The sequence below is a fragment of the Saccopteryx leptura genome, chromosome 6 (genome assembly GCF_036850995.1).
Source record: "Saccopteryx leptura isolate mSacLep1 chromosome 6, mSacLep1_pri_phased_curated, whole genome shotgun sequence".
In the NCBI taxonomy this organism is placed as follows: Eukaryota; Metazoa; Chordata; class Mammalia; order Chiroptera; family Emballonuridae; genus Saccopteryx; species Saccopteryx leptura.
Window position 1 is genome coordinate 86,470,425 of NC_089508.1, and position 144,179 is coordinate 86,614,603.

At 42.7% G+C, this 144,179-nt stretch overlaps 3 protein-coding genes across 7 annotated transcripts in view; all 3 read left to right on the plus strand.

Moving 5' to 3' along the window:
- Window positions 1-21,666: 21,666 nt before the first annotated feature.
- On the plus strand, window positions 21,667-50,426 carry ARHGAP11A (Rho GTPase activating protein 11A). 2 transcript variants are annotated; one of them, XM_066342004.1, is made up of 12 exons: window positions 21,667-22,514; window positions 23,162-23,232; window positions 25,166-25,262; window positions 26,092-26,345; window positions 26,969-27,132; window positions 27,299-27,445; window positions 40,057-40,131; window positions 40,812-40,979; window positions 44,462-44,591; window positions 45,729-45,837; window positions 47,503-47,647; window positions 47,966-50,426. In XM_066342004.1, the coding sequence occupies exons 1-12, from the start codon at window positions 22,386-22,388 to the stop codon at window positions 49,531-49,533; spliced, it is 3,057 nt and encodes a 1,018-aa protein (XP_066198101.1). In that variant the 5' UTR covers window positions 21,667-22,385; the 3' UTR covers window positions 49,534-50,426. The 2 variants fall into 2 exon arrangements, with proteins under 2 accessions (XP_066198101.1, XP_066198102.1); XM_066342005.1 differs by having other exon boundaries at window positions 47,503-47,641.
- A 3,269-nt stretch (window positions 50,427-53,695) lies between these two features.
- On the plus strand, window positions 53,696-111,194 carry SCG5 (secretogranin V). 2 transcript variants are annotated; one of them, XM_066342006.1, is made up of 5 exons: window positions 53,696-53,923; window positions 94,909-95,058; window positions 98,797-98,909; window positions 106,472-106,525; window positions 110,610-111,194. In XM_066342006.1, the coding sequence occupies exons 1-5, from the start codon at window positions 53,710-53,712 to the stop codon at window positions 110,703-110,705; spliced, it is 627 nt and encodes a 208-aa protein (XP_066198103.1). In that variant the 5' UTR covers window positions 53,696-53,709; the 3' UTR covers window positions 110,706-111,194. The 2 variants fall into 2 exon arrangements, with proteins under 2 accessions (XP_066198103.1, XP_066198104.1); XM_066342007.1 differs by having other exon boundaries at window positions 98,800-98,909.
- Window positions 111,195-139,679: 28,485 nt separating this feature from the next.
- The window catches only part of GREM1 (gremlin 1, DAN family BMP antagonist), a 13,054-nt gene continuing 8,554 nt past the window's right edge, over window positions 139,680-144,179 (plus strand). The window contains exon 1 of one of the 3 annotated variants that reach the window (XM_066342548.1): window positions 139,680-139,883. The gene's annotated coding sequence lies outside the window, so the exon portion shown is untranslated. Of the gene's footprint in view, window positions 139,884-139,992; window positions 140,479-141,655; window positions 141,757-144,179 lie in introns of those variants that run through there. The other 2 variants (XM_066342549.1, XM_066342550.1) reach the window with 2 other exon arrangements.

Below are 144,179 nucleotides of genomic sequence, written 5' to 3' on the forward strand. Positions count from 1 at the left end.
GAAAACAAACAAATCAAGACTTCAAAGCAGCTCTACTAGAAAAGCCAAATCCGACAGTGGATTACAAATAACAGCTAATGCCAACCCAAGATGACCTAGAAATAACACAACTGAAAATTGGAGGCAGACAACACCAACCCTAGACTCAACCAGCTCTACAAACAATACACCCAAACACACAGACATAATGAGAAGACAGAGAAATGCAATCCAAATGAAACCACAAGAGAAATCTCCAGGAAATGAACTGAATGATATGGAAATAACTAAACTTCCAGATACAGAGTTTAAAATAATGATTGTTAGGATGCTTAGGGATCTTAGAACAACAATGGATGGTCATTACGAACACCTAAATAAAGAAATAGGAAGTATAAAAAAGGATATTGAAATAATAAAAAAGTATCAGTTGAAGATGGCAAATACAATATCAGAAATGAAGACCACAATGGAAGGAAATAAAAAGAGGATGGATGAAGCTGAGAATCAAATCAGTGAGTTGGAGGACAAATTGAATGAAGGCATGAAAGCAGAGCAGAAAAAAGAAAAGAGACTCAAAAAGTCTGAGGATACTCTGAGAGAGAGCTCTGTGACAACATGAAAAGAAATAACACCCACATCATAGGGGTTCCTGAAGAAGAAGAGAAAGAACAAGGGATAGAGACTTAGTTCAATCATATCATAGCTGAAAACTTTTCTAAATTAATGCAGGAAAAACTCTCACAAGTTCAAGAAGCACAGAGAACTCTATTAAAGAGAAACCCAAAGAAATCTACACCGAGACACATCACAATTAAAATACCAAAGCTAAGGGATAAAGAGAAAATGTTAAAAGCTGCTAGAGAACAAAAGGTTATCACCTACAAAGGAGCCCCCATAAGGATGACATCTGACTTCTCAACAGAAACACTTGAGGCCAGAAGGGAATGGCAAGAAATATTCAAAGTAATGCAGAACAAGAACCTACAACCAAGACTACTTTATCCAGCAAGGCTATCATTTAAAATTGAAGGAGAAATAAAGAGCTTCCCAGACAAAAAATAACTCAAGAAATTCATTACAACCAAACCAATGCTGCAGGGAATGTTAAGGGGCCTGTTGTAAACAAATCAAAGTGGAAAAAGAATATAGCAAAAGAGGAATACAGCTTTAAAGAATAAAATGGCAATAAACAATTACATATCAATAATAACCTTAAATGTAAATGGATTAAATGATCCAATCAAAAGACATAGAGTCGGCCTGACCTGTGGTGGCGCAGAGGATAAAGCATCGACCTGGAAATGCTGAGGTCGCCGGTTTGAAACCTTGGGCTTGCCTGGTCAAGGCACATATGGGAGTTGATGCTTCCAGCTCCTCCCCCCTTTTCTCTCTCTGTCTCTCCTCTCTCTCTCTCTCTCTCTCTCTCTCTTTGTCTCTCCCTCTCCTCTCTAAAATAAATAAAAAATAAATTAAAAAAAGATTAAAAAAAAGATATAGGGTCGCTGCGTGGATAAGAAAACAGGACACATACATATGCTGTCTACAAGAGACACACCTCAAAACAAAAGATACATATAAACTGAAGGTAAAAGGATGAAAAAGAACATTTCATGAAAATGGAAATGTAAAAAGCTGAGGTAGCAATATTTATATCAAACAAAATGGACTTTAAAACAAAGGCTATAGTAAGAGATAAAGAAGGTCACTACATAATGATAAAGGGAACAATCCAACAGGAAGATATAACAATTATAAATATCTACACACCTAATATAGGAGCACCTAAATATATAAAGCAAACGTTGATGGATATAAAGGGCAAGATCAGCAGCAATACTATAATACTAGGGGATTTCAATACCCCACTAACATCACTAGATATATCCTCAAGAAAGAAAATTAACAAAGAAATAGCAGACTTATAGGACACACTAGATCAACTGGATTTAACAGATATCTTCAGAACCTTTCACCCTAAAGCAGCAGAATATACATTCTTTTCAAGTGCTCATGGTACATTCTCTAGGATAGACCACATATAAGGGCACAGAAGTGGTCTCAACAAATTTAAGAAGATTAAAATCCTATAAAACATTTTCTCTGATCACAATAACATGAAACTAGAAATCAACCACAAGAGAAAAACTCAAAAATTCTCAAACACATGGAAACTAAATAGCAGGTTATTAAATAATGAATGGATTAACAATGAGATCAAAGAAGAAATAAAAAATTTCCTAGAAACAAATGATAATGAGCATACAACAAATCAAAATTTATAGGACACAGCAAAAGCAGTACAGAGAGGTAAGTTCATAGCACTACAGGCATAACTTAAGAAGCAAGAAAAAGCTCAAAAATACAACTTAACTCTTCATCTAAAAGAACTAGAAAAAGAAAAGCAAGTAAAGCCCAGATGTAGTAGAAGGAAGGAAAAAATAAAGATCAGAGCAAAAATAAGTGACATAGAGGCTAAAGAAACAATAGAGAGGATCAATGAAACCAGGAACTGGTTCTTTGAAATGGTAAACAAGATCGATGAACTTTTACCTAGATTCACCAAGAAAAAAAGAGAGAGGACTCAAATAAATAAAATTAGAAATGAGAGTAGAAAAATAACAACTGACACAACAGAAATACAAAATATTGTAAGAAAATACTATGAAGAATTGTATGCCAAAAAACTAGGCAACCTAAATAAAATGGACAAATTGCTTGAAACATACAATCTTCCAAAAATTAATCTGGAAGAATCAGAAAACCTAAACACACCGATTACAACAAATGAAATAGAAACAGTTATCAAAAAACCCAACAAAGAAAAGTCCTGGGCCTGATGGCTTCACAAGTGAATTCTACCAAATATTCAAAGAAAAACTAACTCCTATCTTTCTCAAGCTATTTCAAAAAATTCAAGAGGAAGAAAGCACCTTTTATGAGGCAAGTGCTCATGGTACATTCTCTCTCTCATGGTATTGTTTCTTTAGCCTCTATGTCACTTATTTTTGCTCTGATCTTTATTTTTTCCTTCCTGATTCCAAAACCAGGCAAAGACAACACAAAGAATGAAAATTATAGGCTAATATCCCTGATGAATATAGATGCTAAAATCCTCAACAAAATATTAGCAAACTGGATCCAGCAATATATGAAAAAAAATCATACACCATGATCAAGTGGGATTTATTCTGGGGAGGCAAGGCTGGTACAATATTCACAAGTCAATCATTATGATTCATCACATAAACAAAAAGAAGGAGAAAAACCACATGATAATTTCAATAAATGCAGAAAAAGCATTTGATAAAATCCAGCATCCATTCATGATCAAAACTCTCAGCAAAGTGAAAATACGGGGAACATTCCTCAACGTGATAAAGGCCATCTATGACAAACCAACAGCTGACATCATACTCAATGGGCAAAAATTAAAAGCAATCCCCTTAAGATCAGGGACAAGGCTGGGGTGCTGCCTTTCACCACTCTTATTCAACATAGTTCTGGAAGTCCTAGCCACAGCAATCAGACAAGAAGAAGAAAGAAAAGGCATCCAAATTAGAAAAGAAGAAATAAAACTATCATTATTTGCCAATGACATGATACTATACCTAGAAAACCAGAGAGAGAGAGAGAGAGAGAGAGAGAGAGAGAGACTCAGCTATCCTACTTTTATGAATATATCCTAAGAATATCAAATCACTGGATTCAAAAGAAGACATGCACTCCCATGTTTATTGCACCATTGTTTACAATAGCCAAGATCTGGAAACTCCCCAAGTGCCCATCAGTGGATGAATGGATTAAAAAGCAGTGATACCTATACACAATGGAATACTACATGGCCATGAAAAAAAGGAAATCTTATCTTTTGCAACAACGTGGATGGACCTGGAGAGTATTATGGTAAGTGAAATAAGCCAGGCAGAGAAAGAAAAATATATGACCCCACTTATATGCAGAATCTAATGAACAATGTGAACTAAGGAATGGAATACAGGCAGAGGCGGGGTCAAAGGGACCAGAAGGGAAAGAGAAGAGAGGAAGCGATCAGGGAGGGGAAAGGAATTAGTGAAACTAGGTATACATAACACAGAGACAAAGAGAGCAGGACAGCTAATCCTGGAGGGAAGAGGGGAGGGCGTTGGGGTGAGGGACAAAGGGGGTATCAAGAGGAACATGGGGGTGGGGGAGAGGAAGATATATTCGATGAGACACTTGAATCTTTGCAAACACAATAAATTAAAATAAAAAATAAAAAAGTAAATGAATATTTTCAATGCAGCTAAGCCAAGTAAATACCAAAATATATAGCACATTCATTAAAGCAAAGATGATAGACTGTGGCTAGTAGCTGAGATGGTTGGAGCATCATTCAGACCTGCTAAGGTGGGGGGTTTGATCCCCGGCCAGGACACATACAGGAATCAACCAATGAGTGCATAAATAAGTGGAACAACATATCAATCTCTCTCTTCTTCTCTCTCAAATATTAACAGATGAAAAAATTAAAGCAAAGAGGGTAGTAATACTATTAGATCTTGTATAAAAAGCCAATGAAGATCAAATTGATGCATGAACTTTCATGCAATGAAATCCTTTATTATTATTATTATTATTCAGTGTGAGGCAGGGAGGCAAAGACAAACTCCTGCATCCACCCTGACCAGGATCCACCCAGCAAGCCCTCTAGGGGCAATGCTCTGCCCATCTGGGGCATTGCTCTGTTGCTCAGCAACTGAGTTCTTCCTAGCATCTGAGGTGAAGGCCCTGGAGCCATCCTCAGTGCCCAGGGTCAACTTGCTCCAATCAAGCCATGGCTCCAGAAGGGGAGGAGATAGATAGAGCAAGTAAAACTATCATTATTTGACAATGACATGATACTGTACATAGAAAACCAGAGAGAGAGAGAGAGAGAGAGAGAGAGAGAAGGAGGGGGGAGGGGGTGGAGAATCAGGTGGACACTTCTCCTGTGTGCCCTGGCTGGGAATCGAACTCAGGACTTCCACATGCCGGGATGACACTCTAACACTCTCTAGGGCCAACAATAAATTCTAAAGCTGACATTTTCCTTCTCTGGTGCAACCAAATTAGATCTCTCTGGTAAGAGCATAAAACTCTGGTTTCCATTGCTAAATTAATTAAGCAAAAAGACCATTAGACTAAAGTGGCTTTGGCAGCCTAAGTAAGCAAACCAAAATCTAAGCTTGTAAATGCCTCACGATTATGAAATCAAGACTTAAGGACAACTAATCACAAACAGCCAACTAGGCTTTCAACCATGGCCAATCAATCATTTCCTTGCTTTGCTTTTGCCTTTTCTTCTGTAAAAGTCTTCCTAGCTTCTAACCACTTCTGGTTTGACACCACCCAACTGGAATCCATTTTTACTCAAATAAACTCTTAACATTTTCAATATGCTTCAGTTTACCTTTTAATTTTATTGTAAACTATGAATTGAATGAAGTGAGGGAGAAACTGGGTGAATATTACTTTGGATAGATATTGAAATTCTCACCTGTTGGTGGTAGGTCTCCTCTGTCTTATGAGATATCTTATTGCAAAATATACTCTATTTTTCTTTTCAACTCTAGGCTCTTCTTTTCATAGCAATGGCCTCTTCTTCAATATCTGTTTGTCTCTAATGCCTATGGCAGGAATAATTCGGTATATAATTCAGGTTGTTGACCCTGATTGCTTTGATATATTCCCTGTAGGTAAGGGTTCATACAATCTAATCTGTAAAAGTCACCTTCTTTCAAGATATAGAGAAAGGTTTTGGAACATTAATCAGCATCCATCTGGAGGAAGATAATTAAATTCTCAAAAGTATGTGTGTACTTTCTGGTACTTTTTAAACCAGTATCAGATTATATTCCCACATACCCTCTTCATATAAATGTGAACAAAAAGTGGTGTTGTAATAAATCATAAACTATTAATTGGGTTGGTCATGGTGCATGGTCATGCCTGCCCCAGACATATAACTTCTTTAGTGAAAGGTTTTTCAAGCAAGCCCTGTCCATTGTTCTTGTGCACTGAGGTTAATATACCTTTGAGATGCCAGAATAACCCTTGAAGGCATTACCACTCTTAAGAAAGCATATAAGCCTGACCAGGAGGTGACACAGTGGATACAGCATCAAACTGGTACACAGAGGACCCAGGTTTGAAACCCTGAGATCGCCAGCTCGAGCACAGGCTCATCTGGCTTGAGTGCAGGCTCACCAGCTTGAACGTGGGGTTACTAGCTTGAGCATGGGGTCTTAGATATAACCCCATGATCGCTGGCTTGAGCCCAAAGGTCACTGGCTTGAGGCCCAAGGTTGCTGACTTGAGCCCAAGGTAGCTAGCTTGAGCAAAGGGTCACTTACTCTGCTGTGCCCCCCTATCAAGGCACATATGAGAAAGCAATCAGTGAACAGCTAAGGTGCAACAACGAAGAATTGATGCTTCTCATCTCTCTCCCTTTCTGTCTGCTCCTATCTGTCCCTCTCTATGTCTCTCTCTCCGCTCTGTCTTTGTCATAAAATTTTTTTTATTTTTTATTTTTTGTATTTTTCTGAAGCTAGAAACGGGGAGAGACAGTCAGACAGCCTCCCGCATGCGCCCGACTGGGATCCACCCGGCACGCCCACCAGGGAGCAACGCTCTGCCCACCAGGGGGCGATGTTCTGCCCCTCCGGGGCATTGCTCTGTTGCGACCAGAGCCACTCTAGCACCTGGGGCAGAGGCCAAGGATCCATCCCCAGCGCCTGGGCCATCTTTGCTCCAATGGAGCCTTGGCTGCGGGAGGGGAAGAGAGAGACAGAGAGGAAGGAGAGGGGTGGAGAAGCAGATGGGCGCTTCTCCTGTGTTCCCTGGCCAGGAATCGAACCCGAGACTTCTGCACGCCAGGCCGACGCTCTACCACTGAGCCAACAGGCCAGGGCCTGTCATAAAAAAATTTTTAATGAAAAAAAGTACATAACCTTGTTAATTAATTCACCTTGCTTTCTCTATCTTTCCTTACATTTCCTCCTTAATTTCAAATGCATAAAAGAAGCATCTGAGCTCTTGCGCCCTGGCATATGTCAATATTTTTGGCTCAGATAAACTCTTATGAAAATTTTCTACAGGCTTGGGTGTTTCTTATATCAACATAAAGATTATATGTCTGAGATATGGTTTGTAGAAGTCAAATTTTCATCCACAATGACATGCATAACAAGTTCCCTTCAAAAATGCGTTTCACTGGAATTTCATTCTAAATGAATATTCAAAAATAGCCATGAAAATGTAAGTAAAAAAATGTTAGTAGAGTAAAACTGACTTCACTATCATTTCAAGAAACTTAGAAAATACAACTTCCTACTTGGCAAAATTGTCCGTAAAAATGCTCTGAGGTAGCTCATTCTTCTTATCTCCTATAACTTCTGATCAAAAGTCATTGCTGGCCCTGGCCAGTTTGCTCAGTGGATAGAATGTCAGCCCAGTGTATGGACATCTTGGGTTTGATTCCTGGTCAGGGCACATAAGAGAAGCAATCATCTGCTTCTCTTCCCCTCTTGGAGCCAGTAGCTCAATTAGCTCAAGCCTCACACTGGGTACTGAGGATAGCTCTTTTGGTCCAAGTGTGTCAGCCTCAGGCACTAAAAATAGCTCAGCTGACTCCAGCATCTGCCTTAGAAGACTGGGTTGCCTGGTGGATCCCAGTCAGAGTGCATGTGGGAGTCTGCCTCACTATCTCCCCTCATCAGAAAGGAAAGAAAAAAAAATCAATGCTTTGTGACCCACAGACTTGTTTCCCTCAGTTACAGACTGAGCAGTTCATAAAATTTAATGTGCTCATGTGGATGCACTGGCTAATTTTAAAAGGCATGGATTTGAGGGCTTTGCACCCTGTTTATTTACAAAAACTATACCAAACAGAAAGATGTTTTGTGTTCCTTTACTCCCCTCTGCTGGTAAATTATAAGATAGCTCCTTTTTTTTAGAAGTCAAACTGATAGACACATCAATTGTGTTCTTAAAATTAAGCAAAACCACTTTGAAAATCATGCCCAGACATATAATTTCTCCAGCGAAAGGTTTTTTAAAAAATTTTTATTGATTTTAATTTATTGTGTTTGCATAGATCCAAGTGACCCACAGAATATATCTCCCCCTCCACCCCTATGCTCCCCTCAACACCCCCTTGTCTCCTCCTCTTAATGCCTCCCCCCCTTCCCTCCAGGATTTGCTGTCCTGCTCTCTATAACGCTGTGTTATGTATATATAATTTCACTAATCTCTTTCTTTTCTTTGATCCCATGCTCTCATCCTTTCTCTCTCTGACCATTTTCCCTCTGGTCCCTTTGATCCTGCCTCTGCCTCTTTTCTGTTCCTCAGTTCACATTGTTCATTAGCTTCCTCAAATGAGTGGGGTCATAAGATATTTTTCTTTCTCTGTCTGCCTTATTTCACTTAGCATAATAGTTACCGGTCCATCCATGTTGTCGCAAAAGATAAGATTTTCTTCTTTGTCATGACCGTGTAGTATTCCATTGTGTATATGTACCACTGCTTTTTAGTCCGCTCGTCCACTGACACTTGGGCTGTTTCCAGATCTTGGCTATTGTAAACAATGCTGCAATAAATACAGGGGTACATTTCTTCTTTTGAATCAGTGATTTGGTGTTCTTGGGATATATTCTTAAAAGTGGGATAGCTGGGTCAAAAGGCAGTTCGATTTTTAATTTTTTGAGGAATCTCCATACTGTTTTCCATAGTGGCTGCACAACTCTGCATTCCTACCAGTTGTGCAGGAGGGTTTGCTTTTCTTCACATCCTCGCCAGTACTTATTATGTGTTGTTGATAAATGCCATTCTGAAAGGTGTGAGGTGGTATCTCATTGTAGTTTTAATTTGCATATTTCTGATGACTATTGATGTTGAACATTTTTTCATATGCCTATTGGCCATCTGTATGTCCTCTTTGGAGAAGTGTCTATTAAGTTCTTTTGCCTTTTTTTTTTTTTTTTTTGTATTTTTCTGAAGTTGGAAACGGGGAGGCAGTCAGACAGACTCCCACATGTGCCCAACTGGGATCCACCTGGCATGCCCACCAGGGGGCGATGATCTGCCCATCTGGGACATTGCTCTGTTGCAACCAGAGCCATTCCAGCACCTGAGGCAGAGGTCATAGAGCTATCCTCAGCGCCCGGGCCAACTTTGCTCCAATGGAGCCTTGGCTGCGGGAGGGGAAGAGAGAGACAGAGAGGAAAGAGAGGGGAAGGGGTGGAGAAGCAGATGGGTGCTTCTTCTGTGTGCCCTGGCCGGGAATCAAACCCAGGACTCCTGCATGCCAGTCCGACGCTCTGCCACTGAGCCAACTGGCCAGGGCTCTTTTGCCTATTTTTTGATTGGATTGTTTACCTTACTGGTGTTGAATTTTACAAGTTCTTTAAAATTTTTGGTTATTAATCCCTTATCAGACATATCATCCAATATGTTCTCCCATTGTGTAGTTTGACATTTTATTTATTTATTTATTTTATATAATTTTATTTTTTTAATGGGGTGACATCAATAAATCAGGATACATATATTCAAAGATAACAAGTCCAGGTTATCTTGTCGTTCAATTATGTTGCATACCCACCACCCAAAGTCAGATTGTCCTCTGTCACCTTCTATCTTGTTTTCTTTGTGCCCCTCCCCACCCCCTATCCCTCTCCCATTCCCCCCTCCCCCCCCCCGTAACCACCACACTCTTATAAATGTCTCTTAGTTTCACTATTATTGACATTTTATTTTTTTCATAGTGTCTTTAGCTGTGCAAAAGCTTTTTAGTTTGATATAGTCCCATTTGTTCATCCTGTCCTTTATTTCAGTTGCCCATGGAGATAAATCAACAAATATATTGCTGTGAGAGATGTCAGAGAGCATACCACCTATGTTTTCTTCCAAGATGATTATGGTTTCACAACTTATATTTAAGTCTTTTATCCATTTTGAGTTTATATTAGTGAATGGTGTAAGTTGCTGGTCTAGTTTCTTTCTTTCTTTTTTTTTTTTTTTTTTTTTTTTTTTTTTTTGCCTATACGTCCAGTTTTACCAACAACATTTGTTAAAGAGACTGCCTTTACTCCATTGTATGCTCTTATCTCCTTTGTCAAATATCAATTGTCCATAAAGGTGTGGGTTTATTTCTGTGTTCTCTGTTCTGTTCCATTGATCTGTATGTCTATTCTTATGCCAGTACCAAGCTGTTTTGAGTACAATGGCCTTGTAGTATAACTTGATATCAGGAAGTGTGATACCATCTACTTAATTCTTCTTTTTCAAGATTGCTGAGGCTATTTGTGTTCTTTTTTGGTTCCATATAAATATTTGGAATATGTGTTTTATATCTTTGAAGTATGCCATTGGTATTTTAATAGGAATTGCATTAAATTTGTAGATTGCTTTGGGTAACATAGACATTTTAATGATGTTTATTCTTCCTATCCATAACATGGTATATGCTTCCACTTGTTTGTATCTTCTTAGATTTCTTTTATCAATGTTTTATAATTTTTTGAGTACAAGTTAAATTTACTCTTTGGTTAAATTTACTCATAGGCACTTTATTTTTTTTGTTGTTGTTGTTGTTGCAATAATGAAGGGGATTGTTTTCTTAATTTCTTTTTCAGACAGTTCATTGCTGGTGTATATAAATGTCTCTGGTTTTTGAATATTAATTTTATATCCTGCAACCTTCCTGAATTCATTTATCAGGTCCAGTAGTTTTTAGACTGAGACTTTAGGATTTTCTATGTACAATATCATGCCATTGGCAAATAATGATAGTTTTACTTCTTATATCCCAAATTGGATGCCTTTTCTTTCTTCTCCTTAAATGATTGCTGTGGCTAGAACTTTCAGAACTGTATTGAATAAGAGTGGTGAAAGGGGGCACCCTTGCCTTGTTCCTGATCTTAACTGGATTGTTTTTAATTTTTGCCCATTGAGTATGATGTTGGATGTGAGTTTGCCATAGATGGCCTTTATCATGTTCCCTGAATTTCCACTTTGCTGATAGTTTTGATCATAAATGGGTGCTGGATTTTATCAAATGCTTTTTCCACATCTATTGATATTATCATGTGATTTTTCTACTTTCTTTTGTTTATGTGATGAATCACATTGATTGATTTGTGAATATTGTACCAGCCTTGCCTCCCCAGAATAAATCCCACTTGATCATGATGTATGATTTTTTTCATGTATTGCTAGCTCCAGTTTGCTAATATTCTGTTGAGGATTTTAGTGTCTAAGTTCATCAGGGATATTGGCCTATAGTTTTCTTTCTTTGTAGTGTCTTTGCCTGGTTTTGGAATGAAGATTATGTTTGCTTCATAAAAGGAGCTTGGAAATCTTCCCTCCTCTTGAATTTTTTGAAATAGCTTGAGAAGGATAGGAGTTAGTTCTTCTTTAAATATTTGGTAGAATTCGCCTGTGAAGTCATCTGGCCCAGGACTTTTGTTTTTTGGGAGTTTTTTTATAACTGTATTCAATATCCTGTGTTGTATTTGGTCTGTTTAGGTTTTCTGATTCTTCCAGATTGATTTTTGAAAGATTATATGTTTCAAGGAATTTGACCATTCTACCTAGATTGTCTAATTTTTTGGCATACAGTTCTTCATAGTATTTTCTTACCATCCTTTGTATTTCTGCTGTGTCAGTTATTACTTCTTCACTCTCATTTCTAATTTTACTTATTTGAGTCCTCTCTCTTTTTTTCTTGGTGAGTCTGGTTAAAGGTTCATCAATCTTGTTTACCTTTTCAAAGACCAGCTCTTGGTTTCATTGATCTTCTGCATTGTTTTTCTAGCCTCTATGTCATTTATTTTCACTCTGGTCTTTATTATTTCCTTCCTTCTACTTCCTCTGGGCTTTACTTCCTGTTCTTTTTCTAATTCTTTTAGATGCAGAGTTAAGTCGTCTTTTTGAGCTTTTTCTTGCTTCTTAATGTATGCCTATAATGCTATGAAATTCCCTCTCAGGACTGCTTTTGCTGTGTCTCATAAATTTTGAGTTGTTGTATGATCATTTTCATTTGTTTCAAGAAAATTTTTATGTCTTCCTTGATCTCATTGTTAACCCATTCATTATTTAATAATATGCTATTTGGTCTCCAAGTGTTTGAATGTTTTTCAATTTTTCTACCTTAGTTCATTTCTAATTTCACGCCATTGTGATCAGAGAAGATGCCTGATAGGATTTCAATCTTCTTAATTTTATTGAGACTCATTTTGTGTCCTAACATGTGGTCTATCCTAGAGAATGTACCATGAGCACTTGAAAAAAATGTATATTCTGCTGCTTCAGGGTGAAATGTTCTGAAGATATCTATTAAATCTAGTTGATCTAGTGTGTCCTTTAAGGCTGCTGTTTTTTTGTTGATTTTCTTTCTTGAGGATCTATTCATTGGTGTTAGTGGGGTATTAAAATCCCCTACTATTATAGTATTGCTGTTGATCTTGCCCTTTATGTCGATCAAATCTGTTTTATATATAAATATTTAGGTGCTTCTATCAATATATTAGGCGCATAGATATTTATAACGGTTATAACTTCCTGCTCAATTGCTTCCTTTATCATTATGTAGTGACCTCTTTAGCCCTTACTCTAGCCTTTGTTTTAAAGTCTATTTTGTCAGATGTAAGTACTGCTACCCCAGTTTTTTTTTTCCATTTCTATTTGCATGAAATATTTTTTTCTATCCCTTCACTTTCAGCCTCTGTGTATCTTTTGTTTTGAGGCAGGTGTCTTGTAGACATCATATGTATAGGTCCTGTTTTCTTATCCATGCAGCTACCCTATGTCTTTTGATTGGAGCATTTAATCCATTTACATTTAAGGTTATTAATAATATGTTGTTGTTTATTGTCATTTTATTCTTTAAATCTACATTTTTATTTTTCTAGAATTTTTTTTCCTTTGTTCTGTTTTCTTGCCTTTTAACATTTCTTGCAGCATTAATTTGGTTGTAATAAATTCCTTGAGTTTTTTGGTGGGGTTTTTTTTTGGTCTGGGAAGTTTTTTATTTCTCCAATTTTAAACGATAGCCTTGCTGGATAAAGAAATCTTGGTTGTAAGCTCTTGTTTTGCATTACTTTGAATATTTCTTGTCATTCCCTTCTGGCCTCAAGTGTTTCTGTTGAAAATTTGGATGTCATCCTTTTTGGGGCTCCTTTATAGGTGATTGACTGCTTTTCTCTTGCAACTTTAAGTATTTCCTTCTAGTGTAGTCTTCATTTCTGATATTGTATTTGTCATTTCTGACTGGTTCTTTTTTGTGATTTTAATGTCCTTTTGATGCTTGTTGTCTCTTTATTTAGTTGCTCATTATGTCCATCTATTGTTGCTCTAAGATCCTTGAGCATCCTAACAATTATTATTTTAAAGTCTGTATCCGTTATCTTGGTTATTTTCTTTATTTCCATCTTATCCAGTTCTTTTTCTGGGGATTTCTCTTCTTGGTTCATTTGGATTGCATTTTCTGTCTTCCCATTTTGTCTGTGTATAGACTGCTCCTTTGGCTGTGCTGTTTGTGTAGCTAGCTGAGTATAAGGTTGGTGTTGTCTTCTGCCTCCAGCTTCCAGATTGTTGTTTCTAGATCTTCTTGGGTTGGCATCAACTGTTGTTTGTAATCCGCTGTGGGCTACTTGTCTGATGCTATTGCTCTTTTTGCTAGTTGTGTCAGCATTTTCTATGCCTTAGCTGGGTCAGGTGTGAGGTGCCTTTCCTTAAGATACCACTCTAACTAGAGTTGTTAGGTCCTGAGCTGATGCTCTCCACATCTGGTTGCTGGATGTACCAGACCTGGACCTCTCTGGTTGGAACTTGGCCTTAACCAGTGAGGGTCAGTGCCTATGACTGGTCTTTAGCAACCTTCTTGGAGCTACAGTCTATCCAGAATTTGTGGCTGCCTCTGCTGGGTCCAAGTGCCGTTGTAAATATCAGCTGCATTCCTAGGCTGTCTCTTATCTACTCTTGGCCAGTGGGTGTGGCCTCTGTGTTCCTGAGGTGTGGTCTGTCCAGCGGCCCGCCACCACTGCTGCCTCTTCAGGTGTTTGGGCACAGGCACCGCTGGGCGCGCCAGCTGCCTTGTGAGCCGCCTCACCAGGCACCGCCCCCACCACTAGAGCACATGGCACCATTGCTGCAGCCAGGCCCAGCCACCCTTTCGGGGTACTCAGCAGCTTTGGGGGAGGTGTAGCTGAGACCTCAGCTCTCAAAATCTGTGTCCCTGATCCACCTCCTGCTTCTAAGTGGCTTTTTGCTCTGACTAGATTAGGAGAGTCTCTGGTGGGCGGGGTAATTGCTTCCCTTTGCTGTTGTTACTTCTCCCAGGAAAAATTACCACTTTAGATTTGGGGAGTGACTCAGCATCACAGGGCTTAGGGTGGCTGTCTTCCACAGTCTCTTCCTGTGACTCCAAGATTACACTCTCTTCTGGCAACTCCAGTCCTCTCAGCACCCCAGGTAAGTGGCTGTGAATGTGGTTTCCTGTGCAGTCCCTTTAAGATGGAGCCTAGGTCTGAGAGTTCTGTCTCCCTCTCGTGAACAGTAACCTGGCTCTTCTCTCAGCTAAATACTGTCCGTACACCTCCTCTAGTCTCTGGTGCTCTAGGCTGGGGCTCTGGTCCTAGGGCTGAGGACTCAGAACTCTCCGGGTAACCCACCCCACCATGAGACTCCCTCCTGGCTGCTGCTCACTCCTGGGAGCAGGGAAGCCCTTTCTGCATCTCCGCCCTTCCTACCAGTCTCAGTGTGGTTTCTTCGGTGATCCTTGATTATAGATTCCTGTTAGTTTAGTCCAGAGTTGGTTTTTCAAGATGATTGTTTCCAAGTTAAGTTGTAATCCACTTTGGTTCTGGAGTTGTAACATCCACCTACTCTGTCACCATCTTCTGGTCTCTCCACTGAAAGATTTTAAAGCAAGCCTTGTTGTTGTTCTTGTGCATTGAGGTTAATAAACCTTTGAGATGCCAGAAGTAATAACCACTGAAGGCATAATGACCTGTAAGAAAGCACATAATCTTGATTCATGAAAAATGTATTCAATGTTTTTCTCAAATGTAATTCTTTTATTTTGAAATATTAAACATTATTTTCTAGAACAAATCCTTGATCTATATAATTTGTTTCTAGTGTCTAGCTATTTTTTTGCCCCCTTTATATTTGATGCATGGTCAAGAGAATGGAGCCACAAAGAATAGAGTGTATTTGGCATAAAAATTGAAATTATTTACAAATTTAAGTAGTATCACTCTACACCTTGTTTATATTAATCCATTTACATCATAAAGCACTCTCATGTAAATATGTCTCATTTATTTCCCTCAGCAATATCATGCTATAAGTGTGCACATTCTGAAACACAAAACTTGTTTTTCTTTAGAAAACAAAAAAACAAGGGCCCTGGTTGGTCTGTTCAGTGGATAGAGCATTGGCCAGTGAGCAGATGTCCCAGGTTTAATTCTCAGTCAGTCTACACATGAGAATAGACCATCTGCTTCTCTTCTCCTCTTTCTTCTCCTTCTCTCTCTCTTCCCCTCTTGCAACTAGTGGCTTGATTGGTTTGAGCATCAGCCCTAGGTGCTGAGGATAGTATTGCAGGAATGAAAGGAGGACAAAAACGCCCAGACAGCTTGATGAAAGAAGTATGATTTATTTAGCCAGCAGAGCAGCCTGACCCCCAAAAGAGGCAACCAAACATGTGCTCCCCGAAGTTAAGCTTTCTTACATCTTATATACCTTTTACAGAATACAGGTTTTCATGCAAGGGTCTCGTGATCCTTTTGTCTAAAGATACATGTCACTCACATGACTCCAGGATGGGAGGGTGAGTTTAGGTGAGGCCAGAGAATAAGCATTGGAATTTATAAATTAAGATCTTAAAAACTTTTAAGAAAGGAAAGAGGAAGGGGGTTTCAGATAAATTCTATCTTCCTTTCTCTGTATAGAAAGTTGCCCCATGCATCTTTTCAGAGAACTATAGGAAGCAGATAATCCATAATTGGTTGACTCAGTTACCTCTGCTGGCTCCTTTCGCTTGCATTCTTCTTGTTTATTCCTCCTCAGTGGAGGAGGTGTAGGGGGGTCTGACTTCTTCTTCCAAATTAGCTCTGTTGATTTGAGTATTGAGCATCATCGCAGATGGGGTTGCCAGGTGGATCCCAGTCCAAGCACATGCGGGAGTCTGTCTCTCAATCTCCCCTCCTCTCACTTAAAAAAAAGCAATAAGGATCACTGTGTTCGACCTTATTTATTTATTTATTTATTTATTTATTTATTTATTTTTATTTTTCCGAAGCTGGAAACAGGGAGGCAGTCAGACAGACTTCTGCATGCGCCTGACCGGGATCCACCTGGCACGCCCACCAGGGGGCGATGCTTTGCCCCTCTGGGGCATCACTCTGTTGCATCCAGAGCCATTCTAGCGCCTGAGGCAGAGGCCACAGAGCCATCCCCAGCGCCCAGGCCATCTTTGCTCCAATGGAGCCTCGCTGCGGGAGGGGAAGAGAGAGACAGAGAGGAAGGAGAGGGGGAGGGATGGAGAAGCAAATGGGCACCTCTCCTGTGTGCCCTGGCCGGGAATCGAACCCGGGACTCTTGCACACCAGGCTGACACTCTACCGCTGAGCCAACCAGCCAGGGCCTGTTCGACCTCATTTAAATTCTGAAATAGACTCATTACTTGGCTGCTCAAACTGTTCTATTTTTTGCCATTTTTTTTTTACCCCTTTGTTCCCCAGGTGACCCGTGTCTAATGCTATCAAGGTCTCCTTTAAGAAAATAAAGTACCTGAAACAATTGTACAGTGTCTCATTTCTCAAAATAATTCACATTTTAAAAGAAATTCAGAACTAAAAGCAAAGCCACCAGCCCCTAACAGGAAATCACAAAGATTAGTGAGGAAGACATTTTTAGATAGAAAGGTTTTCAGTTACCACTCAAATCAAAAAGCTGTGGCATTTGAGTCAAGGCTGCTTGCAGGGTCACTGGTGCCCCACCCCCACCGGAAAGGTGTTGCAATTAGCATTGTTTTGTTTAGAGAGAGCATGGTTTTTGCAGTTAGGCAGATTCAGATTGGAATCTGAGCCCTGCAATTTAATAGCTTAGGACCGCATATAATTTTTTTAAACTTTTAAAGCCTCAGTTTTCTCATCAGTAAAATAGGAATGATACCCACTTTGTAGGGCTGCTGTGGGGATCAGTGCAGGGCCTGCTGAATACAATAAATGCTGGTTCCCGCTCTGTTTTCCCTTGATGGGGCTACTGCGATGGATGAGTACTTTAAGTTTGCAGAAGGTTAGACAGTAATATCATTGGTAATTTTAGTTATGAGATTGTACAAGTGAATAAGTTCTTCCTTAAGCAATTTTTCACAGAGAGTATTTCATAGAAATAGTTCCAAATCAGGTACCACCGCTGCTTCACTCAGAATTCCTGTAGGTATCAAGGACTCTCTTCCGGATGCCAGCGTCATAGCTTCATGTTTCTCTCTGTCTACTTTTTTCATGGGCTATGAAGCCACTATGTTCAGTTAACAACCACTTGTGCTTGATGTGGTTCAGAAGAATGAATCTGTGTAGAACTGTCTCTGTTGCATGATCCATGGAAGGACAAGTCATGCATTTGACCCAGTCAACATCATAGACCCAGGGGGTCAGGGACCTAATATCCTTGAGAAACTATCAACACGCACTTAACTATTAGCCTGGTCTCATATATGTGAAACTATCTCACCAGCTGGTTCTATTATCACCTACCTATTGTCTCTCCTTTTGTCTTCACGGAAGGTTCCAAAGTTCCACAAAGACAGAATTCTATGAACATAGAAGGTGATCCGATGAATTTAAGGTTGCTGGCAGGGAAGGGTTAAGTGAATCTATGTCTCTTAATTTTGGCCATAAAAATGCACTGAAGTAGTTCATTGTTCTCATCCCCTATAAATTCTCATCAAAAGTCAGGGCATTAGTATTTTAATGCTTCATATATTCTGTGGATTATACTGATGTACTTTACTGCTATGACCTTTTCAATATTCTGTAATTTGTCTGACTGAGCCTGAAACTCTCCTCTGTTTATACTAGCACTATTGATGTCTGCAGAAGATACAGAGAATAAATAAACACACTAAACTCTTCAAGGGAAACTTGCAAAGAGTGGGAGGGGGTTGCGCATTCTAGCCATGCCAATCTAGCAGAGAAATAGGGATGCTTTTTCCCTTATATTAAATATTTTGAAGTGAGATTCAGAAACGAGTAACTGTTCTGAGGAGCAGGTAGAAAAGATCACATTAGAAAGATCCTGGAACAGAGTTCTACACACACTGTATGACACACAGGTAAAGACTTTTTCCTACCTCTCCACATATTATCCAGCTGTCAGAACACCCTGAGGGCTGAGACTTTTAACTTTGTACCAGTTACAAGTACTTGTGATAATAATAATAGTTAACATTTTGAAATCTTCAGTGCTCTGGGCAAAATGCTCAATTTTTCATGAGTCATATTATTCTCATAACAACTCTTTGAGGTAGATATGTTAATAATTTCCATTTTACAGAGGAGGTATTAAGTTAGATAACTTTCCCATAATTAAGTGGTAGAGCTGGATTTCAAAACCCTGGTCATCTGACTTCATTCCCCCTGATGTCCATAAAATTTACTACTCAGATTTCCTGCTACAAGGAGCATAGGTGACTAACAACCCCAGATGTTGGTCTTCTGGATCCACCAAGGCATTTATTTGCATTATGGGTTGCTTCCAGCCAATGACTGAGGGTTCCTAGTAGTGGCCCATTCCTGTGTGATATAAGACTCTTTTAACATGTGACTTTAAGTGAGAACTTCTCATCAGTTTTGCCCGAGTTTCTTGGAATTGTGCTGCAGCTGAAGTTCTTCCTATACAATCCTCCTTTCTTCCTCCCTGTTCACAGGTATCAGATATGCTTCATGATCTGAACACAGTCCCTGCCTACTCCTGCTTCTTCTCATTTATCCTTCACAAGCACTTGCCCCAATAAATCTTTTGCACATCTAATCATGTCTGGGCACCTGCCTCCTGGAGAATACAAACAACACACTACCCCTGCCTTATTCTGGAGAATGGCATAAACCTTCCTATCCTTGTCTGCTTACTTCAAGGGTCAAGTAAGAATTGCCAGTGACATTTTAGACTGATGGACTATCCATCTTTAAAAGGCCTTTGAAGATTTCAAACTATTACTTTCCTCATATCCACTTTATTTTCTCCTTTTAATAAAAAAAAAGTATATAATTTACAACTGTGTCCAAATTTCTTAGATCAGGGCACCACAGAAACATTTGACTAAAGTTTGGAGACAGTGTGAGTAGAGATAGGAAAGCCCACCAAATATGGGAAAAGCTGACCTGAAAGGTGTTCTTAATGAGTTTACAGAAACATGGTGTAGCTAGCACCAAAACTCATTCCTCAGATACCAACCAAGTGCTCTGAAATAATGAGACAAAAAATAATTCAGCTGTCAAACACTAGGTAATGCAGCCTAATTCCCTCCTCTTAATGATAAATCTCAATGTCAACCCGTGGTGAAGAAACTGGTTTAAATTCTCACATTTATTTGATGAGGTATCTGCTTTTTTGAGAGGGAGAGAGAGAGAGAGAGAGAGAGAGATGATAAGTGGCACTTCTTTGTTCAAAGATTGCTGCTTCTCGCCCTGGCCGGTTGGCTCAGCGGTAGAGCGTCGGCCTGGCGTGCGGGGGACCCGGGTTCGATTCCTGGCGAGGGCACATAGGAGAAGCGCCCATTTGCTTCTCCACCCCCACCCCCTCCTTCCTCACTGTCTCTCTCTTCCCCTCCCGCAGCCAAGGCTCCATTGGAGCAAGGATGGCCAGGGCGCTGGGGATGGCTCCTTGGCCTCTGCCCCAGGCGCTAGAGTGGTGGCTCTGGTTGCAGCGGAGCGTCGCCCCCTGGTGGGCAGAGCCTCGCCCCTGGTGGGCGTGCCGGGTGGATTCCAGTCGGGCGCATGCAGGAGTCTGGGAGTCTGTCTGACTGTCTCTCCCGGTTTCCAGCTTCAGGGAAAAAAAAAAAAAAAAAAAGATTGCTTCTCATATGCTCCTTGACCAGCAAGGCAGGCAGACGGGGGCCTCAATCCAGCGACTATGGGAGTGCCAATGATCCCACAATCAAGGCCTCAACCGCAGGGTTTCAAACGGGAACCTCAGTGACCCAAGTCAACGATGTGTCCAGTGCGCTACCAATGGTCAGGTGTGAGGTATTTGCTTTTTAACATTCCATAGAACTAGGGATCTGGAGTCTGTACACATAGCCTTTGGTATATAGGTTACCCTGCTTTCTCTTTTCCCAAATCTAGAGTCCTTTAATTCTCATTTTTAAGGTGTTTTGTTTGTTTACCCAACTGTATAAGAGTGGTACCTGAAAGTTTTTATTATTAATGTTTTTTGAATAAATGAATGATAGGAATCCCACTTTCATTCATCCAAAAAACATTCAGTGATCCCTGGCTACGTAGCTCAGTCGGTTATAGAATTATTCCCATACACTAAAGATGTGGGTTTGAGCCCCAACCAGGGCACATATAAGAATCAACCAATAAATGCATAAATGAGACAATCAATCGATGTTTCTTTTTCTCTCTCTAAAATTAGTAAGTAAAAAAATGTATGTATATATACATATATATATGTGTGTGTATGTGTGTGTGTGTGTGTGTGTGTGTGTGTGTGTTTATTTAAGACTAAAAACATCCAATGAGAACTTTTTCAAAGTCTGGGCTACAATTTGTGGAAAGTAAACCTGAACCTGGTTCCAGCCTTCTCAAAGCACTTAGACCTATAGGAGGAAAGGCAAAACGTGCAAATAGATCATTCAACAGGAGCCTAAAATGATTATATCCCAGAATACAAAGAACACCCTGATGGGCTCGCCACCGCTTTCTGAGAATGGAAAAGCTGCGGGGGTGGGGTGACAAGAGCCGGATATGTGCAGTCTCGTTTGTCAACAAGACAACCAAGGTCTCAGCAATGTGTGGTCCTTGAACGGGGTTCCTCTCCAGTATTTTGACTCCAAATCCCACAAAACAAGCATCTGCAGCAGCCGCCTCACATGGACTTCGCATTCCTCCGGCATTTTCTCATAACAGGCTTTCTTCGCTATGTTTAACTACCTGTAAGCTAAGATTTGAACATCACCATCCGTCCTCCAAACATGGACCAATTTCTCTAGCAAAAAATTCCGCCAAAAGCTCTGGATTATGGTTACTAAAATCAGCATTTGTGAATCCTGACTCAACCGGTCCCAACTCGGGTTCCGTAGAAGCCGTTCTCTGTAAAAGGGCCTTCAGCTTCATCTAAGTTCCGGGGGAGGGGGAAAAAATGAGCATGAGATGTCTATCACATTTCCCCGAATAAAAGTCTTAGTCGCAGGCCAAGTGTATTAAACTACTCTTTATGGAATAATTTCCTCTAAAAAATATGGAAGGAGCAAGTGGAACTATATTCCTTTTTATGCTTTTTAACTTTGCCCCCCCCCCCCCCACCCTTTGCTCCCATTTCTCTAGACTGGCAGCATCTGGCCACCCCCGGAGGTCCTGATTTTGAAAAGAGGAGTGGGCCAATCAGAGAGCGGAATGCTGTTTGGCGCTGCCATTTGAGTTTGGGCTGGAATTGAGGCTCCACGGCTTCCGCTTCTCCAGGTGTCTGCAGAAACGGAGGTGGCGGCAGAAGCATGAGGCGAGGTTTCTGGCTTCGGTGAGCGCACCAAGATGTGCGGGCCAGGAGCCGCAGGCAGGCTAATGGGGGCAGGAAGGAGCAGTTTATAAAACGGGGTGACGGTGGTGACCAGCCCGGGCGGGGACCGGGTCTGGAAGGGGCGCCTGAGCAGCCGGCTGGTCCGGCGGCTGGGCCAGGGCGGGGTTTCGGGCAGGAGAACAACAGTCAATTGACGCTGCGGGCGCAGGAGGGGCTAGAAAACTTGTCCTAATTTAGAGAGAGACGAGGACAAAGTCAGGTTGGGAGGAAAGGGGATCTTTGGCCGGAAATGGTGAGAAGCTAGTAACGGGCGTTGGTCCCAGGAACCGAAAGGATCGGGGGAAAGAAGGAAGGTCTGTGTAAGTTGCTGAAAGGATCGTGCGACAAGAAAGAAGGTCGGTTAAGTGAAAGAAAGGAGAGGTGTGGCTAGAGCGACGGGTTAAGAGGAGACGGTTGGTGGAAGTGGATAGAGGAGCAAGGGAAAAGCCGAGGAAGTGGCTGGGGGCCGGGGCTGTGCCGTACGTGTGGTCAGAAAGCAGAACGCAAACCTGAGAGTGTTCGGAACTTGGAAGACTTGGTGGCGAACGAGGTTCAGGACTGGGATCCTGCCTCGGAGACAGGGCCACGTATCCGGGATGTGGGATCCGAGGCTGGTGAGGCTGGCCCTGTTGCAGCAGCTCCGGGCTGTCTATGGCATCAAGGTCAAAGGTGGCCGCGGGCAGTGCGATCGCAGGAGACCCGAAGCAGCAGCCACGGGAGTAGTGGTAAGTTCTGAGGAAGATTTAGCTTACAAAACAAAACACTCTGTACTGTCATTACCGGGTCTTACTAAAAATGTTCATTCTATGTGGATCCAAGGGATATATGGTTAAAGTGTGTCTAATTCAACCCAAATGTCCAATAGCTGAAATTTGAAGACTGAAATTTTTGATTCTTTACAGGAATTATTGGGCATTGAGAGAAAGCTGCAGGATTTTTCAGCCTCAGCAACTTGACATTTTAAGCTAGATAATTGGTAGTGGGGCATATAGCTATCCCGTGCATTATAGTATGTTTACCAGCACCTCTGACTTCTCACTAGAAGCATCCCCGAGTTGTGACAATTAAAAATATTCCCAGATATTGCGAATTTACCATATTTTGAACAAGTAGCACACGTGAAAGGAGAGGTAGACTATATCACGGTTGTAGAGTAAGACTTCAAGGGGCAGGAGGGAGCAAGGGGAACCAGTACATTTTCTAAGTTAATTAGTAGATGAGAAGGTTTGACAGAACATTAGAAATAGGCTTCAGATGATACCTCTGTATTCTATCTTTTTATTTCCTGAGGTTTTTAATTTGCCTAATGTTTAAGAAAACTTATATTATGCTTCATGTTTGTATTAGATAGTAACTAAATTTGTCATTTTAGGGTAAAATATTTGGAGTATCTTTTAATGCATTGCCCCATTCTGTTGTACCAAAATATGGACACATTCCAAGGTAAGCAAAGTTTGAAATGATGAATAAATACTTCAAAATGGTGTTTCAGTGTTTAAAAATAAATAGACCCACACATTTGTTTTGACCTTGTAAATGACTTCATTTCTCAATAGTAATGTAAAAAAGTTTTTGTGAACTTCTACATATTTTAACTTTATTTAAAAATATTTTGTCAAGCCTGACCAGGCGGTGGCACAATGGCTAGAGCATCAACTGCCCAGGTTCAAAACCCCGAGGTTGCCAGCTTGAGCGCGGGCTCATCTGGTTTGAGCAAGGCTCACCAGCTTGGACCCAAGGTCGCTGGCTCGAGCAAGGGGTCATTCCGTCTGCTGTAGCCCCCCAGTCAAGGCACATATGAGAAAGCAATCAATGAACAACTAAGATGCCACATCAAAGAATTGATGTTTCTCATCTTTCTCCCTTTCTGTCTGTCCTTACCTGTCCTCACCAAAAAATAAATAAATTAAATTAAATTAACTTTTTTGTCATATAGAGGTTAAATTAATGGGATGACATTGATCAATAAGAATACATAGGTTTCAGGTAAACATTTCTATAGCGTTTGAACTGTTGATTGTGTTGTGTGCCCATCACCTAAAGTCAAATCATTTTTCATCACTATATATTTGTTCATTTATTAACTTTAATTTGTACTCATTCCCAGGATTGAATTTTAAGGTTTAGTAATGAATAAGGTAACCACTTAATATTTTGCTTTTTAAATAACCTATAAAAGGTCTGTTTATATTTTCAACATTTAAAATTGCAAAGTCATATTCCCAGGAATAACGGTTACATCTTTGTCATAACTTTTTTGCTTGCTTAAGAAAACAAAACAGCCTGACCTGTGGTGGCGCAGTGGATAAAGCGTCGACCTGGAATGCTGAGGTTGCCGGTTCAAAACCTGTACTTGTCTGGTCAAGGCACATATGGGAGTTGATGCTTCCTGCTCCTCCCCCCTTTCTCTCTCTCTCTCTCTCTCCTCTCTAAAATAAATTAAAAAAAAAAAGAACAAAACAAAAAAACTTATGTCAGTTACTGTCTGTGATATTCCGCTACTGTGTACTAGTGCAACTTTCAGTTGCTTATAGCTGCCATCCATTCTAATTTGTTGGCACCAGCTGTTAACTAAGCATCTAAAGCTAACATTGAGTGTTAAAAATTGTTCAGTATAAAAATTGAGTGCACACAGCTTTAAATATGAAAAGGGTTATAATGACTGGGATATAATTGACTTCTCTGAGAGGTAATGTTGTAATGAGAAAAAAACCTTGCCTTATTTTGGGGCAAATGTAGTAGAGTAGATGGTAGATATTTTAAGCTGCATATGCTGTGCAAGATCACATATAGAGAGAGAATGAAGAAAAGAATGAGGCCTTAGAGCTCTGGGTCATACTATGTAGAGGTCAGGCAGAAAAAGAGGATCCAGAAAAGGAACATGAGCAGAAGCAGTCAGGGAATCAGTAGGAAAGCCAGAAGAGTAAAAAAATATTTTTAAGATGAGCTAAGAGTAGTCAAGTGTGTTAAAGTTGGTAATACAGGCAAGACTAAGAAATGGATTTGGCAAGGAAGAGGCCATTGGTGACTGATGAGAGTTGTTTTGTTGGAGTCTTGGGGATGAGTCTGGAGAGGGTGGAGTAGATACTGTGATATGGAATAGAGTAGAGGTAATGCGAAAGAAAATCTTGTTCTCTGAGTGGAAATAGAGAAATGGAGGATTGAGAAGAATAGAATTGAGTGGGCTCATTGAAGTTGTTCTAGATGGGTTCTAGACAGGAATTTAGGAAGCAAGAACTCTTATTATATATTGGGATTTATGGCATCAGAGCTTCTGAAAGGGGTGTAGTGCCTGGTTCTTTCATGTACTTTGGCAGAATAATAGGATTTTAGGAAGATGGTTATCTTGCCACCTGAAAAGAGTTCTCTCTTTCAGTTTTCTGGTTGATGCTTGCACATTTCTAGAAGAGCATATTCATACTGAAGGGCTTTTTAGGAAATCAGGATCTGTTATTCGTCTAAAAGCACTAAAGGTAAGCATATTTTTGAACTATAATCTTTCTTTTGTACCACTTTGATTTGCTATTTGTGATTGAACTGTTTAGAAGAATTACATGAGCCTGACCAGGTGGTGGCGCAGTGGAGATAGAGCGTCGGACTGGGATGAGGAGGACCCAGCTTCAAGACCTTGAGGTCGCCAGCGTGAGTGCGGGCTCATCTGGTTTGAGCAAAGCTCACCAGCTTGGACCCAAGGTCGCTGGCTTGAGCAAGGGGTTACTTGATCTGCTGAAGGCCCACGGTCAAGGCACATATGAGAAAGCAATCAATGAACAACTAAGGTGTCTCAACGAAAAACTGATGATTGATGCTTCTCATCTCTTTCCATTCCTGTCTGTCTGTCCCTGTCTATCCCTCTCTCTGACTGTTAAAAAAAAAAAAAAGTATTACATGAATTATTGACACAAATTGAATTTACAAATAGCTTTTTTTCTGGCAGAAAAACTTTTTACAGAAGAGAGTTTATAATTTATATAATGCTTTTTTCAGTTTTATTGAGATATGATTCAAAATGCATTTAAGATTTACGACTTGATGTTTTGATTTACGTATACATTGTGAAATGATCACCACAATCAAGCTATTTATATAAGACATTGAAGGTTTAGAGTGGTTTCAAATTTATGGTTCTTGTTCCTATAAATGAAAAAAATTAAGATTTGTTTTTAGCTTTCTAAAAAGGAGAGATAATTAAAGAGTTAAGAAAAATTTATTAAAGGAAAGCTCTTTAAAGTGTACAAAGGGTATACTATTTGCAATATACTTTAAAGCCCCAAATGCTCAAGATTATTTTATCTATTTCAGAATAAACTGGATCAAGGTGAAAGTGGCCTATCTTCTGCACTTCCCTGTGACATTGCAGGACTTCTTAAGCAGTTTTTTAGGGAATTGCCAGAGCCCATTCTCCCAGCAGATTTGCATGAAGCTCTTTTCAAAGCGCAACAGTTAGGAACAGAGGAAAAGAAGAAAGCTACATTGTTGGTCTCCTGTCTTATGCCTGACCAGACTATTGACGTATTAAGATACTTCTTTAACTTCCTCAGGAATGTTTCTCTTAGGTAAGTAGTGATTAAAAGTTTGGGAAATGAGAGTTTATATTGGGATATACTCATAGATAATAAATTTCATTTGGAATGAAAAATTTTCTGAAAACATTTCCTTACTATAAGAAGTCTATCCTATATAAGTTAAAAACAAACAAACAGTATATCAAGTGATTTACTTGTCATAGAGTGACCATGAATGCCTTAATGGCTTATGGTGATTATAGGATTCTTTGTCCACTGGTTTCAGATTACTGTTTTTAAAATATCTGTGTTTTGCTTTTCAAATTTGTCCCTTCTCCCTTCTGTCAGAGTGCTTGCTTGTTCTAGACATATGTCTTGCCTTTTAATACTTCAGATTTTGTGTGTGGGTTTAAAAAATCAAACATGTTCAATTTGTGTGGGAAAAACAAAGTGTGGACTCCATGGTTTGAATGATTTTTATGATGTAAATTTAATCACATAGAAGCTGTATATTTCTGGTTCTGTTTTATTTTAAGTCAGTCATGTAGATGGGTAGATGAAGAGTAACTGTATTTTGACTGGTAAAGTAAAAGGTCTTCAAAATGTACTTGATACATTGTTTTAACTCTATTTTCCTCTTTGGCGCCATCTCATAAAACCTTTTTTTATTTAAGGTCTAGTGAGAATAAGATGGATAGCAGCAATCTTGCAGTGATATTTGCCCCAAACCTTCTTCAGACAAATGGAGGACATGAAAAGATGTCTGCCAACACAGAAAAAAAGCTCCGATTGCAGGCTGCAGTAGTACAGACTTTTATTGATTATGCATCAGATATTGGTAAGATGTGATTGCATTATTAAGTAATGGGATTTGTTTAAATGAAGGAGATTCGAGCTTCTTCTATGTGAACTGGGAGGACAACTGTTAAGAAGGTTGATGTATGCTATTAAACATTTCAAAGAGGAGTAGAAGAAAGATCTTAATTGTAAACATTTTCCTTTAGGGCATGTTCCAGATTTTATCCTGGAAAAGATTCCAGCTATGCTGGGTATTGATGGTCTCTGTGCTACTCCATCAGTGGGAGGCTTTGAAGAAGGTGAATATGAAACTCCTGGTGACTGTAAGAGAAAGCGAAGACGAAGTGTCGGAGGTAAGCGGCCTGACAGTCTGTTTTGTGGTGGTACAGTAGTTTGCTTTCATGTGAAATGCGTTTGAACATAGAGAAGGAGAAGCTATTGTGTGTGCCTTTTTGGTGCTTACAGCATAGTTGGAAAGACATGGCTATTCATGGAAAAGTAAAAATGATAATGCAATCTAATAGTAAGTGCTAGATCTTGAGCACAAACAAAATGTGTTTAAGAAAAGTTCCCAGGGTTGTAATGTCAGGGACTCTTCAAATAGGTCAAACTGAACCTTCTTGAAGAATGCTTATATCCTATTTTAGATGAGAAGAATGCTATGAAAAAAGATTTCTGTAAGGAAGAAGTAACCACTTTATGTAAAAAGACCAGCATGGCTTGACTGAAGTATTCATCCTAAGGATTAGGATGATATTATGGTGAGCTCAGTGTCACGTTAAAGAATTAGCATATTAAGCTAGGTACTGGAGAACCACTGAAGATTTACGAGAAGAGGCATAATATTAAAATATTTTAGAAAGTTGTTTGGTTTGAAGGATTGAGACTTGGAAGTAGGGAGAATAGTCAGACACTTGTGACACTAATCCAGGTGTGAGATCATGATTTGAAAAAGATATGAATTAGTTAGGAATATGAATTAAATAATGAACATTACCAAGGAAGAATCAAAATGGCCCAGAGCTTCATCATGGTGAAATCAATTGTAAGACTTCTGTCCTTGATGAAGAAATTTGTGGCTATACCTTCTAAGTGTCTTAGAAAATTTCTTATCTTTTGGGTATTGGAACCAATTGTTCTTAACTATCGTTTCTTTTCAGTCTGTTGGTTTATGTATTGCCGCTTTCTATTTCTCCTTTGCTTCCTTTGTAGATATCTCTTATGCCTCTGTGTCAGTTTCCTAGGCTACTATAACCAGCTACCACAAACTGAGTGGTTTAAAACAAGGTACAGCTGCAAGGACCCTATTACAAATAAGGACACATTCACAAGTACCGAGAGTTAGGATTTAAACATTTCTTGGAGCACACAATCAACCCATTAAATTTCCTACCCCAAAGGTAGCTATTCTCAGACACAGATATCTTTATTACCCTGTTTCCCTTTATAATTCATTCATTCCTATATTTCAGTTATCTAAATAAACACTGGATCTCTATCATTCACTATTATCTTGCAAATGTCAATTTCACTTTATTTTTTTAACAGTTTATATAAACTTTTATTTAATAACAATTTTCCTATTTAACCACTTTAGTAAAGGTCTTCTAGACAGACACCTTCACTTCTACTTTTCCTTAATGCTTTAGGCTCATTAGTTTATAGTGCTTTTCCTATAAACAGCACTGCCATTCTCTAATCCCTTGGACTTTAAGCCATTGGTGCCTAACTCTTACCAGCTATATTCCCAGTTTTCAGGTTCGGTAAGATTCTATCTGAGTGTTTACTGCATTTTTATTCTAAGAATCTCCTTGGTTTTTGTGCCGGCTCTTTGAATCTGCCCTGCTATTGCTGTCAAAGCTGACTTTTTTTTTTAATTTATTTATTTGTATTTTTCTGAAGTTCTAAGCTGGGAGGCAGTCAGACAGACTCCTGCATGCGCCCGACCTTGATCCACCTGGCATGCCCACCAGAGGGCGATGCTCTGCCCATCTGGGTCATCTCTCTTGCGGCAGGAGCCATTCTAGCCTGAGGTGATACCATGGAGCCATCCTCAGCGCCCGGGCCAACTTTGCTCCAATGGAGCCTTGGCTGCGGGTAAGGAAGAGAGACAGAGAGGAAAGAGAGGAGAAGGATGGAGAAGCAGATGGGTGCTTCTCCTGTGTGCCCTGGCTGGGAATCGAACCCCGACTTCCACACTCCAGGCCAATGCTCTACCACCGAGCGAACCAGCCAGGGCCTAAAGCTGACATTCTTGATGTGTACATGTATCTCAGGCATACCCTTCAGAAACTTGCATTGATACTGACACAGGTTTTTCACAGGATTGCTTCAGCATGCCTTTGTACTGTTTCCTGTTTTTCCTTTATGCAATCTGTATGTAGTCTGTGTTCTATGTTTTCTTGACACTTTCTTCTTCTGCATATACTATTTATTGATACTATTTATACTTCCATCTGCTCCTGCTGTTCAAATTATATCCAGTTGTCAAAATTCAGCCTAAATGTCTTGTCAAACAAGCTTCCCTCCTCCCTTTCTTTAGTGGGGAAATCTCTTTTCTTTTTCTACATTCTATAATATTGTAGACTCTGGTAGTTTTCATCTGGTTTTATATTTATTCCCTGTGCATGACTCTCTTACCTATTATATTTAATGCTCTTTAAAAGTAGACATGTTTTATACACCATTGTATCCAGCCCAGTGTTTTTTTTCCTGAATAGGTGTAAACTAGTGAATGAATACAATTAGTTGAGTTAATAATATTTGGCTTAAACCCAGAGGTACTGTATTTATTCAAACAGATATGGTAGTATTTGTCAAGTATCGTGAAATACATGAATTTCATCAGCAGTGTGAAACTGCTCAGGAGCTCTAAAACATCAGTGTTTATATTTTTTGTGTTATAGCAAGCTTTTTTTTTTAGCATCTGACTTTGAAATGCTACAAACATCAGTGTGATCTGACTGCATTTGCTTTGAATAATCTTGTAACTTCTTTTTAAATTGTGGAATATAACAAAATTTACCATCTTAACTATTTTTAAGTGTACGCTTTGGTAGTGTTGAGTACATTCACATTGTATAGTCAATCTCTAGAACTTCTTTTTGCTGTTTATTATGAGTTAGTTACTCTAGCTTAATTTTATGTTAGATATGACAATTGTATTGCTCCAGAATCCACTTAATTCCATGAGCAAACTCTTAAGCAAGAGGAATTTGACCTGTTATAATTTTCCTATTTCCCCCTTTCTTGCATGTGTATTTATTTGAGTGTGTGTGCTTCTCGATTGTTTTTGTGCTAACAAATTATCTTTCATGGACTGTAACACAGTGCTGAGCTGATTTAATTAATATGATGTCCTTCTTAGTGTGGTACTTCCTGAAATACATACAGTCAGCTCATGAGACTGTAACAGGGATTGGGACATAACTTTTCCTTTCTCTGGAGAGTTGGTCCGGACTTTCAGTGTAGCCTGTGATGCAGTCAGGATGGTTTCAGATTATAGAGAAAAACGTTTGTCTTTCTTCCTCCTGATTTTGATGTGCTGGTCTAATCGGGTGCTTTTGCTCTTGGTCATGGCTTTGTTGTTTCTTCTGCTGTGGCTATCTTTTCTCTTTTTCCTTTTTTTCTTTTCCCCTCCCATATTAACCTTGTTTATCTGTCCAGGTTTCATGAAGGTTGAATTGATTAGCCATTGGCTGCGAGTAAAAGCATTGCCTATGTTTGGCTCTTCATTGATGTTTTCAGTATTCTCTGGTTTGTATATACTTCACTTGAGAATGTTAAGACTTCTCAGTATATAAGTGGGCTATAGTTAAGCTTGAATTTAAATAACTATTTTGAGTGGTAATTGGTGATTAATCAGGTAAATTAACATATTTAAAAGACGTGTTTCAGTGTGAATGAAAATTAGGGGCATATTTTTTAATGAAAGTATTCCTATTGAAGTCATAATTTCCTAGTAGCTAAATTCAGTGTATGTTGTTTGGCCTGTATTATTGAGAACCTCTGACCACTTAACATTTCTTTGCCTTCCTGATTTTTTTTTTCTATTCCTTATTTTTTGTTTTTGTTTTTAATACTACTCTTTTATGGTTTTCCTGCCTCCTTTTTAAAAAAATTACTTATTTTTATTAAAGTTAATGAGCCAACATTGGGTAATAGTACCATATAGGTTTCAGGTGTACATCTCTGTGGTATATTGCGTTGTGTGCCCATGACCCAAACAAACGATCTTCTATCACCATATATTGGCCCCCTCTACCCCTCCCTCTGGGAGGGGTCTATGTCTAGGAGTTTCATTTTTATATTATCTATGTCTAGGAGTTTCATTTTTATATTCCACATGAGTACAATCATAAAGTTCTTAGCTTTTTTTTTTTTTTTTGAGAGAGAGAGAGAAGCATCAACTCGTTCTGCTTAGTTGTGTACCCATTGATTGCTTCTCATACATGTCCTGACCAGGGTTCGAACCAGCAACCTTGGGGTCAAGCTGACACCCATGGGATTGAACTGGCAACCTCAGCACTTCTGGACAATGCTCTGTCCACTGTGCCACCAGCCATAGATAGTTCTTAGCTTTTTCTGATTTACTTACTTCATTCAGTGTAATGTTCTCAAGGTTCATTCATGTTGTAAATGGTAATGTGTCATTTCTTATAGCTGAGTAGTAGTCCATTGTATATATGTACCATATCTTCTTTATCCAATCCTCTAACAAAGGACACTTTGGTTATCTCCTTGTCTTGGCCACCGTGAATAATGCTGTGATGAACACGGGGTGCATGTGTCTTTGTGAACAAATGTTTTCAGGTTTTTTGCGCATATACCCAATGGAAGGAATGCTGAGTCACATGATAACTCTATATTTTTTGAAGAAATGCATGCTGTCTTCCATGGTGGCTGTACCAGTTTGCATTCCTACCAGTAGTGAATGAGAGTTCCTTTTTCTCTCCAGCACTTGTTACTACCTATCTGTTGATGACAGTCAATCTAACAGGTGTGAGGTGGTATCTCATTGTACTTATGATCTACATTTCTCAAATAGATAGTAAAGATGAGCATCTTTTAATATATCTGTTAGATGTTTTTATGCCTTCATGGGAGAGGTGTCTGTTCAGGTCCTCTGTCCATTTTTAATTGGATTGTTTGTTTATGTTGAGTTTTATGAGTTCTTTATGTAGTTTGGATATTAACCCCTTGCCAGAGCTGTTATGCTTGAATATCACCTCTCATTTGTTTGGCTGCCTTTTTGATTTGTTATCAGTCTCTTTTGCTGTGCAGAAACTTTTTAGTTTGATATAGTTCCATTTGTTTATTTTTGCCTTTACTTCCCTTGCCTTTGAAAATGTTCTCTATGGCCAAGGTCCATAAGTTTAGTACCTATGTATTCTTCTATGTAATTTATTGTTTTATATCTTGTATTTAGGCTTTGATTCATTTTGAAGTAATTTTTGTACATGGGAACAAACTGTAGTCAAGTTTCATTCTTGTGCATGTGCCTTTCCAATTTTGCCAGTACCATTTATCGAAGAGGCTTTCTTTTCTACATGTGTGTTTTTGGCTCCTTTGTCAAAAATTATTTGCCCATATACCTGTGGTTTTATTCTGGGCTCTCTATTCTGTATCATTTGTGTGTCTTTTCTGCTAATACCATACTGTTTTGATTATTGTAGCTCTGTAGTATTATTTGAAGTCAGGTAGTGTGATACCTCTGGTTCATTCTTTTTCCTCAGGATTGCTTTGGCTATTTGCAGTCTTTTGTGGTTCTGTACAAGTCTGATGGGTTTTTTTGTTCTATTTCTTTGAAAAATGATATTGAGATTTTAATGGTGATTGAATTAAATCAGTATATTGCTTTTTGTAATATGGCCATTTTAACTACATTGATTCTTACAATCCATGAACACAGAATATCTTTCCATATTGTGTGTTTTTCAATCTCTTTTAATAATGCCTTTCAATTTTTAGTATATAGTATGTACTTTCAGGTGTACATCTCTGTGGTATATTGCGTTGTGTGCCCATGACCCAAACAAACCATCTTCTATCACCATATATTGGCCCCCTCTACCCCTCCATCTGGGAGGGGTCTATGTCTAGGAGTTTCATTTTTATATTATATAGGTCCTTCACATCCTTTAAGTTTATTCCTAGGTATTTTATCTTTTTGTTGCAATTGTAAAAGGAATTACATTTTTCATTTCTTTTCCTGAGGTTTTATTGTTAGCATCTAGGAAAGCCGTGGAGTTTTGTATATTAATTTTTTATTCTGCAACTTTATTATATTTTGTTTATTGTTTCTAGTATGCTAGTTTTTTGGTGGAATCTTTGAGGTTTTCTACTTAGCTGATTGCTCTGGTTAGGACTTGTATAACTATGTTGAATAAAAGTGGTAAGAGTGGACATCCTTGTTTTGTTCCTGATTTTAGAGGAAAAGCTCTCAGTTTTTTATCTTTGAATATGGTATTGGTAAGGGTTTGTCATATATGACTTTCATTATGTCAAGGCACTTTTCCTTCTATACCCATTTTACTGAGTGTTTTAATCATAAATGGATGTTGTATCTTACTGAATGCCTTTTCAGCATCTATTGATAGGATCATATGATTGTTCTTTGTTTTGTTGATGTCATCTTTACATTGATCGATTTACATATGTTGAACCATTCTTGTGCTCCTGGTCTGAATTGCAATTGATCGTAGTATATTATTTTTTTAATGTGTTGTTGTATTCTACTTGCTAGTATTTTGTTTAGATTTTTGCATCTGTATTTATCAGTGATACGGTAGTTTTCTTTTTTTGTGTGTTGTCTTTGCCAGGTTTTAGTATCAGGGTTATGTTGGTCTCGTAAAATGTGTTAGGAAGTTATTGCCTCTTCAGTACTTTGGAAAAGTTTGCGAAGGACTGAATCTTTGAATGTTAGTAGAATTCACTAGTGAAGCCATCTGGTCCTGGATTTTTATTTTTTGGGAGGTTTTCATGGTTATTTTACTTTACTCACTGTTTGTTTATTGGTCCATTTAGATTTTCCACTTCTTCATGATTCAGTCTAGGAAGATTGTATAGTTCTATGAAGTTATCTTCTAGGTTATCGAATTTGGTGGCATATAGTCTTTCATAGTATTCTAGTATGTTCCTTTGTATATCTGATGTCTGTGGTAACTTCTCTTTTATTTTTGATTTTGTTTACAGGCAGCCCCGGGTTACAAAGGAGATGGGTTCTATAGGTTGGTTCTTATGTTGATTTTGTAAGTTGTCACATTTACCTATTAAATTCAACTTAGATGTTTGTTATAAAATAGTATTTATTTTTACCTTTCTGAGTGTATAAATACTTGAACATTTTCAAACCTACAGAACGTATCTATCGTGTTGGCAACTCAGGGACTGCCTGTATATGAGTCATTTCTCTTTTTTTCCTTAGTGAATCTAGCCAGAGGTTGGTTGATTTTATTAATCTTCTCAAAGAACCAGCTCTTTTTTTGTTCTCTATTTCATTCAGTTCTTCACTAGTTTTTATTATTTCCTTTCTTCTGCTGACTTCGGTTTGTCTTTATTCTTTTACTAGTTCTTTAAGATGTAACATTAGGTTATTTACTTGGGATTTCTTTTATTTCTTGAGATAGGCCTGTAATGACATAAAGTTACTGCTTTTGCTGCATCACAGAAATTTTGATATGTCATATTGTTATTCCCATTTGTCTTTATGTATCTTTTGATACCTCCTTTTATTCTTTAACCCAGTCCATTTTTAGAAGTATGTTGTTTAATTTCCACATTTTTGTGGATTTCCTTACTTCCAATATTCTTGAATTTGTTAAGGCTATTTTTCTGACTCAACATATAGACTATCCTTGAGAATGTTCCATGTACACTAGAGAAGAATGAATAATCTAATGTTCCAGGATGAAGGGGTCTGTAAATGTTAGTTATGTCCGTTTGGTCTAATATGTCGTTTGGGCGATCTGTTTAGAGCTGTGAATAGAGTATTAACATCCCCAACTATGATTGTGTTTTGGTCTATATTTTTTATAGTTCTTTTAGTAGTTATTTTATGTATTTTGGTGCTCTGTGGTTAGGTGCATATATCTTTTCTGTGTGACAGAGACGGAGAGGAACAGATAGGGACAGACAGACAGGAGGGGAGAGAGATGAGAAGCATCAATTCTTCCTTGTTGCACCTTAACCTTGGGCTTCAAGCCAGTGTGACTTTGGGCTCAAGCCTGAGACCATGAGGTCATGTCAATGATCGCATGTTCAAGCCAGCGACCCCATGCTCAAGCTGGTGAGTCCATGCTCAAGCCTGAGACCTTGGGATTTCAAAGCTGGGTCCTCTGTATCCCAGCCCAACGCTCTGTCCCCTGCACCACTGCCTGGTCAGGCAAGTGCATATATTTTAAGAGGTGTTAGATCTTCTTGATGTAGTGTCCCCTTTATCATTATAGAATGTTCATCTTTGTCTCTTGTTGCCTTTGTTGTCTTGAAATCAGTTTTGTCAATTATACGTATGGCTATATCTGCTTTTCTTTGGAAGCTATTTGCTTGGAGAATTATTTTCCACCCTTTCACTCTGAGCCTAAGTTTGTTTTTGCAGCTTAAATATGTCTTAATGTGAAGGCAGTATATAGTTGGGTTTTGTATTTTAATCCAGTCTACTACTTAGCGCCTCTTTTTGGTGAGTTCAGTCCATTGACATTTATGATAATTATTGAGACATGAGAATTTCCTCTAGCCATTTTATCTTTTGTTTTCTGGTAGCTCTGTGGCTCAACTGGCTCTTTTTGTGTGTATATGTTTCTGTTTGTTGCTTTTGTTTGGTGGTATTCCATACTTTTTTTTCTCCATTTCCTCTTTTTATTTTTTTTTAAGATTTTATTAATTTTACAGGGTGAGGTGGAGAATGAGAAGTATCAACTCATAGTTGCTTCACTTAGTTGTTAATTGATTGCTTGTCATATGTACCTTTGACCAGGCAAGCCCAGGGTTTCAAACTGGCGACCTCAGTGTTCCAGGTTGATGCTCTCTCCACTACAGGACAGGCAGTGTTTTCTCTTTTTTTAAAGCTATGTATCTCAGTATTTTGTTTTGGTTTTTTGTTTTATTTTTTTTGGTGGGTGGTTACTATTGGGTTATTGAGAAGATTTCATGTATACAGTCGTCTTTTGTTTTATGAATGCTCTGTCTTCTATCCTCCTTTGCTACTTCAGTCTTTACACTTTCTCTTTTTATGTATCTGTCGTCACCAATTATTTCTATTTTGGCTGCAAGTTTGTCGGAGATCTTACTCATAGTTATGTGATGCTTTGTTTTTTGTTTCAGGAAGAATTTCCTGCAATGGGGATTTTGTCGTGATAAATTCCCCTAGGTTCTGCATGTCTAGAAAAGTCTTTATTTCTCCTTCATATTTAAACAATAACTTTGCTGGATATATTATTCTTGGCATGTAATTCCTTTCTCTAAGTACTTGGAATATTTGGTTCCACTCTCATCTGGTTTGTAGAGTTTCTGCTGAGAAATTTAATGATAACCTGATGAGCTTTCCTTTGTGTGTTCTTTTCTCTAGCTGCCTTGAGTATTCTTTCTTTGTCATTAATTTTTTTATTATTTTTATTTTTTTTATTTTTCCAAAGCTGGAAACGGGGAGGCAGTCAAGTCAGACAGACTCCCACATGCGCCTGACCGGGATCCACCTGGCATGCCCACCAGGGGGCGATGCTGTGTCCCTCCGGGGCATCGCTCTGTTGCATCCAGAGCCATTCTAGTGCCTGAGGCAGAGGCCATGGAGCCATCCCAGCGTCCGGGCCATCTTTGCTCCAATGGAGCCTTGGCTGCGGGAGGGGAAGAGAGAGACAGAGAGGAAGGAGAGGGGGAGGGATGGAGAAGCAGATGGGCGCTTCTCCTGTGTGCCCTGGCCGGGAATCGAACCTGGGACTCCTGCATGCCAGGCCAATGCTCTACCACTGAGCCAACCAGCTAGGGCCTTTGTCATTAATTTTTGACAGTTTTAATATAGTGTGCCTTAGAGAAGGCCTTTTTGAATTGAGGTAACTAGGGATCTGTTTGCTTCTTGGGTTCCAGGATCTAGCTTTTTCCATAGGTTTGAGAATTCTCATCAATTATTTGTTTGAATAGATCTCCTGTTCCCTTCTCCCTTTCTTCTGCTGATTTGTCTATTCTTATATTGGTCGTTCTGGTGTAGAAAGCTAATTCTCATAGAGCTCTTTTGTATGTGTGTGTTTTCCTTGAGTCTCCTCTCCTCTGCATTATCTTAGATTTCTATCTTGAATATCTCTTAATTCTTTCTTCCAACTGGTCAGTTCTATTTGCTATGCTCACTAGTTTATTCTTGATCTCATTTATTGAATTTTTCAACTCCAAAATTTCTGTTTGGTTTTTTAAAAGTTTCAATCTCTTTGGTTAAGTATTCATTTTGTTTGTTAAGTATCTTTCTGAGTATATTAAATTACCTATCAGTGTTTCCTGGCTTCTCATTGAGTATTTTCAAAACACCAATTCTGAATACTTTGTCGTTTTATATCGTTTGCGCGGGCTTAAGTTTGATTTCTAGAGATTTTTTAATTTTCTTCCTGAACTGTGTCGTTCTCTTGGTTTATTCATGGTATTCCATGGACTCATCCTCTGTCTAGGCATTAGTGTGAGTGGCTCTTATTTCTAGATTACTTTCCAAAAGGTCTTTCTATTATTTTCCAGTAGGTGGCTCTGAATTGCAGTTTTTAGCTCTCTGAAATCCCAGTGCTAACTCCCAGCCCGATGCTGGCTGTTGTCAGTGTAGCCATGATAGTGGGGATGTGGTGGGCTGGGGAAGCCTAGCTGTCTTCTGTGTTCTCCCCTCTGGCACTGGTGACCTGGGGCTTCCACATGCTTTCCCCTCTGCCCTTTCTGGGGACCAGACACAGCGTACTCCCTTGGCTCGGAAAACAGTGGTTCTTTAGTGTCAGTTCTCAGGTATGCTGCTGATGTACGCTGCACTGCAGCACCAAGGGCGAAGGGAGGCAAGTTCTGGGAGGCTGCGGCACTGCAGGGCTTTGTGTCTCTGTTTCTCTGCCTAGAATGAGGACCATGGGAGAACCAGCAATGTCCCAGAGCTGATCTGCTGCCCTGGTTGTTGCACTCAGCCATGGTTACAGTTGTGAGAGTGCCCACCGAATCTCGCCACCCCTTCCCTCTCTGGAGCCCCACTGTGAGCTCTTGGCTGCAGAGCTGTGTCCTCCCCCCACCCCCATCTGCTCCTGTCTGCCCACCTTTAGTTGCTTCAATGTGTGGATCTTTTAGGTGTGCCTGTACACCGAGGTGGGGTTCCTTTACTGAGTTATACCTGTTCAAATTGTTCAGATTTCAAGGGGAGAGACGAAGGAAACCTCTCATGCCACTTGGATTTCCTACCTTTTAAACCATTCCTTCCGTCTCATTTTTCTGGATTTTTCTAAACACCTCTTAAATGTGTCATTCTTTCATACTTGATGATCTTACTCTTTGTCCTCTTTTTAAATTATTTCATTCAATGTCATTTTTATTTTTTATATTTGTTTGTTGTTTAAGAGCAAGAGAGACAACAGCATTGATTTGCTCCTGTATGTGCCCTGCCCAGGCACCCAACTGGCAGCCAGGGTGCCTGAGTTCTCCGGCCAGGGCCATTCACTTTCATTTTTAAAAACTACCATTTCTGGGCTGATGACTGCCCAGTCTACTTCTCTGGGCCAGCTCTTTCCACAGATGGATTCATATCCATCTCAGTGTCTCATAGCTATGTCTAACTCTTCCATAATTTTCTTTTTCTTTTGGTGGCACCATTGTCTACTCAGTCATCAAAATCAGAATTTTATATGACATTTACTCTTTCCTCCTCTCCACAGCTCACACTGCTCACCAAATCTTGTAACTTTAATCTCCTTAATACCTTTCTTTCTGCGTCTGTTTTCCACTATTCCTGCCTCTGTGTAGACCTTCAGCTTTTGCCTGGCTAATTTCCACTCTTCTTCGGGTCTCAAATATCACTTCCTTATGGACACCTTTGACTCCCCAGTATAAATCTGTTATATTTGTTCTTCAGTCTACTTAACACACTTTTCATTATGTAGTTATGTATTTCCTTATTTATTGTTCATTTCCTCTCAGAATAAGTCTATAAAGGGAAAAAATTATGTTTGTTTTGTCACTGTTGTATATCTAATGCTAGTACGGTACTTGAAAGATTGTAGATACAAATTAAATAATTGTTGAATGACTTAGTAATGTACTTAGAAGAACCTTCAGCTAGTTCACCTGTCTCCAAGGAGGCTTGCTGCCTTCCGTCTGTCTTTCACACTGCTGCTAGAGTAGATTTCTAAAATGCAGATCAGTTTTGCTCCCTTTAGCCTTTGGAGAAGTTCAAGTTTTTCAAAATGACACACAAGCCCTGTTCTTCTAATATAGAAGGATTATCTCTTAACATATCCACTGCTCACTGTTTGCTCTAACAGTACCAAACTACTGGTTTCTAGTATACATACATAAATACTGTATTTATGTACCCGCCCTTTATATGCTATTCACATAGCCTCAAATCACTGTTCAGAACACAGACCAGGTTTTGCTTATCCTGCAAAGCTCTTTCTCTGGTTGCCATGTCCTCCTCCCTTCATCTCCAAGTAATGCTTCCCTCTTCTGTACTCTTTCTGTACATCATAAATACTCATTTTACATTGCATTTGGTATTGTATATCTTCTGTTTCTTTTGAGATAGATAGGAGAATATAAGTGTAATAGAAAAAAAATATATCTCTTAGTTAATTATCCTGTTTTGAAATAACTCCTTTTTAATAACGAATGACTTTAAAAACATATAAGTTGATACAAACTTAGATGTAGAAGACCACAAATATTAATATGAATTATTGGTGAAAGGTAATTGTAATTATTAAGTTATAACTGATTACATGATTCTGTATGCCTTGCATTTCAGATTTTGTCAGTGGAGCACTAAATAAACTTAAATATAACAGAACACCATCTATTACACCTCAACAAGAAAGAATCAGTAGGTTTTGTATTTATTTATTTAAATGAAAATTTCTAAGTTATTTTGGTTTAATCAAATCCAATATTAAAATGGAGATACTGTAATATAATACTATGCTGTGACATGCTAATTACATTGACTATAATGAATCCCAAATTACAGTTAAGAATTTCTTTTTAGGCTATTATATCTTTAATCTTCTAAATCATGCTTTCAACATGTAAAAATATCTCAATCTTATTTTTGTTTTAGAACCAGAAGTTTATTAGTGTATTCCATTTTTAAAATCTTAGTTTGCTTGCGGTTGAAATTGTTCAGCCCAGTAACAGACAATATAATCATTTTTCTTTGTTTTCCAGATAGAATAATGAAAAACAAAAATGATATTTAGGTTTTTGTTTTAACTCTTTGATTATAATTTTCTTCCTTATGTTAATATTTTTTAATGTGGATTATAAGCATCTTTTAGTCTATTTGGTTTAAGTTTTCCTGTTTTAAGAATCTTGCTTCTTGGCAATTTGCCTTTTTATTTTATGGAATTGCATGGAATTAATTGTTATATATCATAGATTTGATCATATAAACATATCAACTCATTGTTTAGCCCTTAGTAACAGCTTTATGAGTAAATTTATAAAGCTTTTTTATTTATTTTATTTATTTCATGGGAGAAACAATAAATGGACTTTTTTTTTCAGCCCAGCTGTCTGAGTCGCCAGTGACTCTGACACCAAATGCTAAGCGTAAACTGCCAGTGGAGTGCTCTCATGGTTTCTCAAGTAAGAAAAGGAAGTCCATCAAGCACAATTTTAACTTTGAGTTGTTGCCGAGTAATCTCTTTGGTACCAGTTCTACACCAGTATCAGGTAGCAAACATAATTTATATAATTGGGTTGTAAACGTTAATATGACTGTCTATTTTGGGCAAAGTGCTGTTTCATATTAATATCACCCTTGACGAGCCAGAGCTTTGTTCTGTTTTTTATCAAATCTGAATTTTTTTTTTTTTTTTTGTATTTTTCTGAAGCTGGAAATGGGAAGAGACAGTCAGACAGACTCCCGCATGCGCCCAACCGGGATCCACCCGGCACGCCCACCAGGGGGCGATGCTCTGCCCCTCCGAGGCGTCGCTCTGTCGCTACCAGAGCCACTCTAGCGCCTGGGGCAGAGGCCAAGGAGCCATCCCCAGCGCCCGGGCCATCTTTGCTCCAATGGAGCCTCGGCTGCGGGAGGGGAAGAGAGAGACAGAGAGGAAGGAGAGGGGGAGGGGTGGAGAAGCAGATGGGCGCTTCTCCTGTGTGCCCTGGTCGGGAATCGAACCCGGGACTTCTGCACGCCAGGCCGATGCTCAAATCTGAATTTTTATAAAGTCCCCTAAATTTTAAAAGTGACACTGGTCAGCATAATTAATGTGTGTGTTTTTATGGCCATGCCCACTGAAAGTTCTGATAAATGACTCGGAGTGAGAATTTGGGCTTCGGGGGATAGCACTGGTGTTCAGGTCTTATATGATTGAACATCCTGAATTCTGCTTTAGTTCTGCATCTAGCTATAGCTGTGTTACTGTCTTTGTTGAGTTGAGGTTGCTGGAAGTTTGATCACCTCTGAATCCAGAGTTGGGGCAGTACCATTGGAGGAACCATTGTGGGTTGCATGTTTTATGCTCAGTTAGCTTTTATAAAAGCTTTACAAACTTTGTTTATACTGTTTCTTGTACCGTGATTTCCAGATCCCTTACCAGCCAAACCATTTACTTTCTACTGAACTACAAGTTCCTAATGTAGCCAACTAGAGCCTCCAGAGCAGGAGTCGGGAACCTTTTTGGCTGAGAAAGCCATGAACGCCGCATATTTTAAAATGTAATTCCTGAGAGCCATACAATGACCCGTGTATATTACATATTATCCAGTAAAAATTTGGTGTTGTCCCGGAGGACAGCTGTGATCGGCTCCAGCCACCCGCAACCAGGAACATGAGCCATAGGAAATGAATGGATTGTAATACAGGAAAATGTTTTATATTTTTAACATTTTTTTTTATTAAAGTTTTATCTGCGAGCCAGATGCAGCCATCAAAAGAGCCGCATCTGGCTCGCGAGCCATAGGTTCCCGACCCCTGCTCCAGAGAATAATACAATATGATCATGCCATTTTGAATACCAGATTTCTTTTAGTGTGCTGTTAGGTTGAGTTGGCTTCTTTAGCATGTGTAGAATACCGTCGGCTCATTAACCTTACGGCTAACCCAAAATAAAATGAAATCATAGCTAAACCTGGGGTCCTCCATCTCATATTTGTCTCACATTTAGTCAGAATGTGATGATCTCTCATTCTTCAAGATTTTTATTGGTTTCTGACAATGTTAAGAACTCCATTTTGAATTCATTAACTGGGTTATGAGATCTCAAAAGTCTCTTGTTTTTATTTGAAAGGTTTATTTTCCTGTTTGTCTATTTTATTTAGAAATTGAACAGAGTAACAGTTTGTTCTTGGTGGTCCTTCACAGGTTCTCTATGGTTCATTAAAGCGTAATGGTCAGAACTTGGAGGCTATGTCTTGAGCTTTTCAATAGTCAGAAGTTGAAGACTTCAACTTCTTTAAAGTAGCTTTATGGGTTTTTTTCGATATTTAAAGGCTTTTCCACTTCGGAGAACTTTTTCCAAATGGCACATGTGAAGTGTAGTTTTACTGGCCTTTGTTTATTAGCATTAACATCTTCCCCAAGGATGAACCTGTTTATTCCTTTTCTCTAAGCCTCCCCCAAAATAGGTTAACCATTCTTGTGTTATTGTAACATTAATAACATGACTAGAGCCTGCTTAATCAGTGAATTTTTTAAGTAAAAAATTAATGAGTTCAACAACAGTAATCTTATTATTTTAACTCACCGTTTTTTTGGCCCTACTTTCTAAGGCACAAATAAATAAATTCCATCTGCAAAACTTTTTTTAATGTATAAAGGCAACAGTATTATCTAAAGTCCATGAGTACCTACATATAATTTCTTTCACATATGTGTGGTAACTTAACTGCATTATGCCAGCTATTCTGACTGAGCCTCCTTGTGGTCCCTGCAGCCCATTTTGAATAAAGCTACCTGTGTCCCATTGGATATATTATATTGACCTCCAAAGTTTTCTTTAGTCATATGCATCCAGGGTTCTTGTAACCATCGTATTACTTTCTGTTTTTATAACAACAACAACAACAAGTGGATGTCTCTGGGGACCCGCGTGAATTCTTTGTCAATACTAGTGACAAGTTAACCCTTTGAGTAGTATAAACATTCATGTTTGTCTTCGTTTCTCCTGGCCATCTAGAGTACGATCGATTTGTTTTAAAAATGTGTAAGGCAACATTAAAAAAAAGGCAAATGTAGGTTCTTGTTTCTATAAATTGGTTATCAAACAAACCAAATAAATTGGTTATTAAATAAAAAACTTAACAGTTTTTAAGTTAATAAAACTAACGAACTAATTTCATTTTTTGAAGAATAAAAAACCTACTCCCAGAGTCAGCAAGCATGAAAAAAACTCACTACTCAAAGGGTTAAGAGGATTTATGTTTGTGGAGTGTATCCTGGGCATGTTTCAAATATAAGTCAATAGTATATGGAACTTTTCTTTATAAGTATTTTACTGTTTTTCTAATTTCTTTTTTAGTTAATTTTATGACATAGGGTTAAATAACTTGATCAAAATGACATGTAACCACCAGTTTTTAGCGTAGAACGTGGCAGTAGCCAAAGATGGTTAGGCATGTTTAAGAGGTAACTTTTTTTTTTGCCAAAAATATTGGACAAATTATACTCAAGTCAGATGGACAGCAGTTGGCTAGCAAGTATAGACTGAATACTCAGATTCTAAATTGTTTTTCAATAATTTATTTTAGGTAATAGTATAAATTAATATTATGTATTAGTCAGGTACCATGCTGGAAATTTTATATACATTACAATTATACTTATATTTGCCATAGAAATCTATTTTCAGAGTCTAAAGCCATTTAGTAAGTAGTGGGGCAAAACCAAGTCTTTGTCAGTCTTGAAAACTTCTCTTTCTCCAGTTGGTAACAGTGCCCACTCCTCCCTTGTATTTCTAAATGAGTGTAAAGCAAAACTCCAATGTGACCTTTCATTGCCATCTAAAAAGAGGAAAATTGATGTATATATATATATATATATTTATTTTAGTTGAGTTGTGTTTTTAGGCCCCTGATATTTTGAAACAAATTATGATTTTTATTGTGGTTTAGGGGTAGAGATTAAGACTTTAATTCTAATTGCTATTAATGGTTTTTATTTTGAAAAATAAGTATGCTTGGTATGTTACATATGATTATTTTTATAGTTCACTTCGATACGAGCCCAGAAGGGTCGTCGCAGAGTTCACTCTCTCCTGTAGCCAGCAGTGGAAATCATTTGATTAGCACAGATGTGCTGAGGCGAAGCAAAAGGATTGCAAGCAGAAAAGTTTGCAGGTAATTTATCCAGGATATTTTGTTTTCATTCGATAAATATATGGTATAGATCAGGGATCGGGAACCTTTTTGGCTGAGAGAGCCATGAACGCCACATATTTTAAGATGTAATTCCTGAGAGCCATACAATGACTCGTGTATGTGCGCATTATCCAATAAAAATTTGGTGTTGTCCCGGAGGACATCTGTGATTGGCTCCACCCACCCGCAACCAGGAACATGAGTGGTAGGAAATGAATGGATTGTAATACATGAGAATGTTTTATATTTTTAACATTATTTTTTTTATTAAAGACTTGTCTGCGAGCCAGATGGAGCCATCAAAAGAGCCACATCTGCCTCGCAAGCCATGGGTTCCTGACCCGTGGTGTAGATGGTTAATAAAATGTTTTGTCTTTATACTGAGAATCATGATTTTTAAGAATTTCCTCCATGTTTATAGTTTTATTAGTGGGGTCCTTTTTTTTTTTTTTTTTTTTTTTTTGAGAGAGAGAGAGAGAGAGGCAGACAGACAGGAAGGAGAGAGATGAAAAGCATCAACTCGTAGTTGCAGCACCTTAGTTGTTTGATTGCTTTCTCATATGTGCCTTGACCGGTGGGGGAGAGGGGCTCCAGCCAAGCTTGTGACCCCTTCCTCAAGCCAGCGACTTCGGAGTCATGTCTGTGATCTCATGCTCAAGCTGGTTGACCCCAAGCCCAAGCTGGCAGTCTCAAAGTTTCAAACCTGGGTTCTCAGCGTCCCAGGCTGGTGCTCTTTCCACTGCTCCACTGCCTGGTCAGGCAATCAGACGCCCTTTATATATCCTAGAGAAAGGTTCCTAATTTGAGTTGTTTGTTTGCTTAAAATCCTACTTTATGTTGATCTGTGTTATTTTAAATTTCTGGTTAATTTAAAAACCTAGTTTATGCTAATGATTCTGTTATAAAAATGACCAACTCTTGGGATAGACAGGAAATACCATTTTGTATGTAAATACAATGTATTCATATATGGCATCTTAAAGTTTAATTGATTTTAGGAAATTATTACTCTGTTGAATTACTAGCAATATGATTTTCTCTGGTATTCTCAAATTTTATTTAGCAAAAATTTCTCCAGTTTTTTTAAACTGACATTTTAAATTTTACTCTCTTTAGGGTAGAATCAGGAAAAACAGGCTGCTTCTCTCCTAAAATCAGTCGTAAAGAAAAAGTACGAAGATCTCTTCGTTTGAAATTTAGTCTGGGGAAAAGTAACAAAGATGTAGTAAGTGGCTTTCACCATTTCATTGATGTGTATCTTAGCATAAAGCTGTAGACTTGATGCTGAAAGATCTCTCAACCCTGCCTCCCCTCCAGTTCCTTTCCCACTCTCTACTCCTCTTACACTTGCGTATCTCCAGTTTCCCCTTTTCTACTCAGCTTACATCCATTCCAGGCTTTCATCCCTAGCACTCACGACTGCTCTCATCAGGGTCACACATGGATTCCTTGTTACTCAAGTGCTGGACGAATGTCTGTCCTTGTTTAACTTGATCCTTCAGCAACATTTGCTCCAGCTGATCACTTGCTCCTCAATATACTTTCTTTTCCTTGCTTCAAGGACACTGCGCTCTCATGATTTTCTTCCTTCTTCACTGATTACTTTTCTAATCCCTTTGCCTTGGAGTGCCCAAAGCTTCATCCTTGGACTTCTCTTTTCTCTATCCTCTCACTCAAAGGTGATTGTCAGTTGTAAGCGTATTTACTTAAAGCTGCAAAGTTGATATCACTAGCCCAGAATGCTCTCCTGAACAACTTGGCCATTTCTTAACATCTGCCTCCTTGGCTTCCCTACGTGGATGTCAATTCAGTAAACATCTCGAGTGTAACCCTCCCCAAATAGAGCTCTAAGATGCATTTCTTTACTGCCTCTATTTCTGCGCTCCTCCTTTCCCAGCCATACTTCTTCTACCTGCAGTCTTCACCATCTCAGTTACGCAACTCATTCTTCCAACCACTTAGGCCAGAAACTATGCGGGCATTCCTTTGTATTTCTTTTTTTTTTTTTCTCTTATTTAAAAAATTTATTTTAGAAAGGAGAGGAAGGGAAAGAGAAAAGCATTAGCCCTGGCCAGCTGGCTCAGTGGATAGAGTTGGCTTGGCATATGGACGCCCCAGGTTCAAACCCTGGTCAAGGCACACAAGAGAAGCTTCCATCTGCTTTTCTCCCCTCCCTCTCCCCTTTCTCTCCTTTTTCTCTCTCTTCCCCTCCTGCAGCGAGTGGCTTGATTGGTTCGAGTGTTGGCCCTGGGTGCTGAGGATAGCTCAGTTGGTCCGAGGCAGCCTCAGGCACTAAAAATAGTTCAGTACTTAAGGATCGGCCAGGGCCACAAGACATCTTATGATCACTCTGGTTAAAGTTGCATCCCCACCTTTACCCCTTTATGTCCTTCGTACCGTACTTTACTTTTTTCCATGGCACTTTTCATCTTTTGTGTTATATATTATACAATATAATTGCCTGATTATCTTATTCTGGTCTGAATAGCTCCATCTAGAATATAAATTTTATGAAGGTAAGATTTTGGTCTTAGGGTTTGCCTGTTTGTTTTCCTTTTTTCCTTCACTGTTGTGAATAAACCCTGGCACAGACTCATTATAAATTCTTAATTTTTTGTTTATTTTTTTTAAACTTTTTTAGTTAATGAATATGTGAACTATTTTTTATTTTGGATCATAAAATATCTAGTAATAGCCAAGTCAAATGCTTATAGTTTTTATCAGCATGCATGCAAATATAATTGCTAGAAAACTGTTTCTCAATGGTATATACTATTTTTAATTAGTTTTAGAGGATTTTGATAACGATAAAAAATCTACTTTGTCTTAATATTTTGAAAATTAACTGGTTTGTTTTTTAACCAAAACATTTTAATTTTTTTCTGTACAGATTGGGTGCTCTGGTGTCAACAGACATGAAAATATTGGTCGACGACTTGCAAATCAACAAAGTTTAAAAAATAGGGTTGAATCTGTAAAAACAGGTTTACTTTTTAGCCCAGATATTGATGACAGACTAACAAAGAAAGGTAAAGGTATGTTTTCAACTTTATTGAGATATAACTGACACATAATTTTTAGTTCCTTTAATGATCAAACATGTTAAGTAATTTACTGTTCTAGAAATTTAAAATTCATGTTTAAATAGAAATATTTGAACTGGCATTGTATTTTTCTGTGAACAATTGGAGGATGCTTATAAATATAAATATGAAAGTGTTTGGCATTTAAAAATTACTTCAACACAAGTCTTTATTGTAATTAAATGCTTAGTACCTTTACCATGTATTTGGATAATATTTTAAAACTAGGTCATATGTAATGATTAAAAACCCTGGACTGCTTTATTTTAGGTTCAAAAAAGATCAGTAAGTCTGAAGAAAACTTACTAACTCCAAAGCGACTAGATGGAACAAGCTACCGAATGTCTTGGACAGGACCTAGTAAATCAAGTTTTCAAGAAATAGAAGCAAACGAAGCTTCTCCATTAGAGGGAAATCTTGAGATGGAAAACTCTTCTTTGGAGCCTGATATTATAGTGGAAAAGTTATCTATCAATTCATATGAACTCACTCCTTCTATTGTACACAGTAGGCATAACAACAACATAACTGGAAGCTTGTTTAGTGGGGGTGAAAATAACTTGAGTACAGAAACTTTGGTGAAAATTCAGAGAGCATTTTCTGAATCTGGAAGTAAGCTTCATGCATTGATAAATCACAGGCAGTCATCCCTAAGTAATGTGGGGACAGTAGTAAAAGTAAATGAAATATCTTCTGTAGTGTATAGCCCAGGGAAAAATCAATTTGAAACTAATGATTTGACTGTGACAGAATCAAAGGAACACCACACTAGTGAAGGTGAAAATAGTTTTTCAGAGAGAGATTTCTTACTACATCAAACTCAAAAATCAGATGGAGAAGCAACTGAGATGAAGATGGAACATGATGAAAGCATTCATTTAAATATCTCAAATAATTACTTAAAGAAACAAGAATTGCCCAGTGATAAACAAAGAAAAACACAGCCATCCCCAAGGGATAAACTAAATAGTAAATTAGAGGAGGAGAAAGTGATTGGAGAAGATTTACTGAAATGCACAGCTTCTAGAGAGGATGAGGCTAACACCTCTTCCTCAGAGCAGATTACATGTAATATATCCGACTTGTCAAAACCGAGGCCCGGGAGAAGGTTTAAACAGCAGGCACTGGTGGAGACGTGTGATATGGTGGTTTCTGAACATTTACAAGCAGCAGAGCCTGGAAAGGTTTCAGACCACATACAGTGGTTTAATAAGCTTTCTTTAAATGAACCAAGTAAGACAAAAGTTAAATCACCTCTAAAATTTCAGCGCACACCTGTCCGTCAGTCTGTCAGAAGAATTAATTCTTTGCTGGAGTATAACAGACAACCTGTAAGGCACAAATTGGCACATCTTGATGATACTGCTTCTCCTCTGGTTAAATCAGTGAGCTGTGACAGTGCCCTTTCCTCTTGTAAAGAAAATATATCAAAAGATTCCTCAATTTTATGTGCCCAATCAAGACTTAAAGAACAGAAGTCTGCATCATGTGAACAGTCAAATGTTGATGCAGTTTTAAGATCAAGCACGGAATTAACTTCTGAATCTTTCTCACGGGTGAAGAGGCACCCAGACTCCATGAATGCTTCTCTTGGGTCAACCAGGGTTTATAAACAGAAAGTGATATCTGATGGCCAAACTAAGGTTCCCTTGGAGGATCTGACAAATTATGATATGTTAAAATCTGTTGTAAATAATAATGTGGGCTTTTTTCCTGGGATAAATAACAGGGTCCTTAGAAAACCGTCAGAGAGAGAAAGGGCCTGGTATAAAGGTTCTCCCAAAAATCCTATTGGAAAAGCTCAACTGCTACCAACAAGTAAACCTGTAGACTTGTAATCGGTTAATGTTATACTTGTCTTAATGTAAATAAAATTAGCAGTTGGTGATGTGTTTGCAAGGTAATCTACATGTTAATTTGTAGCTCAGGATGATCATTCCATGATAGATTTTTAATTTCACTGCACAAGCAACTTGGATTCTTGGGCTTATAAAAATGACTTTATTTTCCTTAATTATGGCAATATTTAAAACTTTAATTTTGTTGTTATTTCTTAAAACAGCTTACACTTTACTTTTTAAAAGAAATTGTTGACTGGGTTTATAAGAAATTAGATTTTGAAAATTGCATGAATTTTATTTCTTAAGTGTGATAGGAAGAATAGCCATCTCCTGTTATTCCTCCTAAGTCAGATAAGGTTTCTACAAGAAATTTCTAACATATAAAGGGAAAAGATAAGCCTTGCAGCCTTATTACTTGAATTACATTGATGTTTATAAACATCAGGTCCCTAGAAATTAACTTGTTTCAGTAGCATCTGAATCCTTTATTCCTATTTGGGGGAAGTAATTAGGTTTCTGTTGCTCGTAGATGCATACAGGGAGCTCACTTAAGAATAATGGCAAAAGTAGAATAATGACTCGAGTGTGCTTATATAGTATGATGCTGCAGGAATAATTGATGACTTTTAAGCCATACTATAATTTTAAATTAATTTGCACAGATACATTTACATCTGTTTTTTCCAGTATAGAATTTAAAACTGAGGAATAATGTAATTTGAAAAATTCAATAAAGATTTCTTACATGCTGATACTTGATTCTAGAATTTTGAAATAATTGTTCATTTCTATATTTAGCTTGGATTCTTATACTTTGGATTCTTACAAAAGCCAATGCTGGTTTTGTCTTGTGTGTAAATGTTATTTATTTAGCATAGACATTAAAGATAACTTCCTGAAAAGTGACTTGCCTGAGACTCAAATGCGATTCAAACTATCTTTTGGAATTTGATCCACATTGTCAAGCAAATCTGTATTTATTTTAAATGATTAGAAATTACAAATATTTAAGGAAGTAATAATATTAACAATAGAAGATATTCTCTTAACTTTTAGAGGAAGTAATACACAGGCAGAATCAACCACTTCAAAGAGAGTTTTGTAGGTCAGTTGTTAGAATAACACATTCAGATGTGGCAGAATAGAACAGCGTTGCATGCCTACTCAGAACAACCAGACTTCTAGTGTGTGCATGTTAAGAGCACTTTAGAGTCATATATCAATAGTTTTGTTGCCAAGTTCTACTTGATAGCTGCACATCTCTTTTATTTCAAAGTTATTTGAAATAAAAGTATATTTAAGTTTTAAAAAGTATATTTTTTAAACTTTAAAAAATGTATTTATGTCCCTTTTTATCGGTGAGGATGGGTGAAATGTTGAACTGGAAGACTAATTTAGTAAGGAGGCATAGGAAGTTAATACTTTTTTAGCGAGAGAGGGAGGGAGAGCGTCAGGCTGGAAGGCAGAGAGATATGAGAAGCATCAATTCTTCATTACGGCATCTTAGCTGTTCATTGATTGCTTTCTCATATGTGCTTTAACCAGTGGTTTCCAGCAAGTGAGTGACCCCTTGTTTAAACCAGTGACCACTGGGTCATGTCTATGATCCCACTCTCAAGGCAGGTACCCTCACTCAGGGGATGAGCCTGTGCTTAAGGCAGCGACCTTGGGATTTCAAACCTGGGTCTTCAGCATCCCAGTCCAATGCTTGTCCACTGCCTGGTCAGGCACTTTATTTTAAAATATCAAATTTCCATTCATCACAAAAGCAATAAATTGTAATGATTTTTCCATATTTCCAAGCACAAATGAAGATAATAGTTAACAATGTTAAAGTAAAATTCAGAAGTGGGGTGGGGGGATAACAGTATAGGTGAATAATAAAAAACCCCAGCTTGGTCCAAGTTCAGTCACTCTCATACCCCCAAATACTTGAGTCATTCCATCTTGAGACTTGCAATACTATATTGTATAATTTCACATTTCAATTTTTGTATTTGGATAAAATTGAAGTGTTCAAGTTAGCTGTATAAAAACTAAGTTTGGGTCTCTACCTAGATAAATTTCTGCACTGTGCTGGGAGTATGCTTTATATTCAAGGCAAAGGCCCTCTACTTGATGGTTTGGTGTGGAAGTTGAGAAATAACACTCAAAACTCATATTCCTAAAGGTTTTCCTGTGTTCTGGATATATTACTTTAACAAGTCGCTAGCAGTTTGTATTTAATAACCTCAGTTTCCCTGCTGAATGAAAGGGCTCCTGAAAGCACTCAGGGTATACCCTCATTGTCATCATTAAAAGTTCTTAGGATCTCTTCATCTTTTATTTTCTTATGCCATTCATTGCCCCATTTCCTCTTTTCTCTTAAAGCTAAAAGCTTAAAGTGTTGCAAGGTGGCAGAATGAAAGATGTGCTACTGGGGGCAAAGTACAAAGCGGCAACCAGGTACATCGTTTAATTGCTTGAGGAAAGGTTACTTCCATAGGAGTCCATAGAGAAAAGATTCCTAGGAGATAGATGTGTATTTGAAATGCTTGGGTGCAACGCTGCTTGGCTCCTGGCAAGAGCACCAGCATCTGGTTGTGTTCTGGGGAGTTCTTGATGGGCGGCCACCACCTGCCGGAGGAGGGGCCGGGGCGGGGCTAAGACGCAGAGGGCAGCGGTGCATCGGAGATCTAGACTGCTGCTCGGTGCCGACCCCCAGCAAAGGCCCAGGCCGGTGGCAGGCTCCTCCGTACCCTCGGTGAGTCCTGCGCCCTCGCCGCCCGCGCCCGCTCTGCCTCCGGAGGCCCAGCCGAGACGTGCGGGTTCTGCGGAATGGAGAGTCGGGAAGGGCGTCCTGAAACCTTTGAACTGGGGGCAGACAAAGGATGGGTGCGGGATTCGGCGGTTCGTTTATAAATACCAGGGAAGGAGTAGCGTGGGGAGGAGATTGTAGCTCATCAAATCGGAACTGTGTTGGCCGGGGCTGTAAATGACAAAAAGACGTCCTGCTTTTGGTGCAGAGGAGGGAAAGATGGAGATGGCTGGGGAGGCTGGCGTCTGCCTCCGCCTTTAACGTCAGAATTGCAGGCTTTGCTCTTTGGGGAGCAAGATTTTGTATCCAGGAGTGACTAGGCAAGGTCTTTTTCTACACAGAAAACGATGTTAGGGGTTAATATTTCAGTGTCAGGGTCAAAAGAGTGGGGTTGTGTGGCCACTGTCAGAAGCAGCGGTCAGCAGCTGCAAAGGGAAGCTGCGAGAGAGTTCGCCCCCTTGTTCTGCAGCCGTCTGGCTCGACAGAAGCCGACATTGAGGACAATGACTCCCATACTCCTTTTCTCCCTCTCACCTGTCTTCCTTCTCATCACTACTCCCCCAAATTCTAACCCCAGAACCGTAAGGTAACATTGCTAACACAATAATAGCAATGCAGGGAGCTCTGTGCCTGGCATGGTTCTAATTTCCCTTACATGTGTTTCCACACTTCTGCTCACAACAATCTTGTAAGTCAGATGCCTTTCTCATCTTTTGGAAGAGAAAGCTGTGGCTTTTGCCCAATGTCACCTAAGTGGTGTGTGGTGGAGCAAGCGTGCCTGGCTTCCCCTTGCAGACTGCAGGGCAGACCTGAGCTGTGTGTGTTTTGACTCTGCCTCAGGATCCCGGGTGTACTAGATGCCTGCTAAGCCAGTGTTCCCTTCCACCACTCTCACCTTTCGGTGCTTAATCATTGTTCGTGTCTTCCTAACTCCTTCCTGTGAGCCTTTTCTCCCCTGAGACTGGGAAAATTCAGGATTGTCCCCCTCTCTCAAAATTGAAATAAGTTTTTTTGTTGTTTGTTTTAGTAAGATAGAAAGAGAGAGATGGGGTTTGGGGTAATGCACAACTCTCAAGGAGCTACAAGGTGGCTAGGAAATGGCAGAGAACTGCCATTCCAGCCTGGTCTTCCCAAGACTGCAAGTACGGAGGGAAACGGCTATCACACACTGTTCTGTTTCTCTCATACCTTCCCACAGCAGATGTGCTGGCTACAGTGGACATTTAAGGCAAAAGCAACCCCCTAGGATTTTTCATTGCAGTCCCTTTCTGAGTGGTCCTTGAATTAACCTCTTGAATGGTTGCATCATTAGTTGACAATGGTGACTGATAGATATAATTTGATCTTATTTCTGCAGGTTAAAAACTGTCTCCAGGATGGTCTGCACCATGCTCTCTGGCCTAATGTTTTGGTTGATATTCGGGTGGACTCTGACATCTGCTTATAGCCCAAGGACCCCTGACCGGGTCTCTGAAGCAGACATCCAGAGGCTGCTCCATGGTGTTATGGAGCAGCTGGGCATTGCCAGGCCACGGGTAGAGTATCCAGCTCACCAGGCCATGAATCTTGTGGGCCCACAGAGCATCGAAGGTATTTACTGTGTTCTACACTTTAAAAGTTTCCATTAGTATTTAAGATAATTAATATACATTGAAGAAACGCTACCTCCTCTCTCTGTTTTTCCCGTTCTTCTTACCCTGCACAGTAGATGCACGTGTGCATCCACATAAGGTATAAGTCCTGTGAGAGCAGAGCAGGGACCGTCTCTCTCTACGTCACAGCTGCAGCCCTAGCATGAAGTCTGGAACGTTAATATTTATCGAGTGCACGAAGAAAGATCTAGTGTTATCCCTAAAGGAAGATTAGAACCCAGCCCGTCTTATCCCATACTGATCTTTGGGAAATTGTGTCCCCAGCTGCCTGTGTCTTTGAGTCACTGATGACTGGTACTTGTAAAAGATCCTCAAAATATAGGACCTATAGGATCTGAGTTGATTCTTGGGGATGATGCCGTATAAGCCTAAAAGAGGTAGTGACATTGAGAGTTTATATTAGACACTGTTAAAAATATTTTAAAATATAACAAATGTTAATCAAGTTGTTTTAAAGTCGCAACACCATTTCCTCCCAGAATTTCCCCAGCTTTCTGGCAATGTGAATGTGATAATTTTGTTAAAAAGCAGCACTTTGTTCTTTAATGATTTATTTATAGAGAGAATCTGAATGTAGCTCTGAGGAGCTGGTGACCAGCCGCTCATACGAGCCTTGTTTCCATGCCTTGCTTCGTGTCCACTCTGAATCGAATGGTCTCGTCTCCGATGAGGGAGCCCTAACGCAGTCATGGTTACTGCAGGGTAACCGCGGGGAGATCGAGTGTTCGCCCCCAGGAGTGGCTCCTGAGGGAAAATGCAGAGCTCTTCCTGCGTCTCAGCAGAAGGCACACCCAGGAAATGCCACTCCCTGTGGATTGATGATGTGTAATTTTGCCTGAGTTTTCAGTTTCCTAAAAATTCTTTCTACCTGGGGGTCCTCTGAATACCATGGAAATTGTTGATATATGACTCTTGTTTCTGGCTTGTTACCTGTAGTTTGAAGCCATTGAGTAAAACTGACTCTGTGGGGTTATTGCCTATTTAGGCTGACATTTGATTTTAGGAATAGATTAACATGGATGATTTGAGTCGGCGAGCATACCAACCTTGCACAGGGCTTGAATGAGAACAAATCAGGCAGGGCTTCCTGCTACCCCTTTGGGGGAGAATTTAAATCCTTCCCAGCCCCTGCCATCTGTTGCTGCAAGCACAACTGTCCATTTCAGACCAGATCTTTAGAGACAGTAAATATCCACCCATTTAGTGCAGTGAGTGCTAGGTGAGTCACCTGCTGTTGTCATGGAGAGGGCTTTCGGAGTTTCTATTAATACCTGAGGCCTGATCATCGATGTGGGAAAGCGGCGTCCTGGCATCAAGAGCCTGCGATAATCTCAAGTGTCATTTCCCTCCCCAGATAGCCAAGCATGCAGCACCCAGTGTGTGCCAGGCCCCAGGCAGGAGGCTGGAGCCGCTTTGCCCCAAAGCTTCCCTGGCGGGGCTGGGAGGGGCACAATTCTCCCTATAGAGCACGGCAAGTGTTCTGTAGATGTACAAGCAAGCCTCTGCCTTGGAAACGAAGAAAAGGAGTAATTTATTTTGTTTGGGGGTGGGTGGGGTTGGCTGTAAGAAAATGCTTCTTTAAAGAAACGACATTTGATCTGGGAATGGCAAGTGAAAGGACATGGAGGTTTGAAAGACCTTGGATTAGGACAAGTCAGAATCTAAAATTCTGTTTCCATTATTACCCTTGGGGTCATGTGAGGTCACAGCCAGGTTGGGTCTCCTCTAGCGATGTCTACAGGAGTGAATATTGGCTGGCATTTTAGTTTTCTGTTACTGTGTTACAAGTGACCACAAGTCTAGCACACAATAGCCACTTTTTATCTTGTGGGCCCACTGGCCAGGAGGCAGCCCTGTGTTTGCAGGCATCCCTGTTCAGTCTCAGCCGGCTCTGGAGCGGAGGTATTGACCAGAGGTGCAGTCTTGGCTGGAGCTCCTGGTCCTCCTCCAAGCTCATTAAGATTGTTGCTGAATTCCGTTTCTTGCTGTTGTGAGAGTGAGATCCCCTTTTTCTCACTGACTGCTGGCCAGGGTCACTCCCCACTGTAAGAGGCCACCTTCAAGTTGTAAGCCACATGGTGACCTGCTCACAGTGTGACAGGTTACTTCCTTAAAGCCAGGGGGAGAATGTTAATTATAATATAATTATGGGAGTGACTATGCCAAAACCTTTGTCACTTAACAAGGAAGCGATAGCCCTTCTTGTTCACAAGTCCTGCCCATAATCAAAGGAAGAGACATGTGCACCAGTGGGTGAGCATCGGGGGCCATTTTAGAATTCTTTATATTACAGCTTGGGTGTAAACATAACAGAGAAAATAGTCCAAACACTTTAGGGAAACAAAAATAAAAAGCCCGGCTGTGTCCCAGCCCTGAACCTTGGCATTAATTCATTGGGTACTCGAGTGAGCGTAGCTTTGTTCCTCTCATCTACCTGCTTTGTCTCTGCTCAGACACTCACCTGTGCTCATCTCCAAGCTTCTGGCAGATATACGGAGCATCTTCCATAGCCCTTCCAACATTTATTTTAGGATTTTCTTATGAAGGACCAAATTAGAAAAGACCTTTTTTCCCTAATTTTTATAGAAGAGTACACATAATACAGGTATTCGGGTGTGAATTGCAACACACATTTAACATAGACTCTTCCCAAAGATACCTGAACTTAAATGCCAGCACTTCTTCCGCTCCCTGTCTCTCCTAGTTCACTGTGGCCCACTGCTCCCACCACTCCTTTGTCAAGTCAAGAGGTATTTCTTGAACGCTAGGCATGGTTTTAGGTACTGAGGAAATAAACACAAGCCTCAAAGATTTGGCAGGGCGGGGGAGACATAGCTCTTAAATAAGCAAATGAGTAAAATATATAAGAAGTCAAATGGTTGTAAGTGCTATAAATATATAAAGCAGATGTGAAGTTGTGCACCTGACACCTGCATGATTCTGTTCACCAATGTTACCCCAATAAATTCAATAAAAAGAAAAAGTATACATAAAGCAGAGGAGGGGAATGAAGGAGACAACTTAAAATAGGGGCCGGGGACCCCTCACTGGAAAGGTGAGTGAAAATCGGAGAGTTGAGAGGGAGCTGTGTGATGTATGGAGGAAGACATTCTGGGCAGAGGGAGCTGTGGGGGCCGAAGCCTTACACAGGAGCCAGGAGGCCGGGGTGGCCGGAGCCCGAGGAGCCAGGAGGCTGGGGCGGCCGGAGCCCGAGGAGCCAGGAGGCTAGTGTGGCCGGAGCCCAAGGAGCCAGGAGGCCGGGGCGGCCGGAGCCCAAGGAGCCAGGAGGCCGGGGCGGCCGGAGCCCAAGGAGCCAGGAGGCCGGGGCGGCCGGAGCCCAAGGAGCCAGGAGGCCGGGGCGGCCGGAGCCCAAGGAGCCAGGGGGCTCGTGTGGCCGGAGCCCGAGGAGCCAGGAGGCTCGTGTGGCCGGAGCCCGAGGAGCCAGGAGGCTGGGATGGCCAGAGCCCAAGGAGCCAGGAGGCCGGGGCGGCCGGAGCCCGAGGAGCCAGGAGGCCGGGGCGGCCGGAGCCCGAGGAGCCAGGAGGCCGGGGCGGCCGGAGCCCGAGGAGCCAGGAGGCCGGGGCGGCCGGAGCCCGAGGAGCCAGGAGGCCGGGGCGGCCGGAGCCCGAGGAGCCAGGAGGCCGGGGCGGCCGGAGCCCAAGTCTCAGGGCAGGAGAAGGGGGTGACTTGGATGACAGGAGTGGAGGTAGGAGGCTGTGTATGGGGACAGATGGCATAGGTCTTACAGTCCTGTGCTGTTATCAGCCTTCCTTTGAGAAGGATCACTCTGACTGCTCTACTGAAGATATTCCTGTAGGGGAGGATGTGCTATTGTAATCACCCAGGTGAGAGATGTACTAGCCTAGTAGCTAGAGACATGGTGAGACATGTCAGATCCTGGATATATTTTGAAGTTAAGCCCACAGGATAAGCTGGCAGGCTGGAGGTAGGAACTGAAAGAAAGAGAAGAGTCAGGGTCAACGCTAAGAGTTTGGTCTGAAGAACTAGAAAGGAACAGTTTTCCACTGGAGGAGCAAACTGAGGACCTTCAGGGGCAAGTTCCAAGTTCAGTGCGCATTTGTTAATTTTCAAATGCCTCTTAGACTATTATTGTGAAGACCAACAACATCCTGGCCATATTCACCTACACTCTGCTTTCATGCTATTGAACATCGTAGCAGCATTCAGCACACTAGACCACTGCCTTCTTTTTTTTTTTTTTTTAATTTTGTGAGAGGAAGCAGAGACAGACTCCTGCATGTGCCCTGATAGACTCCCGCATGTGCCCTGACAGGGATCCACCCGGCATGCCTGCTAGGGGGCAATGCTTTGCTCACTTGGGGCCATTGTTCATTGTTCCATTGCTCAGCAACCGAGCTCTTCTTAGCACCTGAGGCAGAGGCCATGGAGCCTTCCTTAGTGCCCAGGGTCAACTTGCTCCAATCAAGCCATGGCTGCAGGAGGGGAAGAGAGAGAGAGGAGTGAGGGGGCAGAGGTGGATAAGAAATGGTCACTTCTCCTGTGTGCCCGTACTGGAAGTCGAACCTGGGACATCCACACTCCAGGCCGATGTTCTACCACTGAGCCAACCAACCAGGGCCCCATTGTCTTCTTAAAACCCTTTTCTTTCTTGGTTTCATGCTAAGATGTCAGTATATGCCAAGATGGCACTTTTGGCTTTCTCCCTTTTCCTCTTCCCTTTAACCATTTCTTCAGTTTCATTTTGGTTTGTTTTTGTGCTTACTGTTTTTTCCTGCTCCTGTAATGCAGCCTGTAATTGCTGATTTCTCCAGGGCTCATGGCTGGGTCCACTTCTCCTATTCTAAATTCTCTGTCCAGATGGTCTCATTCACTCTCTTTCCACTTTTCTAAATGCCATTTCTTTTCCTATGGTTCCAATGTATGTATTTTTAGCCCAGACTTCTTTTTTGTATCCATAGAGGCGTCTGTGACTGCCAAATTACTATGTGTCAACACTGATTTCTCTACCACCACCTTCCTCAATCAGTTTCCATCAGCCTCTTCTGAATAAGTGAATAGTGCCACCATTGCCCTACTGTGTGAAGCTAAAACACCTAGATTTTTCTGCATTACACATCATACTCAAATTACAAACAGTTTATTCATTTGTCCTTAAAATGCATCTGTTATTTTGCCTATTTTCTCTTCTTTCTAGGTCTTCACACACTCTGGTTCAAAATGCCATGTGCCTGGCATGGGTTTCTGAAATTGTCACTAACCGATCTTCCCACTTATCCTCTTGGTTTCTTTCATGCCATTCTCCACAGGAAAGGCAGAGCCAGCCTTTGCAAGTGTCAGTCAGAGCAGTCCGACTGTATGGGTAAGATTCAGGCAGTGGCTTCACATTGCAGCCAGGCAGAAACAACACTTTTTTTTTTTTTGTATTTTTCTGAAGCTGGAAATGGGGAGAGACAGTCAGACAGACTCCCGCATGTGCCCGACCAGGATCCACCTGGCACGCCCACCAGGGGCTACGTTCTGCCCACCAGGGGGCGACGCTCTGCCCACCAGGGGGCGACGCTCTGCCCACCAGGGGGCGATGCTCTGCACCTCCGGGGCATCGCTCTGCCGAGACCAGAGCCACTCTAGTGCCTGGGGCAGAGGCCAAGGAGCCATCCCCAGCGCCTGGGCCATCCTTGCTCCAATGGAGCCTTGGCTGCGGGAGGGGAAGAAAGAGACAGAGTGGAAGGAGGGGGGGTGGAGAAGCAAATGGGCGCTTCTCCTATGTGCCCTGGCCGGGAATCGAACCCGGGTCCCCCACACGCCAGGCCGACGCTCTACCGCTGAGCCAACCGACCAGGGCCCAGAAACAACACTTCTTGCTGTGTGATAGGAGGCCCCGTGTCCCTGCCCGCCCTCCCCTGACTTTGCTCCCCTTTCAGCCCTGCAGCGCAGCAGCCCCTTCCCACCTCCAGGCTCTCACGCCACCTGCTCTTCCCAGCCTGCATTGTTGTGTCCTCCTCTCCGGGTCTCAGTGACGAAGGCACCTCCTCAGACAGGGCTGTCCTGATAGCATTATCTGAGTGACCCCATTCTCTAGCATAGTGTCCTTTTGATTTTTTTTAAGCTCCATAGCATCTGGGGGAGGGGATTTGTAATTAATCGCTTCTGCTCCTCGCTTATTGTCTGTCTCCCCACTGGAGTGTGAGCTCCGTGTGGCTAGATCGGTTTGTTTACTGCTTTGTACCCAGACATAGAGTAGGCCCTGTGGGGAGGGAGAACCTTCCCTGTACCGTCCTAGGCTCTTTTGGTTGATCTAATAATTAAATGAACACGAGACAGACTAATAAGAAAAGAAAATAACCAAATTTAATTACATATGTATGCATGGGAACCACACATATGTGAGAGATTCAAAACCAGAGGGAAACTGAGGCCTCTGTGCCGTCCTGAGCTAAGGGGGAGTCGAGGGGCCTTGGGGCTTCGGAGGGGCATTGTGGGACAGTGAGAAGGGCAGCCGCTCAGTAATTACTCTGCTGTGCCGTGCAGACAGGTCAAGAAGGTTATCTCTGATAATCTCTTATTATGGGCAAGGCCCCAATTTCAGAATCTTCTAGCTAATTAAAGGGGTTGGGGGCAGAAGTAAGTTTCTCTTGAGCCCACAGGGTCTCTGTTGCCATTAGCTCAAATTCTATTTGCATACCACAGAAACACATCTTGGGGTGACTCATTCGGAACCCCTAACGTCCTCAGTAACTATCTGAAGTTTGAATATATGATATCAGGGAAAAGTCATGTATCTGTAACATAAATATGTAAACATTCTTTGACACCTGGATCTATTGAGACATTTTTCCTTTCAGTTCAAGGAAAATATCCCATTTCTATTCTGTGTTTAAAAAAAAAAATCTACCTAGAAGTTTTTGCCAAGAGCTCAGTGACATATGCTTATTTTCTTAGAATGTGACCGATCACCATGGTGCAAGGTTGTGCCCTGGTACAGCTAGCTGCCTGTTGAGAAACGTGAAAACTTTGTGCAGTTCTGGAAATAAACCAGCAGGGGGCCGACGAGACTCAAAGTGTATCACAGGATTCCTGCAACCTGGTAGCCAGCCTTCTGATTGTTAATTGCTCCAAGTGTTTCCTGGAGAGGAAGCATTTACCAAAAACATCCAGAGGATTAGGGATTATTTTTTACTTCTCCATAGGTACCTTACACATGGCTTAGTAAGGAGCATTTTTTAAGTGTATAAGTTCCTTAGCCCAAAGCAAAACAAAAACACAAAGACAAACAGGGACTGACTTGTTTTGTAGAGAAGAAACATGCTTTCACAGCAAGGAGACTGGGTTGAGTCTGGGCCATATTGTTCACCAGCTGTGGGTGATTGTGGCAACTTTTCTGAGTCTTACTTTTCTCATCTGTAAGGTGGGGCTGCCAGCCCACTCTCTCCCATGTAATAAGTGTGTCCTGTTACTAACTGGATCGCAGGCCTCCCTCCTCTCAATTTAGTGATTATTGACAATACATTTTTCGTCTTTAATGGCTCTTCCCCAATACTTTTCTTTTTTTTAATTTTCCATTGATTTAAGAGACACACACATCAACTCATTTCACTTAGTTGTTTCATTTAGTTGTGCACTCATTGGTTGCTTCTCGTACGCGCCCCGACTGGGGATGAAATGGTTTTGCACTGGGACCCCAGTGCATCGGGATGAGGCTCTCTCCATGGAGCCACCCAGATAGGTCTCTTCTGATGCTATTTTGATTCTTCTAGTTAGCCATACAGTTCAGAGGGGCTTCAGTGCACCTGCATTTCAGCAGTGTGCCCATCTTCCCCCAAACTCATAGCTGCTCATTGGTCAACCAACAACTCGTTATCTCATCCTCAGAAGCCAGTAAAGCCACCGCTATCCAAGGGACTGAGGCAGAGAGCCATTTATTTGCTATGGGATAGAGACGCTGAGGAGTCAGAACCGGCTCAGAGTGGGAGAAAGAGGGTCTTCTCCACAGTGCCGCTGGGTCATTTTCTGCACCATGGCAGGCCACCAGGTACCTGCACTGTATCACGATAACCTCAGATGCTGAACCAGTGAGATAGAAATTTCTAAATTGGCTTTTGATGGTTCCAAATAATTTTTAAATCTATACAGTTGGCTCTTTGTATCCATGGGTTCCACAACCTCAGGTTCAACCAAACATGGATTAAAAATACCTTTTCAGATATGTTATGTTGTTGCCAATGTGTATGCACTACGCAGTTAGGCCTATGATGGTCTTGTCTGTACTGACATATATGGACTTCTTTTTCTTGTCATTGTTCCCTAAAAGGCACAGCATAACAGCTATTCATATAGCACTTACACCAGGGGTCCCCAAACTACGGCCCGCGGGCCGCATGTAGCCCCCTGAGGCCATTTATCTGGCTCCCGCCACACTTCTGGAAGGGGCACCTCTTTCATTGGTGGTCAGTGAGAGGAGCATAGTTCCCATTGAAATACTGGTCAGTTTGTTGATTTAAATTTACTTGTTCTTTATTTTAAATATTATATTTGTTCCTGTTTTTTTTTTTGTTTGTTTGTTTGTTTTTTTACTTTAAAATAAGATGTGTGCAGTGTGCATAGGGATTTGTTCATAGTTTTTTTTATAGTCCGGCCCTCCAATGGTCTGAGGGACAGTGAACTGGCCCCCTGTGTAAAAAGTTTGGGGACCCCTGACTTACACTGTACTAGGTATTATAAGTAATCTAGAGATGATCTAAAGTATACAGGAGGGTGTGACTGGTATAATCAAGTACTACACTTTCTGTAAGGGACTCGAGCATCTTCTGAGTTGGTGTCCACAGGAGTCCTGGAAGCAATCCCCATGGGGACCGAGGGACTCCTGCATGCCAAACATAAAAACACCAAAATTCTTTTTTTATAACATTGACTTTTGAGACTCAATTATTTCATTTCAAAACAAGGAGGGCCATGATTGTTTTCTTAATAAATGCAAGTGGAGAAAGAGTCCTTTGTAAGAGAAAGCCTTCTTAAAGGGTCAGGTCCTAAGAAGTCTACTTGGCCAACCTTTGGCCTTGGTAAGGGAGCTGCAGTGCCTTCACTTTGCCACAGGGAGGCAACAGTTGCCTTTTTTTTGAAGGTTGAAGGGTGAGAGGCCGAGTTCAGCCTGGTTCTGGGTGGCCTGTCTCTGCAGTTGGAATACGGGGTGTGGCTGTTGATCCAGGTACCCTGACTAAAATATTTCTCCAGGTTACCCCGCCCTGAGAAACCTAAGAACAGTGGGTATGAGGGCTGTCTTTGAGTGGGCCAGGGCCTCCAGGGTGGCCCATTCCTTTGGGGTTCTGTTAAGCCCACCCTCACCTCAAATCTTGAAGTTCTGGCATGATTTCCAGTGTTCTTTTTTGGGAAGTCACACAGATAGTGATAAGAAGTTGAAAAGGATGAGGGGGAGGTCTGGGGTGTTTTTTGGGGGAGGGGGCAGAATAGGGAGTGTTGTGTTTGAGATGCCCGGGGCACCAGGCGCAGGTGCCTAGAAGGCACTTCGCTGTATAGAACACAGGGCGACGCCTGCGGGCAGGGAGAGATGTGGGAGTCAGCCCGTGTTGGTGGTGGCTGACGCTGTAGGAATGGTGAGTGTCAGGAAGGGGGGCAGAGCACCTGGGAGAAGGCCTGGAAGACTCGGCCCGTGGGGCCAGGTAGAAGAATCTGTAAAGAAACCAAGCAAGACTGGGCATGAATGAGGACCAGAAAGGTGAAATACAGAGAAAACAAGGAAAGAGTGTTTCAAGAGGGAGGCAGGGGTCACCATTCAGCAGAGAGGTCACGTGAAATGAGAACCACCGGGCGTAACGTGTTGGGCGGGTGTAGCGACACAGACGGTCCTGGGGCTTGGGCGGAACTAAGGCTGTGGGCCCGGTCCTGGGGCTTGGGCGGAACTAAAGGCTGTGGGCCCGCGGGGGCAGAATCCACCCTGCGGGAGGCAGAGCAGACAAGACGGAAGTGTCTGCTACCTGAGTCTCCCTGGTCAGCGGACAGTAACAGTTATGAGAGGGTGTGGCGGGGCAGGGGTGGGTTGGGGGAAGGTTTATACAGAGATGAAGAAGGTTTTGTTTTAGGTTTTGGTGTACAGTGTTAATTGTTGTAAGTAGGTGCTAATTGGCAAGTAGCAGTGGAGAGGGAGTCGCAGCTGTGGGATGAAGAGCGGATGGGTGAGTGGGGAAGGCTGGGGGGCGGGGGAGCAGAGCACTGGCAGGGGCCAGGTCTTCCCTCCGCTGGGAACACAGGGAGAGGCAGAGAGGTCTGCTGGGATGTGGTCAAGTTCAGAGGTTTGGGCCTTAGTATCTGCAGACACTGTATTCTTTCAAGCTACCTTCTCAGAAGTAAAATAAGAATGAAATGCAGTCAGCCTCCCAAATCTCTGTTCTTCTGTGTACACCTCGTATCCCTCACCTCTATGTTTTCTAGTTTGAAATTTCAGACAAGACTGACTGGTATTAACTTTTTATGAATGTAATCTAACTACTGGTTATTTACTAATTATATTATAAGCTTTTTATATTTACAATATGTAACTCCTAGACATACTGTAAAATGTAATCCAAAATCAAAAGATTCAGAGAGTGTCATCTTTATCTATTTTCATTTTTCCTTTTAGAAATAAATGTTTTAATGAGGCATAAACCAAGAACAAAAATGGAAGATAATCTTAACCCTAGTGTGCATTTTAAATGACATTGCAACAGTGCATATATGGAAGATAATCTTAACCTTAGTGTGCATTTTAAATGACATTGCAACAATGCAATATAAAAAATTAGTGCAGTGTTACTGCATGGACAAAATGGGAAGTAATGTGACTCTCCACAAAGTAACAGTTAGTCAGGAATCACAATTTCAAAGTCATCAGCTTAGTTAGTGATAGTAAACAATGCTTATTGCCTTTTAGCTGATAAACAGAAATGGTTATCCTTGATCAGGATTTTTTAAAATTATATAAATATTGAATGATGTGAGATCTTCAGTTCATCTCTTAAATAACATGTGACTGTCTTATAATGGCAAAGAAGTACACAGAAAGCCAGCACGATGACCAAAATTGAGTTCACTGTGTAACAACCACTCATTGCCACACCAGGTGTCTGACTCTAAGACAGCCCTGTGAGTGTGCACTTCCGTGCGAGTCTGAGCCTTGTGTGTTATCTTGAAAGACAGGAGAATCCAGATATATTGCTCAGGGCTCTGCAGAGAGACAACAAACTACATAAATGGACATACACACATACATATTTATATTTATGAATAAATCTATACATGCACATAGATTATGGAGGTTGACCTGCATAAGACTGGATGTGTAGATATATTACAGGGTCTAAAATCCACAAAGCCCACCACTTTGAGGAGCACAGATACAAATTGGTGGGGTATCAGTCACTTCTCATGCACCGTAACATCACTAAAATGGTGCTGTAATGTTATAGATCTTTCAGGTTGTAAAACATAACCATAAGTTATATTGACATCAGATATGAGTTGAGTATCTAGAAAACAAGTATCCTGTCTCTCAAGGTCTGGGACTGCTGCCTGATGACTGGCTACTGCTACACCCTTCCCTTCCATTGTCCTGTATCCTTTCGGAGAGGAAGGTGGAGTGGGACTTGAAATGTGCAAGCTATGTAAATAAGGTGCAGTCAGAAAAGGATGATTAAGGTTATAAAAAAGAGACAGACAGGTAGAGATTTATTGTTAGGAATTGATTCATGCACTTGGGGAGCTGGACAGTCTGAAATCTTCAGGGTGACTGGCCGGCTGAGACTCACTCAACGTGTGGCCTGGAGTCGATGCGGTCTGAAGGCAGGCCTCCTTTCTCCTCGGGGGACCTCCGTGTTTCCCCTTCAGGCCTTCCTCTGGTTGGAGGAGGCTCATCCGTGTTATGGAAGATAATCTGCTTTACTTTAAATATCAGTCACATCTGGAAGATACCTCCCCAGCAACTCTAGACTGGGCACTATAACTTAGCTAAACCCACACGTGTGATTAACATCACACCAGCGTAGATGAGGAACACAGCAGCACAGTCACCAGCGAGCTACTACTTTCCAAGGAGAATGATTGTAGTCCATGTAAAGGCAGCACAGTGGTCTTGAATACCTCCTTGAAGATTCTGGATCTCAGAGTGTCTTCATGCTTCCCTCTCACAAACACTTCCTTGAGAAGGGGAGCAGGCATTTCTGGCCACATTTTACAGATGTGGAAAGAGATCCTCTGAGAAGCGACTTGCCTCGGCATGCCACAGAATTTTGTATGTGGATTCAGAGCCCTGGTGTTTCCCTCTGTCCAGCACAGCAGGCTGCCTCTTCGGCAAGTTGATTAAAAGGTTAGACGTGGACAGGGTTGATCTTAGATGACATTGTGAAATAGGTTTATCTTTAAGGGTGATCCTTACCCCTGGGCTCATGGTTTCTCCTTCTTTGAAATTGCTGCTTACAGAATCTGAACCAGCATTTACCGTGAGGTGCCGCTCGCCCGCCTCACTGGACTGAGGTCTGCTGGGGCAGACGCATGTCTGCTTGGCTTGTAGCCAGCAGTGCCCAGACGGGGCCAGGCACACGATAAAAACACTCACTATTTGTCGAAATAATGTTGACTGCTGCAACACCAGCAAGTGAGACTAGTGTTATTTCAGTCAAGACCACCCAGCCTGTATTTGGGACATTTTATTTTGTTCATTTGGCTTATTTTATTTTTTTTAATTAAAAATTTAGCTTTTAATTTCAGTTGACATACACTATTACATTAGTTTCAGATATACAACATACTGATTAGGCAATTACATAACTTCTGGAATGATCCCCCTGATAGGTCTAATTACCCATCGGACACCCTACGTAGTTATTACAATGCTGTTGACTTTGTTCCCTCTGCTGTACTTTACTGGAGCATTTTAACCTTAATAATCCAAAATTCACTGGCCCTTCTCACAGCTGCTCACTCAGGACCTCAGCTTTCTGCAAAGTGACCTGTTTCTGGGGACCCCAGAACATGCCCCACGTGTGATCCTGAATGTCATGAGTCGGTCGGCTCCCGTGGGGCAGTTCCCCTATCCCGCTCTTACACTGTGCCTAGCCGGGTACCAGTGTCCTCCTGCTACCAAGCTGTTGCGGCCCCAGGGAATTCTGTGTAAAGTGGTGGTGGTGGGGGGAGAGGGAAGCCCCTCAGTGGGCCTTGTGCCCCTAAATCCTAGAGCGTTTTTAGGAAAATGGAGCTTTCCACCTTATTTCTCTCTGTTTCCACACCCCCTCCATCCTCATCTTGTGCTTTGCGTAGGGGTCCCGTGAACGGTTGGACCCGGAGATAAACCTAAGCATCCGGCATCCCTCCCTCCCCACGGCCTCAGCAGGTATGATTCACGCCTGCCCTGGGCTCCTCCTCTGGACTCCTCTCTCCTTCAGTGGGAGCTTCCCCCAGGAGGCGTTGCAGTTCCTCCTGCAGACAGGCTTCCGGCAGGGTCCTCCCAGGCGCGCTGTCCTATCTGAAGTCCAGAGTAGGTTCAAGCTGGGACCTTGTTTGTGTCACCTGAGACCTGCCACCTGGAGAAAGGGGGAGGCAGCAGGACATGTGCTGAGTCACTAGGGAAGCCACAGTGAATGACTTTCCACAGACAACAAAGTGGGTCACACACATGTAGGAAGTGGGATAGTGGTGACTAAATTTTATGTAATATTTTATGGTTTGCAAAAATACTTTCCGGTGCTCTGTCTCATTGGATGTAACCTTTACAACAATGGCTTTCTTTTTTTTTTTTTTTTTTTACATTTTAAGTTGTTCACCTCACACAGCCTGAGGTTTTCGAGTTAGCTGGCACACAGCTGCGTCCGGATGGAACGCATCCATCTGACCGGCTGTCCCCTATCCCCGTAGACTTGTGTGATCCTGTGATGCTTAGCTGAGAGGCTATAATGGTGGCAGGAGTCATGGTCAACTGCATGTGCATTTGGGCAGATGGTGTTTCAGGGACATGAAGGAGCTCTAGGAAGCAATTTTTTTGATACACTGCCCTCTTGGAACAAATTACTGCAAATACCTTGGGCACCACGGTTCATAAAGAAAGGTAAGGGACAGGCTGGAAGGGCTTAGCAGACCGCAGCTCAGCCCCACCAGTAGAACTAAGTGTGCGCTTTGCCCGTGGTGTGCCCTGTGACTGGGGCAGGAGCTGGGGCAGGAGCTGGGTGAGGAGGTCGCTGTGTAGCTGTGGGCGAGCACAGAGGCAGGCAGCTCAGGTGTTCTAGTCCTGGCTCAGACCTGCCGTGTGGCCCTGAGCAAGTCCCTGACACTCTAGTGCAGTGGTCCCCAACCTTTCTTGGGCCACGGACCGGTTTAACGTCAGAAAATATTTTCACGGACCGGCCTTTAGGGTGGGACAGATAAATGTATCACGTGACCGAGAGAAGCGTCAAGAGTAAGTCTTAGATGGATGTAACAGAGGGAATCTGATCATTTTTTAAAAATAAAACATCGTTCAGACTTAAATATAAATAAAATGGAAAAAATGGAAGTTAGTTATTCTTTCTCTGCGGTCTGGTACCAAATGGCCCATGGACCGGTACTGATCCGCGTCCCGGGGGTTGGGTGGGGACCACTGCTCTAGGGTGTTTATATTCCCAACCTGAAAATGGAGTTAAACTGTCCAGTCTGTCCCACAGAGGTGATATGGTAGCCAAATCATATACAAGGTGAGTCAAAAGTCAGTTTGCAGTAGTGAGTACACAAGACGGAATTTATTCTTATATTATTATTTATTAATGATTGTAGTATTTTCCATACAAGCAACTGTAAATCTACTTTTGCCCCACCCTGTACAAAAAAGTGTTTGGGACTATCTAAAACAGGGGTCCCCAAACTTTTTACATAGGGGGCCAGTTCACTGTCCCTCAGACTGTTGGAGGGCTGGACTATAAAAAAAAACTATGAACAAATCCCTATGCACACTGCACATATCTTATTTTAAAGTAAAAAAACAAAATGGGAAGAAATACAATATTTAAAATAAAGAACAAGTAAATTTAAATCAACAAACTGACCAGTATTTCAATGGGAACTATGCTCCTTTCACTGACCACCAATGAAAGAGGTGCCCCTTCTGGAAGTGCGGCGGGGGCCGGATAAATGTCCTCAGGGGGCCACATGTGGCCCGCGGGCCGTAGTTTGGGGACCCCTGATCTAAAACATTACACGAACGTGAAGCATCAGTCTTCTGGGTCATGGATTTTTCTCACCTGACCGCATGTGTTTCCAGGTATAAATGGCTGCGTGGCTGGGAGGTTGTCGTACTGCACTGTCATAGCCTATGCTCCCTGCGCCTCTGTCCTCCCAGGCTTGGCCGCGGGAAACTCCCCAGCGGTTGCATGTTTAACTTTAGAGGAACTAATTTCCCTCCTGGTCCTTGGACATGCTCTCCTCCCCATCAGTGTTGACTTAGGTGTTAGGAACAGGTGCCTAGAGCGAGGGTGGCTGCTCCTGAGCGTTCTGGTGAAGAGCAACCTTCCAAACTCCGCATGCCCTGTTCCATTGCTTGTTCTTGTGGCTATAGAAGTGTTGCCTTTTGGCACAAAATAGGTGATAGAAGCATCTTTAAAGTCAAGAAGACTAGTTAGTCAGTGGCCAGGCCAAGGGGGAAGCATGCTCTGTGGATGTAGCGATGTCGAGTGGCACAGGTGAGCAGAGGAATTGGAAACGGTGTCTCAGGGGCGCGCGAGCAGGCTGTCCACAGGCTGGCTGGTGATCAGCACACTCCCCCCAACGCAGGTGTCCTATCAAAACACCGTCTAACATGTTTCCATTTTTATTTATTTGGGAAGTAATTACTGAGTGCCTACTATGTGCCAGGACCTGTGATGCTGGTGTAGTTTACAACCAACAGACATGCGTTTCACTTATTGACATAGAGTCTTTTTAAGCGAGGTAAGAGCCAGGCATTGTCTTCTTTCTTTAGAGGAGAGAGAGAGAAAGAGAGGAGAGAGAGACAGAGAGAGAGAAGGGGGAGGAGCTGGAAGCATCAACTCCCATATGTGCCTTGACCAGGAAAGCCCAGGGATTAGAACCAGTGACCTCAGCATTTCCAGGTGGACGCTTTATCCACTGCGCCACCACGGGTCAGGCTGGCATTGTCTTCTTTACACCTGTGAGGAATGAAGCAATTTCATAAAAAATCAGGGACAGAGCACGATGACACTGCTGTTTCCCCTGCTTCCCCACACCCATTGGGCTCTGGTCCCGAGGCGACCGGGCCTGTGAGTGACACCACACGGGAGAGCAGGGGTGACAGGCTGCACGCACCCTCGGTGATGTGGGTCAGCGCAGTGGGTGTGACGCCTGTTGCTCTCCCGGGAGCTGCGGAGGGAGTCGTGGGGCCTGTTTCCTCTCACTGGGACTGGGACTCGCAGCCCTTGTTTAAGGAAGCCGAAGCTCGATGTAGGTCTAGAGGGAAAGGGCCATAAATACTGCAGTGCGTCTCGGGGGTGTGCTGGGGCACTGCCGCGGATGTGGGCCAGGCGGTCACGGCTAACAGAGTCGGGGGTGGGGGTGGGGGTGGGGGTGGAGAGGACACTGGCCCCCAGCAAAGACATCATAGGTCAGTTGAACTTGAGCTGGACTTCCCTGAGGACAGGTAGGACATGGATGGTGGGGACTCACGCTCAGGCAGGAAGAAGTGGGAAGAAATATACTTTTGAGCCAGGAAGTGTTGAGTGCGGATGGCTATGGGGCGGGGCTGCAGCAGCGAGGAAGGCTGGAAACTTTGAAAGATGTCATCAGGTTTCTCTACTTACAAGCGCCTGGGGACAGAGCACATGGTCTGTATTATTGAGGGTCCTAGCGCTGTCAGGGGAGCCGCTAGCTCCCACAGCCTGCCACCTCGCCTGCACTGCCTGTCTCCCCTTGCAGGCTGAAAGGCTGCCCCAGACCCAGAGGCCCTGGATGGCGGCAGTGGTGGCGGTGGAGGTGTGGGTGGCAGGGTGCTCTGCGTACTTATTTCTGTGTTGGTCAATACACTCCCATTTGACGCCACTGCTGCTGGGATCTTGGAGGGTGGGGGTGGGCATTGCTCCAGTTGCTCAGCATTTGCAGATGTCAGAGACGTAAGGTGGCTGTTCACATGGACTTGTCTGGTTGTAAGTTCTCAGAGGACCAGACAGCTCTGTGGACTATACTCGGGTATTAAAGTTGGTGGTGACAGCACGTGCAGCAGGAAAAGTTGTCCACTAGTATTTGGCCTGACCAAGGCAGAGTGACACTCACCCAGGCTCCAAAATGACCACAGTGATGGCTTTTCCAATGGGGACTCGCAGCAGGTTCGTGGTTCCTGGTGCTGGGACCCCCCCCCCCCGCCGGGACCCCCTCCCCCCACCACCACACAAGGAGCCTGTCAGAGTTTTTCTTTGCATGAGACCCGAGACTGTGGCTGAAGTGACAGTGCAGGCAACTGGCCTGCCCTGCAGAGGCTCGCGGACCTTCCTGATGCCATCTTTCTGGTACATAGCCCGTCAGACCTGCGTCACCAAGCCCTGCACGGTTTTGACAAGATGTGGTGACACATTTTCCTCCCAAGCAGCAGGAATGGACGGGCTTGCTGGGAGGAGTTGCTTTGCCATAAACCACCAAAGATGCCCGTCTCCTGAACTGAACTAGCAGGTCTCTTTCCTTGTCCTTTGCTTTCTTTCCTTTCTCTTAAAAAAAAAAAAAAAATCCTTCTGCAAATAATGGGAGGGAGCATTTGTTCAGTTTGTCCAGACGGAATAGTCCTTGGTCGCTGGAGTGTGCAAAAATATGGCAACTGTGCAGGCGTTGTTGTCTGAAAATGTTTCTGAAGGGAAGGGCGGAAAAGAGGAGTGAGTTATTCTGACAGTAAATGATGCGTTATGCTAATATCAAAAGATCATTTTTTTTTTTGATTGCATGGTCAGTGAGGAGAGTTTTTGGCAGTCGACTCTCATTTAACAAGGTCTGTATACAGCACACTGGAGCCTGGTAAGTGCCTCTGGCTTTTTATAGGCAGTTTTGGTGCCTATGGGTCTGGGCTGTGGACAGGCAAGATGTGCCTGCTGGAGAGAGTGGTCAGCTGGCTCCCAGCTCGCTCGCTCCACGGCTGTGCGCCGGTGCGTTCGTCCACCCCCAAGACAAGTCAGGTCGCCTCCCACTCCCTCAGTCACAGCTCTGAGGACAGTGCGCGAATGGCCGCCAGCCTCTCTCCAGCTCAGGCAGAAGAGCGAGACCCCACTGTGCGATGTCCCACCGCTCCAAGGCAGACCCAGTACCATTCTCACGTGGAAGCAGTTAGGAATGAGGGTAGCTGGGTTCTAGAGTTTTGCTCTCTTTAGGTCATTATATTATAAATTGCTCTGAGCAGATTTATAAATAGAGCTTGAATCATTCCGTGAAGGGGGAAGTGTGGGAAACCCAACCGGGTGGATGAGCCCCGAATCATTCCCCTGTAGCTTTGGTCACTAGTGAGAGATGCACACACGCCACCGGTGCTTATGTCTTCTGGCTCCCTGTGCCCCTGTTCAGGCCCAGCCTCCAACTGCAGGCTGGACCCACTGGGGTCATGTCGGGACAGATGAGCTTTTCACCCGGGTTAGCCCAGTACTTAGAACATTGGCCTCCGTGATTTTGGGTTATCACTACTGCAGGCCCCAATTCATCTAGTCACCGTATCAACCTGAATATTAAAGTTCTAGAATCTGGGGAGAACACATCAAAGCTTACTAGACTCCAAGATTAATTTTGAAATGAGTAATCGAGATGTAATGAAAAGGTTAGAAAGCACAATTTTGTAATAACAAAACCCCTAGTCCTGTCTGGGTAACTCAGTTGGTTATAGACTTTTCCCGATACGCCAAGGTTGTTGGTTCAATCCCTGGTCAGGGCACATACAAGAATCAACCAATAAGTGTATAAATAAGTGGAACAACAAATTTTTATCTCTCTAAAATCAATTAAAAAAATTTTTTAAACTCACAAAAATGAATAATAATCTTTCTTTAAATATGGTTCTAGGGGAAAGGCACTAATGTTTATTTTGTAAATACTGTGTGTCAGATACTGTATGTGTGGTTTATTTTGTCCTCAGAAATGCTGTGGGAGGATTCCCTTTTACAAGGGAAGTTGAGGGCCAGGATTGACAGCTGGGGGGGACAGGATCTGGATTCCAATCGTGTGTTTGACTCTAGAGCAGGGTGTTCACTCTCAGCACTCTTGACAATGAGCCAGAGAACTCTGTTGCGGGGCGGCATCGCTGGCGGATACCAGGAGAATGCCCCCATTTGGGACAACTGGAGATGTCCCCAGATAGTCACAGGTCCTCTGTGTATCAACATCGCCCCCCTGTGGAAAAGCACTACTCTGCAGGCTTTTTTTCTACCTCTGCACATGCAGAAGGAAATTTGAGGTTACCTCTAAAAAGACTATAGGCGGTGTGGATTGTTTATGTTTATAGTATTTTTTCGTACTATAAAGTAATAAAGACCATATGGGTGACTTGAAAAATAAATGGTTTACAATCTTACCACCTGGAGATACCCACTTTCCACACTTGGTGCCTTTCCTTCCAGCGTCGTTTTCTGTGTATATATGTAGGTTTTAAAATCGTACCGTAAATATTTTTACCTGGATTTTTATACCTTATATTATATCAAGAGCTTTTTCATAGATCATAGAAAATCACTGTGGTTTTTAGTAACTGCATTATAGGCAATTATCTGTGTGTTGTTTTTTTTTTAAATTTTTCTAAATTATCTATTTATGCCACAGTTAAGCATTCCTCCAAATGTTGGACATTAAGAACTTTTCCATTTTTGTCTCCATCATAAACATTGCTTCAGGGAACATATTTGTACATAAATTTTTGTGAAGACTCCTGACAGGTTCTCTAGGGTACATCTGTGTATGAAAGAGAAAAAGCGGGTCAAGCTCCACGAACGTTTTAGGCTCCATGATTTCCTGCAGGACGTTGCTTTGCTTTCTGTAAATGTTGGACTGATGCAGCTGCTCTTTCTTCATCTGTTCGTATGAATCCTGTCTCTCCTGCTAACTATAAGTATCACCTTTTAAGAAGTCTTTTTATTTAACAGGTGAAAATGGCATCTCGTTGTTTTGATTACCAAGAAAACTGACCATCTTTCCATCTGTTTTATTCTACAGTATTTGCTTTTGTGATTCTCTGAATTACTTGTTAATGAGATGGGTGGACTTTTTAGCAGCTCTAATGGTTTCTACCCACTTTGTGATTTGCTACTTTTCTTTTTCATAGCAAACTTATAACTGAAGCTTTAATTAAGCTTTCTGCAGCAGTAGAGGGAGACCCTGGGCCAGACTTAGGGGAAGAAGTGGAAGGAAATGCTTGTGTATAAATTGGAGGTTACCTAAACTAGAACTTCACTGAACCCTAAAGTTGGAAGAAGATAAAAGGAGAGAATGGCTTGTGCGTGAGGTCCACTGCTTGGAAGAGAAGAGGAGGAGGAGATAGTGCAAGTATCTCATCAAGAATTTCCCAGAATGGCCACCAGGTGGTGCCACCAGCCCGGGTGAATTGGTTTCTCTGTACTGGGAGGTCTGGGAAAGAGTATTAGGGGTCATAAGGTGAGAGAGGTGATGGAGGCTGAGTGCCACCCAAACATATAGGACATTACTAGTTGGGCATCTGTGAATGTTCACAGGTTGGCATGGTGTGTGTAGGGGTGGAGGGAGGGCAGGTTAAGGCTGGTTTTAAAAAAATATTTATCATTTCAGTGAAATATAGTACACATACTGCACACTTAAAGAGCACAATTTAATGTTCTTTATTATATTCACATCACCACAATCAATTTGAGAACATTTTATCATCCCCCAAAAGCACCCCATTCCCCTTAGCCATCACCGTCCCCATCTCTACCCACTCACTGCACCCCCACTTCCCCTTCCCGAGGCCCTGACAGAGCCAGTCTGCTTCTGTCTCAGTGCATCTGCCTACTCTGGACATTTCATGTAAAGGGGATCCTACAATAGGTGGTCTTTTGTGGTAGGGCTGTACTCTGCTTCTCACTGGCCCGGCCAACATGACCCTGGTTTACTCTGCGGCCAGAGGAGTTGGGGCCCCCGGACAGACTGTTTCAAGTGCGATAGTGCCTCTGACTGTGAGGATGGAAACAGCCACGTAGAACAGCGATCGTCTGACCTGATCATCAGAATCACTTAGAAAGCTTCTAGAATGGAAGATTCCTTGCCTCAGACTCTCCAGGGACTTAAAGTTGGTAGCTCTGGAGAGTTGCTGCTTAGAATCCTTTGTCCAGTGCCCCAGGGACATCTCATCATCATCTCACCATCAGCAATGGGCAGCACAGTCGTGGAGCAGAGGAGACCCGGTCCTGAGTGGAGGCACGAGGGGAACCTGGCCTGTCCCTGCAGACGGCTCGTCAGCTGCAGCTCCAGCCCCGGCGCCGCTGGTGGTAGAGGAGCTACACCCTCACCAGCTGCCACGTGGGTGTCCTACAGCGTTGCTGCACACCACAGTGCCGTGACAACAGTGCCATCAAAACCAATGACGTCAGCCTTATTTATTAATTTTTTTTGGCATATCTCTGCAATGTGATCTAACAGGAAGAACATTGACTTAGAAGTCTGACACTTGCCAGAATATTGCACCGAACGCTCCCTAGAGCTAGTGTGAGCACCTGGTGGGAGTGGGTGGGAGATGTGGCACAGTGCACAGATCAGGGTGTTAGAATCACAGACAAGACGGCACTTGAAAGGTTGCCTTGCCTGCCTGTCTCATTGCCTAGAGAAGATTGTGGTCCCCAGACGTGAGGTTCCTCACCGAAGGTCACACACCAGCTGTTGGTGGTGAGCTCAGGACGAGGGCTGGGTTCGGATGGTCCCTGACTTTCCCACATCCCCCTCTTCTGGGACCCGAGGAATCGTAGCCAGTCGCCTTTCATTTCCAGAAGCGAGGAGACACAAGCCTACCTTGTCCATGGTTACCGAGCTAGTTGATTCATATTTGCTTTGGATGAGTAGGTGTTAAAATAATGACAGATGAAAAACCCAAGGCTGCATTTATGGATGGCTTTTCAGAACAGAACAGCCCAGAGCAGGTCCAAGTTTTGTGAGGCCTGAAGCTTAGGCAATTCAGAAACCCTCTTGCAGAAGAAGAATACAAAATTACAAACACAAAATTAGGTCCAGAGCCTTGGAAGTGGTCTATGCAAATGAGGGGCCCTGAATCTTAGGCTTCATTCACTTTGCTGTAAATCCACCTATAAGAATGATAATAGCAAAAGTCCTAGTCATGAGTGTTCCGCTGGAGTCTTCTATTTGTATAAATAACAAGTGTCCTGCCGAGAACCATGTAGTTATCTCCAGTTGTCCAGAATGGAGGCCATTCTACCAACAAATGCATTGCATATCCGCTCCATGTACGAAACACTGGATGGGACACAGAGAGGTTAGGAAGCAATACTTGAATTGAGGTGATGAGGTTAAATACATATTAATGGCTAATAGTAGTCATCTTTCCCAACTCTGGTCTGGGCCAGTGATGCCTAAGGGAGCCCAGCCTCCATCTGTGTCTTCAACTTTGGTCTCAAAAATCTTCTTCCTCTCATAGTCACTCTCCTTCCTCTGTCATGTGGGGAAGGAATATCCAATGAGTAAGACCCTTTGGGGTTCCTGAATGAAAAGCTTTTTGGTTTAAGTAATATTTTTGTGGTTATGTCCCCTCCTACTTACCCCAAGTCCTTTAAATCTCGTATCTCTGCTTTGAAACAAATTAAAAGTGCAGTTCATTCATCAGGGCCACATTTCCCTACCATGTGCCTAACACCGCTGAAACAGTTCCAATAACATAAATAGTTGCTATGCATGTTCTCAAGGTGTGTGCTTTGTTTCCATTTTGGTAAGATGCCATCTTTACTCAGCTCTGTTTATTTAAACAATCACATTGTTTAACAACAAAGGAAGCTGGGAGTCTGTCACTTTCTGGAGGATAACATGGAGACAGAGCTAACTCTAGTTTAGTGGAGGGTGTTTTGCTATGTTTGCTTTGTTTTGTTTTTTTATTTTCACATTTAGTTTTATTGGATTCCTGTGGAGAAGTGAGGAATCAGATCTGTGAGATCCTAAGTCCCTTTAGGTAAATCCAAGCACTGTTTTGTGTCTTACCAAAATTTCCCTCTCCATCAGTAGGAGAAACGGCTGAACCTTCTCTGCGTTCCATCTTGTTTTCCGTGGAAGTTTTCCTCTCATTCAGAAATGAGCCTTCTGGCACGTTATAGCATGAAAGGGCATTAAAACCCCCAGAGGGTTTACAGCACCTCCATGGAGTGCAGCACGAAGGGTCCCTGCTGGTTTGAGGAGTGGCCGGTGACTTTTGATGTCATAAGCAATCCCCTCACTCACGCGTCCCTCCCTATTTGAATCATCGATTTCAAACATCCTTACAAACTCTTCCTCTGTAATTCCAAACCTCTTAACAAATCAGTCGTAAAAAAAAAAGTAAACAAATATTCAGAGGGGCTGAGGGATATTTAGGATATGGTTTCAATTAAGATTTTTACGTTTGCCTTCTCAAAATCTTGTACAAGCCATTAAATATGAAAAAACAAACCTCTGAGTAGAAAAAGCAGTCAAGGCCATTACCATCAGAGATTGTGAATTATATAATCAACAAATAGTTTATTTGTTTTTCTTCCTCTTAGCACCAAGGAAGTCAAGCCATTGCTGTGGCTTGAAAAGACAGAGTGGATGTCTGTTGAATTAGGCATATGTGGGGCTATATCACACAAGATGCTGCAACACCCTCCCTCAGCCTGCGAAACGGTGGGCCTGCCTGCTTGTTGTATCGCTGCTGGTGAAGGTGCTACTAGAGAAACACACCTCGGGGCTTTCCTCACGCTGCCTGAGGCAGGCTGGACCCGCCTGGGTGCCTGCCTGCGGCATAGTTACCTCACGACCCTCCCGTGTGCCAGCTGTCTGGCCCGTTTACCTCTGTTCCTGCTCTGCTGCCCTTTGGCTATTTCTCTGTTTATTGACACCTGAATCCAAGGGGAAAGAAACGAACATTTATTAAGTGCTATGTTTGTACCAGTTAATCTTCTCAATGAAGTATTATTATCACCCCGTTTTACAGAGAAGGAAACTAATATTCAAAGAGGTCAGACAGCTTGTCCAGGATCGCGTAAGCATGGAGCTCACGCGTTGTAAAATGACGGCCACTCAGTGCTTGCCAAAACCAAGCAAAAAGCCCTTCCAAGGACTATTTTATTTTATTCTGTCTTCATACCAACCCCTTACGATTGGCATCACTCATATCCTCGTAGGGACGATATCATGCAGCTGGTATGACGGAGCTAGCCTCAGGCTCCAGCAGCAGGCCCGCAGAGCCTGCACTCCGGCCCGCCAGCCAGTCCTCTCGGTCCCGAGCTGTCCCGTCCGAAGGCCGGCCCCACGTGGCGCTGAACCCTGGCATGTGGCTGATGTGCTCTAAGTATCCACTACACCTCAGGGTGTGAAGACCATACAAAAAAAGAATTTAAAATATCTGCTCATTCACTTTTCAATATTGATTGCATGTTGAAGTTAGAATAATTCAAATATATTGGAATAAATTTAAGCATTCTTAAATTTAATTTTATCTGCTTTAAAAATATATATATTTGAAATGAAGTTACTAGACTATTTAAAGTGACCTGTGTGGCTCAAGGGGAAGACTCAGTGGGCACCGGAGCCCCATAGAAGTGAGTCCTGCTCTGGGGGGTGGGCCCCGGCACAGCTGACCCCCACGCAGTCACAGCCGGTCCTCACAGCAGATCGGCCTGAGCGTACATCTCTCCCATTGATGTGCCACCAGCAGTCAAGGCTCAGCTGCACAGGCGGGTGTACACAGCCCACACAGGATGGGGCAGCCGGCGTGCCCAGCTTGGGTGAGCGGGGCCGGTGCCCTCCAGGACATCTGCTACATTAGGCCCCTGTAGCAAGCCTGGGAGACATAGCGGCTCGAGAAGGACGTCACAGAAACAAACACAGGAAGCTGCCAATATGAGGAGGAGACAAAGAAACATGTCCTAGATGAAAGGACAGAACACAACTTCAGAAAAAGAACTAAACAAAACGGAGACAAGCCCTCCACAGATGCAGAGCTCAACGCACTGGTTCCAGGATGCTCAATGAGCTGAGGGGAAGAGTAGATGAACTCAGAACTTCCACCGCATAAAAAAGACCTGGAGACCATAAAAAAGAACCAGTCAGAAATGACGGGGACACTAACTGAAATGAAAAATAATTTACAGGGGATCATCAGGACAGCGGGTGAGGCTGAGAATCTAAACAGCGATTTGGAATATAAGAAAGCAAAAAACACCTTATCAGAACAACAAAAAGAAAAAAAATCCAAAAAAAAAAAAAATGAGGATAGTGTAAGGAGTCTCTGGAACAACTTCAAGCGCACCAACGTTCACATTAAGGGGTGCTTAAGGAGAAGAGAGCAAGAAACTGAAAAAACTTATTTGAAAAAATAATGATGGGAAACTTCCGTAGCCTGGTGAAGGAAATAGACATACAAGTTCAGGAGATGCAGAGTCCCAAACAAGATGAACAAAGAGACCCACACCAAGACACACATCATAGTTAAAATGCAAAAGGTTAGAGACAAAGGGGGAATCTTAAAAGTAGCAAGAACAAAGCAGTTAGTTACCTACCAGGGAGCTCTCATAAAACTGTCAGCTGATTTCTCAACAGAAACTTTGTTGGCCAGAAGGGATTGGCAAAAAATATTCAAAGTGATAAAAAGCAAGGATCTACAATCGAGATTACTCTATCCAGCGAAGCTGTCATGTAGAATTGAAGGACATATGAAGAACTTCCCAGCCAAGAAAAAGCTAAATGAGTTCATCACCACCAAACCAGTACTACATGATATGTTAGAGTCTTCTTTAAGAAGAAGAAGATAAAAATATGAACAATAAAACATTAATAAATCATATCTGTAAACAGTTGAGTCTAAAAAACAAAACAGATGAGCAAGCAGAACAGAACAGACTCAGAGGCACAGAGAACATCGTAGCGGTTGCCAGACGGGAGGAGGGTTGGGGGAAGCGATGGGAGAAAAGAGGACGGGATTAGGAAGTCCAAACTGGTAGTTAGAAATAGTCGTACAGCATAGGAAACACAGTCAATATTCTAATAACTACGTATGTTGTCAGATGGGTACGAGGCTTATCAGGATGATCACTTAGTAAGTTATATAATGTCTAATCACTTGGGTATATATATACGTGAAACTAATATATTATATGTCATATATTATATGTCATATATATGTAAACTAATATAATATATAATATTAATTGAAAAATTATAAATTAAAAAAATTACCTGTGTGGTTTACATTATAGAATATTTTTTGGTTATTTATTGATTTGTTTTTTAATTTTTTAAAATGATTTTTCAACAACAGTTGACATTCAGTATTATATATATTAGTCTCAGATGTGCAGCATAGTGCTTAGAGATTGATATAACTTATGAAAAAGTGAGCCCCCTGATGTTTCCAGTACCTGTCTGCCACCATACATAGTTATTACAACATTATTGACTGTATTCCCCGTGCTGAGCCCACACTGTATTTTTATTGGACAGTGCCTCTGTATGTTCCAGCAAGGAAAGAGAGGCTGTGAAATTCACTCAGACCACCATTGCTTCTCATCAGTCGCTCTAGTTAAGATTCTGGTGGCAGGTGGGGGACGTTGAAGCCATTAACAACAAAACAAAACAAAAAAATCCCAGGCAGAGATGACATGGATACAAAAGGAAGTATTTGAGAATATTTGGGTGAGATGAAAAACAACAGGCCAGAAAAGCTATACCAGAAGTTTGCAGAGGATTTCATCTTCCGTCTGTGCAAAATCCCCCCCCCCCCTCCACAAACACCACCTTTCCTCCCTTCCCAAGGCTGCAATTAAAAAGAAGAAGAAAGAAAAAAGGCAATAACTGCCAGAAACTCAGAAACAGAAAAAGAATGTCCTACAGGGAGGCCACTGTTTGTCCAAAACAAATGTTTATGCTAGCTATTTATAAAAGACACACTTATTTACAGCAGCTTTGGAGGGAAGAAGGGAAATAGGGGGTCGGTGATTAACGCAGGCCCACAGGCCATCCCTGACCCTAGTCCGGTCTCCTTGTCTTCAAGTGGAACGGACTCGTGAAGTCATTGCATTCCCGAGCCACGTAGCCCCAGTACGGGCCAGGGTGCTGGCCCCTCGCCGGTGCAGCACCTCAGCAAGAAAACTTGCTACCAAGCCAGCCAATAGAAGGGGGCTGTAGGCTGGCACAGCTCTGCCAGGCGCGGCCACCTCCCTTCTCCACTCTCCCAAGGGGCCCGTCATGGCCGCCGCTGCCCCTTAGTCACACCTCCCCCTCAGTTTGTGTTCCCGGTGACCTACTCCCCTGGAAAGCCTGGCTGGCTGGGGAAATTCAGCCGTCACAGAGACACCGGAGAGCTTGGGTCTGAGCAGAGGATCGCCTCTATGGTCGTGGTGTCTTGGTGTCGATGTCATCTATCCCCTCACCCGTTCATTCTGTCCCAGTTTCCTAGGCCTCTGCAGGTCACCTTTATTATTTTCTTCTGTGTTGGAAGCTATCTCTTTGAATACTTGTTCACCAGTTATGAGCCTCTCAGCATTTACTTGGCTCTCGTTGGGGCTCTGTTGTCCTGCTTGCTTACGTTGGTCTCTGACTGCCTCCCAGGGTCATCATTGCCCTTGTCCCTTCTCCTGACCTGAGAACTTGACATATCACATCTTGCTTCTCTTTCTCTCTCTCTCTCTTTACAGCAAGTCAACAAGTATTTATTGGCCATGCAGGAGAAAATTCAGAGAAAAGGGGATCTGGGACACAGGTTCTGGGGGTGAGCCCTGGACGAGCTGCCACTGCCTGTTGCTCCCCTGGTTGCAAGTCTCCTGGGGACCCTTAGAGCTTAGGAGAAACAGAGAGGCAAGGAAACCCTGCCTGGGTTGGGGGACCCAGGGCGGGAGGAGGGAGAGGTGCGGGCATGCTCCCGGGAGGGAGAGTGCTGCTGCTATCGCTTTAGCTGGCTCACAGGGGGCTTGGAGCTCCTCTTAGTGAAGTCCCTACTTGAAGTAGTTAAATAATTACTTCACACTGTGTACAGCATATGATTGTCTAACCACGATGCCATGCACCAGAAACAAATACAAAAGGATATGGAATGTGATCTGTAATTTCAAAACAAAATTTAAAAATAAAATAATTATTCTAGAAGTTCTCTAAAGTGCACATGAAAGTTACAGGAGCAGAGTACACATGTTGGTTTTCAGGATCAGGTCAGGAGAAACTGTACCCCGAGGAAAGACACATGGGACTTGTCATGTCTCTGAGAGCAGCTGTGGGGCACAGGCTGTGGACACAGGCTCAAGCCTAAAACTTGACTTTTTCACAGTTTTGTCCATGTCCTCACCTAATCCCACCCCACTCCCACCACCAAAATTTTGCGTTTCATTATGAAGCATCAACTCGTTGTTCCTCTTAGTTTTACCATTGATTGCTTTTCATATGTGCCCTGACTGGGCCTGAACCGGCCACGGTGGGGGTCGAGCCAGTGCCCTTGGGATCAAACAGCACCCTCAGGCTCGGGCCGGTGACCGTGGCACTCCGGACGACACTGTCCACTGCACCACTGGCCAGGGCCAATTATTTTTTCAACAGTAGTTGATACCTCAGCTTAAGCTCTACTCTAACTTCCATGTAAGTCGTCATTTCAGCAAGAATCATAGAATCAAGTTTTTAAAAGTCTCCAAATGGTCCTTAACCTCAGTACAAAAGCAGACTTGGCCCCCATACAAACTGCCAAGTGGAGGTTTCATTTCGGGCAGCAAATAAAGTTATATGAAGGGGCTGAAAGTGCTGTTGCAAATTACCTATTAAAATGACTTTTTCAAAACCTACAAAATTCACAGCCGTCCTAACAACACCTCATTTTCAAATTAATGTATTTTATTTTAATTCAGGGTTTTGTGTGGATGTGTTGCGGAGGGGCTGGGTTTGTGGTGGCTGCAGAAAAATTAGTTAAATTCACAGAATAAAATGTGAACTTTTGCAAATGAGTAAACAGCCAAAACAAACACCACTTTGGGGGGGAAAATACACATTTTCTTCTTTTGAAAAAGCAAGCAATGCCTAAGCAAAATACCTTAAAAATGAACTAAAAAGCTTTTTCTAAAATAAACAACTCTGCTTGTGATCCTAAATTGGGACCATATGTAGATGGGAAAGTACAAATGCAGTTCCTCCACTCTGAGCCTCTGCCTTCACTGTTTGCGTGCCTCCGAGTCGATGATGATAATGCTGCCTCTGGTCCCGAAGGAGCCTGAGTTTTTCAGATCCTCGTATGAGGGGGGAAGCAGAAGAAAGAGAAGGAATGAAAACAAATGCCTTTCAAGACAAAATATCTGAACAATGAGTTTTATTTTGCTTCTCTGCCAGCGGGCTCAACTCAATTCAGATCTCTCCTGCACTTATAGGACAGGGCCAGCAAAGCGTGGTGCGTTTGCTGATGGTGCAGGCCACGCGGGAAAGTCCCTGTGAGGGGCCAAGCTGCACTCGGAACCTGAGGCTGGCCCTCGCAAACCATCTGGACCAGCCCGCTGACCTGGGGCAAATCAATGAATAAGCCAATTCAGCATAGATAGAATCATGCCTTTGTTTTTCTCCATTACCAAATGCTGTGTGCTTTGGGGTCACTTGTCATGGGTTTGGAGAATGTGGATATTGCAACACAAGTCCTCACCATGCTAAACAGCTTCCACTACATTCTGTTACTAGGGAGGAGGGGAGTTGAGGCTGTAACATCCATCTCTAATTATCAGCGACCATATGCTCACTTTCTCACTCTAGGACACGTATTTCTCTGTCCCCACAGCACTCCTGGTCTCTTCCACTGAACTGGCACAGACGTCACATGTGTGTTCACATGGATGTGTTTTGTGCCCTGTCTCTGGACGGCAGGCCCTTGAGAGAGGGATTATGCCACCTGGGTGAGGATGGGGGCTGCCTGCCCCAAAACAAATGAGTAAGATGAGTCCAAATATTGATCTGATTATTTTATTTTACATTGAGAAGGAGGCACCACTGCTCATAAAAAGCTCAACTAGTGTGAGCCTGTTGCTCACTGCCCCAAACACGGGACTGTGAGCCCCAGAATTAAAATACATGAGATCGTTCATTTGGGCTCTGTTAATTGTACTGTTAGGAAAAGCTAATTGGGTAATAAAAGCAGCTAACATTTATGGAGTGCTTACTACATATGTCCCAGGCACTGAGCTGAGCATTTTACATATAATCTTATCCGATTCTCCCACAAGCATACCATCTCCAAGTTAAAGAGAAGGAAATTGAGGTGCAAGGAGACTGTGATGTTATCAGATGTGCGGCGGAATGCAGACCGGAATCCAGGCCCTTACCAACAGGAAGCTCTAAGGGAGTCTGTGTCTGGAAGGTTATGCCTCATCTGTGGGTCTTCAGTGAATGGAAACTGGTTGCTTTTCATAACCATGTTTGGATTTTGGGACCCTCATTTCTCATCAGAAATCATGTCAGGAAGGGTCTTAATCACAGAGTTGATTTGGAGGGTAGGCACAGACAGAAACTACCCTGCATTGTTTTTATTTCTCCTTTTTAAGTTTGTTCAAATGACTCAGGATGACAGAAGCAGACACACGGATACGAGCCATCTGAAACTTTTACGTCCCACACTTAATGATGGTCATTTCTCCCTGGTGTCCCCGCCTCCCCCCGGGAAGGGCTAGTTTGTTGGTCTCTCCCTGCCTCTGTGCCCCAGGGCAGACTGTAACGCACGGGGACACTGCACGCTGCACTGAGAAGCGGCCGAGGCATGGATTGTGCAGCCGGTGGCAGATTAGTCCTTCGATTTTTGAAAATCGATTGCACTTGTAGAAGTGTGTCTGCCTCAAGCCGTAGAGAAAAAACAAAACTTTTGGAGCCAAGCAGACCCTTTTTCAGTCAGGCTGTCAGGATTTCCTGGGACTTGGGGTTTCTCACAGTCCCCTCGTGTCCACCCAGGCGCTGCAGGCTGCCCGCGTCCTGCCTACCCCCCTCCTGTCCCGTCCCTGCTCTGCGGCCTCTGAGGCAGAGGGCACACACCCCTGCCCCCCGCGGCTCCCCACTCTGTCCGGTTCCCTCAGGTGCTCTCCCCTCGTGCCCTCCGCTGTCTGCTGTCAGGACTTTGGGGAGAAGCCCCAAGGCTGGCAGTCTCGGTTAGAACAGCCTCTCTGAGCGCTTCAGTCTCCAGACCACTAACAAAAGAGAAACTGGCCACTGCTTTCTAAATGATGTATCACCGTGCTGGGGAACGAAGGCCCAGACCACAGTGTATTTTTAGCGGCGGCTGTTTGTGGTAACATAAGTGAAAGCTGCTGGATCCCTTCCCTTCAGCTGAATGGCTGGCATTCAGGCGAGTGTGCCCACTCCCTGCCAGACGCTCCTCACGGAACTCCCTCTTTATGAGGTGGGTGACTGGCTCCCTGGCACCGGGCTGCCCTGCCACAATTCTCCTTTATTGCCCAGCCCTGATGCCCAGCTGCATGGTTCCCTGGGCAGCCCCGGCGGGGCCAAGGGCAGGGTGGGGTGCGGATGAGACCACTGGCTGTGAGCGTGTCCTGGGCTCACCGGCCTGTGAGGCAGAGTCTGCAGGGCAGGGGTTGTGTCTGGATGCTCGAAACCAGCGATTTTCAGCCCGTGTGCCGCAAGAATGTTTAAAACACGCAATACCTGACTATTTTGTCAGGGGCACTAACCCCTGTTCCCTTAATTTGTCAAATAAAAAAAATGACAGCAGCCAACCTAACAATAGCTGTCTGGTGTGAATGAATCAAAATTGTATTTGTTTTTTGTCAGATCGGCAAAAAATATAATTTATTTTTTGGTGTGCTGCAGAGTTTTAGTCAGTAGGTTATCTGTGTCATGAGATGAAAAAGTTGAAAATCAATGATCTAAACCTGGTATGAGGCTGGCCCGGAGACATGAAGGAGCCACAGGGGCAAGGACCACGGCTGGCTCCATCGCTGCGTCGTTCCCATCCCACCGTGCCCGGGAACGTCACTGACACTGTGAGCCTTCTGAGTGACTAGGAAATATGAGGGGCCCCTAGCACTCTGACAGCCCATTCTGCCAACATCGCTCTGGAGGTAGCTCACCTGATGGCTGGAAGATGGGAGCCCACTGCAGAGGGCCTAGATGGGTTCCCTCGGCTCCCCTGGTGCCGTGGTGCAAGGGAAACAGTGCAAGGGAAACAGCTGGGATCCGGGTCTCACCAAGCTGCTGAGTAGCTTTAGACAAGTAATGCAATCCCAGGGTTCACTTCCCACTTAAAACCGTGAGTAGTAATTCTTGTCCTGTTGACCTCATTGACACATTTTTATTTTTGAGAGAGAGGAAGAGAGAGAGAGAGAGAAGCATCAAATTGTTGTTCCACATAGTTGTGCATCCATTAATTGCTTCTCATACGTGCCCTGACTGGGGTTCAAATGCAACCTTGGGATCTAGCCAGCACCCTTGAGATTCAGCCGGCTATCTTGACATCAAGCCGGTGACCCCAGTCTTGAACCGGTGACAGACAATTCTCTATCCACTGCACCACTGGCCAGGGCTGAAGTATTTTTAATAAGGTTATAAAAGTACTTTAAAACTTTGGAAACCACAGTATTACAAAAAGGAGGGAAGTGGTGCTGGCCCCATTTATTTTTTTCATTCCTAAACAACCTTAACTTCTATCAAAAATGTCTCCACCAACCCTAGCTGGAAGGGGCTCTTGTATCACCCATCATAAAGAACATCCCTTGTACTGTGAGCACTCACCTTCATGAGGCATGTATTTACCTCCAATTCCCACAGAATTAGTTTGAATGAGACAGGTATATGGGATCCTTTTTTTTTGCAAAATGTGAGGGAGTGCCTCTTTAAGTAAAACTTTAAATAAAAGGACTTCAACTGTAGTGATAGCTCCCTTATCTGAAACCTCAAGTGGTATTGACTTTTTGCATAAGCTTTCTTTTTATTTACTTATTAAAGTAATTGGGGGTCACATTAGTTAATAAAATTATGTAGGTTTTAACCATTGGTATAGTGCATTGTATTTGACCACCTTTATCCATCACTGTCCCCCACCCCCCTTCTTTCTGGTAACCACCATATTGTTTTGTCGTCCGTGTTTATGAGCTTTTGTTTGTCTTGTTTGTTCATTTCTTGCTTTCTGTTTTATATATATATCCCACGTGTGAATGAAATCATACTGTTTTTAATTTTTTCTGACTTATTCCACTTAGCATGACATTCTCAAGATCTACCCATGTTATCATAAATGTCACTATATCATTATTTCTTACGGCTGAGTAGTATTCCATTGAATATATGTACCACATCTTATTTATCCAATCCGCTATCGAGGGACCTTTGGTTGTTTCCATGTCTTGGCCACTGTGAGTAATGCTGCAGTGAACATGGGGTGCATGTGTCTTTGCATACCAGTGTTTTTGAGTGTTTGGGGGTAGATACCCAGTAGAAGGATTGCTGGGTCGTATGGTAATTCTATTCTTAAGTTTCTGAGGAATCTCCATACTGTTTTCCATTGTGGATTTACCAGGTTGCATTCCCACCAGCAGTGAATGAGGGTTCCTTTTTCTCTACAACCTCTCCAACATGTATTATTACTTGTCTTGTTGATAATAGCCATTCTGACAGGTGTGTGGTAGTTTTAAAAAGCCTCTCAGCAGCTGCACTGGGATGTCACAAACTGTGAACCCACATGGTCACCGCAATTTCTCTCTCAGAGCTAGTTTGATCTTGTTTTATATATGATACAAGTAAGCCTGGCTCTCCATTTTCCAGCCCCTTGCTACTGAAAGTGTAGTTCATGAACCAACAGCAGAAGCATCACCCAGGAGCTTGTTAGAAATGCAGAGTCTCAGGCCCCAGCCTCACCTGCTGACTCAGAATCTGCATTATGACAAGACCCGCGCAAGAATGATGCATTCAGTAAAGCAAATTAGAAGACGAGACTTGCGCTCTCAATTTATTTATGTCTGTGCTGTACTTTATTGTGGAAAAGATTTGGGATGACTAGTACTAATAACTTACGAAGGGGGAAGAGACATAGAACTATAAAAGCTATAGCAGCTGGGATCATTTAATATGGTTGTATCACTGTGTGCATTTTAATGCTCTGTGAGAACACACTGTTATAACTCTATTAAGAAGAGGTAAAGTCATATTCCAAAGCTGCTGTTTATTTACCTAAAAATCATAGCAACACAATTTTCTTTAATGTGGTTTTAAGTACATGAATGTTGTTGTTTAAGGGGATGTGTCAGTAGTCTGCACACTATATGGAAAACCCTGCTCTCCAGTAAAGAAATAAGTGAGATGTTCATTCTTGAATTGGAAGCTTTATTTAGGAGAAACGAATGACATCAAGATAAGATTTTATATCAGAGATTTAGTCTACAACTAAACAACTAAAAATCCCAACCGGTACAACAAAAAGCCCACAATTGTTTAGAGCCAGGTAAAATTTTTGGGGTCAGTATGTATTCAATTTCATATTTTCTTTTATTAAATATTGAAAACTGATCTTCAAAGGCAATAAGGTTAACGAAAAAAGGTAGATTTGAAACTAAAAGGAGTTTTTAATTGACCAGAAAAGTTAATGCCCTTTTCTGAATAGAGGAGTGCTGGAAGTACTGAGCCCCACGGGCTGTCCCCGGGAGCTCGCTGGGAGCTGCCACGCTGAGATCTGAAGGCTCCGTGAGCAGGCAAGCCTGGAGCTGAGGTTGACCAGGTGGCTAACTGGAAGCAAGTTCAATCACTCAGATGAATTGTCATGCAGAGGAGGGAGAATCCAGGCACAAAGCAGGGGATAGGAACACAGGAAGGAGCTGAAAGCTGTTGAAGAAAAACCCCAAGATGTAGAAAAGAGTCTCAGCAGATTTCTAGGAAGTGTTCCAACATAGTCCAAGCAAGAGATTTAAGGGCCCTAACCGAGATCAGACCCACCCAGGTCTCCGTCCCCTCCCTCCCTCCTTTTCCTGCATTGCCTCTGAACGTGACAACTGACTGGCACGTTATTGCCAGAACAGTGCAAAGAAAACCCACTAGTAATTTGCTATCTGGAGCTTAGAAATAAACAGCTGCCTGGTACCAATTTTATTATATAAAGCAAATTTATATAAACAGAACGGGGCTTAAAACTTATTTGGCAAGAATTAAATATTTTCTGTTTATTCTAGCAACATTTGTGGAGTGCTATGGCTGTGATAGAAACAGAAATAAAGCACCATCACAGGGTAGAATTAATGAATTGCCTAACATACTGTAATTATAAACCTGTAGTGAAAAGTTCTGCCTTTACCAATGGCATTATTTGCCCAAATCAGAGAGACCTGGGAGAGACCTCAGGGTCGCTCGACTCATTTCTCCCTTGTGCACTGTTTGAAATCTCTAATATTTTTACTCATGTTGTGACTACCCTACCCCTAATCCTTGTCTCTTTACCCCCAAGTTTCACTAGTAGCCTCTTAGCAGGCATTCCTAACTTTCCTCCAACCTACATTTGCATAGTGATTTCCAGAAGAAGATTTGAAGACATTGGTTTCGGAGCAGGAGCATGGGGATTTAAAAAGAAAAACTCCACAAGTCATCCTGATGTGCACCCTTAAGTGGGAACAGAGGCTTTAAACTGTTGCTAAGTTAATGTGCTACATAAAATATCCAATTACTACATCACTCTCCTGCTCAGGGAGCTTCGATTGCTCTTTATCACTATATAAATCCATCTTTTCTGCTTGGCGTTGGCCTTCTACCCGCCCACTGAGCTCCTCCCCTGCTCCAGCCATGCTCATCGCCGGTGCTCAGACATTCCGTGCTCATGCCAACCTCTGTGCCCTCAGTTGTAATTTTTCCTTTGCTACCTGTAAGCATGGATCCTGTCTTTCATGATGCAACTCAAGTGTCACTTCATGCATGGAAGTCTCCCTGGCAGGTTCCTTGTTTCTTGAATCTGTACATCAGTTACAGTCTGCCATAATGAATTGTATCAGAGAGTATGTCATATCACATACCATTGGCTTATTCTGTTATTCTTAAATATCCAATGAGAAGAAAGAATCAACCAGAGAGCAGGAACCACGTCTTTCACATTTACGGCGGTGTATCTTCTAAGGCACCTACTATAATCATCGGCAGGTTGCTTCTTGCAGGAAACCCTCCATGTCTTAGATCTGGGTAAGATGTTTCTCCTCTACGTATCTGTGACATCCTGCTGTATCCCAGTTACATTATAAGTGTGTCACAACTCTGCATTTTAAGCGTTTGTTTCTTTGTGTATATCTTCTAGACTGAACACGGAGAGCAATGCCCACATTAAGCTGACTCATCATTTACCCTCTGACACATAGTCCGTGTCTTGATATATGCTCAATATATAATATATTGTTTAGACTTACAAAAAAATTAATGATTTAAAAATGTGTTTGGTTGAGACTGAGACAAATGGACCAAACACCATCTATAGCATCACAACAACTTGGTTGACTTGGCTTCAGCAAATCTAAATAGTACAATGAATCAGATAACAAGCATTTAGTTATACACTCAACTGTATGAGTTTCTGATATATAATTGATAATGAGCTTATCAATTTATTATAATTATCAAATTTTTTTCTAGATATAGTTTTTTTCTTTGTCTATAAAATTCAAGGTCCTGGACAGTGTAGGACATTTGTTTCTTCTGCATGTCTCCCACAGTTCCTACTTCAGTGAGTGTTTCTTGACTGCGTGTCATAAAATGTAGTTTTTAAAGAGCCTGTGTTATACTGTATCTGCCTGGTGCTAAACATCTGTTGCTTCCTAACAAGTGCTGCATTCATGTTAATGGCACTGGTGCACAGAGGTAAACAGAGCCTTGGCAGGCCTTCCATAAAGGAAACTGTGTTTGCTTCCTTCATTAATTACTAATGGAGCATTAAGACGTGTATTCTCCTTTGAGCCAAGTTGGATAATTCCTGGCATTTAAAGCTAGGGTGCTTTCAAAAGTTGAGACATGTGCTGACCCACCAGAGAGCATGCCCTATGGCAGACGCAGTGGTGGCTGTATTGCCAAGACTGCACAAAGCTTCAAATAAATCAGTGCCAGGTGCACTGATTTGTCTGTTCAACCTCTTGCAGGTCTTGGGTAAATGTGGGATAATAAATAGGAATCACCAGAATATCTCTGTATGAGATATTCTAGACACCACTGTACGAGTCAGGCAAACCATCAGAAAGATACAGAAATGTTAAAAAGAAAAGGATGAGCAAAGATTTGCCAAACACAAAACAACAGGTTGAGAGTGCAACACTAATAAGAGAAATATGAAAGAAAATATAAATTGTCAATTTTTACTTAGCAGCCAATTCATAACAGTTACAATGAAAATTTTGTACTCTGGGCCATGTTTACCAGCATAGCATCAAAATGCTGAAATGAAAACAGTAACAAATAAAAGAGATTGGCAGACACTTATTGGTAGATAAGTGTAGGTTGGTAGATACTTACTGGCAGATATTGGTAGATTTTAACATATAGATATCAGGACATGATAATTTAAACATAACATGAATAAGGACAGAAAAGAGTATAATTAAGAATGTTGAGTAATTGGATTTATTTAGACATGTATGAACTCTATAAAATACATGGCATATTAAATATTCACATGAGAAATTTACAAAAATATATTTTATTAAGAGATTTTTTTATTGATTTTAGAAAGAGGAGAAAGAGAGAAAAAAGGGAGAGAGGAGAAGCAGGAAGTTTCAACTTGTAGTAGTTGCTTCTCGTATGAGCCTTAACTGGGCCAAACCTGGGGTTCCAAATCAGGACCTCAACATTCCAGGTCAAAGCTTTATCCACTGTGCCATCACAGGGCAGGCAAAAATATCTTTTTTTAAATACAGAAAATTTCCAGGCTACTTACTTCCTCTCATCACAAAGCGATGAGATATAACAATGTCAATGTAAATAAAACAACCCAGCCACGTAGTGCTGTTTATATTTGGGAGCTAGAGGAATCTGGAATTAAAGGAGGTAAGATTATCCTTTTAAGGATAAACTTTAGTCACACATAATAAATTAAGACAGGGTGACACAAAGTCACTTCAAAGATAATACAATTTCCAGGACACTAAGATCCAACCATGATCCTATTAAGCACATTAACATTTCCAAAGAAAAATCTGTGTCAATCCAAAGTGGACTTGGTTCAGCCAAAAAGAAGGGAAAAAAAAGCAAATGTCAGAGAAGCAAGTGTCAGAGGCTCCCCGGGGCCGTGCTCACATGCACGCACGCACGCACACTGCTCACGCCGCTCACGCCGGAAGAAGGGGGCCTGAGCCAGTTGCTAGAACTGCATAAAATGACAGAGTGGCAAGACCATCCTTCTCATAGAGGTGGAAGGATAGGATGTTAGCCTCATTTTGGTTCTAATTTCATGCACAACTCTTAATCTTGATTTGATCCTTTGTGTACAGGTCTGTGTACAGGGTGATGATGTATTCAGGGAGCTGGGAATGTAGGTCCTCTGTCCCAATAAAGTAAATAAATAAGAATTCACTTCAAGAAATGAAACTGCTCCTGTGTTGGAAAGGTAAGATTCCTGCATGAGTGCAAGAAAAGGAGTCCAGAAATTGATGTGCAGGTAAAGCAAGGTACACAATGTATGGTTTTTTTTTTTATTATTTCCTGCTGTGCCTTGGTGTTCAGAGCAGGTTTGGCTATATATGGGGCACTTAAATATTTGTTGAAGGGATGAAATATATGGAAAGGACAGAGTTACTTAACAAATTCTGGTGGGATAATTAGTTAAGTATCTTACATGCACTGAAACACAAAGCATATGGATAACAGAATTAATTTTAAAAATAGAAAAACAAAAAGAAATATCCAAATGTTGGTAGTATTTCTGAAGGGACAACAATTTTGTAAGCTTAGAAGGATGAGAAGAAATCACAAAGGAGAGTAATAGCAACAAATCTGACTACATAAATATTGAAAACTTATGTTAACAAAATACTATAATAATATTCAGAATTCAAAGTCAGACAACATGGGGAAATATTTTCAGGATAGGTGACACTCAATGGCCTGACACCTTTATTATGGAAAATGTTCATACAAGTTTATAATAGAAACACCAAAATTCCAAGGGTATGAACAGGCAATACACTAAAAAGAAATTAAAACTAATAAGTAAGCACATGGAAAAATATTTGACTGACCCGCTCATCAAAGACATTCAAAATAAAATAGAAATTATTCTAAAAGCCTTTTAAATTAGCAAGGAAAACATACAAATTGTTTTTATAAAACCTAATGCTGGTAAGGGTGTTGTAAAAGGGATATTCTCATATTCTGTTGACAATACTTTATAAATTGGTAGTACCTCCTTTTTGGGAGAGCACTGTGGTAATATAATATAAGGAGCCATAAAAATATTTATAGACTTTGATGTAATAATTTAACTTGTGGGAATATATTCTGAGGAAAATTAGCCCAAAATATGGAAAAAAATCAAATGCTTAAGAGTAAATTGGGAAACACTAAATATCCCACAGAGGGGAATGACTGCTATGCCTGGGAAGAGTCACTGGGTAGGAAACTCCATTGCTATTTATGATTATGGGAATAGAGGCCATGCATCCATGTGGGAAGATGCTTGTGTTTTAATATTAAGTAACAAAATGAATAAACATTTATGAATAAAAAGCTATGCAGATGAGAAAGATTAAAGTAAATAGACTAAATTTGAAGTGGTTGATCTAGAATGGCAGCAGGGCCTTGGCCAGTTAGCTCAGCTGGTTAGAGTGTTATCCCAATGCATATACCCCAAGGTTGTGGGTTCGATTCCTGACCAGGGCACATGTAAGAATAAACCAGTGAATGTATAAATAAGTAGAACAACAGATCAATGTTTCTCTCTCTTTTCTTTCTTCTCTCTTAAAGAAAATCAATAAATAAAAAAGAGAAATTAGAAAAATTAGTCAAGCAATTAAAAATAAAAAAGTCCCTGACTGGGTAGCTCAGCTGGTTAGAGTTTCATCTTGATATACCAATGTGTGGGTTTGCCTGATGAGGCGGTGGCACAGTGGACAGAGCATCAGACTGGGATGCAGAGGACCCAGGTTCGAGACCCCAAGGTCGCCAGCTTGAGCACGGGCTCATCTGGTTTGAGCAAAGCTCACCAGCTTGGACCCAAGATCGCTGGCTTGAGCAAGGGGTTACTCAGTCTGCTGAAGGCCCGCAGTCAAGGCACATATGAGAAAGCAATCAATTAACAACCAATGTGCAGATTCAATCCCGGTCAGGGCAATTAAAGAGAGAGCGAGAGAAAGACCCTAGAATGGTAAGAGGATAGTGACTTTTTTCTTTACCCATCTTTTTATGGGTATGTGTGGTCATTCAGCCTGTTATCACCTTTCTCTTCCCACACCCCTTCTCTCCCAGCCCACAAGCTCCAGGCCCAGCTTCCAAAGCCCTGCCCATCGGAGTCAGGGTCACTCAAGTTCTAACTGGTCCAAGTCATTATCAGTTGAATGAAACTCTCCCTTTTCTATGCTCCTATAATGCTGTGTTGAAATTTCTATTATAGCACATGTATAACGTACTTTGTGTGGAAATGATATATGCATAGTATATGTCTGTTTCCACAGCTAAATTTTTAAAATTTAAAAATTTTCATGGAGGCAGAAATTGTTTGATTCTTTTTCTCTCTTCCTGCATAGAGCACAGTGCATCCCATGCCTGAAGAAATATTTGTTGAGATGAATTTAATAGCACTGAAAGGAACTACTTCTGATTTCCTGGCAGGTGGAGCTCATGAAGGTCTGCAGCACTTGGGTCCTTTTGGCAACATCCCAAACATTGTGGCAGAGTTGACTGGTGACAACATTCCCAAGGACTTCAGTGAGGATCAGGGTTACCCAGACCCTCCAAATCCTTGTCCTGTTGGGAAAACAGGTAATGGACATGCCCTTTGGTTCGCATGTATGGCAGGAGCTTTGGGAGGAAATTTAAAATTCTCTAACATCAGCTACAAATATTATTAGAAACATATTTCTAGTACAGTGAGCATTCATGTACTTATAAGTGGATTGGAGAGGGACATTTATTCTAGAATACATTCTTTGGTGAGTTCTGGTATTCAGATATACCCTTGCCGAGGCTTTACCTTCTGTCTGTCTCCCCCTTTGGAAGTAGGAATAGATGCTCTTTTCTGTAGGGAGAATTCCCCCCCCCCCTTCTTTTATTTTATAACTGCTGCCCATTTTTAGTGTCGTTGGAACTAGTTATTCAGTTTGTGGATTACCCATGCCCATTTGTTTTTCTTACTTCTCTTGACAATTGACATTTCAACCATGTCTCAACTAGGTAACATCTATCCTGAAAGGTTTCCTTAAGGGTCAGGAGGTGGCATGGCAGAGGAAAAGGGTCCAGTAAGATAAGAAGTTGGCTAAGGAAAAAGTTTGAAATTTTCCTTGCTACTTGTGTATTCTTCCCACTTCCTTACTTCCTAATGCCAATTGAATGAATAGTGAGTGGGCTACAATTATTGGGCTTTGAGCAGCTTACCTTGGTGGTTAAGAGTAGTGGCTCTAGACTCAGACTACCTGAATTCAAACCCAAGGTCAGAATATGTGACCTTGAACAAGTTAATTAACTACAGTGCACTTTAGTTTCTTCATTTGCAAAATGGAGATTGTTGTAAGAATTAAATGAAATTATCCATGTTAAGCACTTGAGGTAGCACCTAGCACAGAGTAAAGGCTCATTAAATGGCACCCGGATTATAATTAGCTTTGTCACTAATAAGCACTGCCTCTTTCTCCTTGGATTCATGCTAACTTTTAGCACCCAAGTGGTCTTTTTCCCCAGGCTTAATAATAGTAGTTGGTACGTATTTTTACTTTACATATATGGAAACTAAAGCTTGGAAAGCAACATGGCCAAGGTTATCTATGTAGCAAGTAGACTCAATCTTAGGTCTACCTGATTCAGCACCATGCGCTCAACCACCGTGCCAAATTGCCTTGCTCTGAAACTTATGACAGCATTGGGCCCTTAGCTTTTTGTAAGCACAATGCAGGTTCTGTCTGGAAGACACTCTGTCTGAAAGATATTCTTCTTTTCATTTAGGGTGAGGTCTTTATTTTTCATGGGGCACAGAGCCTCCATCCTGCAATGGAACAACCAAAGTAGTTGGATGTGGCAAGCCAATGTGAAAACCTGAGTCACTGCACAGAGCTGATCACTTCTGCCACATTTCACTTGCTGTAGAGGTTTGGATGGGTAGGAAGAAAGACCAGTTTAGAGTTTGAAGTCCAACAGTCCCCGTGGGGATGTGGTTAAGTAGACTAGATATAGTGCAGTGGTTCTTAAAGTATGGTTCCAGGACCTGCAGCATTAACATTACCTGCAAACTTGTTGGGAATGCAAGCTGACCTACTGAATCATAACTCAGGGTAGGAGCCAACAATCTGTATATTAACTTGCCTGCCAAGTGACTGTGGTGCAAACTAAAGTTTGAGAACTACCGTTAACAGAAGAATGGAAAGAGAAGCAGTTAGAGCCAAGAGATCTGAGTTCTGGTCTTTACTACAGTAGTCACTTTACTTCCCAGGACCTCGGTCTCTTCATCTGTTAAAATGAAGACACAGTCAGTGCCTTTAAAAAACATGCATTGTGGGTTATCCCGATAATAGAAAAATACAGATGTAATGAAGCACTTAGGCTATCTGAGACATCGCTGTGAGGTGGGCTGACAGAGTTGGATAAAAACCCAACTCCCAGACCTTTTCTTGTCACAATTTATTTGTCTTTTCCTTTGTTATCTTCCCACTAAGCTGACATAGTTCTCAGTCTTTGTTCTACCATAATTTGCATTCTAAAAAGGAAATCACTTGTAGATGAGGTCATTATTTGTAAGAAATTGCTTTAGATATGCCTTGCTGACAACCAAGACACCACCCAGTTGAGCAATCCAAGAATAAAACCTTGACTTCCCCCTCCAATGCCATGTTCCCCTCGGAATCACAGCCCCCTCCCGCTGGAGAGAGCAGCAGAACTCAGAGACCATGGTGGGGGAAGACATGAGTTCTAGGGCACGTTGTCACCAGAGATGCCTTTGACTCTCAGAACGGGGCTTTGTTTGTACCTGGCAGTCTGGACCCCCGAGCTACTTGAGAAGCAATTGCTGAAAGGCTGTGAGGCCGCCCTGTGCGAGCTGCCAGAATTCACACCCTTTGCTCTCCTCTTACTCTACGTTCATTGCTGTGGATGCAGCAGTTTGGTAAATAGTTTAGTGAAAAGTGGGGAGCCACAACAGAGCCATGTAAAGGATTCGTTCAGAATGCTTGACTTTGCACGGGCTTCACGCTGCAAGCTGAGAGACGGCTGCCTAAAGCTGGGGAAGGCAGCAGGGCTGTCTCTGGGCACTGGACCACCTGGCTGATTGTATTTATCCCTTTCAGCATTGACTTTGATGGCTCATTATCCCTGTGAAAAGGGACTCTTCCTTCCCCTAGCCCTGCACAAAATCCGCAATCCTTCCCCTCTTCCCTTATTTAAACTGTTGTCTACTGAGACAGAAATGACTCATTTTTAGAGCATGGTGTCTAGTAACGATAGAGTTTAGGTAACAGCAGCGGCAAAGAGAGATAATCTTTCTTGGGTTTGAGTGGAAGACATGCTTTATTTCAAAGTGCAGTGATAGTATACACTGTCATTTAAAGAGAGATGGTGGGCGAGGAAGTAAAACAAAGAACAAACCTGGCGGGTGCCGGTGCTTACTATGTGACCATCTATTTCTCATGGCAGCCCTGTAAGGTCAGTATAGGGGTGTTCCCATCTCACAGATGAATGAATGGACTTAGAGACACCAAGTTAACTTTTCGAAGGAACTAAACCTACCTGCCTCTTAGAAGCCAGAATTTGAACCCTGAGCTCTGGTCTGAGCTCAGAGTTTACCCCATTACTTCCGTACCATACAACCTCAAGTACTGTCTAGTGATTGTTGTTGTTCTTGCACAACGTTCTCCAAGAGCTGATTGTTGCTAAGGAGCTCACCCAAGGGAAAGCGGAGTGAGTCATGTGCGATGGAACTTAAGGAAATACTTGCTGTTATAACAGATAAAAATTGTAGTGGTATAACACAAGAAGACTTGTGTTCTCACTCGTGTGAAGTCCTGCCAGAGGTGGGAGAGGGTGCAGTGGGGGCGGGAGGTTCAGCAACTCAGACTGCCATCTTTTATCTTTACACTTGACATCCACAGTTGTCAAGCATAAAGATACACAGTTGTTGGCCGCATGGAGCAAGCGGAACAACGAGGCGGGTGTGAGACAGGGAGTGGGGGTCATTTAGCAGGTTTGGATGGGTTAGGCCTGGAAGGTGGAATACCTCACTTCTGCCCACGTCCATTGGCTCATGTACACAGCGCCACCCGATTGCGTAGCACAGCTGGGAAATTGGCTGTGGCGGAGGGGGACGGAGAAGTGGGTTTGATGGGTAGCCAACCAGTCTCAGCTCAGGTAGAAGGACAAGTGAGAGTTTGGGAGGGACAAATCCCAAAGGGAAGTGACTTAGAGGGACTGATGAGAATATAGTCTGACTTTTGCATGTCTAGTTGTTTTTATTAAATTAACTCTTAGAATAATGATAAATGCCTTGGCTGTCCCTCAAAAGCCTTTTGCTGTTTGCAGTAGATGACGGATGTCTAGAAAACACTCCGGACACAGCAGAGTTCAGTCGAGAATTCCAACTGCACCAGCACCTTTATGATCCAGAACATGACTACCCGGGCTTGGGCAAGTGGGTAAGTCCAGTCTTAATCACCAGTGGGTTTTATACTCTGCTTCCCTGCACGTGCTGATGGCGGAGGTGAGCGGTACGGGTGCAGAGAGAGCAGAAAAACTGCTCAGTAGCTGAGTTTTTATAAATCTCTGCTTGAGAAGGACTTTAGGAATTACAAGTCCAAACCATACTCCAGGCCACAATGTACCAGCCCATTTAAGGAAGCGATGACCCGAACCCATCTCTTCAGCTCTGATCTGCAGAGGCTTCTACTTTGATCTGCCCCACCGTCTGCATCATAATACACCCTAACATCCCACCAGGGTTTCATGCAGTTCTTATAGGAAGTATGTGATTTGTTTTTAAAGGTTACTGAGAAAATTTGCAAATTTTTGTCTCTAGACTAAAGGTAATGACCTCTGCAGACCTAGGGAAAACAGTGCCAGAAGCTTAGAAACAGTTGTATGTTTCTAAGAGAGAGAAAAAAGAATCTGAAATGTGCAGCCGTGAACTTGCTGTCAATACCAAGCAAGAATCTATAATTGCCAGTTAAGGAAATTGTTTTTAAGCACTTGGAAAGAGAAGTCATGACCATCTGGCACAGGTTTGCTAACAACAAGTTTTGTCAGACTAATTGTATTCTACTTGCCAGCACTGTTCGTTGACTTGCCAGCCTGATGAGGGAGATGAAGTGAGCGTGGTGCACTTGGACTTCAGCAAAGCGTTTGATGAGATCTTTCATGATCCCCTATTGGAAACAGTGCAGAGGCACAGCCCGGGCAAAAGAACAGCCCCCAAAAGGAGCTCGTTAAACAGTCCACATCAATAGGGACAGAGATCTCACATGGCATCCTGCATGTCCACATTTTTATAAATGTTTGCAATAAAAAAAATATATAGAACGTGTACTTATCAGATTCTCAAAGGATGACACAAAGTTGGAAGGGCCAGTATGGAATGACAGAGTTGGGATTCAAGATGGTCGTAACAGGCTAGAACAACGAGCCAAATAAGATCCCAGCTGAACAGGAATGTGGCTATGTTCCTGTGTTTGGGCCGATGTGATTGAATGCGGAAGCCATGTGAGAAAAGTGGAAAAAGACGAGGAGTGTTAATTTGCCTATTAGTAGATAGTCATTACATCAGTGGACTGAGTGAATGAGTGGATATTCGGCACTGCCTAAGCCCTTCTAAAGCCATCAATCCCATTTCAGCTCATTACTGGCATCTAACCTTGCTTCCGACTTTACTAAGAATTTTGTAGTCTCAGGACTAACTTCTCTTCCTTCCTTTTACACTGTGTTAGAGAGAGATGTCCGTTCTCACTGATGACCGTTTTCAGTTTTTTCATCTTCTGCTTTAACATTGCCACTGAGTTGCTTCAATAGGCAACCTTCAACATGCACCCAGTTCCTGTCTTAAAACAACAAAGCAACAACACCCCCCCCCAAATTAATCTTGCTTCCTCCAATATGTGTTATTCTATTTTTCTTTTTTTCATAAGCAGCTCTGTTGGGGAGAATTGGTGTGGGGAGCCATGTTGAAGCCTACTAGTAGAATTTGAGTATGTTGAATTAAATTGGCAAACATCCATAGGTTCTTGCATAGGAGACTAGAATCACAAAAGGGCTCTATTAAGGAACTTACTCTGGTGGTAGAAGGGACTATAGGCAGGAAAAAATATAGGAAGTAATTCCTGCTGTGGAGGCTAGGAACATAGTGAGTTCAGGTGAATCTCACCAACATGTTGAGAATCTAACATTTAAAAGGAGGCCAGGGACTGACTAGAACTAGTATGTGGCATAAATATAGCATGAGGGGAAAAGATTTATGTCAGGTTTATATGAAGTGGATGGTATGAACTTTCCCTCTGAGGGAATCTTAAAAAGAAAGGAGAAGAGGAGAGAGGGAAGTGGGAAAGAAAGAAGGGAGCAGAGAGGAGGGAAGAGTACAAGATCACAGAGGATCCCAGAAGAATCCACAAGAGACGGGCAGAAGTATTGCCAAACGGAAGCCAGGGGCAGGTTCAGCAAAGATCAAGTATCTATCCGAGGCCTGCTTTGTTTTAGGCACTGTGCCAGGCGCTCAGTGTGCAGTGGTCATGAAGACATGGTCCTGGTCTTCATAGAGTTTGCGGTTTTTGGGGCGAGAAGAACTGCGTGAACACAGAATGCACCACACCTAGCACTGTTCAGCAGGGTGTTTCAGCTCTGCCATGAGCACGGGGAATGGTTCCCAGGAAGGACGGAGCATAGGGTAGAGGGAGATCCGGGACTGAGGGCTCACGTGACCCATTGTCCAGCAGCCATTGAGGAAGTCAGAGCTGCTCTAAAGGGCAGCACTGAGGTGTCAGGTGAGAAGGTACCCTGCATAATTGGCAGGCTGGAAATGAGTCTGGCTGACGGAGGGCAGAGATCCCAGGTGGGGAAGCAGGAGAAAGGGAGGCTTCTCTCTTGCCAACTTTCCTGGCCTCTTCTTAATAAACTTTTACAGATTTCTCTCACCAAGTTGCACTCAGTCTCAGCACTCCAGTAAGGGGCCAGCCACCATCCTTCATCTTCTTTGCATCCTTCTTTAAATACCAGTTTGTTTTCTGTCATTGCTATTCTTTGTCTGCATCAGAGCTCAAGCATAGAAGTTAGGACTATATGAAAATGGAAGTGCTTTTTACAAATCAGTGATCACGGACCAATGCTCACACATCTTTTATCATCTATAATTATATGTTATGTTTGTTTAAACTTAAGTTTTCTTCATTTATTTTCTCATTACCACCTAGCAGTAAAACCTGGTTTGCTTGATCTTCATATGGAAGTGTGAATTAGGTATGTCTTGCTTTTTTTTTTTTTTTTTTTTTTTTTTTAAGTGAGAGGAGGGGAGATAGACAGACTCCTACATGCTCCTGACCAGGATGGATCTGGCAACCCCCATCTGGGGCAGATGCTCAAATCAACTGAGCTATTTTTAATGCTTTAGAGTGATGCTTGGACCAACTCAAGTGCCCAGGGTGATGCTCAAATCAATCGAGTCACTGATTGCAGAAGGGGAAGAGAGAGAAGGGGGGGAGAAGCAGATGGTTGCTTTTCTCGTGTGCCCTGACGGGTGATTGAACCTGGGATGTTCATAAGCTGGGCCGATACTCTATCCACTGAGCAAACCGGCAGGGCCATGTTTTTCTTTTTTTTTTTTTTTAGATTTTATTTATTCATTAGAGAGACAGGAGAGAGAGAGAGAGAGATAGAGAGAGAGAGAGAGAAGGGGAGGAGCAGGAAGCATCAACTCCCATATGTGCCTTGACCAGGCAAGCCCAGGGTTTCAAACCCACGGCCTCAGTGTTCCAGGTCGATGCCTTATCTACTGCGCCACCACAGGTCAGGCCATGTTTTGCTTTTCTAAGTTGAGATCCACAAGTCTTCCTCAGTGTTATCTATAGAATGATGGCCTCAAGCTTGTCTTAAGTTCAGCCATCCTTTAAGTTAACAGAGTAATTATCTTTCATGTGAAACTGCATTCAAGACCCTGATTCTTTATTTACTAATAACATAGCCCCGTTTTTGACATTCGCTGGAGTTAAGCTGAGTCTTTAGCAGTGATTCATATATACTGCACACAAAAATTAGGGGATATTTTATCGCTTCATCCCCTAATATTTGTGAGCAGTATATAAGTATTAATGTCTGTCTTGTTTCCTGTATTTTTATCTTTGTTATTGTATCAAGACAAATTTATTAAATGCACATTGTATGCCTTCCAGATCTGTTAGGTGATTGGAATACAGAGATGAATAATAATTGTTTTTTATAATACACTAATAGATAATAATATTTACTGAGCACATACTATACACCAGTCACTATGTTAAATACTTCACATGAATTATCTCATTCAATGTGCCCATCCCTATCACCCTCACTTTACAGATGAGAAAATCCAGGCTTAGGGACTTTGAATAGGCTGCCCAATATGACAGAGCTGATGACTGGCAGAGCTGGGATTTGAACCAAACGGACTCCAGGAGTTCTTTAAAAAGTGGATGAATTCCTTACCTCTTCCATTGTTCTTCTCTCAGCATGTGTCCTGCACAGTGATCCTGTGGAGTCCTGTCTAGGCCTGGCTGCCTTCCAGGCCATGTGTGTGCCCACAGCACTGGGTGGCTGTGGCCAAAGGCTGGCTTCTGGGGATGCCAGTCACTCTCCCCCTCCCACGTTCCTCACACAGTGTGACTCAGGGAAAAGCTGTCTGGACAACAAATACTTCTCTTTTGCAATGCTTATCACATCTTTTCATGAGCAGCTTGGGCAATTAGGGGCTCTTCCTTAACCTGAAGCAGGTGATCCTGGCCGGAGCCTGAGCCAGGGGAGGAATGGGAGACAAGGACCCTCTCTGCACTTCTGTGCTGTTCAGGACCTCATCATAACTGAAGAGTCAAACGCTCTTCCTTTGGTATTTGTCTCATTTCTCCATTAGATCACACTGGAGATAACCTTTCTATTATGTTCTTTGTTTTACATCAGAAGGTATGTGATGCCAGGTTGTCCCAGAGTTGGTGGAAACCTAGTTAAAGTGTGTCTGCCAGTTTTTTCCAGTGTGCAATTCCATTTTTCCTTTGGAAATTAATAATTGATCTGTGGGAGATACTCTGAGACTGTCTAAATATTCTGTCTCCATTAAACTTTTAACCAACACTTTTAGTATCCATTGATGATCCTCTCCAGAATCAGTGATAACTATGGTCTTTTCAGTGGTGGCTTTCTTACTCTATTATTCTTTATGCGTTTGTTGCTTGGCACTCTAAGCAAGAGTTACCCCCTTTATCCATCTCTCTCTCTCTCCCTCCCTCCCTCCCTTTCTTCCTCCCTCCTTCCCTCTCCCTCCCTTCCTTCCTTCCTTCCTTCCTTCCTTCCTTCCTTCCTTCCTTCCTTCCTTCCTTCCTTCCTTTCTTCCTTCCTTCCTTCCTTCCTTCCTTCCTTCCTTCCATTTACTTAAAATTTTGTTTATCTAAACAATATCCATATGGATTTATCAATGCCTGTTACTTATTTTGGTGTTCAAACTGTCCTAGATTTAGCCAGTGGGAGTCTGTGCAAACTTGCTTTTCTTTCTCGTTGACATGTCCCATCATTTTCTAAGCACTTCCTAAGTTTCTGGCCTAATTAGACAATCCAACTTTATACAGCCTTGTGTTTTCCCTGCCCTAGACCTGGAATCAGACATTTCTCCAAGAAACTTCCCTGGATCCACTTAGGAGTGGAATTTGAAACCAACATCTAGGCAATTGTTCAAAATCTCGATGGCACGACGGAAAGCCGTCTTTATGAACTCAAACCTGCTACTCACATGGGGAGCAGGCTCCCCACTCACCTCCCTACGCCCCATCCACAAGGAATGGGTGTCAGGAGCGGGGGCTGCTTTCCTCGTGGACTTCTTTTACCCACATTATACCTGCCAGTCCCTGCCTTTAAATCCATACAAAGCAGGGATCATCGCAATGCCCCAGCCAATTTCATGCGGAGGTGGGACAGCATCATCCTGCTAATCCTGACCCGAGCCTTTAGGGAAACCCAGGGACCATCTTCGAGAGGAAGACTTGTCAGACCTTTGGCACTTCCTTTTGAATGAAGGCTTTTATGGACACAGTTTGACCTATGGTCTTCTAAACGAGAGTAACTAAAATTATGCCGCCTCTACCCTGCTGGCAGCACAGTGGAACTCCACCATGGCTGACCGGCTGTCCCACTCCGGGTTCCAGCTCTCAGTCCCTGTGCGCTCACTCCCTCCTGCCGAGGCAGCAGGACATAGAGGTGCCCGTGAAGAAGCTCCTCCCCCTCCCCCAGCCCACTCCCCCAGCTCCGGCACAAGCCCCAGGACATTCTCTGTGCATCGGGAATTGTTACATCCACCCCAGAAAGGCAACTACAGATGACAGGACTCACTCCTGAGTGAATGATCTGCACGTGCACCCCTTCTTCATATATATGTATGTGTATAAATATATGTATGTATGTATACTTTCAATTAAGAACATTGGTTTATAACATATGTAAGTGTCAGGGTATAACATTATAATTCAATATTGTATCCACTATAGCAAGTTCGCCACCCAAAGTCTAGTTTCCATTCGTCATCATATAATTAACCCCCCCCCTTTTACCCATTTGCCCTCCCCCCACCCCCTTCCTCTCTGTTCACCACCAATCTGTTGTCTGCCTCTGAGTTTGCTTTTGTTTTGTTGTTTTTAGGGTCCCCCCCCCCATATTCCACATATAAGTAAAATCATATGGTATTAGTCTTTCTCTGTCTGACTTATTTCATTTAGCGTAATACCCTCGAGGTCCATCCATATTGTCACAAATGGCCGGACTTCATCTGATATTAACGCAATCGGTCCCCCCAGCGAGCGTGAGACAGGCCTGGCCAGTCCCGGCCTCCTGCCAGCGTAGGCTCCTACCCTCCCTGGTGCGCTTCCCGGCACAGTGGAGGTTGGGCGAGAGATACACATTGTGAACTGCAATTGCGCGTGAGGTAGGTTTTAATGAACATGAAAATTACAAAGCTCAGTCTTGGCAGTTGTCATTTTCATTTCCAAATCTACCATAAAAAGAAAAAAAAACCTTTCTATCCAGACAGTTTAGAGGATACAAGTGCTGTGTAAACTTGTTTCTTACCAAAATCCTGTCATCTCCTTTTTTTTTTTTTTAAATCAATGTCAGGGATACTGTATTTAGAATAAGATGAATCACCTTTTTAGTACATTATTTCCCTTCTGATTAAAAATCAAATTAAAACAACGACTCCAGTAAGGCCCCCGAGTTCCCCTACTCCAGTTGTGCCTCCAGGTTACGTGTCTGTCATCCGTGGGCTCAGCAGCAGCGAAATCTGCTGTGCATGTGTCTGATACTCCAGACTCATTGAAGTCCCCTATGTGTTTGAAATGCAGCAATATGTGGAAACACTTATACAAACTGTGGAAACAGATCCCGTTTTTTTCCCCCCAACATAACTTTCCTTCTGCCAAGAGGTTTTTTGGAAGTTTTTAAAAGGTTCACTCTATTAAAACTGTTATAGACCAAATGGTTTTCCGATTATCTTGACTGGGTGCACTGACTTGAGCCATAGGAGGAAAGGCTGCAGACGTCCGAGGGCTTCATTTATTTACCGAGAGGATTGTTATTAATAGGCAGACGCTACTCTAGAGAACAGTTTATGTGTACAGCTCATATAAAGGGAGTTAGACACCACAGTAAAGTGAGGTAAAATTGTTTGTTTTTAGCTAAGGCTGTTCAAAGTGAGGAGATGGGTTTCCAACGCCTCTTGGGTTTAAGAATGTCGTATTTTCCTGTTTATATGATTGCTGATGACACTGGTGTGCCTCAGGGCATTGCAGGAAATTTTATTCAAAGCTGCCCAACCACCAGCTTTTCCCTTGTGGTTTATCTTTCTGCCACAACATTCCTTTCATCTCCTTTTGTTTCCAAAATATGTGTATGCAAATATCCAGAGGACGCACCAAGTGTTGCTTTTAAAATAGACGATCATCAAATTTGATCCATACTTCTGCATTTGCTGTCTTTCTTCCCACTCTAGAACAAGAAACTCCTGTACGAGAAGATGAAGGGAGGACAGAGACGAAGGCGGAGGGTAACGCGCTGCTGGCTGGGCTGTTGGGATGCCTGGGAGCTTCCTGAGCGGGGCTGGTGACAAGCTGTGACCTTCAGTTGTTGGAACGTAGCAGCGTCCTTTCACACGCAGTCCTGGGAGGGGAGAACAGTGGTTCCCAGTGACGAGGGCCGGGCCCAGAAAGTCTGCCCTTGGTGTCTAGGATGGCTTTCTCTGGCTTTCGCATGTGATTTTTAGTGTAACGCCATTCCATCACCTCTCTCACGGCGTGGGAAATGTGGGGAGTGGGACATGAGGGCGTGTCTTTCCTCAGAGGGTCTGTGGCCACTGCGGGCAACTGCCCACCCAGCTGCATCGGTCATATAAACGCCCAAGACAGGAACGAACGAACGAGGCAGTGATGCAAAATATGCTCCAGGCAATAATCGTGAAGGGATATGAGGACAAGAGATGAGATGAACAAAACTCATTCTTCCTACGTATCTTTTTTTCTTGGCCTGGTCAGATTGATTTAAAAACCAACCAGATCAATTATATTGGTTTGCTGACCTCTGAATTTACTAACCACCCAAGTGCTGCTCAGGGTGGGATTTTGTTCTGGGCACTACAGAGTCTCCTCACGTAAAGCCGATGGTCACATTTGCCTTGGGTTTCTCATGCATGTGATGGCGTCAGGGCTTAATCAGTGAGCGCCGTCCACTCCACTAGCCACTGGTGCCTTCCTACACAGCCGTGACTGGCCACCTGCCATCATTTTCTGGTCAGCAGGAGAAAAAGTTAAAATCCTGCTATTACATAGCAAAGTGCTGCCAGAAAGGAACCATTTTTGTCAAAATATACAAACCACACCATGTACCCGAGGCCACCGACTGATTATTTAGAGTAGCAAGTGCCGGAATCCTGGCAAAAACTGGGGCTCTGGACAGTGGTCACTGTGGCCATGCTGAAAGTTTTGCCGAATCCAGTCACAGAGTGCTGAGGGGGGTGTGGAATTTTTGAACTCTGCATTCATTCTCAGGCCCTTGCAACAAAGAGTCCCAAGCCCCTCTGCTGCCTGACAAAATGCAGAAATCCCAGGGCCCGTTTGCTATGTGAGACACAGTTTTGACGTCTGGAAACAGGTCTTCCTTAGGAGAGTTACCGGGGTTATTAGGGGTTTTTGTCGGGTGATGACAGTTTCCGGTGGCAGATGGTGTCAGGAAGGGTCTGAAGGGTGTTATGTGGTCTTGAGAGAACATCAAGAAATTCTATTTCAGGAGCTCAGAATACCCATAATTTACCAGTAAAATGGTTCGAGTATTTCCCTGTGGCACAACAAGACATTTGGAAAGGACATTTCCAAGTAAGACCAATGATAGACCCACAATGAGTAACTCAGCCTGAAGCTTCAATTGTGTCTACTTCCTGGCCCCCCATTCCCTCCGCCCTGACTTGGGCAATGACTGTGGGTCACGAGTTAGGTTCAGTGATGAGACCAGGCTTACCAAAATCAGAATTCTGGCTAGGACACATGTTATAAAGGTTTTTCTCTGGCCTCAACTTCCTCCTCACAGGATAGACTTAGGATTTGTGAAAATCAGGGTCACTTTGACCCAGAGCTATCAAGTTCTTTCTATTCTCAGGCATCTACAAAGACAGGCCATGCTCACACCGTAAGCCATGAGCCTCTCAGGACAGCTGGCGAAATAGCACTTGCCCGCCCTGCCATCAGGCCTCAGATGGTATTCCCATCTTCATTGAAGACTTGACCACTTTGAGTGCATGAATCAATATAAATGATGGCCTTCTTTCTGGGAAAAATTAAGGCTTTCTCCAGTGGAGCTCAGCACTTGCTGCATGGTTCTGAGGATGTGAAAAGTAGGGGTTGCATCCCCAGGGTTCTTCCAGCGGTGAAATGTGAATAATGCCCACTTGGTGACCTCCCAGTTTCTTGCCCAAAGGAGAAGATAAATATACAAGTGCCTTAAGTTCTTCAGAGGATAATTAAAACCAAATATCATTATTATTATTACTCTCAAAGTTAGGATTCAATAGTAATAGTTAAACATTCATCAAAAAAAGTTCAGCTGATGGCTCCTTTCACTTCCTCATTCATTTGCTTCCCCTTCCCTCCAGTCTGTCTCACGCTCTGAGTCTGGGCAGACGGACTGTCTCCCATAAACGTCCCTCACCAAGAGGGTTTGCCCCAAAGTTACAATGGAGCCCCGGCTGGGGTTATGTAACTTTCTATACTTGCTCATTTTCAGTTGAATTCCTACTTGCTTCATGAGTAAAAGGTTAATTCACCTTTAAATGACTTTGCAAATTTTTTAACTCTGAAGATGTATCTTGTTAATATTTGAGATCTACTATTTAAAAAAACCTATCAACCTTTTATTCCATTGTTGATAATCACGAACATCTAATATCCTTTTTTAATGTATTAGGCCAGTGGTCCCCAACCGTTTTTGGGCCACAGACTGGTTTAATGTCAGAAAATATTTTCACGGACCGGCCTTTAGGGTGGGACGGATAAATGTATAACGTGACCGAGACAAGCGTCAAGAGTGAGTCTTAGACAGATGTAACAAAGGGAATCTCATCATTTTCAAAAAATAAAACATCATTCAGACTTAAATATAAATAAAACAGAAATAATGTAAGTTATTTATTCTTTCTCTGTGGACTGGTACCAAATGGCCCACGGACTGGTCCCGGTCCACGGCCTGGGGGTTGGGGACCACTGTATTAGACTTTTTAGAATAAATGTTATTACTAAAAATCACCCAAAATATTTATAATGTTGAATACACTTTTTCACTTCACACTTGCTCTGCCTACCCAAGGATTCTGATGTGATACCCTGGCCAGGACATTATAGTTGACAATCTTCCTAGTATAGAAAGTATGTTAGTTACTTAAAATATTTTAAAGATGCCTTCCCAACAAAGCACTGTCTTTTGTGACATGTCACTTTTCAGATCTATGAGAACATTGCATATTTTGTAATTCCCAGTTGGTTTGTGATGCATTTTTGCAGGGTGATTTGGGACTTCCATGATTCATTACCAGTCAGAATGTGGAAGGAAATTTACAAATACTAACCTCAGGTTCCATTTGTTCTCTTCGGAGAACGTCAGCTCACCCTTCACATGAGTCATGGCAGACCGTGTTCACGGGCAGGAGAGACCCACCTGTGAACTGCGCCTGCTCATTCCTGAGGACTTCATATCTAGTGGGATTGATAATCATTTCTAACTATAGTTTCTTTCTTATACTTTTGTTCAGTTACTGGAAGGGGATGTCAATAAACTAATATTTCAAAACTTTTGAAGTTTTTCTGCTTGCTAAAGGCTATGTTGTAAAGCTGCAATTACTAGTTTAAATCCAAACCTTAAAAAATAGATGTGCATTACAGAGGAAAGGAAAAACCTGGACTCATTCAGGATCCCAACAGATAATAGAGATTTCAGACTATGGAGTCTTTAGTCAAAAATGATGGATCCTTCCATATAACTTCCTCCTTTTTCTTCAGCTTTTCAGTTTGACTGAGGCGAGGCGGAAAGGGTGCTGAAACCCGGGGGAGCCTTCTTTAGGAGAATACTGGTATGGAAGGCTCAACACAATACAGTGATCGGTGACCAGTCTGCAAATACTAATTTCAACTCAGCCCTGCTCTGTCATTTTTAGAACCTTCTTCTTGTAAAGATGTATTAAATTGTAAAATAATTTAATACATTTCAGAGTCTCTCTCCCCTCTAAATAAGGCCATAGAATAATAATTCTCTTTCATCTGGGGCTTGTGCGTCTAAGTTAATAGTGAGAGCATATTAGCTGGCTTACTCCAAATCTTTGTGCCAAAAAAAAAAAAAAAAGAGGGGGCCATAGTGCATCAATAAGAACTGCGTAGCTGTGTGAAAGGCACAATGAGACGTGTCACCAGACAGTGTTTCTCCTCCCACTGAGTTACTGGTTAGTTTACTAGAGTAGCCATTCGTTAGGTGGCAGGTACCATTGTTACCTTACAGATAACCCAATAGGCCAGCAGTGGTTCTCGTTCATCTATTGTGTGAGATGTCTATATCCGATGTGCAGATATAATACCAAACCATCTATATTTTTTCAGAGTGTCAACCCATATCTACAAGGACAGAGACTGGACAACGTTGTGGCAAAGAAGTCAGTCCCCCATTTTTCAGAGGAAGAGAAGGACCCAGAGTAAAGTGAAGATGCTGGGTGGATGTCCACCCTGGCCGGTAGGCCCGGCATTGCGTATGTGCATGTGTTATTAGAGCCCCCGTGAATGGCAAAGTGTTTCCAATTTAGATAGTGTGGATGAAAAGCAGCTTTACTGTGGTATTGCATTGTCCTTCACGCTGATAGTGCCGCGTTTTGCTAAATTAGAGTACCAGCTTTTTTTTTTTTTTTTTTTTTTTAATGAGGATCTGAAATGACCATTAAAATTGAAGTGTGTCTGTCAATAACAATGAGGAGAAAGACTGAATGAAACGTCCTCAGATTTCTTGCAGTTTGGAATGGTGCTCTGGGCTGCAGTGTTTGGGCCAAGTCTGTGAGAAGCTGGCGTTTGGTTCTGGTGATGTTGCGCACCCAGCCCTTGGGCATTGTTACGCACCAGTAAAGAAGATTGTATTCAAGAGGCAGAGCTGACACATTTCGCTTGGCTGCATCTTAATAAATGTGTTTGCAAGCATTGGTGTCAGACTTTTTTTTTAAAGAATATTTAAAGCATTATAAAATCAATGAATTTGCTAACTAGAACAAACTCACAAATATGAGCTTAGCTGTGAAGTAAATGAGGCTGTATTATTATCCCCATTCTACAGATGGTGAGACTGAGACTCAGAGAGCTTCCCTGGGAAGCGAAGAGTGGCACAGGGTCCTTTGACTAGGGTCCTTTGACTTTGAATTATTTTGTTATTAATGACTAGGGTCCTCTGACTTTAAAATAATTGTTTTCTGTCATGTGCCAGGCACAGAATTGGACTCTGGGGGTGCATCAGGGACCCAGTCTGCTAGCACTAAGATTCTCAGGCGGCAGGTGATACCGTCTTGGTCTCCAAGCATCTCTGTGAGCACCGAGTAGATCTTTTGGCTCCACTCTGCTTTTCAAGTTTCAAATGGCTGGTGCTGGAGCATTGTCCTGCCAGTTTCTGAAGAGCCGTGCAGTTCCCTTTCGGCCAAGTTCTCCCAAGTCAGAGAAGCAATTCAGTGAAAGGCTGGCAGGAATCGGTTCACTGGTCAGGCTTCGTGCCCTTTCCAACTCCTCACTCTAATGCAGACAACCATTTCAGGCTTGGCCATCTATAAAAGGGAGACGGCAGTGAAGACGCTCTCAGGAAGAACAGTTGTTCTTGATTTCAATTTTAATAAGTGCACATTTATGTCAGTGACTTGTCTAATAGAAATAGCTTGACCGTATTTAGTTAACATGCGAGTCTGTTATTATGGCTCATAAAAATCGAGAGAGGTACTGGCACCTTTTTCACAGCAGGAGGCATTTTTCTAAGATGGCGCCTGCAAGCAGGTTGCCCGCCTCCCATACTGGGATGTCAGAGGCACCCTTGCCTCCTGATCCCGAAAGCTCGCTCCTTCACCTTCTAGAGAAGTCTGGAACTGGGAGGGTCTGCCTTATGCATTCTGGGTTTTGTAGGTATTTCTGTTGCATTTCATACCAGTTCTAGCTCTCAGGAAAACCAAAGACATTTCTTTTTTTAAGACTACACAGAAGGAAGGAAAAGTGTTAAAGAAAGATGTATTGAGATCATGGAGAAGGAAGTGGAGGCCAAGCAGGAGGAGGTGAGGTCACTGCCTGCGGTGTCCTGTTGCCTTCACGTGGCTTCTTGCCTTTCCCTCTGGTTTTCTGAATGGCAGGCTGGGTTTCCCAGGGTCCGTGTGGACTGACTTCTTTCTGGCTGGGTTTAACGTGAGGTCAGAGTAGAAGAGAGAATGGGAGACATAGGTAATGAGCTTTCTCTCCCGGTAGCCGCATCTCTGAGGCCCTCTCTCTCTCAGGTGAGCCTGCCTCCTGGGCTGCGGTCCCGATGCCTCCTCCCCTGATGCCTGCAGCCTGAGGAAGCCATGACTTCTGCCACAGAGTTCATCTCTGGGTTATTTCACTAACCTTGTCACCTCTGGCTGTTCCATCACTTGTGTAACCAACATTTTATATTAAATTCCTTCTGTTTGAAATTTTTGGTATCTGCCACAGAATCGCAGATGATCATTAAGGTGTTACTACCTTGGCACAGGTGCGCGAGGGCTCTGCCCATGTTTTAAAGGTGGCCTTGCGGAGCCAAATGGAATGGGAGATAAAGATGGCGGAGGCCGAGTGGCGCTGGGCTGGGCAAGATGTCGTTGCCGAGTTAACCTCACATCTGAAAGTCCTCATTTCTGGTCTCCAGTTATCTCATTACTGCGTAATTAAAGCAAAATAAAACAAAATAGATACTGCCCTTCCTCTGACAGTTACAAAAACTGCATCCTGTTTAGCCACACCTCACTTGGCGCTTATTTCTAGTGACGGTGCTGGGAGTCAGTGAACATCTACGGGGGAAAGACTGCCCATCAGAGCATCAAACCACAGGGCACTCCTGATGGGCTACTGGTTCCTCAGCGCTGTGCAGTCAACGCGAACACTCCATAAACTTGCATGTTTTTCATCATCATTCAAGCACAAACCCGGTAGGTAGTCCAGAATCTCCTTACATTTATCTAAGACCCCGGGGGATTTCATGAATCTGAAATGGGGGTGGAGACGGCCTGGCATCACTGGGGCATGGGCAGCCGCTGCAGGCATTTCTTGCTACCACATAGTCTTGTTGGAGAAGCTTTGTCTTACCTAATGCTTAGACCAGGGGTTCCCAAACTATGGCCCATGGGCCACATGTGGCCTCCTGAGGCCATTTATCCGGCCCCCGCCGCACTTCCAGAAGGGGCACCTCTTTCATTGGTGGTCAGTGAGGAGCACAGCATGCATCTGCATCCTGTGCTCCGGGAGTACTGTATGCGGTGGCACGGCAAAGTGCAGCATTGCTCACGTACAGTACTACTTCCGGTGACGCGGGATGCACGCGTCACGGCTCTGGAAGCTTGTCATATCACTTGTTACAGCTAGCAGTGACAAATATGGAACCAGACATTGACCATCTCATTAGCCAAAAGCAGGCCCATAGTTTCCATTGAAATACTGGTCAGTTTGTTCATTTAAATTTACTTGTTCTTTATTTTAAATATTGTATTTGTTCCCGTTTTGTTTTTTTACTTTAAAATAAGATATGTGCAGTGTGCATAGGGATTTGTTCATAGTTTTTTTTATAGTCCGGCCCTCCAACGGTCTGAGGGACACTGAACTGGCCCCCTGTGTAAAAAGTTTGGGGACCTCTGGCTTAGACACTTATCTAGCAGGATGCCAGACTTTGGCCCTGAGACAGCTGACATGGGCACCAGAATTGGGCCAGGAAGTTAAAACCTGCTAGTTCCCAGTCACAGCTGCTCTCTAGAGTACAGTATAGCTCACAGCTGCTCTCTCGATTACAATAGGGCCATGCAGAGCTGTCCCTCCATGTGCCTCTTCCTCTCCCTTCCCCTCTCTCCAAGGACCATTCAGAAGCAGACCAGCTCTAGTTAGACCCTTTAGTCAGGAAACCAAGACCTTACCATGCTATACTTTGATTATCAGGAAGTTCGAATGAGTGGCCCTTCACCCAGGAGTAGTACTGATTTTTGTCTCTGCTCCAGATGGTCTTCCACTCTCCCCCTACTCACAGAAGAGGCTGTCATTTGAGGCAGCCTCTTCATTGGGCACCCAGTTAATTTTTTTTTGCAGAAGGCATTCATGCACCTACCAGCAAGAGGGTAGCTGAGGTTCTGTCTAAGGCTCTGTGATTCATTCACAAACATTGCATGAGTCAGGACTGAGCCAGGTGGGAACCATGATCTATGAGTCCAAGGAACCCATCATGGAGAGAGGCTGCGAGGGAGACAGGAGTCATGGAGGAATCTGCAGGTGTAAGGAGGCCTCTGAAGAGGGACAGCTAACCCAGAGTGGGGGGTCAGGAAAGGAAGCCAGAAGGTCACATCCAAGCTGAGTCTTGAAGAGTTTTTCAGAATCAGGAAGGAGAATAAAAGGCAGAATGTTTCAAGCAAAGGAATTCATTTACAAAACCATGGGGGAGAGAGAGACAACAGTACGTGAGGTTGTCCAATCTGGTGATAGTTTTGAGGGTAACGTGTATTGGAAAGCTAAGAGGTAAGTCTGGTGAGGGAGGCAGAGGCTATGTCAAGAAGAGCAGAGTGAATGGGCCACACTAAAGTGTGTGGATTCTATCTTGAAGGATGGGAAATTCCGAGAGGATTTCATAGGGGGAAGGGGCAATCATCAAGTTTGTATTTTAGAAAGATCACTGGTAATGGTGTGCAGACCAAGCCAAAGGCTGTTCAAGTTCATAATCTGGACAAGAAAGAGTAGGAGGAGGGGGCAAGGAAACTAGAAATGCTGAAATTTCAGGGCACATAGAAATTCCAGGTGCTGTGAGCCCTGAGACCTGTTTGTAAAGCTAGGTGGCCTCAGTGTGCGTACAATCTCCATCTCATTATGTCAGAGTATTTAAGGTTAATTCCAGGAGAAAAGGAACTCTTAACATAATGGGTAGGTATTCTTCCCAGTAATTTTCACCTAGCAATACAGTCAGATCAGACATCACTCTTTCCTCCAAATTAGGTATCCCCAATTATTTTATCACCCTTTTCTGTGTTCTTGTGGGACCTCACATATATTTCTACACAGTCCCTGTAACAGGTCATAATAGTAAGAGTTATTATATATACAGAACAGGTTCTATATAAGTCGTTCATTTATTGAAGCTGAGAGGTTACATGACGTAATTAACCAAGACTCCACAACTAGGATGTGGCAGAGTTGGAGCTTGAACTTAAGTCACTTGATCTCCACAATTGATACTTAATCCTATATCCCACTACCACTCAATACTTATTTGATTATTTTGTGTCTGCCTGACTCTACTGAGTTATGAGTTCCTTGAGGCCATGGACTATGTCTCAATTCTCTTTCCATCCTGGTACCTTGCCTAGGGTCTGACAAAAGCAACAACTGTTTGCTGAGTGAATGAACATTATGGAACATTTTAAAGAAGCCAGGAAAGACTGATCATCTTAGACTATGTGTGATAAAGGAAGGGTGGATTTACTTCTTATGTCAGTGGGGTTCACAGATTGACTTGAATGTGTGTATATGATTCCCAGGTCCTTTAAAACCCAGCCAGTGGAACTCTCATCACCCCTTTTTCCCTGAGTCACTGCCCAAATGTTGACAGTTTGGGCTGTGTCAAGGCACAGAGTTCCAGTTCAATTTGCAGCACTGTGAGGATGGCTGAGCATGACCTATTTATGAGAGAAATAGACCAGCCCCGTGCAGTGGTTCTGATGACCCTGAAGGCAGATCTGTGGTCAGACTCTGTCGGGCCATGGCCTTTCATCCTCCAGTGCTCCTCTGGGCATAGGAATATCTAGGATAGTCACGTGGGTGGCACACAGGACATATACCAGCCTTTATATCAAGTGCTACAGCAACAGCCTTGGGAATTAGAACAGAGAGGCCTACAAAACGTTGGCCAGTTGATGGGGAGCTTGCTTAGAACATAAGAAGAGAGCCCCATGGAAGGGGTCAGTTCCATCACCTCCCAAAAGCAACACCCAAGATATTATTTACAAGATCCATTGAAAGGCAGACCTACATAAAGAGGCTAACATCTTGAAAAAGTGACACTCCCTGAAACCTCATAGAGACTGTTTTTTCCAGTAGCCTGAGCACAGCAGTGTTCTGGTACTTGCTCTTCACACACCTGACTTCCTGTTCCTAACGGGGAAAAAGAGGTTCTACAAGACTTTGCAACTTTCAGTGTCGCTCTCCCCAGTAAGGTGACTTCATTGTAGATGACTCAGAAGCATATGGATCAGATTTCCTCCTAAAAATACACACACGTTTGGCAGTTAACAGAAAATATGTGGAATTTAGCAGATTTGGTGGCCACCAGCCCTGTGAGAAGGCAGGGGCTACCAAAAATTACCGTAACGATTCAGTGGAAGAAAACTCGATTGCTAACAGGCACAGAGGAAACCATTCAGAAAACTAGGAAGAAGGACTGTGGACGTTACACCTGGGCAGCTGAAGGCTGTCAACAGAGGCAAGGCATTTGCAAAGGTTCTAGGAGAAACGTGTCCTTGAATTTGGGCTTGGAAACATTAACTTATAATTTGTAAAGAAAGACTCTTTCAGAAAAGAGCGGCTACAAGATGGGATGAGGTGCCCTGGCTGGGTTGGCTCAGCGGTAGAGCGTCGGCCTAGCGTGCGGAGGACCCGGGTTCGATTCCCGGCCAGGGCACACAGGAGAAGCGCCCATTTGCTTCTCCACCCCTCCGCCGCGCTTTCCTCTCTGTCTCTCTCTTCCCCTCCCGCAGCCAAGGCTCCATTGGAGCAAAGATGGCCCGGGCGCTGGGGATGGCTCTGTGGCCCTATGCCTCAGGCGCTAGAGTGGCTCTGGTCGCAACATGGCGACGCCCAGGGTGGGCAGAGCATCGCCCCCTGGTGGGCAGAGCGTCGCCCCTGGTGGGCGTGCCGGGTGGATCCCGGTCGGGCGCATGCGGGAGTCTGTCTGACTGTCTCTCCCTGTTTCCAAACTTCAGAAAAATGAAAAAAGAAAAAAAAAAAAAAAAAAAAAAGATGGGATGAGGTAGACCTAAATGGACAACCTCATAGACTGAATATTCTATCATTTGATGTATTTAATGTGGCAGTAGAATTTGTCATATAGCTATTTTCCCAACAGAAACCAAAAATGTATACACAGGAAACAGAAAAATATTTGTAACTGCTCTGTAAATAATATTTGTAAAATATACTTGTTATTGCTCTGGCCATTGGCGCAGTGGATAGAGCGCCACCCAGAGCACCGAGGTCACCGGCTTGATCCCCGGGGTCACCCACTCAAGTCTGGGATCTCCATTTGAGCCCTGGTCAGGGTACATATGCGAAGCAATCAATGGCACAACTAAATAAAACAATGAGGTGATGTTTCTTTCTCTCTTTTCTTCTCTCAAAAAAAGTTGTTATTGCAGAGGCAGTTAAAAGCATCAAGAGTGAGAAACATATAAATAAAAAACATTTTTGCAACTATAGTGACTTATCCCCAAGCAGGTCATCATATGAATATTCATTTTTTGATGTCACTTTCTTTGATAGAACTCATCACAATACTAGTCATTTATTCTCTCAGCAGTAACTTATCATGGAACTATTTTAGATGTGAAATTCTGAGCCCTGCTATAGGAGTCTTTAAAGAAAATGCACAAGATACAGACTTCCCTTGTGTAGCTTAGAGCAAAATAAATAAATCTTCAGCAATTTGTGCGTGATTATTATGTATTTGATCCCATACCATCACAGTTTAACAGAAACCAGTTAGGCAAAAATCTTTGTGATTAAATTTGCATCTGACCTTGAGTTCTACTATTTAAAAGTTGTGTGACCTTGAGCAAGTTATTTCATCCCATTGACATTTAGGTCTTTTATTGTATGAAACCTTGATTTGAATGCCAAATTCAGAATTAGCCAGATTAAAGTGCAAAAAACAAATTCTTTTCTCTGGATATTTTTAGATGAAAGCAATATAATACAAGAAATTGAATGTTTCCTGAATTATTTGAAGATGTGGAGGAGTAGAAGGTGGAGACTCATGGGTGGACTTAACCAGATCAAGGTCACAACATAGCTGGGACACAAGGGTCAGGAACTAGATGTCCCTGCCATGACCATACTGCTACGACTGATGCATGACACTTCCAAAGTCATCGTCTTGACACAGAAATGCTGAGTGGCTGCAGCTACTGTCTCTCATAGAAAAAACAGCAGCAGAAAATGTTTTTCTCTTTTCTCTTCCACCTTCAAAATCTTGTGAGAGTGCATTTATTTGGTGTTCTGTTTTGCTTCCAGAATCCTAGTTGTTAGGAAGTCAATGAATGTAAATTTTAGCTTTCTAGCCCCTGCGATACCAGAAGGCACACAGAAGGTGATGGGAGTAGATGTGTGCCAGTTGACCATACATGCTATCTAAAGTATTTATCACAGTGTTAACATATGATGAGATCTTAAATGTTAACTTTCATTATGTTTCTGTAATTCAACTTATTTACTTTTACAACTTGTAATTCATTCCAAAGGCTTAATTTCTTTGTTAGTATAACAGCTTTATTAGTTTCAATCAAGACATCACAAGTCCTAGCCATCATGATGATGCAACATTTAGCTCTTCTTTGTAACTGGAACTCAATAATTTATTCCGTTCTATTCCAATCTTTCCCCAGACGCTGTCATGGACTCTGATCCCTCCTGGGTGGTCATATGTTCTGTTTGAAGTTTGCTGTAAATGATTTCAAAGTCCTGCTTTCTCTTCAACATGCTAATCGCAGAGATGTATTCATATTCAGCATCTTATTATTGTTATCAATCGTCTTGCCTCTGGGCCAGACAAGTTGGGGATGGAGAGAGCTCACTGACAACTAGCTGCCCTACATGCCTCACGATGAAAGCTTTCTTTAGCCCTGGGACTATTCACTTCTTCACAGAGCCATTCTACCTCACGCACTTCATCTTCCAACTCACAGTTGTCTGAATTGTCAGGAAACACAACAATGTTCAAGGCAGCATTTTTGTTCAAATGCAGTATCTTTCAATTTAAGAATTCACTCCCGGTGTGGTTTAATTTCCTATTCCTGGACTTTTTGCTTGATCCCATTGTTGTGCAGTCTGGGGGTGACTCTTCATTTACCAAGGGGCATTGGCTCGGGGGACCTCGCCAGCTCTGCATCCCGCCACCAGCTCATATCACAATGATGACTTCATCAACTTTGTTAGACTGGGCCAACCAGGTAGCAAAGGGAATGGTTCTGTGAGGTACCTGTTTTTCTCTCCCACTTCTTCTTCCTACATTTTATCCAAGGACGAGTCTTCACCCTCAAGAGGGTTACTGAGCACACGCTACATTCACTGGAACTCTGAAATCCCATTGTGCTGCACCTAAAGTTCAGTTTGAGTCCCTTCGTTCTCACTTCCCTTCATTGCCACTGTTGTGCTAGCATTGTTCTGGACTATACCACAGGGAATTTAGGTCTTCAGTTAGGTGTCATGGGTATAGGGGGTTGGGGTATGAGGAAGCCCGGATACTCATTGGGCACCACAGAGCATGGAAAATACACACTTCCATTTCAGAATCCTGCTCCAGGAACAAAGCCCAGATTACAGGCAGATTTCTGGTACCAGAAACTTGGGTAAGGTTGCTGGGCTACACCATCCATGTAATAAAAAGATCTGGGGTTCTTTTCTTCATAGTATGTGTTTTCTTTGGAAGAGTTCATCTTCTAGTTGGTTCTAGCTTGAAGTCTGTGGCTGGGAGGGTCCACAGTGTCATACCAACCTCCTTGTGTCTGACCTCTGCAACCCGGAGCATCTATGGTCAACTATCATTATTAATAGATACGCTATTTAAATCTGCATTCATAAGCTATTATTTTTAGAAGTAAAGGTAGTCCACATCATATTTTTCTTCTCCATTTTGTCGAAAGCATATAATCAGGAAGTGTTATTTTCCATATAGAAGTAGCCAAAGCACTGGTAAGCTGAATGCTCTGGTAAAACCCAGTTCTTCTGATCGCAGTTTAGCATCAACTCACTATTTTATAATAGTTCCACAAGAGCAAGTATAGCCAAATGATAGACTGTGGAATTTTAAAGACAAATATATATATATTTAACAAAATTCCTGTTTGATAAAATAAAAAAATGTGTTCTCAAGACAATGAGTACAGTAATTGCAATAAAGATGCACATCCAATTCAAGCTTTATCATTGGTCTTGGCACGGGGACCACTTCGGCCCCGAGAAGGACAATAGCATGACTGAAAAAGGTAAAGAGAGAAACATTTTCCTTTTGCCTTTTTCATTGTCCTTCAGCTCGTTGTTGTTGCTGGTTTTTGGGTTGGGCTCCCCCTTATTTATCCTGCACAGCTTTGGGGCTCGCAGACGGCACGCTGCTAGTCAGAGTGTCTGAGTGGGGACAGTGCCTCGTATTCAGATGGCTCCAGTTATTTAAAAAATATATCAGGTTATTTGCAATTAGTTTTCTTCTAAAACCCAGAAAACTCTGAGTGAAAGGCAGTTGTGAGAGGCAGTTATTTTTGTTGCAACAGCAGATGAACTTAGAAAGCTGAAGTGGTCAATGGAAGAGCCAGACAGAGATTGAAGAAATGCCTTATTCTTCACCCCATTGCTCCAACAACCCATGAGAGATTTTCCAAATCACTTTTTACATATGTCTTGACTGTTGATTCATCAAAGATGTCCTCAATAGACTCACAACTCAAACCACATTGCAGTATTTTTTTTTAATAAAGAGGATTGAAAACGTGAATGCAGTATTGCTTCGATTTTTACAAATGGATGTATTCAATACAGAACACTGCCAGCAACTAATACTATATTTGTTAATATGCTCAGATCAGCGAGGTACCCAGCAAACAAAACCGTAACATTCCTCAATGAAGGGTGAGCAGACACTCTCACGGACAGCTCGCCTCCTGCCGCACATCAGAAGAGAAGGAGCTTTTTTGTATATGTTTTGTCAACACTGAAAAGTGCAAACAGCTTTTTCAAGAGGCGGGAGTGTTTTCCTCCTGATTCACTGGGGACGCCTACAAGTGTTTCCTTTCAAGTTAAAGCATTCTACAAATTGTTCCTACTGAGCCAATTTACATATTTTTATCACTACTATTTTTAATAAGCAATTTTTCTTGATAAAAATTTACTTCACATTGTTCCAACCTTTCTGTGATGCTTGGGAGAAAAGAAACAGATTTTGTTTCAAACACTATTGTTTATGATGGATAAAACCACAAAGTTTTTGTGACATGCACCCACTCACAGAAAGAGACTCTGAACTTCAGAGTGTTTTGTGTGTGGAGAGGAGACACACCAGAGAGAATGGGCTCATTTCAATTCAATATATTATAGGAACGAAAAGATCAAGGAAGAGCTGGTCTTAAAACTGTCAAAATATGAGAATTTGATGGGAAGAAAGAAGGAAAACAGAGCAGTTGGAAATGTAAAGATAAAAGAGTTGGATCCAGACATGTCTATGTAATTTCCCAGAAATGGAAACTGCACTGGCAATTTGGAAAGAGATATCGAGAAACAATATGCATTAAATGTTGAGCGTTTCTTGCAGCAATGAACTTGGAAGGCTCTTAGAACACATGGCATGATGGTCTTATGATTCATCTACATATGGCTTTATCCTTGGTGACTGACAAAGGGAGAAATAAAGTTTCATGAGGAATTATACACAGAAGAGGAAGCTCAACACTGTTTCAGAGAAAAGACTCTGGGAAGCTTCTTGGTCATCAGCAGAATATTAACTAATTCTGTCTATTAAATACACATAGGGATGAACCACATGCAAAATTGCCTCTAATTTCCTCTGTCCTCCCAATAGTCAAAGAGGTGACTTGTCTAAGTTGCTTAGGTGGTTGAGCTTTGGTGCAAATAGAATTCTCTCCACGACATCAGTGATTCCCCCACCTGCTGCCAGCCAGAATCATCTGGCGAGCTTTGTAAGAATACAGATTCTGGGTCCTGGCTTGGGAATTTCTGATTTCATATTATGGAGCAAGCTCTGAAAATCAAAAAAAATTTTAAATGTCCTCTCGTGATTCTGATACATGGTGAGTTTGGGGAAGCAAACGCTGTGCACAGCAGGAACCAGAGGGAGCATGTGAATGAGTGAAGCTGGAGGACCCGGAGAGAAGGAGCGGGAGCAAAGGCGCACCACCACTGTGTGAGCAGCTGGAGGACCCGGAGAGAAGGAGCGGGAGCAAAGGCGCACCACCACCGGGTGAGCAGCTGGAGGACCCGGAGAGAAGGAGCGGGAGCAAAGGCGCACCACCACTGTATGAGCAGCTGGAGGACCCGGAGAGAAGGAGCGGGAGCAAAGGCGCACCACCACCGTGTGAGCAGCTGGAGGACCCGGAGAGAAGGAGCGGGAGCAGAGGCGCACCACCACCGTGTGAGCAGCTGGAGGACCCGGAGAGAAGGAGCGGGAGCAGAGGCGCACCACCACCGTGTGAGCAGCTGGAGGACCCGGAGAGAAGGAGCGGGAGCAGAGGCGCACCACCACCGGGTGAGCAGCTGGAGGACCGGGAGAGAAGGAGCGGGAGCACAGGCGCACCACCACCGTGTGAGCAGCTGGAGGACCCGGAGAGAAGGAGCGGGAGCAGAGGCGCAGCACCACCGTGTGAGCAGCTGGAGGACCCGGAGAGAAGGAGCGGGAGCAGAGGCGCACCACCCCTGTGTGGGCAGCTGGAGGACCCGGAGAGAAGGCGCGAGAGCAAAGGCGCACCACCCCTGTGGGAGCAGCTGGAGGACCCGGAGAGAAGGAGCGGGTGCAGAGGCGCACCACCACCGGGTGAGCAGCAGGAAAAACAACACAAGGATTCTCTCAAACTTCCACCAGATCTGAAAACCATGTTTTGGCTCCACCTGCATTTATTTCTAAGACTCTAGACCTTTTCCACCAGCCCGCTTCCTCCCAGAAGTACGAGATCCTCCTGTGGTTTGGAGTTGTGCTTTCAGAAGCCACAATAACCGTGATAAAATGCTGTTGATACCCCCTGTTTCCTCAGGCAGAATGAGGACGAGCGACTCGGCCTCCACCCATACGCAGCGAAGGAGGAGGCATTTGGAACTTTGGGTGCCCTGAAAATGGACTTGGCTAGTTACTTGACCTTGTTCCAAAAAAGAGTAAAAAATGAAATCAGTGGCAAAACGTGCATCATTCCTGGCCACATACATAAACATTCCTTTTCTTATTCAGCATGGCTTTCTTCTTTTGCACCCTATTTCACCAGGCTAAGAAAACAAAAATATATCTGCCAACAACAAATCTTAAAGGTCTCCCAGGAACATAAGGGGAAGAGTGAATAGCAATTTCCCATGAAACTTTACCTTTTTTTTTTTTTTTAAGCAGAGTGGTTGCTATCCTATCTGGCAGACCATAAAGCTTACTTCTCTGAGGTGTTTGCAATGTCGTCTCATGATCGGTTTTACAAGGAAAGTTACTAGGGATGCATGGAAGTTCCCAGAATAAGGCTGCACCACCATTACTGGCTACCCCTCAATGGGTAAGGATATGCTCCCTGATTCCACAGCCACGCTAAGAACTGAGGTTCCACTGGAAGGCTTTGATCTGAGCCACGGTGTGCTCATTTTTTCAATAAATTTCCCAATTAAAGAGCAGAAACCAGAGCTGGGGCAAGGAAAATGGGAAATGGAGCGAGGCTTACAATGTGAAGGAGAATACTAATGACTCTGCAGTTTTTTTTGTTGTTGTTGTTGTTTGTATTTTTTTGAAGCTGGAAACGGGGAGAGACAGTCAGACAGACTCCCGCATGCCCACCAGGGGGCGATGCTCTGCCCCTCCGGGGCGTCGCTCTGCTGCAACCAGAGCCACTCTAGCGCCTGGGGCAGAGGCCAAGGAGCCATCCCCAGCGCCCGGGCCATCTTTGCTCCAATGGAGCCTTGGCTGCGGGAGGGGAAGAGAGAGACAGAGAGGAAGGAGGGGGGGGGGTGGAGAAGCAAATGGGCGCTTCTCCTACGTGCCCTGGCTGGGAATCGAACCCGGGTTCCCCGCACGCCAGGCCGACGCTCTACCGCTGAGCCAACCGGCCAGGGCGACTCTGCAGTTTTTATCTATTCATTCAACAAACCTTTGTGAGCACTTCCTATATTCTAAGCATCACGCTAGAAATGGGGAAACAGTTAACCAGACTCTGATGGTTGTTGCTTCCCAGAACAGACAGACGTCTGGAGGAGACAACAAAACAAAGCAAATGAACAAACTGAATAACTTACGGGTCAGGAAGAGCTAGGAAGAGAGGGTTTTCGGCAACGGATGACAGGATCTGGTAAGCGATTTCCAAAGTTTACTCCAGCAGCTGTGTATCAGCCTCATGGGAGTGAGGAGAACATTAAAGAGGAAACTGCAGCCCTCCAGATGAGAGATGACCTTGACCCGGGCTGCAGTGGTGGCAGAGAAGACACAGGATCAACTCAAGTTCAGTATTTGAAACTGCCATCACTAGCAACCAAGTTTGGGAAGGACTCCAGTACGTGGTGCTGTGGATGAAAAAGGGACCATGTACTACACCTGACAAGCCCAGGGGAGGCCCGCATGGTGAGCCTTACAAACCCTGAGATCTAAAGTAACCACATTTGTCTGAACATAAAAAATCCCTAACTAAAAGTGAGTCATGGCACGGAGTCAGAGCCTAGGCCTGTAGCTTCCTTGAGAAGGCAACTTCTTACCATAGAGGAGCCTGTCTATTGTCTTCATGCATCTAAAACAACACACCTTTCAAATGTCAGAGTGATCTCCTTTCCAGACCCGCTCAGGGCACACCCACTGTACCAGAGCACGAGACCCCAGAACTCCTCACTGTTCTCTTGTTTCCTGTGAGCCATCTCTATGTGCTGCACATGTTCATTGTTAACTATCCTGTACCCACCAATGGAAAAGAAATGTGTATCTTCATTTTGCTTTTTATCAAATCCCAGAGATTTTCCTGCTTTGCTTTCTCCTACCGCCATAATCTACCACTAGTGGGTTGCCTGCAAGCCTCCTTACACCTCCTCCTTTGATGCTACTGCGTACAATAAGCTGCAAAACTACCATTCTCCAGAGCATTTTCACAATCCGTTGAGATTTTGCTTCCTGACAATTGTTGTCCGTTTGGCTCAAATAAGCTCATAACATTTCCCTCTGGGTTCGGATGTTTCGGGTGTTTCTTAGAGCAGCAGTAGTTCTGGTACAGCTCCCACAGGTGATGGGACAAAATAGAAGACCAAAGTGGTATAGTGAGGAGACTTGGAGCATTTTTTTTTATTTTATTTATTTATTTTTTGTATTTTTCTGAAGCTGGAAATGGGGAGAGACAGTCAGACAGACTCCCACATGCACCCGACCGGGATCCACCCGGCACGCCCACCAGGGGGCTAGACTTGGAGCATTTTTAAATTCAATTCAGTCCCCTTTATTTTGAGTGAAAGCCTTGCTTCCAGCTCAACCAGCATCTGCTGAGTGAGTAGTCTTCTTAGCTCAGGGCACTGAGCTGGACCCACAGGAACTCAGGGGTGAAGAAGGAAGTGGTGCCAGAGCTCAAGCAATCTACATGTGAGAAGACAGGTCACGTACACATAGGACTACAATAAAGTGAAAGCATGGCAGAAATCGGAGAAAATGCTGATGGTCTGAGAGAGAGCCTGGAAGTAAGAGGATGACTTAAACAGGAAGAGAGGAGGATGGGGAATTCTGAGTGGCGGGCACGGCAGGAGCAAAAGCATGGAAGGGGAGATCTGGGGATGTGCGCAGGGACCACTTTGTGGTTCACTTTGGCTCACGTGTTGGATTTCCAGAATGTTCCACTGAGACCAGAGGTCGGGCAGCACTGAACATTGGGGCCAAGAGCAGACACTTGCAGCTCAGCCTTCTTCTATATACTGGGCTGAATTTTGCAACTTTATATCTATATCAAATGTCTGTATCAGAAGCAAACTTTCATTTTGAAATTCCTTTTCCTGGTGACAATACTCTTCCCTCCAGATTGACAGCACAGAGTTCACAGAGTAATACTTGCAGAGTTCACAGGTGATACTTGCTACTGAAGCAGACACTTAAAACCACAGAGTTTAAGCTTAAGTACCAATTAAGGGAAGCTGTCATTTTCTGAAATAATTTTTTTCTTTCTTTCTTTCTTTCTTTCTTTCTTTCTTTCTTTCTTTCTTTCTTTCTTTCTTTCTTTCTTTCTTTCTTTCTTCCTTCCTTCCTTCCTTCCTTCCTTCCTTCCTTCCTTCCTTCTTTCTTTCTTTCTTTCTTTCTTTCTTTCTTTCTTTCTTTCTTTCTTTCTTTCTTTCTTTCTTCCTCTCTCTCTCTCTCTCTCTCTCTCTCTCTCTCTCTATTTCTTTCTTTCTGACAAAGACAGAGAGAGGGACAGATTGGACAGACAGACAAGAAGGGAGAGAGATGAGAAGCATTAATTCTTCATTGCAGCACCTTAGTTGTTCATTGATTGCTTTCTCATATGTGCCTTGACCAGGGGGCTACAGCAGACCGAGTGACCCCTTGCTCAAGCCAGTGACCTTGGGTTCAAGGTGGTGAGCTGTGCTCAAACCAGATGAGCCCGTGCTCAAGCTGGTAACGTTGAGGTTTCGAACCTGAGTCCTCTGAGTCCCAGTCTGATGCTCTATCCACTGCGCCATCATCTGGTCAGACTAACTTGTCTTTCTAATTTAAAAGGAACAATCCCCTTCCCTTCCCTGGGTCCCTCCCTTTTTCCCTTCCCTCATTCCTTTCAAGGAAGATTGGAGACAGAAGCAGGAACTCAGGCTGGTGTTCTGGGGCTTTGGCTGGGCTGGCTTTTTGAGGTTGCTGGTGCTGAGAGGCGGCCACAGGATGTGTCTAGGGGCAGCACACCCTACTCTGTTCATAGACACCCATGGGTTGGTTTGGCTGGCAGAGTCGCTGCTTCAGGAATCACTATGATTTATTTTCAGAAAGTTTTGCTTCTTGGGCTCTATGTCCCTGTTGCCAAGAACCATGCTTTAAAGTCTTTAGGAGCCTGTCCTGGGTTCAGCCCTGCACTTCCGTATAACATGGCGGGCAGGTAGACATATGCCCCTGCGAGCCCTTGGGAGCCCCTGGGAGCCCCGCATGGTTCGGGTTGAGGTAGTGACCAGTCGGCAGCAAGCCCTGCTGACTCTGGAATATATGTAGGACATCATCTGGAAGCCAGTGTCTGGGGACACCCTGCCATGTCGGACGATCCAAAGTATGTCCTCTTTATCTTCTCTCTCTTGTCACACAGACAAGTGAGAGTATAAAAACAAACAGTACAGGCAAGGGTGCCAAGTCTTCTTGGAAAGTTTTCTCTCCCCCTGCCGTAGCCCTCATCACAGAGGAGATGCAGCGCCATGCTCCTCTGGGACTTCTTGCCACATTCTCTCCCCATTGAGTACAAAGGCGTTCCTCCTTCCATTGGTTTCCTTCTTCTCTGATCCTCTTTCCAAAGGCACCACATTTCTCTAAAGTGTACATCCCAAGTGCCTTGTATCTACAAAGCTCCTTACAAACATTAATAGATAAATGGTTAGTTTATATAAAGCACACATGTATTGCCCTGACATAAGCAGTGAGGAGCCCACAGTTTACATTTTTGTCTTTCTTTTAAAAAGGGATGAGAAATCATATTCCAGATGATCCACTCTTTAAGCCAGGGAGTTAAAGAGTGAAGAAGGAACTATGGTTTAAAAGAGATTTAAATTTGGACCCTCTGTGAGCCAAGTGCACATTGGGGCCCAGCTCACATGGGCCTCTGGAAGAGAAAGCAGGTCTTGAATTTATTTTCTCACCTTTAGCCCCATGCTTCTCAGTCCTGAGCAGACCCCAGGATGCTGAATTTATAAGTTCTTAATTTAAGAAGTGGATGGATACTGTCATAAATAACAATTATAATGGCACTAAAGCAGTACTTATAAAAAAAAAACAAAAACAGGGCTTGTTTGAGGGGTTTTTTTTTTTGTTTGTTTTGTTTTTTTGTATTTTTCCGAAGTTGGAAACGGGGAGGCAGTCAGACAGACTCCCGCATGCGCCCGACCGGGATCCACCCGGCATGCCCACCAGGGGGCGATGTTCTGCCCATATGGGGCGTCGCTCTGTCGCAACCAGAGCCACTCTAGCGCCTGGCGCAGAGGCCAAGGAGCCATCCCCAGCGCCCGGGCCATCTTTTGCTCCAATGGAGCCTCGGCTGTGGGAGGGGAAGAGAGAGACAGAGAGGAAGGAGAGGGGGAGGGGTGGAGAAGCAGATGGGTGCTTCTCCTATGTGCCCTGGCCGGGAATCGAATCCTGGACTCCTGCACTCCAGGCTGACGCTCTACCACTGAGCCAACCGGCCAGGGCCTTGTTTGAGTTTTCAGTAGCCATGTATTCAGAATCCTTGTTAAGTAGAATCCAAACTCATGTATATGTTTATATATTTTATACAATCAAATGTTTTGACAATACCAGTTATTGAATTTTGATTTTTAATTGATTTTTAGAGAGAAAGGAAGGGAGAGACAGAGAGAGAGAGAGAAACATTGACTTGTTGTTCCACTTATTTATGCATTCATTGGCAATGGTGTGATTCAAATAATTTAACAACCAGTTCTCTGCCCTAATGATCACTTTAAGTATAAAAAATTGATACAGCGAAAGGTAGTTTATGGCCCTGGCCGGTTGGCTCAGCGGTAGAGCGTCGGCCTAGCGTGCGGAGGACCCGGGTTCGATTCCCGGCCAGGGCACACAGGAGAAGCGCCCATTTGCTTCTCCACCCCTCTGCCGCGCTTTCCTCTCTGTCTCTCTCTTCCCCTCCCGCAGCCAAGGCTCCATTGGAGCAAAGATGGCCCGGGCGCTGGGGATGGCTCTGTGGCCTCTGCCTCAGGCGCTAGAGTGGCTCTGGTTGCAACATGGCGACGCCCAGGATGGGCAGAGCATCGCCCCCTGGTGGGCAGAGCGTCGCCCCTGGTGGGCGTGCCGGGTGGATCCCGGTCGGGCGCATGCGGGAGTCTGTCTGACTGTCTCTCCCCGTTTCCAGCTTCAGAAAAAGGAAAAAAAAAAAAAAAAAAAAGAAAGGTAGTTTATTATTTCATGCATTTAATACTTAAATAAGAACAATAAAAGAGGTACACAAAACTACATTATTTTATGAGTTTTAAAATATTAATAAAAATATCAAATAATATCTGACAAAAACCAAAAAACCCTGTTATTTAAGATATTTCCATATTGCTTCTTGATTGGTGTCCTTACTTGCAATTTTCTTCACTTTTATCTGAGCATCACCGGCTGTGTGAATTATCCTTCACCAGTGCACTCATAATATCTTGGGGAATTTTGGGTGTAACACAAAACTGAAACAAATAACAGCCTGTCACCCCCTGGTTTGTTTGGCATTTTTCCTCTTTACGTTATATGTTTGTTTACTGAAGTAACAAACATGAGGGCATTAAAATGAAATATTTTATAACAGGTATAATGAGTTTTATGAAATGAATAAATAAATATTACAAGCATAGTTCCATCAAATTTTTTCACCTACGGACAGAATGAACATTACAACGGGTGCTCAGAATATGGTTGCACAGATGAACGTTAAAAAACGGTAAGGAATGTAATTTGTGATTTCCAGATTGGGCGGCTGCCCAAGCGCCCAATTTAGAGAGAACCCTAATTACAAGTGCCATTTTAACAAGCAGTTCACCCAACTCAACAAAAAATTAGGCATCAGTTTTGCCAAACTGGTGAGAACCGGCTGAATCCTACCACTATTCATTGGTTGATTCTTGCATGTGACCTGATCAGGAATCAAACCTGCAATGTTGGCATATTGGAACAATGCTCTAACCAGTTGAGCTACCCAACCAGGGCCAGCTATTGAATTATTTAAATCACTTGGCATGTGGGGAGCTCTTTTTGTACAGCGTAGACTCTACTACACAGTGTGTAGTACAGAAGATGAGTGGAGGGCACATAGATATCAACCAGCCATAAATTCCTGCTCTGTCTTACACAGCTGTGTACCCTACAGGTAGATAGTTACACAGCCTTTCTGGACATCAGCTTCCTCACCTTTGAAAAGAGCAAATAGCAGTAGACATCGTAGGATTGTTGTGAAGATTAATTTAAATAATGTATGTAAAGCCTAGTGCTTGGTACATACTGGGTGGGGTAAAAGTAGGTTTACAGTTGTGAGTATGCAAAACACAGAGTTTAATTTTTCATCATTATTTATTAAATAGTGTATTATTTTCCATATGAACAACTGTAAACCTACTTTTACTCTACCCTATATTAAGTAGTTAATAAAAGCTGACTTTAAGTTACACACACACATACTTGACACAACTGGAAAGAAATCTATATATGTATATATGTGTGTGTGTTTGTGTGTGTGTGTGTATGTGTAAACAGTGGTTATTTGGGTGTTGTGGGATTACAAAAAATCATTATTTTCTCTATTTTCCAAGTTTTGTATGATGAATTCATATCTTTACAATGTTATAAAATCTCTGAAAAGATGTAATAAAGCAGGTCAGTGACTTTTTTGGACAGAGATTACATGGATGCTTTCATGCCTTAAAAAAGGACAAAAATGTGAAAAGATAAATGTTACAACATGGCTCCTAGTAAATAGCAGAGACCTCGAGGGAGCGACGGCTGGAAATGAGTTCAATAAGTCGCGAGCGAGAGGAGAGGGCAGGACGGCCAAAGCAATGGCGTGGTGCCCCGAGACCTTCGGTTTAATGAGCGCTCTCAGCGGACCTTCTCCACAGCCCTGGCATTTTACAATTGCTGTAGAATGAGCTTTTCTTGGAAAATATCCCTAAAAACGATTGAGAAGATGAAGAACCACAGCAGTTCAAGTCCTAAGGGAAAGCAGACAATCAATAACTGATTAAAGCCCCATCCAACTTTCTCTAAGAGTGAGGTCATGTCAAAGAGCTCCAGACAAATAGAGACTTTTCAGATTTAACCAGTCCCCCAGTCTACGGACAAAGGGGGAGCCTCATTTGCGGCAGGTTCCTATACCCTGGCTCTAGGGCTGTGAATGCAGAGAAAGGTATTTCTGTCTCCGCCTCCTGTCTCAGTTCACTCCCAGGTCCCCGCCAGCAATCCTGGGCATGGGGGGCTCAGCCTCTCTTCTACCGTGTTAGGCATCTTCTAGTCTCCTTTTCTCAGGTTCTGGCACTGCAGTGAAAACAATCTGAGAACTATAACTTTTAGTTAAAGTGATTCTATGAAGCAGGCAGAAAGAGAGCCAGAAGGGTTTGCTGCTCTGCCTGTGCCACTTTGTGGGGCATTCATACCACTGACTGGTTTTACTAAAAATAGAAATTGCTGTGCCATTTAGGGGAATAGTATCACTCCTTTCCCCTTTCCTTCCTCCCCCTACCCTCCCTTCACCTCATCTGTCCTCTCCTCTCTTCTCTTCTCCCCTTCTGTCTCCCTCCCTCCCTCTCTCCTTCCCTTCTTCCTTTCCCCCTGTGCAAATACTCATTTAATAGCTTAACAAGTACCTACTATTTGGCATCCACTACATTATGTGCCATAAACATGAGATCCATAAAACATGACCCACGCTGATATTGCACTTTCAATGTCTTCCCAATATCCACGACTGAACTAGTATCTATGCAGACGATGTTGTTTACTAGGTGTCTGTCCTGTGTCTGGCACTTTCACAAAGCTCATTTTACTTACTCCCTTCATCCACCCAGGCATAGGTATTATAGTCATCCCTATAACACAGATGACTGAATTTAGGCCCTGAAGGTTTAAATATCAAACCCAGGGGCATGGTCCCTATGAGGAAGAGTCAGAAATTTATTCTGATTTTTCTGACTCCAAGTTCAGTGCATTTTCCATTGTGCTGACATATTGACTGTGAAGGGCTATGCCACATCTCTTTTCTTTTGTCTTCTGCATACTGCAAAGCACATGTAGTGTACACAATAAATACTTGTATGGAATTAAGTAGGAATTGTATAAATGGTCTGCATGAATCATCTTTTCATACCCTTTATTTGGCAGTGCTGTTTAGAATTGTCACATACATATGCACTCTTAATATATAGCAAACTGGTAAATGGTTTACAGCTTATGTGCAAAGAGCAAGGTAGATAGCCAGGAGCCAACACTCTCCAGGTAAAGACAGATCAGCATATATAAACACCAATATGGGATGGTATGTGTTTTGCAAACATGCCTACCTTCATTGGAGCTGGTTACAGAAGATACACAGGAATATCTAACAAATATCCTTGTACCCACTGCCTAGAAATTAAAATTGTCAATATTTTGTCATATTTATTTCAAGATGCTTCAAAATGTTTAAAGCATTATATAGTTGAAATCTCTTTGTCTTTCAGCCCTGGTCCACCCTTCCCCCACTCCATTCTGGTGGGCACCATCAAAGGTCTGGTTTCCAATCCACTCTTTATACATTTATGTGAACACATATGTTTTCATAAACAATTTATACTATTGTTTTATATGTTTATTATAAAATATACATAATGGTGTCATACTGCTTGTATCGTTTTGCAGCTTGCTTTTTAAAAAAAATTACTATGTTTTAAGTTCTATGTTGAAATATAAAAATCTAGTCCATTCCTTTTAGTAATTATCCAGCATCTTGTTATAGTATATGAATGAAATAATTTCTTATGGTTTCTCCTGCTGATGGAAAGCAAGATTGTTATAAACAATTCTGTAATAGAAGTGCTCACACAAGTTTCTAATTCTCCTGCATGCTCTCAAGTTCTTCCAAGGTGTTTATCTAGAAGTGGAATAGCAGGATGGTATACTAGGGCCATGTTTAATTTTATCATATATTGACAAATTACTCTCTGAAATGGTTGTGCCAATGGACACTTCCAATGGCAATGCATTTAAATACCTGTTTCCCTATACCCTTTCAACATTAGATGCTGACACTCTTCAATCTTTGCTAATATGCTGTATAAGCCAGGTTATCGTCTCATTTTAGTTTGCATTTCCTCAATTTACTAGCATCTTTTTTATGATTATTGGATGTAAACTAGCATCTTTTTATGATTATTGGATGCTCATGTTTCTTCTTTTGTAAAGTGCTTGGTCATGTGCTTTGCCAACCGTTTTTTCCTGTTAGGTTATTTGTGGATTTATTATTATTATTATTATTATTATTATTATTTCAAAGAGAAATCCATCTGGATATGAATCATTTGACTGCTATTTGATCATTGCAAATATCTTTTCCTTAAACCACTGTCAAGTTTATTATCACATTTTTTTAGGAAGGGCATACAAAGTCAGTTCCAAATGAGTAAAGGCCTTTATTCTTTAATCCAATGCAAGATAGCATACAGGGCAGATGACATGATACTGTATATAAAGAAACCTAAGGATTCCACCAAAAAAACTGAATTCAGTAAAGTAACGGAATACAAAATAAATATCCAGAAATATACACCAATAATGAACTATCAGAAAGAAAAACTAAAAAAAATTACATTTACAATTATATCAGAAAAAATACTTAGAAATAAATTTAACCAAGGATGTAAAAAGCCTGTACTTAAAAAATAGTAAGACATTGAAGAAGATACAAATAAGTGGTAGGTGTATACTGTGTTCATAGTTAGGAAGCATTAACATCATTAAAATGTCCATACTACCCAAAGTAACCTATAGAATCGATGCAATTCCCATCAAAATACCAATGGCATATTTCACAGAACGAGAAGAAATATGCCAAAAATTCATATGAGACCACTAAGGAGCCCAAATAGCAACAGCAATCTTGAGAAACAAGAACAAAGTTGAAGGAATCACACTACCTGATATTAAACTATATTTCAGGTCCATAGTAATCAAAACAGCATGGTACTAGTGTAAAAACAAACACATAGATCAACAGAAGAAGCCCAGAAATAAAACCAGGCCTTTATGGTCAATTAATTGAGGCAAGAACATACAATGAGGTAAAGACAGTCTATTCAGTAAATGGTGTTGGAAAAATTAAACAGATACATGCAAAATAAAGTGAAATTAGACCACTTTCTTACACCATGCACAAGAATAAATTCTAAATGGGTTAAAGACTTAAATTTTTTACTCAAAACCATAAAAACCCTACAAGAAAACATAGATAAAATCTCTGATGTTTCTCATAGCAATATATTTTTTTATATATTTCCCAGGCAAGGGAAATGAAAGAAAAACTAAGACTACATCAAACTAAAAAGTTTTTGCACAGCAAAGGAAACCATCAACAAAATGAAAAGAAAACCCACTGAATGAGAGAACATATTTGCTGATACATCTGGTAAAGGGTTAATATCCACAATTTATAAAGAACTTATAAAAGTCAACATCAAAAAAGAAAAAAAAACCCAAAATAAAACAAAGCAAAATAAAAAACAAACAATGGTCCAATTAAAAAGTGGGCAAGGGACCTGAATACCTGAATAGACAATTCTCCAAAGAGGACATACAAATGGCCAATAGACATATGAAAAGATGCTCAATGTCACTAATCATCAGACAAATGCAAATTAAACCACACTGACATATCACCTCACACCTGTCAGAATGGCCTGTCAATAAATCAACAAACAAGTGTTGGCGTGGATATAGAGAAAAGGGAACCCTTGTACCCTGTTGGGAATGCAGATTGGTGCAGTCACTGTGGAAAGCAGTATGCAGCTACCTCAAAAAATTTAAAACTGCCTTATGACCCAGAAATTTCACTTCTAGGAATATATCTGAAGAAACTTGATACACTTATTCAAAAGAAAATACGAACTATAGCCTGACCAGACAGTGGCGCAGTGGATAGAGTGTTGAACTGGGATGCGGAGGACCCAGGTTCGAGACCCCAAGGTCGCCAGCTTGAGTGCAGGCTCATCTGGTTTGAGCAAAAGCTCACCAGCTTGGACCCAAGGTCGCTGGCTCCAGCAAGGGGTTACTTGGTCTGCTGTAGCCCCATGGCCAAGGCACATATGAGAAAGCAATCAATGAACAACTAAGGTGTTGCAATAAAAAATTAATGATTGATGCTTCTCACCTCTCTTCATTCCTGTCTGTCTATCCCTATCTCTGACTCTCTGTCTCTGTAAAAAAAAAAAAAAAAAAAAAAAAAAGAATATACAGACTATATATCTCCCCCCCCCCTCCCTGTTCATTGCAGCATTATTTACAATAGCCAAGATTTGGAAGCAGCCCAACTGTCTATCAGTAGATGAGTGGATAAAAAAGCTGTATTACATTTACACGACAATATACTCAGCTACAAAAGAGAGTAAATGTTACATTTTGCAATAATTTGGGTGGACCTGGATAGCATTATGCTAAGTGAAATAAGCCAGTCAGAGAAAGACAAGTACCATATGATTACATTCATATGTGGAATCTAATGAACAAAATAGAAGCAGACACTTAGATGCAGAGAAGGAATTAAGGAAAATAAAACAACTCATAGACACAGACAACTCTATGGTTATTACAAAAGGAAAAGGAGGGTGGGAGGAGGTAGAAGAGGATAAAGGGGGAACAAACGGTGATGGAAGAGGCTTGACTTTGGATGGTGAACACACAATACAATATATAGATAATGAATTATAGAATTATACACCTGAAATCTATATAATTTTGTTAATCAATATTATGCCAATAAGTTCAATAAAAATTAAAAAATAAATAAAGCACATATACATATGTGTACACACATGCATATATTTACACACACAGAAATGGAATATTTTTCAGTTTTATTATTTATTTATTTATCTTAAGTGAGAAGTGGGGAGGCAGAGAGACAGACTCCCGCATACACCCCCACTGGGTTCCACCCAGCAAGCCCTCTATGGGGCGATGTTCTGCCCATCTGGGAACATTGCTTTTTTGCTAGGCAATTGAGCTATTTTAGCACCTGAAGTGAGGCCATGGAGCCATCCTCAGCACGTGGGGCCACTTTGTTCCAAAAGAGCTGGCTGTGGAAGGGGAAGAAAGAGAAAAAGAGAGAGAAGGGAGAGGGCAGGGATGGGGTGGGGGGTAGAGAAGCAGATGGTTGACATCTTCTGTGTGTCCTGATGGGAATAGAACCCAGGACTTCTACACACCGAAGGACGCCCTTCCACTGAGTAACCGGCCAGAGCCTATTTTCAGTTTTAGAAAAGAAAGAAATCCTGCCATTTCACACAACATGGGTGAACAGGAGGACTTTATGATAAGTCAACAAGTCAGTGAGATAAAGACAAATACAAATGATCTAACTCAGTATAGGTATGTGGAATCTCAAGCAGTCAAGCTCACAGAAACACAGAGCAGAATGCTGATTGCTGGGGGCCGGGAGGTGAGGGGCATTGGGGAGATGCTGGTTAAGGGTACAAACTTTCAGTTATAAGAGTAATAAGTTATGAGGATCTAATAATGTACAGCCTGGTTATAGTTAATAGCACTACATTGTATTAAAATTTGCTAAGAGAGATCTTAAGTGCTCTCACCACACACACAAAGAGGGTATTATGTGAGGTAATGGACGTGTTAATTAGCTTGATGGTGGTAATCCTTTCATAATGTATATGCACATCAATACATCATGTTGTACACCTTAAATATATACAGTTTTCATTGGTCAATTATACCTCAATAAATCTGGGGAGAAATAAAAACAGGGTGCTTAAAGGAAAAAACAAACCAGATGGCATTCAGAGCCTCTGCAATTAGGTGGAAGAGCCACAAACAGCTCTTGCAGCTCTCAGGAAAAAACTTCCCTCCAAAGGTCTTCAAGGTTCTTCTCTAAGTCTGGGGAGGAGCTCCCTTTTAGCATTGTGGGAGTTATATGAAGACACCTTCTACAGATAGAGGAGGAAACTAGAGAAATGGACTTTCCTCCCACAAACTAGCTGCTGATCAAGATCTACACATCTCACAACAGCCTCAAAGTAATTTGAAAGCAGATTCTGTAAGTGCAACTTATCATTTATTGATCATTGTTCAGGTCTCAGATTTACAATTTGAACTTTGACTACATGGAGTCATTCTCCTTCTTTCCCCTCTTACCGAGAACAGGTTTCAATTATGTAATTATGGTTCAAGAGGGCTGAAGAGTTTTACTCTATGCTTTCTTCCTGATTGGATAATGGTTTGCAATGACTGGTTGAGAGCTGTGGAAACACAAATATGAGGCAGAAAGCTTGGATATCTATATAAATACTCACAAACACTAGACTATAAACTGGGAGGTGAGGGCCTGTGTTTATCACATGCATGGTGGTTATATCCTCAGTATTCGGCTCAGTTGATAATCCTAATTAGTGGGTATGTTCTGAACTTTCCCAAACCACAGCCCTTAACTGAATCTTAATTTTGTTAGACACTTTGTATTCTATGTGCATTGTGTAATCAAACTGACCAAAGTGTCCACCCTCATGAAGCTTATAGTCTAGTGGCAGAGAGAGAGAGAGAGAGAAGTGACACAAAGAAAAATGATACAGAAAAATGGGACAGCGTTATGCAGGGGAGAGGTGGGGGATCTGAACGTTTCAATTGTGGAGTATGGTCTGAGATGCCTGCTGAAAAGGGACCATAGTGAAAATCAACAACATTTACTGGATATAGATACAGTAACACAGACAGCTTGGAATATACAAAGGCACCGTGTCAGGGCTCCAAAAACAATTCCCATTTAACAGGCAGGCCCTGTCTCTTTGTATTTTTATCTAGGATAGCTTATATAAGTCTTGAAAAAAGAGTGACTAAAGCATTGATGGTTAGGTTAGAACGAGTTAATGAATTTGCAAAATATGTTCCCTTTTCTCTGGAGGAATAGTTTACACAGTGAAAGAACAGCTTGGTGGTGGGCTTGGCTAGACTCTTAATTGCCTACTTTTTTTTATTTTTTATTTTTTGTATTTCTGACTCCCTACCTCTTCTGTAGCCAACTGCCAAGGTAAGTCTCTAAGTCCTGTTAAATGTTCAATCTTGCAGGCAACTACAAACTATGATGGCTCCCAAGATGATCTAACAAAAATTTATTGAAAACATTTAAAGTGCAGTACTGAGTTCACAGGGAGAAACTGCTGTTTGCACAAACAAAACATTCCACCCATGAGGATTCTGTAGACACGGAATTTACCACAGATTTCCTTCTTGTTTCATTTATTTTGAAAAATCGATTTCCAGTTCCAACATCATCTATGTAGTAGTGTTCACTGTTTGCTGTCTGCTCCCCCCACCCTATGTCTGCCGAAAGGGGGGGGATCATGTTGTTTGAAGGTTGTATTTTGTTATCTTCGCCAAGTATTTAATTCACCACGGTTTCATAAATACCTTTTGATGGGTTTCATTGTTTTGTTTATTCTGCTTTAGTCAGTGCAGAAACCTTCAAATTTCCTTCTATAACAAACTTTTTTCAAAGCCATCATTTGACCTGTCTGAGGGAGGCGGTCTGCAGACAGACCTTGCAGCCCGGTTGATTTTTGCACGGGCTATAACTTCCACACACAAAACTCACGACCTTCTTTTAGGAAACAGTTTTCAAGCTAGGAGAACAAATGAAAGTGTTCGCTCCTCTTTCGAAAAATACGCTCTTGGTGTGATCGGCTCTGTCCATCGGGTTCTCAGTAATGAATAAAAGCTGTGACATCGGTTTTTTCACTTACGGAAGTTTTGTCTTTAATTTCTGGGAAGTTATTTCCTTGTCTGGAGTTTTGTTCTCCTGATTTATTCCTCTTTAACACGTTACACAAAACCTCCTTCTCCTAGCGACTGTCTCTCCCTTTTTAAAATGGTTTAGGAATGGAAACCTTGACCTTTGAGGGTTCTTTTAGGTTCACTCTTCCCTCTCCCCCGTTATTCCTTTCTGCACAATCACAGCCGAGGATGGCAGGCCGGGAGAGGAGGGTGTCACGTTGGCGACAGGCTCCTGCTGGCGGCGGCGAGCCCGCCGGGGTTACCGGGGGCGCCGAGGTCAGCGCCTTCGAAGTTGGGGGCCTGGGGCAGAGCCGCGGAGACTGCTCAGCCAGAGCATCCCGCCGTCCCGTTCCCTCCACGGGAAAGGATCGCTTAATTTGTCACGATCTCACGGAGACCTTCCTCTTCCCACGGCGGTCTCCGCGACCGAGCCCGTCGCGGGGCGGACGCAGGCGAAGCGGAGTCGGGGAGAGAGAAGCCCAGGCCCGAGGCGGAGGAGGGCCGAGGGGCCGGGAGCCGGGGGGATTTCCTCCCCGTGCTTCCCCCTCCAACGGGAGCGGAAAATGTGATTTGCTGTGCATTCCAGGCGCGGTTCCCTGGGGTGACCTCTCCCAGCCGGCCGGGTCGGGGGGGAGCAGACAAAGAGGCGAGGCAGGGGGAGCGGGGACCCCGCGGGGCGGCAGGCGGGGTGCGGGGGGCGGGGGCGGCCCCGGGAGAGGGGGCGGACGGCGGGTCCCCGGCGGCGGCGGCGCCTGGCCAATGGAGAGGCGCGGCCCCGGGCGCCGCGCTCGGCCGCCGGCATTTAAACCGGAGACGGGGCGATGCCCCGCACTCGGTGCGCCCTCCGCGGACCGGGCGACCCAGTGCGCAGCGAGCGCGTTCCTCTCGGCCCGCTGACCCCGCGCCCAGCCCCGGCGGCTCGGGCCGCGGCCGCACACGCGCCACCCGTGGAGAGCGCCGGCTGCGACGACCCGCCGCGTTGACAGGTGAGCGCGGAGGCGCCGGCGCGGTGCGTGTGCGGGTGTGTCTGCGCGCGCGCAGAGGTTGCGGCGAGACTCGTGCGTTCGGCTCGGGGCGGACGCGCCGCCGCGCTCCGTGCGCCCAGGCCGAGGCCCTGCCTGCGGGTCCCTGGGGTGAACCCTGAAGTGCCGTCGCGGGGTCGTTCCCGCCAGGGTCGGGGCTGCTAGGACCTCACCTGGCGCGGTCTGCAGGGAAAGGCTGGGAAGAGGGTGTCAGGAGCCAGAGACGGCCCGGTGTTCCACGTCCTCCTCCCGGAGCCCCACTAACGCTCTCTGACGCGAGTGGCAGCTGCGGAGCCCGTCGCGCCCGCACGGCGAGTTCACAGGCCCCGCGGCCGCAGCGCGGGAGAGAGGGCGAGTGAGCGGGAGCAGTGGGCGCCGCAGGGACCCGCAGCTCGGCGGCGGACGGCGGGCACGTTAAACTGAGAGGGTCCCATGTGTTTGAGGAGGGGCGCTGGGACCGGGCTACGCCTCCGACGGGCGTCGGGGGTCCGGGAACGACCTGGCCGTGGGCTGGAAGGTCGGGAGAACCAGCGATCGGGTCCATTCGCTCATCCTCCAGGTGAGACGGAGACTCGCGCAAGAGCGGAGCCGCAGAGTTCAGCCGCAGCGGTTGCGGGAGGGTCGGGAGTCGGGACACCAGGTCCCGGACCCGGACTCCAGAGCCCTTAGTGCTCACACCGCACACACCCACGTGCTGGCTGCTCTCTCGTGGGCGCTCGGTTCCCTGTTTTAGGCTTCTCCACGTCCCACGCGCGCCTCAGCTGTGCCTCGGGCGTCTAGGAGTCGGGCAGCGACAACCCGCCGGGTCCCACTGACGCGGGCACCCTGTCGCTTGCGCCCTAGAGGCCCGGACCTCGTCTCGCTGCGCCTCGCTAGTCACGGACCACGCAGGACCGGCGGCGGGAGGCTGGTCTCCGGCTCCGGGGCCCACGTCCTCTCCTGTCCTCTCCCGCTCCCGGGTCACCCCGCTGATTTCTCCACAGCTCGAGGGGCGAGCCCCGGGGCAGCGGGGCTGTCACTTCATTAGCCGGTGTTGTCTGTAGGCTTTGGGCTTGGGAAGAACAGACGCACCCCCGCTCTGGGTTAGCATCGTCTTCGGACCCCAGCTCTTCGTTGGGGGCTCCCCAGCCTGGCGCTTCTCCGCGCGGACTTCAGTGAAGGTCCCGTGTACGGCGGGCGGTGGGGGTGCAGCCAGAAGTAACCAAGGTTCCGCAATGTATCCCTTCCTGCGCGCTCAGCGCTGGCCTGAACGGGCTCCCGGGTTCAACCCGGTGGCCGCCTTCTGCTCCCCTGCCGACTCCGAATCCCGGCTTTTTAAGACAGAAATATAACCTCAAAGTTAGGGGTTAAAATCTCTTCTTAAAACATGGTACAAGGGCAGAGGCGACCATTGGTAAGTAATTGGATCTCTTGCTGGAAAGAGCAAGATCTTAGCGGTGCGCTAGTCTATTTATGTTTGTCTTGGAGACGGTGCCAGGATGAAAGTTGATTAAACTAATCTATTATGTTAAGTGGGTCACCAGGGATTTAAACTGTCCCAGGGACCCCAGAGTAGTGGTTTCCTTCTGGCTGTACACACAAGTTAAATAAATAGCGGAGAAGAGGTTAAGATAACCCCGTCCCAGGGTGAGGAGTCTTCTTTCTCCCCAGGGCTTTCCAGCACCCCCTCCTTTTCTTCTTCTTCTTCTTTTCTTTTTCTTTCTTTCTTTTTTTTTTGGCTGGGGCGGGAAGGGGGGCATAAGGACTTGAAGGGGTGGATTTTTCAAAGCAATGAGGAGAAGATCTTAAGAAAGCTACAGGTTATCATCTCCTCTCTGGCACACCCAAGTCTACAACAGTAAGTAATTTGACTACTATCACTGGATAAATTGCACTCTCCAATGGTTAACTAATTATTTAAGGGTTCTTTAGATCTGAGTTGCTGTGTGTGTGTGTGTGTGTGTGTGTGTGTGTGTGTGTGTTTAACCCCCAGGTCATTTAGAAATCAAAGTCTTTTGTAAACTTTGTAATTTCACAGATTTCCTATTTTCTTAAAAGTCATGTTGAGTGAAATGTTTTGGCAACTCACAATCTATAGGAAATCCAATTTGGCTAGCAGTCTGTAGGTGAGTGGTTACACAAGGAAGAATAGAAAGCTATTAAGTCCTCACATCTCTGAATGAGAGCTGCTTGCCTGCCTTGTCTTTTAAACTGAAGCCCTCAGTCTTAATGTTTAAGTATTAAAAGTGATATAAATCCAAAAAATTTTATGTCACAGACCCCTTTCCCAAGAAATGATTGTCAACAGCAAAACTGTGGAGCACGTCCTAGAACAGACATTGAAGAAGGGGTAAACCTAATCCTTTTATAGAAGGGAAAGTGGGAGGAGGTAGGGAAGTGTCCACCAAAAGGCACAGATCAGGCAAGTGTTACCAGCCCATGTCATACATCTGCAAAGAATTTTCTTTCATTTTTAACCTATGCTCTTAGAAATGCAAAGTACAACAGTAATTCCTGGGACAAGGAATTTTCTTCACAGTGCACATGAAGCTACAAAAGAGATAATTATTTGAGTTTATGGTATTCTTCACATTTTATTGCATGAGAAATAAGTCCATGTGTCCCTTGTTAAATACTGTGGTGGGTATCCACAGAATAGTGGTTCAGGACATGTGTTTGGGCACTAGATAGAACTGGATTCAAACTTTGCTCTCCAATTTGGGAGCTGTGTAACCTTGGACAGATTCCTAACTTTTCTAAGTCTGGTAAAATAAAGACAACACTATCTACCTCATGTTTTGTTATAAAAAAGTAAATGATAAAATTTTCTCAGAATCTAGCATAATACCTGGCCCAGTAAGTGCTTAAAAATATAGGTGACTATTATTGTTCATGATAGTATTGAAAGGTAACATTCTATAGCACCAGTATTTATTATGAGGTGGTTCTGAAATTAAATCCTAAATCCCACTCACGCCAGGACCAACATACATCTTTCACTACAAAGGAGAACTGATAACTTGGCTGTCTCTCCATTGTACGACTCAGTGAACATTTAATATTTATTATTCTGATTATTTCCTGTTGGCCACAAGAATTGTATACATTCATTAACTTGACACACACACAAAATCTTCAGATGAGCTTAGAGCTCCTGAGATACTTAACTACCAGGTGGTCTTCTCCCTGTCTTATGTAATATTGGGCCCCAGCCTGATTTAGCCTGAATAAGGTTCAAAATAGAGAGGTTATGGTTAGGGTACTTGCAGCATGGAGAGAATGAGACTTTATGGTCTACTAGTTTGCCAACCACCAACTTTTCTTTTTGGTTCAACCTGTCTGAAAAAAAAAATCAAGCCAGTATATTCTTAAATTCTCTACTTAATTTGTAAAAGTTGACTATCATTTTTAAAAGTAAAGGTCAAAATAAAAGTACCCTTTGCCCTTCTCAAAGATTTCATCTTGAGACGTAGGAGTAGATTATTCTAAAATCTGGCCTGCACTTGGAGTATTTGCTGTTAGTTCTATTATTTTTTTTATGCTGAGAGAACACTTTGATGCCGTGCCTGTTAAATGTTTTTCTAAAACTATTTATCAGGAGGATTTGATCAGATGTTGAGGCACAGATATCTGGCTTGCTGACCGTTGTCTCTTCACTGTAATTCCCACTCAGCACTACATATAACTAATGACAAGCAGGTTGTTTGCTAAAATGAGAAAGATAACAAGATGAGGGTAGAAAGGAGCTTACCTAAAGTTTCCCAAAGACACCGAGAACATTGGAAAAGGTCACACATAGCATTTTTATTTTCGATTCCCCAGAATTAGATGATGTATTCATAGTCTTCTGAATACTGGAATAAATCACCATGCACAGGACAGAGGGGGAAGTCTGGTTTATCTTGTGTACAGATGTTTGCTCTTGATCACTAAGGGAAACCTGGAGGAAGGCATTAGCTAGAGAAGACCTGCTTTGAGAGGTTTTATTTCCTCTAGGACAAGTGGTTGGAAGACAGTGATAAAGGGGGAGAAAAGGTAAGGTTGGGACGGGTCTTGTTGGTGGGGACCAGTAGCAGAGAAAGCTCACCATGACAATATGATCACATTACTTGCAGGAGAAATGCATTAAGGAGAAATTGAGGCAGGGTTAAGAGAAGAATATTCCTGTAAGGGAAGATTAAGGGAGGTCTTTGTGGGGTTGTGATGCGCTCTGGATCCACGAGTTGCAGCTTTAATTTAATGATGTGAGTGGGTCATTCCATTTATGCAGCTTACCAAAAA

Bases quoted from the DNA above. Each gene is read 5' to 3' on its own strand.
- SCG5 (XM_066342006.1), top strand. From the start codon at position 53,710: ATGGTCTGCACCATGCTCTCTGGCCTAATGTTTTGGTTGATATTCGGG. The intron at 95,059-98,796 runs GTAATGGACATG...TGCTGTTTGCAG, and splicing joins TTGTCCTGTTGGGAAAACAG to TAGATGACGGATGTCTAGAA. The intron at 106,526-110,609 runs GTAACGCGCTGC...ATATTTTTTCAG, and splicing joins GACAGAGACGAAGGCGGAGG to AGTGTCAACCCATATCTACA.
- ARHGAP11A (XM_066342004.1), top strand. From the start codon at position 22,386: ATGTGGGATCCGAGGCTGGTGAGGCTGGCCCTGTTGCAGCAGCTCCGG. The intron at 23,233-25,165 runs GTAAGCAAAGTT...TCTCTCTTTCAG, and splicing joins AAATATGGACACATTCCAAG to TTTTCTGGTTGATGCTTGCA. The intron at 47,648-47,965 runs GTATGTTTTCAA...GCTTTATTTTAG, and splicing joins ACTAACAAAGAAAGGTAAAG to GTTCAAAAAAGATCAGTAAG.